General features: G+C 45.9%; 1 protein-coding gene across 6 annotated transcripts; it reads right to left on the reverse strand.

Annotated features, from left to right (window-relative positions):
* Nucleotides 1–19,327: 19,327 nt before the first annotated feature.
* On the reverse strand, nt 19,328–85,682 carry OGT (O-linked N-acetylglucosamine (GlcNAc) transferase). Of its 6 annotated transcripts, none has more exons than XM_069747260.1 (22): nt 85,351–85,682; nt 66,360–66,510; nt 58,886–59,129; nt 58,458–58,526; nt 55,869–55,985; nt 39,240–39,319; nt 38,615–38,810; nt 38,369–38,509; nt 38,179–38,279; nt 37,946–38,099; nt 37,738–37,839; nt 37,260–37,439; nt 36,983–37,141; nt 36,769–36,858; nt 36,539–36,664; nt 36,019–36,189; nt 26,873–26,989; nt 21,590–21,757; nt 21,285–21,437; nt 20,904–21,156; nt 20,593–20,716; nt 19,328–20,346 (listed from the first exon to the last, which is right to left on the reverse strand). In XM_069747260.1, exons 1-22 carry the CDS (start codon nt 85,388–85,390, stop codon nt 20,172–20,174), a joined length of 3,111 nt encoding a protein of 1,036 aa, XP_069603361.1. In that variant the 5' UTR covers nt 85,391–85,682; the 3' UTR covers nt 19,328–20,171. The 6 variants fall into 6 exon arrangements, with proteins under 6 accessions (XP_069603361.1, XP_069603360.1, XP_069603357.1 ...); XM_069747259.1 differs by having other exon boundaries at nt 37,257–37,439; nt 85,351–85,504; XM_069747256.1 differs by having other exon boundaries at nt 37,257–37,439; nt 66,360–66,540; nt 85,351–85,470.
* Nucleotides 85,683–131,653: the final 45,971 nt, after the last annotated feature.

The following is a 131,653-nucleotide window of genomic DNA, read 5'->3' on the forward strand; positions in this document are numbered from 1 at the left end:
TATGTATGGAAAAGGAGTCTGGGAGGGTCAGACGAAAAGACACCGGATTGAGAATCTCAGAAATCCTATACGGACCAATAAAACGAGGTTTAAATTTAGGAGAGGAAACCTTCATAGGAATATGACGAGAAGATAACCAAACCAAATCCCCAACACGAAGTCGGGGTCCCACACGGCGTCTGCGATTAGCGAAAAGCTGAGCCTTCTCCTGGGACAAGGTCAAATTGTCCACTACCTGAGTCCAGATCTGCTGCAACCTGTCCACCACAGAATCCACACCAGGACAGTCCGAAGACTCAACCTGTCCTGAAGAGAAACGAGGAAGGAACCCAGAATTGCAGAAAAATGGAGAGACCAAGGTAGCCGAGCTGGCCCGATTATTAAGGGCGAACTCAGCCAACGGCAAAAATGACACCCAATCATCCTGGTCAGCGGAAACAAAACATCTCAGATATGTTTCCAAGGTCTGATTGGTTCGTTCGGTCTGGCCATTAGTCTGAGGATGGAAGGCCGAGGAGAAAGATAGGTCAATGCCCATCCTACCACAAAAGGCTCGCCAGAACCTCGAGACAAACTGGGAACCTCTATCAGAAACAATATTCTCAGGAATGCCATGTAAACGAACCACATGCTGGAAGAACAAAGGCACCAAATCAGAGGAGGAAGGCAATTTAACCAAGGGCACCAGATGGACCATTTTAGAAAAGCGATCACAGACCACCCAAATGACCGACATTTTTTGAGAAACGGGAAGGTCAGAAATGAAATCCATCGAAATATGTGTCCAAGGCCTCTTCGGGACCGGCAAGGGCAAAAGCAACCCACTGGCACGTGAACAGCAGGGCTTAGCCCTAGCACAAATTCCACAGGACTGCACAAAAGCACGCACATCCCGTGACAGAGATGGCCACCAGAAGGATCTAGCAACCAACTCCCTGGTACCAAAGATTCCTGGATGACCGGCCAGCACCGAACAATGAAGTTCAGAGATAACTTTACTAGTCCACCTATCAGGGACGAACAGTTTCTCGGCCGGACAACGATCAGGTTTATTAGCCTGAAATTTCTGCAACACTCTCCGCAAATCAGGGGAGATGGCAGACACAATGACTCCTTCCTTGAGGATACTCGCCGGCTCAGATAACCCCGGAGAGTCGGGCACAAAACTCCTAGACAGAGCATCCGCCTTCACATTTTTAGAGCCCGGAAGGTATGAAATCACAAAATCAAAACGAGCAAAAAATAACGACCAACGGGCCTGTCTAGGATTCAAGCGCTTGGCAGACTCAAGATAAGTAAGGTTCTTATGATCAGTCAAAACCACCACGCGATGCTTAGCACCCTCAAGCCAATGACGCCACTCCTCGAATGCCCACTTCATGGCCAGCAACTCTCGGTTGCCCACATCATAATTACGCTCAGCAGCAGAAAATTTCCTGGAAAAGAAAGCACATGGTTTGAACACTGAGCAACCAGAACCTCTCTGTGACAAAACCGCCCCTGCACCAATCTCAGAAGCATCAACCTCGACCTGGAACGGAAGAGAAACATCAGGTTGACACAACACAGGGGCACAGCAAAAACGACGCTTCAACTCCTGAAAAGCTTCCACGGCAGCAGAAGACCAATTAACCAAATCAGCACCCTTCTTGGTCAAATCGGTCAATGGTCTGGCAATGCTAGAAAAATTACAGATGAAGCGACGATAAAAATTAGCAAAGCCCAGGAATTTCTGCAGACTCTTTAGAGATGTCGGCTGAGTCCAATCCTGGATGGCCTGAACCTTAACCGGATCCATCTCGACAGTAGAAGGGGAAAAGATGAACCCCAAAAATGAAACTTTCTGCACACCGAAGAGACACTTTGATCCCTTCACGAACAAGGAATTAGCACGCAGTACCTGGAAAACCATTCTGACTTGCTTCACATGAGACTCCCAATCATCTGAGAAGATCAAAATGTCATCCAAGTAAACAATCAAGAATTTATCCAGATACTCACGGAAAATGTCATGCATAAAAGACTGAAAAACAGATGGAGCATTGGCAAGTCCGAACGGCATCACCAGATACTCAAAATGACCCTCGGGCGTATTAAATGCCGTTTTCCATTCATCTCCCTGCCTGATTCTCACCAGATTATACGCACCACGAAGATCAATCTTAGTAAACCAACTAGCCCCCTTAATCCGAGCAAACAAGTCAGAAATCAATGGCAAGGGATACTGAAACTTAACAGTGATCTTATTAAGAAGGCGGTAATCAATACACGGTCTTAGCGAACCATCCTTCTTGGCTACAAAAAAGAACCCTGCTCCCAATGGTGACGACGATGGGCGAATATGTCCCTTCTCCAGGGACTCCTTCACATAACTGCGCATAGCGGTGTGTTCAGGTACGGACAAATTAAATAAACGACCCTTAGGGAATTTACTACCAGGAATCAAATCGATAGCACAATCACAATTCCTATGCGGAGGTAGGGCATCAGACTTGGACTCTTCAAATACATCCTGAAAGTCCGACAAGAACTCTGGGATGTCAGAAGGAATGGATGACGAAATAGACAAAAATGGAACATCACCATGTACTCCCTGACAACCCCAGCTGGTTACCGACATAGAGTTCCAATCCAATACTGGATTATGGGTTTGTAGCCATGGCAACCCCAACACGACCACATCATGCAAATTATGCAGTACCAGAAAGCGAATAACTTCCTGATGTGCAGGAGCCATGCACATGGTCAGCTGGACCCAGTACTGAGGCTTATTCTTGGCCAAAGGTGTAGCATCAATTCCTCTCAACGGAATAGGACACCGCAAAGGCTCCAAGAAAAATCCACAACGTTTAGCATAATCCAAATCCATCAGATTCAGGGCAGCGCCTGAATCCACAAACGCCATGACAGAATACGATGACAAAGAGCACATTAAGGTAATGGACAAAAGGAATTTGGACTGTACAGTACCAATAACGGCAGAGCTATCGAACCGCCTAGTGCGTTTAGGACAATTAGAAATAGCATGAGTAGAATCACCACAATAGAAACACAGTCTGTTCAGACGTCTGTGTTCTTGCCGTTCTACTTTAGTCATAGTCCTGTCGCACTGCATAGGCTCAGGTTTACTCTCAGGCAGTACCGCCAGATGGTGCACAGATTTACGCTCGCGCAAGCGACGACCGATCTGAATGGCCAAGGACATAGACTCATTCAAACCAGCAGGCATAGGAAATCCCACCATTACATCCTTAAGAGCTTCAGAGAGACCCTTTCTGAACAAAGCCGCTAGTGCAGATTCATTCCACAGAGTGAGTACTGACCATTTCCTAAATTTCTGACAATATACTTCTACATCATCCTGACCCTGGCATAAAGCCAGCAGCTTTTTCTCAGCCTGATCCACTGAATTAGGCTCATCGTAAAGCAATCCGAGCGCCAGGAAAAATGCATCAACATTACTCAATGCAGAATCTCCTGGTGCAAGAGAAAACGCCCAGTCCTGTGGGTCGCCGCGCAAAAAAGAAATAATAATCAAAACCTGTTGAATAGGATTACCAGAAGAATGAGGTTTCAAGGCCAAAAATAGCTTACAATTATTTCTGAAGCTCAGGAACTTAGTTCTGTCACCAAAAAACAAATCAGGAATCGGAATTCTTGGTTCTAGCATCGATTTCTGATCAATAGTATCTTGAATCTTTTGTACATTTACAACGAGATTATCCATTGAGGAGCACAGAGCCTGAATATCCATGTCCACAGCTGTGTCCTGAAGCACTCTAATGTCTAGGGGAAAAAAAAGACTGAAGACAGAGCTAAGAAAAAAAAATGCTGTCAGGATTTCTTTTTTCCCCTCTATTGGGAATCATTGGTGGGGCTCCTTGTACTGTTATGGCTGGCAATCAGGCAACACAGCGTGCAGTAATCAGCGCACATACAGAGATCTGGCAATAACCAAAAACAATAGGACGAGCTCTGAGACGTGGAATCTCTGTAGACTGCAGTACCTGATCTATCCTCACAACTATAAGCAGCAGTGGATTGCGCCTAACAACTACCTATGCAACTCGGCACTGCCTGAGGAGCTGACTAGCCTGAAGATAGAAATACAAGCCTGACTTACCTCAGAGAAAAACCCCAAAGGAATAGGCAGCCCCCCACATATAATGACTGTTAGCAAGATGAAAAGATAAACGTAGGAATGAAATAGATTCAGCAAAGTGAGGCCCGATATTCTAGACAGAGCGAGGATAGCAAAGAGAACTATGCAGTCTACAAAAAACCCTAAAACGAAAACCACGCAAAGGGGCAAAAAGACCCACCGTGCCGAACTAACAGCACGGCGGTGCACCCCTTTGCTTCTCAGAGCTTCCAGCAAAAGTTAATAGCAAGCTGGACAGAAAAAACAGAAAACAAACTAGAAGCACTTATCTAGCAGAGCAGCAGGCCCAAGGAAAGATGCAGTAGCTCAGATCCAACACTGGAACATTGACAAGGAGCAAGGAAGACAGACTCAGGTGGAGCTAAATAGCAAGGCAGCCAACGAGCTCACCAAAACACCTGAGGGAGGAAGCCCAGAGACTGCAATACCACTTGTGACCACAGAAGTGAACTCAGCCACAGAATTCACAACAAAGTGCTATACCAGTATGGGGTGACAGGAGCAGTGCTATACCAGTATGGGGTGACAGGGGCAGTGCTATACCAGTATGGGGTGACAGGAGCAGTGCCATACCAGTATGGGGTGACAGGGACAGTGCTATACCAGTATGGGGTTACAGGGGCAGTGCTATACCAGTATGAGGTGACAGGAGCAGTGCTATACCAGTATGGGGTGACAGGAGCAGTGCTATACCAGTATGGGGTTACAGGGGCAGTGCTATACCAGTATGGGGTTACTGGGGCAGTGCTATACCAGTATGAGGTGACATGAACAGTGCTATACCAGTATGGAGTGACAGGGGTAGTGCTATACCAGTATGGGGTGACAGGAGCAGTGCTATACCAGTATGGGGTTACAGGGGCAGTGCTATACCAGTATGAGGTGACAGGGGTAGTGCTATACCAGTATGGGGTAATAGGAGCAGTGCTATACCAGTATGGAGTGACAGGGGTAGTGCTATACCAGTATGGGGTGACAGGGGCAGTGCTCCACCAGTATGGGGTGACAGGGGCAGTGCTCCACCAGTATGGGGTGACAGGGGCAGTGCTATACCAGTATGGGGTGACAGGAGCAGTGCTATACCAGTATGGGGTGACAGGAGCAGTACTATACAAGTATGCGGTAACAGGAGCAGTGCTATACCAGTATGGGGTGACAGGGGCAGTGCTATACCAGTATGGGGTAACAGGAGCAGTACTATACAAGTATGGGGTAACAGGAGCAGTGCTATGCAAGTATGGGGTAACAGCAGTGCTATACAAGTATGGGGTAACAGGGGCAGTGCTATACCAGTATGGGGTGACAGGGGCAGTGCTACACCAGTATGGGGTGACAGGGGCAGTGCTATACCAGTATGGGGTGACAGGAGCAGTGCTATACCAGTATGGGGTGACAGGAGCAGAGCTATACCAGTATGGGGTGACAGGGGCAGTGCTATACCAGTATGGGGTGACAGGAGCAGTGCCATACCAGTATGGGGTGACAGGGGCAGTGCTATACCAGTATGGGGTTACAGGGGCAGTGCTATACCAGTATGAGGTGACAGGAGCAGTGCTTTACCAGTATGGGGTGACAGGAGCAGTGCTATACCAGTATGGGGTTACAGGGGCAGTGCTATACCAGTATGGGGTTACAGGGGCAGTGCTATACCAGTATGAGGTGACATGAGCAGTGCTATACCAGTATGGCGTGACAGGGGTAGTGCTATACCAGTATGGGGTGACAGGAGCAGTGCTATACCAGTATGGGGTTACAGGAGCAGTGCTATACCAGTATGGGGTTACAGGGGCAGTGCTATACCAGTATGAGGTGACAGGGGTAGTGCTATACCAGTATGGGGTAATAGGAGCAGTGCTATACCAGTATGGAGTGACAGGGGTAGTGCTATACCAGTATGGGGTAATAGGAGCAGTGCTATACCAGTATGGGGTGACAGGGGCAGTGCTACACCAGTATGGGGTGACAGGGGCAGTGCTATACCAGTATGGGGTGACAGGAGCAGTGCTATACCAGTATGGGGTGACAGGAGCAGTACTATACAAGTATGCGGTAACAGGAGCAGTGCTATACCAGTATGGGGTGACAGGGGCAGTGCTATACCAGTATGGGGTGACAGGGGCAGTGCTATACCAGTATGGGGTAACAGGAGCAGTACTATACAAGTATGGGGTAACAGGAGCAGTGCTATGCAAGTATGGGGTAACAGCAGTGCTATACAAGTATGGGGTAACAGGGGCAGTGCTATACCAGTATGGGGTGACAGGGGCAGTGCTACACCAGTATGGGGTGACAGGGGCAGTGCTATACCAGTATGGGGTGACAGGAGCAGTGCTATACCAGTATGGGGTGACAGGAGCAGTGCCATACCAGTATGGGGTGACAGGGGCAGTGCTATACCAGTATGGGGTTACAGGGGCAGTGCTATACCAGTATGAGGTGACAGGAGCAGTGCTATACCAGTATGGGGTGACAGGAGCAGTGCTATACCAGTATGGGGTTACAGGGGCAGTGCTATACCAGTATGGGGTTACAGGGGCAGTGCTATACCAGTATGAGGTGACATGAGCAGTGCTATACCAGTATGGAGTGACAGGGGTAGTGCTATACCAGTATGGGGTGACAGGAGCAGTGCTATACCAGTATGGGGTTACAGGGGCAGTGCTATACCAGTATGAGGTGACAGGGGTAGTGCTATACCAGTATGGGGTAATAGGAGCAGTGCTATACCAGTATGGAGTGACAGGGGTAGTGCTATACCAGTATGGGGTAATAGGGGCAGTGCTATACCAGTATGAGGTGACATGAGCAGTGCTATACCAGTATGGAGTGACAGGGGTAGTGCTATACCAGTATGGGGTGACAGGAGCAGTGCTATACCAGTATGGGGTGACAGGGGCAGTGCTACACCAGTATGGGGTGACAGGGGCAGTGCTATACCAGTATGGGGTGACAGGAGCAGTGCTATACCAGTATGGGGTGACAGGAGCAGTGCCATACCAGTATGGGGTGACAGGGGCAGTGCTATACCAGTATGGGGTTACAGGGGCAGTGCTATACCAGTATGAGGTGACAGGAGCAGTGCTATACCAGTATGGGGTGACAGGAGCAGTGCTATACCAGTATGGGGTTACAGGGGCAGTGCTATACCAGTATGAGGTGACATGAGCAGTGCTATACCAGTATGGAGTGACAGGGGTAGTGCTATACCAGTATGGGGTAATAGGAGCAGTGCTATACCAGTATGGAGTGACAGGGGTAGTGCTATACCAGTATGGGGTAATAGGAGCAGTGCTATACCAGTATGGGGTGACAGGGGCAGTGCTCCACCAGTATGGGGTGACAGGGGCAGTGCTATTCCAGTATGGGGGTGACAGGGGCAGTGCTATTTCTATGGATGGGATTTCAGTTGCACCATTACAATTTTTGGCATATAAAAATGGTTTAACCCTTTCACCTTTTGCTACCATTACAGGAAAATAATGGAAAGTGTGAAGATGGAGATTCTTGTAATGGTGATAATATATCCGTTTTCTGCCTTCTCCAGGTGTCAGTGATCTTTCATCCTCTTAGTAAGATAAGAGTAACTCTAAGGCTGCCGTCACACTATCAGTATTTGGTCAGTATTTTACATCAGTATTTGTAAGCCAAAACCAGGAGTGGGTGATAAATGCAGAAGTGGTGCACATGTTTCTATTATACTTTTCCTCTAATTGTTCCACTCCTGATTTTGGCTTACAAATACTGATGTAAAATCCTGACCAAATACTGCCAGTGTGACGGCAGCCTTAGAGTTGGTGAATTAGAGGTGGGATTACAGGTAGCAGTGGAGAAATGTGGTCGCTTTGTGGCCCAGTCATAATGAGCCTGTCTCCATTAAGCTCTACTTTTGTATCAAGCCTCCTGATGAAGGTAATCTATGGGGAAACGTGTCGAGGCAAAAGATATTAAGGAATCTATCTGTTACTTTCTTATTTGGGGGCTCTATTATGACTATAGATGCATATGTCAGGCATACTAACACTCCACAGAGAAACACAGTCAATGGGTCCCATAAAAAAATGACTTTATTAACCCCTTTCTGCCATTAGACATACTATTCCGTCCATGTGGGGTGGGCCCTACTTCCCAAGGACGGAATAGTACGTCATAGGCGATTGGCCGCGCTCACGGGGGGAGCGCGGCCGATCGCGGCCGGGTGTCAGCTGCTTATCGCAGCTGACATCCGGCACTATGTGCCAGGAGCGGTCACGGACCGCCCCCGGCACATTAACCCCCGACACACCGTGATCAAACGTGATCGCGATGTGCCGGCGGTGCAGGGAAGCATCGCGCAGGGAAGGGGCTCCCTGCGGGCTTCCCTGAGACCCCCGCAGCAACGCGATGTGATCGCGTTGCTTCGGGGGTCTCCTACCTTCCTCCCTGCAGCAAGTCCCGGATCCAAGATGGCCGCGGATCCGGGTCCTGCAGGGAGGGAGGTGGCTTACCAAGTGCCTGCTCAGAGCAGGCACTTGGTAACGCTGCAGCGCTCTTTCACAGATCGGTGATCTGTCAGAGTGCTGTGCAAACTGGCAGATCACCGATCTGTATTGTCCCCCCCTGGGACAAAGTAAAAAAGTAAAAAAAATTTTTTAAAAAAAATCCTAAATAATGAAAAAAAAATATATTATTCCCATAAATACATTTATCTAAATAAAAAAAAAACAATAAAAGTACACATATTTAGTATCGCCGCGTCCGTAACGACCCGACCTATAAAACTGTCCCACTAGTTAACCCCTTCAGTAAACACCGTAAGAAAAAAAAAAAAAGAGACAAAAAACAACGCTTTATTATCATACCGCTGAACAAAAAGTGGAATAACACGCGATCAAAAAGACGGATATAAATAACCATGGTACCGCTGAAAGCGTCATCTTGTCCCGCAAAAAACGAGCCGCCATACAGCAACATCAGCAAAAAAATAAAAAAGTTATTGTCCTCAGAATAAAGCGATGCAAAAATAATTATTTTTTCTATAAAATAGTTTTTATCGTATAAAAGCGCCAAAACATAAAAAAAATGATATAAATGAGGTTTCGCTGTAATCGTACTGACCCGAAGAATAAAACTGCTTTATCAATTTTACCAAACGCGGAACGGTATAAACGCCTCCCCCAAAAGAAATTCAGAAATAGCTGGTTTTTGGTAATTCTGCCTCACAAAAATCGGAATAAAAAGCGATCAAAAAATGTCACATGCCCGAAAATGTTACCAATAAAAACGTCAACTCATCCCGCAAAAAAACAAGACCTCTCATGACTCTGTGGACCAAAATATGGAAAAATTATAGCTCTCAAAATGTGGTAACGCAAAAAATATTTTTTGCAATAAAAAGTGTCTTTCAGTGTGTGACGGCTGCCAATCATAAAAATCCGCTAAAAAAGTAAATCAAACCCCCCTTCATCACCCCCTTAGTTAGGGAAAAATTAAAAAAATGTATTTATTTCCATTTTCCCGTTAGGGCTAGGGTTGGGGCTAGGGTTATGGTTAGGGCTAGGGTTGGGGCTAGGGTTATGGTTAGGGCTAGGGTTAAGGCTACAGTTAGGGTTAAGGCTAAAGTTAGGGTTTGGATTACATTTGCGGTTGGGAATAGGGTTGGGATTAGCGTTAGGGGTGTGTCTGGGTTAGAGGTGTGGTTAGGGTTACCGTTGGAATTAGGGTTAGGGGTGTGTTTGGATTAGGGTTTCAGTTATAATTGGGGGGTTTCCTGTTGTGAATTCCGCTCTTGGGCTCCCTCCGGTGGTTTTAAGTGGTATGGCTGCTCCTTGGATTTAGCAGTCTGCAGCTGCTTCCACTGATTGTCTTTCTGCTCAGCTATTTGTGCCTGGCTCTTCCCTTCAGCCAGTGCCACTTGTCAATGGTTCCTGGTTGGATTCACATCTCTTTTGGATTTCCCTGTTAACTTTGCTGAACTGGTCAGGATAAGTCCTTGCTTGCTCTTTTCTGTCCACAGGTTGTGGACTTATTCGTTCTGTGCTTTCTATGTTTTGTCCAGCTTGTCAGTATGAATTAATTCAGTGAAGCTGGAAGCTCTGGGAAGCAGATTTACCCTCCACACCTATTAGTCAGGTGTGGAGATTTTTGTAAACTCTGTGTGGATTTTTGTAGTGTTTTATAGTGACCGCACAGTATTCCATCCTGTCCTATCTATCTAGCTAGACTGGCCTCCTGTGCTACATCCTGGTTTCATTCTGTGTATGTCTTTTCCCTCTCCACTCACAGACATTACTTGTGGGGGCCTATCTATCCTTTGGGGATTTTCTCTGAGACAAGATAGTTTTCCTGTTTCTATCTTTAGGGGTAGTTAGTTCTCAGGCTGTGACGAGGTGCCTAGGGAGTGTCAGGAGCATCCCACGGTTACTTCTAGTGTTGTGTTGAGCTTAGGGACTGCGGTCAGTACAGGTACCACTTCCTTCAGAGCTCGTCTCATGTTGCTCCTAAACCACCAGTTCATAACAGTTTCCACTGTTTAGACACATCAGGGGCTCTCCAAACGCGACATGGCGTCCGATCTCAATTCCAGCCAATTCTGCGTTGAAAAAGTAAAACAGTGCTCCTTCCCTTCCGAGCTCTCCCGTGTGCCCAAACAGGAGTTTACCCCAACATATGGGGTATCGGCGTACTCAGGACAAATTGGACAACAACTTTTGGGGTCCAATTTCTCCTGTTACCCTTGGGAAAATACAAAACTGGGGGCTAAAAAATAATTTTTGTGGGAAAAAAAAAGATTTTTTATTTTCACAGCTCTGCGTTATAAACTGTAATGAAACACTTGGGGGCTCAAAGTTCTCACAACACATCTAGATAAGTTCGTGGGGGGGTCTAGTTTCCAATATGGGGTCACTTGTGGGGGTTTCTACTGTTTAGGCACATTAGGGGCTCTGCAAACGCAATGTGACGCCTGCAGACCATTCCATCTAAGTTTGTATTCCAAATGGCACTCCTTCCCTTCCGAGCCCTCCCATGCGCCCAAACGGTGGTTCCCCCCCACATATGGGGTAACAGCGCACTCAGGACAAATTGCACAACAAATTTTGGGGTCCAATTTCAACTGTTACCCTCGGGAAAATACAAAACTGGGGGCTAAAAAATTTTTGTGGGAAAAAAATTTTGTTTTATTTTTACGGCTCTGCATTATAAACTTCTGTGAAGCTCTTGGTGGGTCAAAGTGCTCACCACACATCTAGATAAGTTCCTTAGGGGGCCTACTTTCCAAAATGGTGTCACTTGTGGGGGGTTTCAATGTTTAGGCACATCAGTGGCTCTCCAAACGCAACATGGCGTCCCATCTCAATTCCTGTGAATTTTGCATTGAAAAGTCAAACGGCGCTCCTTCCCTTCCGAGCTCTCCCATGCGCCCAAAGAGTGGTTTACCCCCACATATGGGGTATCAGCGTACTCAGGACAAATTGTACAACAACTTTGTGGCTCCAATTTCTTCTCTTACCATTGGGAAAATAAAAAATTGGGGGCGAAAAGATAATTTTTGTGAAAAAAGATTTTTTATTTTTACAGTTCTGCATTATAAACTTCTGTGAAGCACTTGGTGGGTCAAAGTGCTCACCACACCTCTAGATAAGTTCCTTAGGGGGTCTACTTTCCAAAATGGTGTCACTTGTGGGGGGTTTCAATGTTTAGACACATCAGTGGCTCTCCAAACGCAACATGGCGTCCCATCTCAATTCCAGTCAATTTTGCATTGAAAAGTCTAATGGCGCTCCTTCGCTTCCAAGCTCTGTCATGCGCCCAAACAGTGGTTTACCTCCACTTATGGAGTATCGGCATACTCAGGACAAATTGTACAACAAGGTTTGGGGTCCATTTTCTCCTGTAACCCTTGGTAAAATAAAACAAATTGGAGCTGAAGTAATTTTTTTGTGAAAAAAAGTTAAATGTTCATTTTTATTTAGACATTCCAAAAATTCCTGTGACACACCTGAAGGGTTAATAAACTTCTTGAATGTGGTTTTGAGAACCTTGAGGGGTGCAGTTTTTAGAATGGTGTCACACTTGGGTATTTTCTATCATATAGACCCCTCAAAATGACTTCAAATGAGATGTGGTCCCTAAAGTAAAATGGTGTTGTAAAAATGAGAAATTGCTGGTCAACTTTTAACCCTTATAACTTCCTAACAAAAAAAAATTTTGGTTCCAAAATTGTGCTGATGTAAAGTAGACATGTGGGAAATGTTACTTATTAAGTATTTTGTGTGACATGTATCTGTGATTTAATTGCATAAAAATTCAAAGTTGGAAAATTGCGAAATTTTCAAAATTTTTGCCATATTTCCGTTTTTTTCACAAATAAACGCAGGTAATATCAAAGAAATTTTACCACTATCATGAAGTACAATATGTCACGAGAAAAGAATGTCAGAATCACCGGGATCCGTTGAAGCGTTCCAGAGTTATAACTTCATAAAGGGACAGTGGTCAGAATTGTAAAAATTGGCCCGGTCCATAACGTGCAAACCATCCTTGGGGGTAAAGGGATTAAATATATATTTAAAAACTACACAGAGGGATAAGGTACATAGGAAAAAGTGGGGCTAGTGAAACACTATACGGCAGTACCAGTAGTACTCATAGGGCTACAAGGTACCACCCACCGCATAAACACACCGCATATTACTGGCATAAGCCACTAAAAGTGGATGAAATCACAAGGAAAAACCCATACCCGGTAACATTGCATAAGGCCGATAGACAATATATTATATATAATGCAAGTGCAAGAAAAGAATACAGTCACTGGAAATCAGCCATTTACCGTGGTGGTACATGATAATGGAATACATTACTTGGTGTGCACCAACGGTGGGGGACCCTGAGCCCACCCCGACTCGCGTTTTGGAGCGCAACAAGGCTCCTTCCTCACGGGGTGTGACAGACAGGTGCCAGCAGCATCTTTTTATGTGGCCATTCCGGAACTCACCATTAGCACATGGCGCACCGCCCGCATGTACCGCCAGCCAAAGCGCCACTGCCATCCGGAACTGGAAACACGCGGGCCCCACGTGATCAGGCATCACATGACAGCAGACGCCGGCAATGACAGACCGCAGGTGGGCGCCTGCGCAGAAATGAGTCACAGACGCCATTAGTGTTTAGGGCAAAAAGAGAGGGCACACAAATAGCTTAAAAAAGCTTGAAATGCGGGGGCAAATGTAAACTGCAATGACATCTACCCAGCACATAAAGCATTACCGCATAGCCAGTGTTTCATCAGGTGTATTGAAAAATATACCATATATCTACACAGGCACATATGCCAAATGTATAGATACCCAAACACATAAGGACACAATAATTGGCAGCGGAATACCTCATTGCTGGATACATATAAACCACACATGCATAATACAGACAATAAATCAACCAAAGAAAATAAAAATAAACAAAAAACATGCAAAAAAAATCAAAAATACATGCAAAAAATACAAGGGCAGATCATATGGCCAACAATGCCTATATACAGCACATTGAAAATGGTCCATACAGGATACACAAAAATATATGTGGAAACATCACAAAGTACATACATAACAACAACAAATACAAAAGTAAAAAACTGAAAAAATACAGGATGATACAAAATACAAACCACAAAGCACATAAAATCAACAAATGTCCATGCACAAGCCGATCATATAACCCACCCAAACCCTCCATAATGGTCTACAAACCTATAATAGAAAGACCAATATTGACCCCAATACTGAAGCGTTAGATTACCCCTCATGATGACGACTGAAACAATACCCATAACAATACATATAAAATAGGGCCAAGCAGGGAACGGCATTCAACGGAGCTGATGGGCGTATCTCTACGGCATTTCAGATATCCTCGATAGTCCAATAACAGCAAAACATGACGTGCACCTACCTAAAGCAAAGTAAAAACAATGTACATGCCAACAGTGGGTTCCACTACGGTGCCAAGTGCGTATGATCACAGAAATGGAGCAAAAGAGATATTTTCATTTAGTCCGTGAGGGTGGATTGTCCGTAATGTCCAAATCAACTTAGACTCCAACTGCGCTAGACGTTTCGAGAGATTCCCTCCCCATACAATCTGTAGCAGGTCAATTCCACGTACTCTTAATAATGTATCGTCGCAGTGATGGAATTCCCAGAAGTGGCGCGGCAGGGTCTTAAGGGTGGATGCGTCCGTGCAGGAGGCTGCCGCGCTAATACCCAATACGTGTTCCCGAATACGGACTTTGAGTTGCCGTGTGGTCAACCCTACCTAGATTAGACCACACGGGCATGTAGCATAATACATCACGTATCGGGAAACACAAGAGATATGTTGTCTGATGGTAAATTGTTTCGTGCCATCCGAGTTGGAAAAGGAGGCACATCTTTCAACATTGGGACACGCGACGCACCTACCCAGGGCCGTATTTGGAGTTTATGCTGCCCTAGGCACTTTTCGTGCTGCCTCCCCCATTGGTATGACTAATGCAGATATTGTCGGCAGTAATTTAGGCTACTTTCACATCAGCGATTTTTGCCATTCGCGGCAGATTCGGCAGTTTTTCCACATCTGCCGCGTAACGGATCACTTACGGTAATACTACGTTTGGCCTCATTCATTCCCTATGGGACTTGCGGACATGTGCGGCACTTGCGGTTTTGCAGCGATCCGGCAAATGCAATACTTGAAGCAACGGAAAAAAACTGCTGCTAGCAGTGTTTTTTTTTCTCACCGCAAGTGCCGCACATGTTCGCAAGTAGCCATCACTACCTGTCCCTGCACCTTGCTAGCTCATCCCTAACCATCCTTCCCTGACCTAAAACTACACTATAAATCTTTAGAAAAACAATTTATTACCTGACATATTCCTACAATAATGAAGGCTCCAGGCTATGACGTAGACTGGGACGGGTAGTCTCCGGGTCTCCATTCTCTCCTTACAGTATTGAAATATTCAGTCACTATGTGGTGGCAATATGTGGTCTGGTCATGGTGTGGCGGTATTTATAGGTGTATAATGATTTGTATAGGGGAACGCCGAGTGAATAGTGATTTGTATGAGGGAGAGTAGGGTAGATACTGATTTGTATGGGGGAAAGCTGGGTGGATGCTGTTTTGTATGGGGGAAAGCTGGGTGGATGCTGTTTTGTATGAGGGAGAGTAGGGTAGATACTGATTTGTATGGGGGAAAGCTGGGTGGATACTGTTTTGTATGGAGGAAAGCTGGTGGATACTGTTTTGTATGGGGGAAAGCTGGGTGGATGCTGTTTTGTATGGGGGAAAGCTGGTGGATACTGTTTTGTATGGGGGAAAGCTGGGTGGATGCTGTTTTGTATGGAGGAAAGCTGGGTGGATGCTGTTTTGTATGGGGGAAAGCTGGGTGGATGCTGTTTTGTATGGGGAAAGCTGGGCGGATACTGTTTTGTATGGGGGAAATCTGGGCGGATACTGTTTTGTATGGGGGAAAGCTGGGCGGATACTGTTTTGTATGGGGGAAAGCTGGATGGATAATGACTTGTAAGGGGGAAAGCTGGGTGGATACTGATTTGTATGGGGGAAACTGCCTTACATTGTATTTGTTCTGCTCTCAACATTCCATACAAACAGTAACAAATAAAACATGTATAGGTAGCTGAATTGACCAGCTCTTTAGTCTGAAGTGAGCAGCTTGTGATTTCCTCATGTGCATTTACACTGAGAAATCAGCGCTTTTCCATATAAAAGGCCATAAGACTCTGCAGCCAGAAGCCCGCAGTGAGCGCTCCTTCCATTCACTCCGCAGGTTGACCCTAGGTCACGACCCTGTCACAGATCTCCAGCAGCTCCCAGGAGACCGGTAGATACTAGGTCCTGTTGGTGAGCACCCCCACCCGGGCCCCCTTCCTCCTCCATCGCAGCCAGCAGTACCTGCTAACCGGAGCCTTTAGTTCCAATGTGGAGGGAGATGAGGATGGGAGCGGGCTGTTGAACACTCTGCCCTCAGCCATGGCCAAACGGAGCCCCCTCTTCACTCTGGTAGTGGAAGGGAAGAACTTACCGGCCAAGGACATGTAAGTAGCTGCGGTGCCCTCAGAGGCGTGGAGCAGCTGTCGGCTGGGGAACATGGGCAGGGAAGGAGCGGGCTGTTTCTGAGGTCAGGCTGCAAAGTTCAGTAATGATTGTTGGTGGGTGGGCAGGCTGAAAAGGACTTAAAAAAAACCCTTGCTTAGGTGCCGCCCCCTGCATCCTGGCGCCCCTAGGCACGTGCCCTCAAGTGCCTAGTGGCAAATACGGCCCTGCACCTACCGCACGGAACACATCCACCCCCCTGGCTGAAACACATCCAGAAAGGTAGGCATGACCTGACCAATGTAATGGCTACGTGTCAATTGATCACGGAGGTTTCTCGCACGTCTAAACGTGATAGAGGGATTATCTGGGAGGAATTTAACAATAATTGGATCGGCTTTCAAAATAGGCCAGGCATTCTTAATGGCTGTACGTAACCTCCCATGTTGGGGGTTATAGGTGATAAATCTTGCCACGTTGTTAGTATTTGATTTTTTTAAGGGTTTTACCATATAGCAAGTTGTTACTGTCGGAGTATTTGACACGATGGTATGCCTTCTTCACACTCTGACCACTATATCCCCTGGATAGGAAACGTTGTTTCAACTCCTCCGCCCGAACCTCAAAATCAGCATCATTTGAGCAAATCCGGCGAAGGTGGAGGAATTGACCCACTGGAATAGCCTGAACCATATAGCGCGGATGGCACGAAGAGGCGTGAAGCAAGGTGTTGCCGTTTGTTTTTGGTAGATATCTGTCTGAACAAGGCCTGATCCATCCGCCTAGATAGTAACATCGAGAAAATCAATTTTCTCGGAATCCCACACCGGGGTTAATACTTAATTAACCTCAAGACATAAGAGGTTGAGAGAAGCAACCCATAACATGTATTGTTTAACCTTACATATAGCTTTTTCAGATGAAAGACACTAAAGATGGCTGCCATTTCCTGTATCAGTAGACTATGTGCTGATATCCAAGATGACGCCCACCCTGATGACCTCATGGACCAACCCACAGTGACGCTCACCTTGATGACCTCATGGACCAACCCACTCTGATGACCTCATGGATCCACCCATGGACTTGCTCATTGCCCAACCCACTAACCAATGGAATACATCCGATCACTCCCATTTTAAAGCTAACCGAGCCCCCTTACAGGGGATATATAAATCTGTGTCCTGACTGAATAAAGCCCCTTGGAGCTGAGCCATAGATTGATCTACGAGAATTTACATCTGACTCTGTGTGTCATATGTTATTTCTTTAGTGTACACCTGATCAATATCCATTAGGCCAGGAGTAGGCAACTGAAGTGAACATTTTATTAATTGTTCAACCCAACAGCATACCCTGTTCCTTAGTTTATCATCTTCTTCTGTTGTCCCTCTCTCCAAGTGTCCTCTGCTCTTAAACCTTCCATGTCCCTCCCCCCCTAAAACTGGGTGGGCTAGCATTCTCCACCCCTCCGCAAGATTTATTCCAATATCTAATAAATAGGATAACTGCTCTCAGGGTGGTTGGATCAGTACACGGGCGGTACCAGCGCACAAGGTTGGTTCTGCCGGTCGCCCAGGGACCAAACCCGGACCCATTCGGTCGCTGTGGGAGGCTGATCTCCATATCTCAGGTTTCAGAACTCCCACGGACTCGGGAATTGCACTGATGCGCAATTTCTTTAGGGCGAGGGGGATATTTTTTATGAGCCTGTACCTCGGAAGATGCGTCCATAATTCACGATTCCATGTTGGAGACGGTTCGACTGGAAGGCCACAATAGATGTATATCCTGTGGCCACTTGACATGTGTGCTTTAATTAAGCCCCCAGGCACCTTCTTGTCCCCTGCTGGTGTGGCTTCCCCATTGGCTTTGAAGAACCTTCTGCCTGCTACACTGAGCTTAAAGGCCCCTTCACATTAAGCGACGCTGCAGCGATACCGACAACGATCCGGATCGCTGCAGCGTCGCTGTTTGGTCGCTGGAGAGCTGTCACATAGACCGCTCTCCAGCGACCAACGATGCCGGTAACCAGGGTAAACATCAGGTAACTAAGCGCAGGGCCGCGCTTAGTAACCCGATGTTTACCCTGGTTACCATCCTAAAAGTAAAAAAACAAACAGTACATACTTACCTACCGCTGTCTGTCCCGGCGCTCTGCTTCTCTGCACTCCTCCTGTACTGTCTGTGTGAGCACAGCGGCCGGAAAGCAGAGCGGTGACGTCACCGCTCTGCTTTCCGGCTGACCGACGCTCACAGCCAGTGCAGGAGGAGAGCAGAGCACAGCGCCGGGGACAGACAGCGGTAGGTAAGTATGTACTGTTTGTTTTTTTACTTTTAGGATGGTAACCAGGGTAAACATCGGGTTACCCGATGTTTACCCTGGTTACCAGTGAAGACATCGCTGGATCGGTGTCACACACGCCGATCCAGCGATGTCCTGGACTTTCTTCAGCGACCAACGATCTCCTAGCAGGGGCCTGATCGTTGGTCGCTGTCACACATAAACGATTTCATTAACGATATCATTGCTACGTCACAAAATGCAACGATATCGTTAACAATATCGTTATGTGTGAAGGTGGGGGCCAGGAGCGTTCCTCTCTGCAGACCTGTGACCAGGAGACAAAATGGAGTCACGCCAATCTCTGTTAGTATGCCCGTCCAAGATGGCGGTGGCTCCCTCACATACCCCAAGAAGGAAACGGCTCGAAGACCAGGAGCCTCATTCTGCTCAACTAGTTCAGGCTCAGGGACCTCTCTTCGAGAGATGTCAGCCACAGACCACTTGACAGGAGGAAGATGATGGACCCCCCAATTTTCCAGAGTCTGAACTTAAAGGTAATCTTCAGGCCTAAACACCTCTCTCGTGTGTCCATCCACATAGTGGTTTTCCTGTCCCTAAAAGGGTGAGCGTGGGAGGGGCCTTATAACCTGTCATGTTTCCTGTCCCTACGAAGGAGGACAACCCCCAACAATGTGCTGTCAGGGATGACCATATTTTTCTCCTTGGCTAGACATTAAAATATGAAAATCTCCACTTATTATTTGCTGAACAGAAAAAAATCCAATTAGTACACATGAATAAAGAGTCACTTTTACAGCTGAAAAGCCAACTGAGTTTATTAAATCAAATAGGCAATATGCAGAGGCACATTAACTTATCTAATCTGTTGCGGCACATGCTTATTTTCCACACAACCAATGAGTTACATCCATACAACGTCAATGAAAAATGGGTGAAACATTTTCCAAAATCAAGATTCTGTATGAGACACATTTTAAGGAGTCCACTGCGTGCAAGTACAAGTAAATACACCAAATATATCGCATTTAGTCAGTTAAATACATGCGACACCATCAGAATCTGCAATATGTGTGCTTTACACTCTTTCACAGGACGGCAGCGCAGTTCATTTTGGCTGTGCACTTTCCATTCGTAGACTTCATGAAATGGGATAATACGGCTTACTGTGAGGACAGGCTGAGTAAATGTCAAATCAAGCACATTTCTGAAGGGAGACATATCATTTATACCAAAGCACACACAAACAGGCTTGCTTGTAAACAAATGCCAGACGTTAAAAGGCTACAAGTGGTTTATAAAACCTATAAAAAGGACTAGAACACCATTAATGATGCTTTGTGATTTGTTTTGAACTCTTTCAACCTGCACAGTTAGCTACAAGATTTAAGCTGAGAGTAATGTTTCGAGCTAGCAGACACACAAACTCATGTTTAAAAGCCCATACTTGAAATATGCATATCGCAAGACAAAACTAAAAAATTTCTCAAGAACAATTGTGTGTCCGTGAAGTTGTCACTGAATGGCTGATTTGCAAGATTCCCTGTAAGTTTAGCAAGAGAAACAAAAGGAAGAAAACAACAAATGAATGACATGTGTCTTCCCAGTACGGTGACCTCACTGTGGAAACATCAGTTACGCAGAGTCTGTGACTTCCACCGGCTTGATGAGATGATCGGGTTTACTTCCAGCTGAAAAATGCTCCCACATTTCCAAGTATAATCTCTCCAAATCCATAGTGTACTGTTTGGTATTGAAGAGGGGACTAGTTATCCTTTGTTTCCACACTTTTGCACGGATCTTTTTCAGGCTGTACAGAAAAACAAGACCACAATGTTAGATATGTATTGTGTATTAAATCTTCTATAATGGCTTGAAATCGTAATGATGTCGCCAAACATATGCAGCGAGAATGCTTGTGTGACTTATGTTTAAAAAGTTGTATCTGTGTATCTCTATACACCGATAAGGAAGTCAATATATCTTGTACTACTGATAAAGAAAGTGAGTTTACGTGAAAGACCACTTTCATTTTGCACTCATCCATAGTACTTACAATTCTAGGTCAACGCCCAATTTCACAGCAGTATCTTCATATTCTTGTTTGCTTTTAGCAATTAATTCTGGACATCCAAGACAGGTCAGCTGTGACGCAGCAACACGAGATGCAAGCGTGTCACCTACAACAGACACAAATATAAATCCAACTTTCCATTAACGTAAGTTGTTGTAAGTCAAAGTAAACCTTCGCTGACCAATGCCTGGTAAGGAACAACAGCATCTTCATTTCAACCAACAGACCAATAAATATTATCTTGTGAAAGATCCAAGACAAGAAACATCACAGATTTAGTGAGCTAGTCTTACCTGGCATGGTGACCATTGGAGTCCCTGCCCAAAGGACATCCATTCCAGTGGTGTGCCCATTGCACAACGGTGTATCTAAACACACATCTGCCAACTGTCCTCTTCGGACATGTTCTTCTTTAGGTGCCACTGGGGAGAAAATTATTCTGGACTGTGGCAGCCCCATGTTTTGGGCATACTGCTGGATGTTCGGCTCTCCTACCGCAGGGAACCTTAACAGCCACAGAACACTGTTTGGAACTCTCTTCAGAATCTGCAATGGAAGAATAGCAATACTTTTTTTCATAACAAGAAGAAGCCACATTTCATTTGTAAAAGAAACAAAAGGGAAAAAGTACTTATAAATATTCTCCTCACACTATCACTATTCTTGCTACTTACATTTGCCCACATCTGCAGAGTGGTAGGATCTATCTTGTAAAGCTGGTTGAAGTTGCAGTACACAACGGCATCTTCTGGCAGGCCGTACTGCGAGCGAGTGGTAACAATGATAGTGCGAGGAACCTCTTCACCGGTAGCAGCTTTATTGTTAATCTGGGAGAAAGTGAAATCGTTTTCATAGTGTAAAACTCAAAGAAAAGTTTTGTTCATAATTGTTCTACTAGTGAACAAGAAAAAGAGGAAACGCCTTTCCAATAAGGCACAGAGCACTTAGGACGGAGAAGCAGAAGCTTACGTGCACTCACCTGCGTTGTAGCCAGGCCATTGCTAATGTTAAATCCATTAATGGTTATCTGGATTTGTCCTCTGTTGATCATTTCGATGACCGCTTCTGCAATGGTGTTCATGGGGATGACTGGCATGGTTAATGCAGAGTTACTATCCACATTGTCGCCACTCTCTGGGCCTTTCATCTGCAAAAGGTAAATAAATAAAAATCAGCAATTGTGCACAGGAAAGCAAGTTGAAAAAAAAAAGCTAAATGTCCCCATACATATTAGAATAATGTCAATATCAACAGGTTTGGGAGACAATCTAATGTGTATTAAGGCCCCAGACAACTGATCTTCAGAAAAGATGTCAACCGGGCATGTCCGATTTCAGAATGACCATCACTTTGTTCTCCTGTAGATGAGCCACATGATCAGTAAAAGTGCAAAGCACACCAGTAACGCGTTGATGCTCTAATTTATGGACTACAGGTGCATGTGAAGTCATTTTAACAGTGCACTAATAAATCTGAAGATATGTTACTGTGTTGAGCTGGATCTCCCGACTATTTACCAGATCAGCCATAGCCAGACAGGTCATGCAACAGATTTCTCATAGAAGACACAGGAGTGCTCCGCCAAACGAGCTTTCATGTGTTTAGGAGGGATGGCCAGCTTAAAAGGGGATCAACCTTCCTAAGCCATCTGTACTGGCATACAGGTCATAGGAAATTGAACAAACAGATACCTTGATGTAAATTAACTATTAATGGGTCTGTCCTAGCTCTCCCCGAGAGTCTGCCTCTATAGCTTATTATAAATGAAAGGGGAAGTCACCAGTGTGAGTCATGTAGATCAGCCTGTCAGTCATTACATGTCTCACACTGGTGATGCTCCCTTTCATTCTATAATAAGCTCAGATCTCTGTCCGGCCCATAGATCTTAACAGCTTTTACATATTAAGAAGAAATTGGATTTCTCTTGAATAAGATTTTGGATCGCAGATATCAAGGTGTCATTTTATTCAGCTTCCTATGACCTACATGCAAATATAGGCAGCTTAGGAGGGATGATCCCACTGACACATTCTATTTCACGGTAAATAATCCAAAAACATACAGTTTTAAATATCATCTTAATGCACTCCTTGAAGATTAGTGAAAAAATAAAAAAAAGACCACAACAGTTGACCAAAAACAAACATTAGCTCTCCTTTCGGCAAGTACAAAAAAAGAGGGATTTTTGGTACTCACTGTAAAATCTCTTTCTTAGAGCCTTCATTGGTGGACACAGGTAACCATGGGTGTATGCTGCTGTCGCTAGGAGGCTGACACTATGCAAAAAAAGGAAAATAGCTCCTCCCCAGCAGTATACACCCTCCGACAGGCACAAAGTACCTCAGTTAGTGTTAAAGCAGTAGGAGAAACAACCATAAAACTCATCATATGTATGTACCAATCCAACAACGAAGGCACATAGACCAAATAATGGTACCAACAGTTAAAGAGGGTGCTGTGTCCCCCAATGAAGGCTCCAAGAAAGATTTTACGGTATCAAAAATCCCTCTTTCTTTATCGCTTCATTGGGGGACACAGGTAACCATGGGACGTCCCAAGGCAGGCCCTAGGGTGGGAAACAGGAAGATTCGAGGAATAAACAGACTCAGGTCGGCTGGTGCAAAACTGCCGACTGCAGCACCTTCCTTCTGAGGCCTGCATCAAATGAGGCATGGGTATGAACCCTGTAAAAAAACTTGCAAAGGAGTGCAAAGATGACTAGGTTGTGGCCTTACAATTTGGAAAGCCAAATCCTGGTAACGAACAGCCCAGGAGGCCCCCACCGCAGAGCGGAGTGAGCCTTCACCACCTGAAGAGGCTGTTTGTCCTGAACGCAGAATGCCTCCACGGCAATAGTGAACTTAAAAGCTAGGAGCCCATTATGATAACCCTCAGAGATGACGAACAGGGCATGAGATTGTCGAAAGGGAGCAGTCCTTGAAAGGTAGACTCGGATAGCTGTGACGGGATCCAGAATGTATAGGGACTTCTCCAGGAGATGGACCGGCAAGACACAGAAGGAAGGACAATGTCTTAATTAATGAGAAATGAAAAGACCACCATGGGTAGAAAGGAAGGAACAGGCCTGAGAACTACCTTGTGCTGATATAGAATCAGGAGCGGCAGGACAATACCATTAACTCGGAAACTCTCCTGATGGACGTAATTTAACTAAGACAACTGTCCAAGACAGGAGAAAAAAACGTGATGTTTTGAATGGGCTCAACAGGAGCGTGCTGCAGTGTGCCAAAGACAAGGTTAAAATCCCATGGCTCTATCGGAAGACGATAAGGAGGTACCAGGTGGGCGACTCCTTGAAGAAAGGTCTTTTACCTGGGAACGAGAAGCCAGATTGCGTTGGAAAAGAATTGATCGAAACGATAGAGCCAAGTTAAGACCCGCTTGTAGAAAACCAAGACCGGAAAGAAGAGAAAAAAGGACATAGGGACAAAACCCTTGTCCACACTCCACCGGAAGAATGACTTTCAGTGTTTGTATTAGATACACAAGGATGCTGGTTTCCTGGCCCTAAACATGGTCTGAATGACCAGATGGGAAAAACACTGCCTCTCTCAGGACTATAGTCTCAAAAGGCCATGCTGCTAAATTCAGAGACTATAAACTCTTGTGGAAGAGGGAACCTAAAGAGAGGATCTGGACGGCCAGGAAGCTTCCAAGGGGCGTCCATGAACATGTTCACCGGGCCATTCTTGGCCAATCCGGAGCTACCAGGATTATAGAGATCTCTTCTTCCTTTATCCTTTTCATGACACTCAGACAAGGAGACGGAAAAAGACAAGGCAGTTGGAATTGTGACCACGATATTACTAGAGCATCTCAAGAGGTGGCTGGCGGATCCCGAGACCTGGCTACGAACCAAGGAACCTCGTGGTTTATCCGAGACGCCATGAGGACGACGTCCGGAGAGCCCCATTTCAGCATATCTGGATGAAGATGGCGGGGCTGAGCAACCACCCGCCCGAAGCAAAACCCTGATGGCTCAGAAAATCGTCTGGCCGACTTTCTACCCTCAGAATGTGCATGGCTGATATGGCGGAAATGAGACGTTCTGCCCATCGCAGAATCCTTGTTACATCTATCATAACTTGCTTGCTGCGAGTTCTGCCTTGACAGTTTATGTAGGCCTCGGCCGTGGCATTGTCCGACTGTATGCAGACCGGCTGGCTCGGAAAGAGAATGCCAGTGGCAAAGATCAAAGAAAAAATTGCCCTGATCTCCAGGAGATTGACAGGGAGAGAGGCCTCTTTGGCGTTCCAGTGGTCCTGCGCTGTGTGTCTAAGAAAAAGCGGCTCCCCAAACGAGGAGACTGCAGTCAGTGGTGATCGCTCCAGGACCTGGACCAGGGACTGTGAGGCTAAGTGCACACTTTGCGGATTTTGCTGCGGAACTGCAGCGGATTTGACCGCTGCAGATCCGCAGCAGTTTCCCATGAGTTTACAGTACAATGTAAACCTATGGGAAACAAAACGCTGTGCACATGCTGCGGAAAAAACCGTGCGGAAACTAAGCGGATTACATTCTGCAGCATGTCACTTCTTTTCTGCGGATTTTCACCTGCTCCAATAGGAAAATGCAGATGAAAATCCGCATAGGAAACCGCAGTAAAAACCGCAATAAATCCGCAGTAAAAACCGCAACGGGTTTTCACTGCGGATTTTGGAATTCCGCTGCAGAAAATTCCGCAGTGGAATCCGCAAAGTGTGCACATAGCCTAAGACTTCAGTCAGATCTGAGACCTTACTACTATTATCAATTTTGTACCCCTGGGCTTCCATCTCAGCCATCCTATATTAAGTTTTCTATTACACTAAGGGGCTACTGCCATGCCATCTAATTATACAACATCTTCCTTCATCATGGCACTATTATACAACAGACAGTTTATATAAACAGAACACAGACAGCCACCCACATTTTAGGACTGACTTGCTCAGATATCTCTCCCTATAACATTTCTATTATCCATTGCAGTTTCTGGTACTCTAAGTATAAGGGTCCCTACCACATTCTTCACCTTCCGTTCTGACACCTACAACCAAGGTAATACAAGCTTGTCATTTTTGTACGCTATTCATTTATATTATGCCGCATCTTAGTACGTTACTGTTACTACTACTGGCTGCCCCTTCTCTGTTTTAATGCCTCTCTCTTAGTTGGAGACTATAATTGTCTATGCAATCATGATATTCTTGCTATCTTATATTGTTTTGTATATAATGTATATAATATGTATGGTATTCAGTGCCTTATATTTTGTCTCTATTTTTCACCAGTAACCCCATGACTAAGACCCGGGAGGGTCGAAACGTTGGGTTGTTATGACAAATTTTATCTCTACACTGCTTGTGGTCTGTTTATCTGTTTGAAACAATCTTTTTTGGAATAAAGTGTGTACAGCACATCTGCAAATTGACAAACAAGAGTGTGCGGTGAATTCCTACTACGGTTAAACAGTGAGGCAGGCGGGTAGCTGCCGGGCACAGAGAAAGGGACATACATGTAAAAGGTGAGTCCCTAATCCCTCTTCACTGACGAGGATCATATCAGGAGCCCTCAGGGTGGGTGAGGGTCACTGGAAATCGTGATCCTCCTTCCCGCACTGTCTCCAGATGGTGCAGAAGACTGCATCAACCCCTTACAAGGGGGAGGTCACCGCTGGTGACCAGCGTCTTCCTCTCAGCCGTCTCCGAGGTAAGGGGTGAGGAGGGGAAAAGGCAAGGACTGACCGCCAGTAATTACCCTGAAACACCAGTAAAGGTGACAGGCGATAAAGTCCTGCCTGCGGGTCCGAGAGTGGGCGATGTGGGTGACACCACACTGCTCTCTCGGTCGCATAAGTGTGGGAAAACAAGGTGAGACATTACACCCTGTTACCCTGAAGCTGAAGAACCTGAAAGACAAAGGAAAAAGATTAATAAAACACAACATGTGACCTCAAAAGGAAAAGACGGATCTGGGATCAGATCCAGGTCTGCCTCCTACAGACACTAGCTTAAACTGAGGTAGTTTGTGCCTGTCGGAGGGTGTATACTGCTGGGGAGGAGCTAGTTTCTTTTTTTGCATAGTGTCAGCCTCCTAGCGATAGCAGAATACACCCGTGGTTACCTGTGTCCTCCCAATGAAGAGATAAAGAAAAATCCTTTTTGCGTTTCAATAAGCCATAATAAATGGGCCAGTAAAACTTGAGAGACAGTGTGGGATGGGGGGTAGAGGATGAAGCACAGACTAAATGTGATCTTACCTTTACAATTTTGACATCAGGGAGAGTTTCTAAAAATGCTTTTAACTCTATCCCATTGAGAACTATTCTGTTGTCGTAGATATGGCCGTTGGATTTGAAGTCTATCACTGCCTTTTTCTGTAACACATTAAGAAGTGATCAGTAAAGTTGAAGAATGATTTCCTGCTTCCCCCAATGAAGCTATAGAGAATTTTTTTTTTTTTTCTGGAGCCAGCTTTGCAAAAATATTGTTCCAGCTCATAATCTTAAAGAAGCACTCCTACTCCTCCCATGAATATTTTTATACCCTGAATATATTGCAGTCATCATATTATATAGCACTGTATACATACACTTGCTCATTTTGTCTTGCTACCTAGTTAATTCTTGTCTTTTCTCTGCTTTATGTACAAACAGGAAGTCTCTAGATCTTACAAGAGTCATCCCCCTGTTCAACTGACATGGCTGCTCCCTCCTCCCCCTGCCAGGACATTTTGCCTTGACGACTCATGACTTGTGTAGACCAAGTTGACCTCCTGATTCTCCATAGAGCATAGCAGGATGCAGGTACTCCGTTTTTAAGCACATGTCGTCATAGACCTAATAGAAAACAAACAAATTAACTGGGTAGAAGGGAAAAATGAGCAATTTTAAGTGTGCAGTGCCATATAATATGATCACTGCAATATATTAAGAGGATAAAAACTTTTATGGGGGTGCTTCTTTAATCAACATTGCATTATGTGTGACGCATGATGCGCGATTGCATTGGGTGATGCAGCAAAATAAATAAATAAATAAATAAAAAAAGGGCAAACAATTCTGGGTTGCATTTACAGAAGCACAGAGTCTAGATCTTCCCTCGTTTGAGGTGCACTCTGTCCGCATCTATACCCCCTCCAACCTCCAGCTGGCTGTCATCTACCGCCCCCCAGAACTAGCCATCTCCACCTTTCTCGACCACTTCACCACCTGGCTACTTCATTTCCTCTCTGTTGACATCCCCACTATCATCATGGGTGATTTCAATGTCCCCATTGACACTTTCACCTCAGCTACCTCTAAACTTTTATCACTGACTGCCTCCTTTGGCCTCACTCAATGGTCCTCTGAGGCCACTCACAAAGATGGCCACACGCTGGACCTCATCTTCACCCGCCTCTGCTCCCTTACTAACCTCACTAACACACCCCTCCCCCTGTCTGACCACAACCTACTGACATTCTCGTCCCTCTCCTCTCCTAGTGTGCAACCCCCACTCCACAAACTCACTCACCCTCGCCGAAATCTCAAACATCTCAACTTACAATCACTCTCCGAGTCCCTTCTCCCTCTCACAGACATAGCTTCCCTTCATGACACAGATGCTGCTGCCACTTTTTATAACACCACAATAACAACAACACTCGATTCGGCCGCCCCACTCATGCATAGTAAAACTCGTACAATTAACAGGCAGCCCTGGCTGACCAGCCTGACCAAAGAATTGAGACGGGCTTCCAGGATTGCTGAGCGGAGATGGAAGCGATCCCACTCTGCCGACCACCTCACTGCATACAAGCAGTCCCTCGCCAGCTTCAAGTCTGCGCTCACTGCCGCAAAACAAACTTACTTCTCATCCCTCATATCCTCCCTGTCCCACAACCCTAAACAGCTTTTCAACACTTTCAATTCTCTACTCCGTCCCCCCGCACCTCCTCCTTCCCCCCTCATTTCTGCTGATGACTTCGCCTCTTTCTTTAAACAGAAGATCGATACGATCAGAGAAAGCTTTGGCCCACAGCGCCCACTGCCCCTCTTAGCTGCTCAACCCTGCTCCTCCAAAACCAGCTTCTCCACCATGACAGAAGATCAGCTCTCCACCCTCCTGTCAAGATCACACCTCACCACCTGCACGCTTGACCCGCTCCCATCCCACCTCATCCCTAACCTTTCCACGGTCTTCATCCCAACCCTAACGCACCTCTTCAACCTCTCACTCACAACAGGTGTCTTTCCCTCATCCTTCAAGCATGCCAAGATCACACCCATCCTCAAAAAGCCCTCCCTCGACCCATCCTCTGTGTCTAGCTATCGCCCGATATCTCTTCTCCCTTATGCCTCCAAATTGCTGGAGCAACACGTCCATCTTGAACTGTCCTCCCACTTCTCCTCCTGCTCCCTCTTTGATCGGTTACAATCAGGCTTCCGTTCCCATCACTCAACTGAAACTGCCCTAACTAAAGTCACCAATGACCTACTAACTGCCAGGAGCAAGCGACACTACTCTGTCCTCCTTCTCCTGGACTTGTCTTCTGCCTTTGACACTGTAGACCACTCCCTTTTGCTACAAATCCTCTCATCCCTTGGCATCACAGACTTGGCCCTTTCCTGGATCTCGTCATATCTGACAGACCGAACATTCAGTGTCTCCCTCCCCCACACCACCTCCTCACTTCGCCCCTTGTCAGTCGGTGTTCCTCAAGGCTCTGTTCTAGGACCCCTACTCTTCTCCATCTACACTTTCGGCCTGGGACAGCTCATAGAATCCCACGGTATGCAGTACCATCTCTACGCTGACGACACGCAGATCTACCTCTCCGGACCTGACCTCTCCTCCTTGCTTACCAAAATCCCGCACTGTCTGTCTGCCATTTCAGCCTTCTTTTCTGCTCGCTTTCTACAACTGAACATGGACAAAACAGAATTCATCATCTTTCCCCCATCTCACTCTACCCCTCCACCAGACCTATCCATCAATGTCAATGGCTGCTCACTATCCCCAGTCCCACACGCCCGGTGCCTCGGGGTGATCCTCGACTCTGCCCTCTCTTTCAAGCCACATATCCAAGCCCTTGCCTCCTCCTGTCGTCTCAAACTCAAAAATATTTCCCGGATCCGTGCTTTCCTTGACCGCAACACTGCAAAAACGCTAGTGCATGCCCTTATCATCTCCCGCCTCGACTACTGCAACCTCCTACTCTCTGGACTCCCCTCTAGCACTCTGGCACCACTCCAATCCATCCTACACTCTGCTGCCCGACTAATCCACCTGTCCCCCCGCTATTCCCCAGCCTCTCCCCTGTGTCAAGCCCTTCACTGGCTTCCTATCGCCCAGAGACTCCAGTTCAAAACCCTCACACTGACATACAAAGCCATCCACAACCTGTCTCCTCCATACATCTGTGACATGGTCTCCCGGTACCTACCTACACGCGACCTCCGGTCCTCCCAAGACCTCCTTCTCTACTCCCCTCTCATCTCTTCTTCCCATAACCGCATCCAAGACTTCTCCCGTGCTTCCCCCATACTCTGGAACTCTCTACCCCAACACATCAGACTTGCGCCTACCATAGAAACCTTCAAAAAGAACCTGAAGACTCATCTCTTCCGACAAGCCTACAGCCTGCAGTGATCCTCAACCTACTGAACAGCCGCACAGCCAGCTCTTCCCTCTCCTAGTGTATCCTCACCCACCCCCTGCAGACTGTGAGCCCTCGCGGGCAGGGTTCTCCCTCCTTATGTACTCGTGTGCCTTGTTATCTGCTCATGTTTAATGTATTTGTCTATATTTGCCCCGTATTCACATATAAAGCGCCATGGAATAAATGGCGCTATAAAAATGTATAATAATAATAATAATAATAATAATAATAGATCCCATGAAGTTATTATCCCCCTCTACTCCTCCTCGGTCATTCCTCATCTGGAATACTGTGTCCAGTTTTGGGCACCATATTTTTAACCCCTTCATGACTCAGCCGATTTTGACCTTAAAGACCTTGCCGTTTTTTGCAATTCTGACCAGTGTCCCTTTATGAGGTAATAACTCACGAACGCTTCAACGGATCCTAGCGGTTCTGAGATTGTTTTTTCGTGACATATTTGGCTTCATGTTAGTGGTAAATTTAGGTCAATAAATTCTGCGTTTATTTGTGATAAAAACGGAAATTTGGCGAAAATTTCGCAATTTTCACATTTTGAATTTTTATTCTGTTAAACCAGAGAGTTATGTGACACAAAATAGTTAATAAATAACATTTCCCACATGTATACTTTACATCAGCACAATTTTGGAAACAAATTTTTTTTTTTGCTAGGAAGTTATAAGGGTTAAAATTTGACCAGCGATTTGTCATTTTTACAACGAAATTTACAAAACCATTTTTTTTTTAGGGACCACCTCACATTTAAAGTCAGTTTGAGGGGTCTATATGGCTGAAAATACCCAAAAGTGACACCATTCTAAAAACTGCACCCCTCAAGGTACTCAAAACCACATTCAAGAAGTTTATTAACCCTTCAGGTGCTTCACAGCAGCAGAAGCAACATGGAAGGAAAAAATGAACATTTAACTTTTTAGTCACAAAAATTATCTTTTTTTTTTTTTTTTTTTTAATTTAAATAGATTTTTATTAACAATATAAAAAAAAGGAGAACAACAGAATGCCATTTACATTGCATTATATCAGATACACATTTTCTTACTTTAATAAACCCCAACATTACCCCAACTACCCCCCTCCCCCATAAGACAGCTCAGTCTCAATCTCCACCCCACCGAGGCATTATCTGCCTCTTGTAATTTATCCTCTTCCAGGTCTTAGGAAACCCGACGCCTATACTCCTCAATCCAAATCAAGCCAAGGAGACCATATTTTATTAAAGAGTTCTATTTTCCCCCTTTTACTGTACACCCCCTTTTCCAATTTTAGACCATGTTGAACATATTGGAGAAATTCCCTTCTCACAGGTGGTTCCGCGTTTATCCAGTTTCGTGCTATTACTTTCCTGGCCATGTAGAGTAGCCTAGCAATTGCAATCTTCCAAGTATTGTCAACTCCAATTTCTTCCACATATCCCAGCACACATACTATCGGGTCTCTAACAACTCTGCACTTACAAAAATTATCTTTAAGGGTACGTTCACACTAGCGTTGCGCCGCCCTGCGTCGGCGACGCATCGTTTTGCGACGCGTGCGTCGTTTTTGACCAAAATCGGACGCACAGAAAATGCAACTTGTAGCGTTTTCGTGCGTCCGACGCCAGCGTCGGAAACGACGCACGTGGCGAAAAACGCAACCAAAAAGACGCACGCGTCCCCTATGTTAAACATAGGGGCGCGTCGCCGCTGCGTCGCCGACGCAACAGCGGCGCAACGCTAATGTGAACTTAGACTTAGCAACAATTTTTTTATTTTCCCAAAACTGAACCACGAAAGTTGTCCAATTTGTCCTGAGTACACTGATACCTCATATGTTGGGGTAAACCACTGTTTGGGCGCACGGCAGGGCTTGGAAGGGAAGGAGCGCCATTTGACTTTTTGAATGAAAAATTGGCTCCACTCTTTAGCGGACACCATGTCACGTTTGGAGAGCCCCCGTGTGCCTAAAAATTGGAGCTCCCCCACAAGTGACCCCATTTTGGAAAGTAGACGCCCCAAGGAACTTATCTAGATGCATAGTGAGCACTTTGAACCCCCAGGTGCTTCACAAATTGATCCGTAAAAATGAAAAAGTACTTTTTTTTCACAAAAAAATTCTTTTAGCCTCAATTTTTTCATTTTCACATGGGCAACAGGATAAAATGGATCCTAAAATTTGTTGGGCAATTTCTCCTGAGTACACCAATACCTCACATGTGGGGGTAAACCACTGTTTGGGCACATGGTAAGGCTCGGAAGGGAAGGAGCGCCATTTGACTTTTTGAATGAAAAATTATTTCCATCGTTAGCGGACACCATGTCGCGTTTGGAGAGCCCCTGTGTGCCTAAACATTGGAGCTCCCCCACAAGTGACCCCATTTTGGAAACTAGACCCCCCAAGGAACTTATCTAGATGCATATTGAGCACTTTAAACCCCCAGGTGCTTCACAGAAGTTTATAACGCAGAGCCATGAAAAAAAAAAAAATATTTTCTCAAAAATGATCTTTTAGCCTGCAATTGTTTATTTTCCCAAGGGTAACAGGAGAAATTTCACCCCAAAAGTTGTTGTCCAGTTTCTCCTGAGTACGCTGATACCCCATATGTGGGGGTAAACCACTGTTTGGGCACACACCGGGGCTCGGAAGTGAAGTAGTGACGTTTTGAAATGCAGACTTTGATGGAATGCTCTGCGGGCGTCACGTTGCGTTTGCAGAGCCCCTGATGTGGCTAAACAGTAGAAACCCCCCACAAGTGACCCCATTTTGGAAACTAGACCCCGAAAGGAACTTATCTAGATGTGTGGTGAGCACTTTGAACCCCCAAGTGCTTCACAGAAGTTTACAACGCAGAGCCGTGAAAATAATAAATACGTTTTCTTTCCTCAAAAATAATTATTTAGCCCAGAATTTTTTATTTTCCCAAGGGTTACAGGAGAAATTGGACCCCAAAAGTTGTTGTCCAGTTTCTCCTGAGTACGCCGATACCCCATGTGTGGGGGTAAACCACTGTTTGGGCACACGTCGGGGCTCAGAAGGGAAGTAGTGACTTTTGAAATGCAGACTTTGATGGAATGGTCTGCGGGCGTCATGTTGCGTTTGCAGAGCCCCTGGTGTGCCTAAACAATAGAAACCCCCCACAAGTGACCCCATTTTAGAAACTAGACCCCCCAAGGAACTTATCTAGATATGTGGTGAGCACTTTGAACCCCCAAGTGCTTCACAGACGTTTACAACGCAGAGCCGTGAAAATAAAAAATCATTTTTCTTTCCTCAAAAATGATGTTTTAGCAAGCATTTTTTTTTTTTCACAAGGGTAACAGGAGAAATTGGACCCCAGTAATTGTTGCGCAGTTTATTTTGAGTATGCTGGTACCCCATATGTGGGGGTAAACCACTGTTTGGGCACACGTCGGGGCTCGGAATTGAGGGAGCACCATTTGACTTTTTGAATATAAGATTGGCTGGAATCAATGGTGGCGCCATGTTGCGTTTGGAGACCCCTGATGTGCCTAAACAGTGGAAACCCCTCAATTATAACTCCAACACTAACCCCAACACACCCCTAACTCTAATCCCAACTGTAGCCATAACCCTAATCACAACCCTAACCCCAACCCTAACCCTAAGGCTATGTGCCCACGTTGCGGATTCGTGTGAGATTTTTCAGCATCATTCTTTAAAAATCCGCGGGTAAAAGGCACTGCGTTTTACCTGCGGATTTTCCGCGGATTTCCAGTGTTTTTTGTGCGGATTTCATCTGCGGATTCCGCACGGTATTTTCCGCACCATGGGCACAGCGGATTTGGTTTTCCATAGGTTTACTTGGTACTGTAAACCTGATGGAACACTGCTGCGAATCCGCAGCGGCCAATCCACTGCGGATCCGCAGCCAAATCCGCACCGTGTGCACATGGCCTAATTCTAAAGGTATGTGCACACGCTGCGGAAAACTGCTGCGGATCCGCAGCAGTTTCCCATGAGTTTACAGTTCAATGTAAACCTATGGGAAACAAAAATCGCTGTACACATGCTGCAGAAAAACTGCACGGAAACGCAGCGGTTTACATTCCGCAGCATGTCTCTTCTTTCTGCGGATTCCGCAGCGGTTTTACAACTGCTCCAATAGAAAACCGCAGTTGTAAAACCGCAGTGAAATGCGCAGAAAAAACATGGTAAATCCGCCATAAATCCGCAGCGGTTTAGCACTGCGGATTTATCAAATCCGCAGCGGAAAAATCCGCAGAGGACCAGAATACGTGTGCACATACCAAAACCCTAGCCCTAACCCTAGCTCTAACCCTACCCCTAGCTCTAACCCTAACCCTATTCTAACATTAGTGGGAAAAAAAAAAAAAATTCTATATTTTTTTTATTGTCCCTACCTATGGGGGTGACAAAGGGGGGGGGTCATTTATCATTTTTTTATTTTGATCACTGGGATAGATTATATCTCAGTGATCAAAATGCACTTTGAATGAATCTGCCGGCCAGCAGATTCGGCGGGCGCACTGCGCATGCGCCCGCCATTTTGGAAGATGGCGGCGCCCAGGGAGAAGACGGACGGACCCCGGCAGGATCGGTAAGTATGATGGGGTGGGGGGGGGGGTTTGGATCGGAACGCGGGAGGGGTGGAACGGAGCACGGGGGTGTGTGGAACGGAGCACGGGGGGTGGGCGGGTGGATCGGAGTGCGGGGGGGGGGGGGTGATTGGAGCACGGGGGTGAGCGGACAAGAGCACGGGGGTGAGCGGACAAGAGCACGGGGGGAGCAGAGCACAGGACAGAGGGGAGCGGGGCAGTGTACCGGGCAGATCGGAGGGCTGGGGGGGGGGCGATCAGTGGGGTGGGGTGGGGGCACATTAGTATTTCCAGCCATGGCCGATGATATTGCAGCATCGGCCATGGCTGGATTGTAATATTTCACCAGTTATAATAGGACAAGCCACCCCCCCTGGGCTAAACTACCACTCCCCCTGTCCCTGCAGATCGGGTGAAATGGGAGTTAACCCTTTCACCCGATCTGCAGGGACGCGATCTTTCCATGACGCCACATAGGCGTCATGGGTCGGATTGGCACCGACTTTCATGACGCCTACGTGGCGTCATGGGTCGGGAAGGGGTTAAAAAGACATAAAGTAAGTTCAGAGAAGAGCGACCAAAATGGTGACCGGTCTGCAATGTCCTATGAGGAACGGTTAGAGAATTTGGGAATGTTTAGCTTGCAAAAGAGAGGAGTGAGAGGAGACTTAATGGCTGTCTACATATATCTCAAGGGCTGTCATACTGTAGAGGGATCATCATTATTCTCATTTGCACATGGAAACACGAGAAGAAATGGGATGAAACTGAAAGGGAGAAGATACAGATTAGATATTAGTAAAAACTTTTTGACAGTGAGGGTGATCAATGAGTGGAAGAGGCTGCTGCAGAGGTGGTGAGTTCTCCTTCAATGGAAGGCTGGACAGACATGTATCTGAGATTGTTTAGTAAATCCTGCATTGAGCATGGGGCTGGACACGATGACCCCGGAGATCCCTTCCAAATCTAACATTCTATGATTTTACTAAAGTGATCCGGTATATCAGTAACATGGCTAGGCTACTGTCGTAGGTTGATAAATGTAAAAAAAAACTAGATAGAAGTACTGTTTACAAAAACTATTCCAAGAATTAGCACAAATTATCTGTTTCAGATCCTGAAGAATAATAACAAAAAACAATATTAGAGTGATAGTTTAATAGTGTGTGCAGCATAAATACTGTACCTTTAAATGGGGGAACATATTGGCATGGTCTCCAATAAAGAAAGTGTTGGGCATATATGCCATTTTCTCAGAGTACTGTTCAGCAACATCAGCTGGAGAGGTCTCCTTGTCGGTAATAATGTAATCCATGAATGGTGCCCCACTCGTTCCAGGATATCCCAGCCACATAGCCTTAAATTATCAAAGCAACTAAAATAACTATTCAACCAACAGAAAGTAGCAATATTGTACAAAATACAGCAAGATAAGATAAGATATTCTGGCTAGTGAAAATAAAAGATTTTCTTAATCCTCAAGAAAAGGCGTCTTCGCACATGAACTAAAACAATATGGTACAAGTACATTTAAACAAACCCTGACCGACGTCAAGATTCAGTAACATCAAGGACGATGCCCTATATGACTGAGGCAGAATGCCTCTGATAAAATGATCATGTGCAATAAATTACATAATTATAAAACTGTATATTCTATTTTAGACATACATTATATAGGACTGTGTACTTATCTGCTTACACACCTGAATTGGGGCTGCTTTTAGTGCAAATAGCTCATTTCGTGCTCCTTTGGTGTAGCCGTTCATATTAATTAGAATATGGACTCCATCCTGATTTATACGATCTGCTGCTTTCCCATTACAAGGAATCTAAAAAAAATACAAGTTTATATTTTAAGAATAATCCAAATCTTATGGAGAGAAAAAAAATGATACATATCACACTCATGAACAAGTGTAGCAAGATTTCCCACCTGGGACAAGTCAACAAAGTGGTTTGCTTCTGCCATAACTTTCACACGGAAATTGGTACCATCATCAGGACTAAGAGCGTAACAGAAGACCTGCAAAAAACACAAGGAAGTTACTATAAAGTCGCCCTGCTTTACTAAAGAAAGTCACCTAGCTAGCGCAACACAATGTGAGAGATACAGAACACTAAATGCATGAACAGAAATGTATACTTACCTCAAACTTATCAGAATTATGCATGCCAGGAATTGACTGCATCAAGTGGGAGGTGGGGTGATTACCAAAATCAGAGCTGACATAACCCACCCTTAGTCTGCCATCACTGGCCTTCAAATCCTTGGGATGTTCATAGAGTGGCTTGTGAAGAACATTAATCTGCAAGGCATTGTATAAATCAGGAACAGGTTTAACTTATATCCATAGTTAAATATACTACATTATTTTCTTGCTATACTTGTGTAATAGCCCCCAGAAAAATAAATGCCACTGCTACCTTGTCTAAACACAGGTTTCCATGCCTTTCGGCAATAGCTTTCCTAAAAGCGTGAGACAATGGATACAGCATACTATGGTGCGGATGTACAGATGGAAGTCTGTTCTTGTCCAGCTGATCTGCAACGATACTAACAAGTTTCTTCATCCGCTCGTCATAGTCCGTCCAATCGCAGACAATCTGCAAAAATGAAAAATCACATCATAAAAAGGCTAAAAAGATGTAATAAGGCTGTTCTAGAAAAGAAAAAAAAATAAGAGGTGGCCACACATGCACAGACCATTTTAATTGATATTAGAAGGAACTCAATGTACTTTCAAGTCCTTACACTTTTACGAGCAGGATTACTGCCCGGCTACGATTCATACTGCCTGTGGTTTGGCAGTATGAATAGACGGACATTCCTACAAACACTAATTTTAAAGAAAAAAAATATTGTAACCTTTTACATCTTAAGTGGAAGAAACATTTCACTTACCTGAAGACAGTGTGCCAAGTTGCAATATGCATCTGGGAAATCCGGTTTTAGCTTCAAAGCAGTCCTGTATGAAGCGATTGCTTCTGGTATGTTACCAGAATCCTAAGGGGCAAGAATAAGACATTTAGAAGTAATAAACCAGAGTCCCTCTCTCTGAATGCCTTCAATAATGTAGATATTTTCAAGCATTGATTTAACATTTACTTACCTTATGAATGGATGCAAGATTGCTGTGAGCATCAGCAAATGCTGGATTGATCTGGATAGCTCTGGTATAGCACTGCAGCGCACCTTGGACATCCTGCATCTCCTTCAATGTGTTACCCATGTTCGAATAGGCATCAGCAAATGTTGGACTGATTCTGAAAAAAAGAAAAGAAAGCTTGAGCACAGAAAAAAAAAAAAAGTCTCTACCAAATGCATCATACAAGTCCAAATTACCGAATGGCTTCCTTGTAATGCATGAGAGCTTCTTGAAGCTTTCCTTGCTGTTGCAGAACACTGGCCAGATTAGAATGAGCTGCTGCAAATTCTGGAAACACCTAAAATGCAAAAATGTTATGTGCTATAGGTCCGTTTCTTAAAAAGCAAAAAATATTAAAGCATTTTGAACAACTTGATCAGCATCTACCTCTAGAGCTTTCCGATACAGACGCACAGCTTCCTCAATATTTCCTTGTTCTCGCTTAATGTTGGCCAGGTTATTCAGAGAATCAGCATGAGTCGGACAGAGGCGAAGAGCAGTGTTGTAGCATTCTTCAGCATCCACAACCTTATTTTAAAAATATATATATACATTTATAAAGAGTATTGGACATATTAAGATGTCGGATTCATGAATGATAAAGACCAAGTAACGCGAGGAGTTTCTACTTACGCTGCCTTTTTCCTTGAGGGCATTGGCGAGATTACAATAAGCATCAGGAAAGTGAGGTTGAAGTTCTATAGCCCTTCGGTACGTGTCGATGGCAAGATCAATAAGCCCTTGTTCATAGTAAACACAAGCCAAATTTCCATGAACCACTGCATGATTTGGGCTGAGGCTAAGAGCTCGTAAATATGCAGCCACAGCTCTGAATGACAAAGAAAAACAGAATATTCACTTACAAACTGGAAGGTCTAATGGTGAAGACTAAGGAGAACAATGCAAGTGCAAAGGAGAAGGGTAACAATTACCATGAAAGATTTACAGCATCTGTGCGATTGTTGCTTTGCCTATGATGTCAGGTCAGAATAGCTCTTGCTCTATACAGAGGTGTTAGATGTATAAACAAACCAATGAATAGAAACATTGGTAGCTGCATTTTACTATGGTTTTTTTTTTGTAAAATACTAAACAGACTTTCAAAATTTTTAGACCTGATATACATGAGGAAGGAGTCAAGAAGCACTGAGGTGTTATAGAGAGGAAAAACCAGTAGCGGGATTCCACAAGTCTTAAACTAAATGTACAGGGCAAACATCAAAATGTAAATTACAAGTTTCTGGAAGAATCGTTTTACCTGTCAAATATACGAGCTTCTTTAAGGACATTTCCCAAATTAATGTAGGCATCAAGAAAATTAGGATCAAGAGTTACTGCCTGAAAAACAATAAGAAAAATCATATAACCAAGTACAAATGTTACTTGCCCAATCAGCTCACAGAACACATTTGAAATGCATTAAAAGCTAAAAATGCCCCATTATGGAGGCTAATGGATAACCCTACCAGCACACCTTCCAGTCAAGTCGTCGATAGCTACTGTGGCGAGCGTAAGACCATAGCACCGGAAACTCACCAGTCTAGGTGACCAAATCAGGCGCATGAGACCATAGCACAGGAAACTCACCAGTCTAGGTGACCAAATGAGGCACGTGAGACCATAGCACCGGAAACTCACCAGTCTAGGTGACCAAAACAGGATTTTTGGTTGCTTACCGTAAAATCTGTTTCTTGAAGCCTCCATTGGGGGACACAGGAACCATGGGTGTATGCTGCTGCCACTAGGAGGCTGACACTATGCAAATAAAAAAGTTAGCTCCTCCTCTGCAGTGTACACCCCACCGACTGGCATTATACTCTTCAGTTAGTGAGAAAGCAGTAGGAGATAATGAAACAAGGTTGAAAAACCATAAACACAAACTTGAGAACTGTAACGTGAGAACAGTCATAGAACAGATAACAACAGAAAACATTGGGAGGGAGCTGTGTCCCCCAATGGAGGCTTCAAGAAACAGATTTTACGGTAAGCAACCAAAAATCCTGTTTTCTTTATCGCCTCTCATTGGGGGACACAGGAACCATGGGACGTCCCAAAGCAGTCCCAAGGGCGGGAAAAACAGACTTCCATCAGGTCAGAGGACTCACCACTGCCGCCTGCAGGATCCTTCTGCCTAGGCTGGCGTCCGCCGATGCATAGGTATGGACCTTGTAAAATTTGGCGAACGTGTGGATGGAAGACCAAGTTGCCGCTTTGAAAAGCTGTAGGGCGGAAGCCCTGTGGTGCACCGCCCAGGAGGCGCCGACTGCCCGGGTAGAGTGAGCCTTAATCCCAGGAGGGGGCACTCTGTTCTTGACCCGGTAAGCCTCCAAAATTGCCATTCTGATCCATCGAGCAATAGTCGCTTTAGAAGCCGGCTGGCCTCTGCGCGTGCCATCAGGAATGACGAAAAAGGAATCCGTCTTCCGGAAAGAGGACGTTCTGTCCAGATAAATCCTCACTGCCCTGACGAGGTCTAGCTTGTTCAACGATCGCTCCAGAGGATGAGTCGGAGCTGGACAAAAGGAAGGTAGAACGATGTCCTCGTTGAGGTGGAAGGTGGAAACCACCTTAGGAAGAAAAGAAGGTGGGGGTCGGAAGACCACCTTGTCCTGGTGAATGACCAAAAACGGAGGGCGGCAAGACAGTGCCGCCAGCTCGGAAACGCGGCGAATGGACGTGATGGCCACAAGAAAAGCCACCTTCCAAGATAAAACTGATAGAGGAATCTCCCCAAGAGGTTCAAAGGGAGAAACCTTTAAAACGTCCAGTACCAGGTTTAGGTCCCATGCCTCCACAGGGGCCCTGTATGGCGGGACGGCATGGGCTACCCCCTGAAAGAAGGTCTTAACCTGTGGCCGAGAGGCCAAGGTCTTCTGAAAGAGGATGGAAAGCGCCGAGACCTGACCCTTCAGGGAACTAAGAGCCAGGCCCGAATCCAGCCCTGCCTGAAGGAAGGCCAAAAGAGAAGGCAGGGGAAAAACCATAGGCGGAACGCGGTTGGACTCGCACCAACGGAAGTAGGCCTTCCAGGTGCGGTAGTAGATCCTGGAAGAAGGCTTCCGAGCCTGAATCATGGTGTGAATCACCCGGTCCGAAAGGCCGGACGCTCTTAGAACCGCGGTCTCAACAGCCACGCCGTTAAACTGAGCGACCGAGAATTCGGGTGGCAGATTGGACCCTGGGACAGCAGATCGGGCCTGTCTGGAAGGCGCCAGGGAGCGTCCGCGAGAAGGTTGACGAGCTCCGTGAACCAAGCTCTCAGGGCGATCAGAATGACCGGCACCCCTTCCGCTTTGATCTTCTTCAAAAGTTTGGGAAGTAAAGGAAGGGGTGGGAACAGGTAGGGCAGCTCGAACTGTGACCAGGGAATGGCCAGAGCATCGACGCCCACTGCGAGAGGATCGCGGGACCTGGAGACGAACTGCGGAACCTTCCTGTTGATTCGAGACGCCGTGAGATCCACATCCGGAGTTCCCCATCGAAGACAAATCTGATGGAAGACCTCCGGATGCAAGGACCATTCCCCTGCCGCGAGACCCTCGCGGCTGAGGAAGTCGGCGGCCCAGTTTTCCACGCCGGGGATATGCACCGCGGATATCACCGGAACCGTTGCCTCTGCCCAAAGGAGGATCTTGGATACCTCGGCAAGGGCCAAGGAGCTCCGAGTCCCCCCTGATGGTTGACATATGCCACAGCCGTGGCGTTGTCCGTCTGGACCCGGACTGGAAGGCCCCTGAGGATCCTTTCCCAATGGCGGAGGGACAGAAAGATGGCCCGAATTTCGAGGACGTTGATTGGCAGAGAAGACTCCTGCGGCGACCAACGGCCCTGAACCGTCAGGTGGCGAAAAACCGCACCCCAGCCGATCAGGCTGGCGTCCGTTGTCACCACCTGCCAGTGAACCGGAAGGAAGGACCTGCCCTGGGAGATGAGAGGTGACGTCAGCCACCAGTTGAGAGACCGCTTGACCCGAAAGGAGAGTCTGATCGGCCGATCCAGGGAGAAGACCGACCTGTCCCACTGAGACAGAATGGCTTGCTGAAGGGGTCGAGAATGGAATTGTGCGAAGGGAATCGCTTCCAAGGTAGCTACCATTCTCCCCAGAACCTTCATGGCCGATCGGAGGGAGGGAGGCCGAGGACCCTGGAGCAAGCGTATGTCCCGACAAAGGGTGGATCTCTTGTCCTTGGGAAGGAAGACTCTGGACTGATGAGTGTCGAAAAGCATGCCCAGAAAGATGATGCGCTGAGAAGGAATAAGGCAGGACTTCTTCCGGTTGACCAGCCACCCGAAACGGGATAACGTGTCGAGAACTATGGACAGGCTTTCGTGGGCCTGAGCAAAGGACGGAGCCTTGATGAGGATGTCGTCAAGGTATGGAAACAGGACCAAGCCTCTGACTCTCAAGATGGCCATCAGCGCCGCCATGATTTTCGTGAACACCCTTGGCGCGGTTGCGAGGCCGAACGGCAGGGCGACGAACTGAAAATGATCTTGTTGCACTGCGAAGCGCAGGAAACGGTGATGTCCGGGAAATATCGGAACATGTAGGTAGGCGTCCTGGATATCTATAGAGCATAGAAATTCCTGAGCCTCCATGGAAGCAATTACTCAACGAAGGGATTCCATCCTGAAGTGTCTCAGGTGAACCCTCCTGTTCAGCAATTTGAGGTCCAGAATGGGACGAACCTTGCCGTCTTTTTTCGGTACCACAAAGAGGTTCGAGTAGAAGCCCGTGTACCGTTCCTTTTCTGGGACGGGAACGATTACCCCGGATTTGAGCAGAGAAGCGATGGCTGCGAAGAAGCCCGGAACCAGAGCGGGATCTTTTGGAGGACGGGATTGGAAGAAACGATCCCTGGGTCGGGAGGCGAACTCTATCTTGTATCCCGAGGATACAACTTCCCTGACCCATGCATCCTCCACTGCGGAAATCCAGACGTTCCTGAAACGGAGAAGACGGCCCCCCAACCTGGGAGTTGGGCTGGAGTCTTGCCAAGAGTCATGCGGAGGTGGATCTTCCAGTCCTGGGCCTGGACGATCTACCCTGGGAAAAGCGAGGACGCCAGGACGGAGTGGGCCTGAAGGACACCGCCTTCCTCTCTTGACGTGCCTGTGGCCTCTGTTGCTGCTGGGAAAAGGAGTTCGACGCAGCGAAGCGACGAAAAGGCCGAAAAGAGCGAAACTGTCGTCTAGGAGGAGGGCGACGAGGTTTAGCCTGGGGGAGAAGAGAACTTGTACCCCCGGTGGCGTCCTTAATGATTTGGTCCAGCTGGGAACCAAAGAGACGAGAGCCCTGGAAGGGAAGACTAGTGAGGGACTTTTTGGAGGACAAGTCCGCCTGCCAGGCCTTGAGCCAAACGGTCCGGCGGATGGCAACGGCATTGCTGGAAGCCTGAGCCGCACAAGACGCGACATCCAGGGAGGCGGAAACCAGGTATTCACCAGCGTGGGAAATCTGGTTGGCAAGTTCCGCCAATTGCGCGGGAGGTGCCCCGTCAAGGATACCTCGCCGTAGATCCTTGGCCCATCTTGAGATGGATTTTGAAGCCCAGGTGGAAGCAAAGGCTGGGCATAGCGCTGCTGAAGCCGCTTCAAAGGCAGATTTCGCAAAGGATTCTATAACTCTGTCGTTAGAATCCTTCAGAGACGCACCGCCGGACAGTGGAAGCACCGTGTTGGTGGACAGCCTGGAAACAGGGGGATCCACCGAGGGAGAGACCGTCCAATTGGCGGTAAGTTCTGGTGAAAACGGATATAACACCCCCAGGCGTTTTCCCCTCTGAAAACGTCTGGTTGGATTCTCTCTCTCTCTGGTCAAGATTTCCTCGAATTCCGGATGAGGAGCGAAAAATTTAGAAGGTGGTTTGGCCCGTCTAAACGAAACCGCCTGATCTGCGAGTTCCGTAGAGGGATCCTTGATGCCACAGGTTTGGTTTATTGCCCCAATGAGGTTCTGGACTGTCTCACTCATGGTGGCGATTTGGTTAGGATCCAGCTCCGAAATATCCTGCGAGGGCGCATCAGATAATGCCTCGCCTGACTCAGGGGAGGAGGATCGGTGGGACACCAACCGCGGGGGAGGGCCGAGCGGCGAGATGGAGCGCGAAGAGGACTCAGACCGACGTTCCTGTCTGGACCTTTTGTGGCTTATCAAGGAGGGCTCGGGCGGCGGTTCCTGCGACCCGCTGGCCACTGCAGGGGTCTGCAGGGGTAACCGATCCAGCGCAGACACTAGGGTTTGAGATACCCGTGTTAAATCGGCTACCGATTGTGACAGAGAGGCGGCCCAGCCTGGGATGGGGGGATCACTCTCGGGCGGCACAGCCGGGGGATCCTGGGCGGTGGGAACAATCGGGTTGCTGCAGGACTGACAGCGGGGAGGACTGACCTGAGGGAAGTTTGCTGTTACAGGACGAACATGCAAAGTACGTGACTAAGGCAGAAGATGAAGAAGAAGTAGGGGGGCGAGAGCGGCCCCCTTTAGAGGTAGACATTTTGAGGGACCCTGAAGATGCCAGTGGGTTAGGGGACAGTGGGCAGAGGGGGGTGTCAGTCTGCAGTGCAGCTACTCACGGACCCGGTCCTGGGAGATGTCCCACTTGTCGATGGAGTGCCCTGAGGAGCTGTATTCAGCGCAGATAGAGCTGCCCACAGAGGATGCGTGCAAAGGTGCGGGTGCGCTTGCGAGGGCTGGTGCTGCTGCCGGTACAAAGCGGTGCTCACACCAGACAAGTGTCCCAGGAGGAAGGGGGCGGAGCCAGACGCAGGGGCGCCGGTAGGCAGGGCACAGTAAGTCGGGCGGGAAAAAGCCCGCCCGCAGAGTCGGAAGTGAGGGGCCCGAAAACCGGAAGTAGGCCCCGACAGAAGCCGGGGCCTAAATTAGGGGCCGGCGGCCGAGGAAAGGAGCCAAGGCGCCGGAATAGAGCGCCCTAAGAGACAGCTAGCGGCGCGGACGCCCACCAGGCTGCGCCGCTGAGGGGCGCCCAGAGAAAGACCTCCTGCGGCGCCGGGGCAGAGCGCCGCAGGGAGAAGCAGCGCGACAGCCTGCAGGGCTGCCGCGCTGTGGATGGTGCCCCATGAAGAGCCGCAGCACCGAGTGGTGCGCCGCAGGGGGGAACGTATGGCAGCCCAACGTGCAGGCATACAGAAGAACGGCGCAGCAGCCTGTAAGGGCCCAGCGCCGGAAAGAAGGCAGAGGGCCCCCGTATCTGAATTGGGGGAAGAGGTGCTGTGGCCTACGGATGTCGCAGCGCGATACAACAATCCCGGCCGCGTCACTGTATGGACGCATCATGGTGTTGACAGGTATGAAAGGAGGCTGGGAGCCCCTAACAAGACCCCCCCCCCCCCCCCCTATAAAAGATGTGGGATGGGAATGGGGAAAATACTCACCTAAAACATCCCACGCCGATACTAACCTGACAGGAAGGGTATGAGACGTCCAGGGAGCTGGTGGACGTCCTCGTCTCCGCAACCGACAGGCTCTGGTGGGCGAGTGGGTGGGGGACGGAGCCAGGACCGGACTTCTGAGCACGCTTGTGTGCTAGGATCTTGGTCCTGGAGAGGGATCTATGAGGATACGGGGTGGCAGTACACGCCGTACTCATAGTCCGCTTGTGGGACTACAGGTGTGACTGCTCACCCTGTATCCCTCCGTAAAAACCTGAAAAGAAACGACGCACATTGAGGTAGATAAGGGTCTAATGAAAGACCCGTGTCCACCTCCTACTGACACTAAGCTAAACTGAAGAGTATAATGCCAGTCGGTGGGGTGTACACTGCAGAGGAGGAGCTAACTTTTTTATTTGCATAGTGTCAGCCTCCCAGTGGCAACAGCATACACCCATGGTTCCTGTGTCCCCGAATGAGAGGCGATAAAGAAATCAAGCTTGTGAGACCATAGCACCGGAAACTCACCAGTCTAGGTGACCAAATCAAGCTCGTGAGACCATAGCACTGGAAACGCACCAGTCTAGGCGACCAAATCAAGCACGCGGGACCATAGCACCGGAAACGCACTAGTCTAGATGACCAAATCAAGTACATGAGACCATAGCACCGGAAACTCACCAGTCTAGGTGACCAAATCAAGCATGCGGGACCATAGCACCAGAAACTCACCAGTCTAGGTGACCAAATCAAGCTCGTGAGACCATAGCACTGGAAACGCACCAGTCTAGGTGACCAAATCAAGCACGCGGGACCATAGCACCGGAAACGCACCAGTCTAGGTGACCAAATCAAGTACATGAGACCATAGCACCGGAAACTCACCAGTCTAGATGACCAAATCAAGCTCGTGAGACCATAGCACAGGAAACTCACCAGTCTATTATTATTATTATTATACATTTTTATAGCGCCATTTATTCCATGGCGCTTTACATGTGAATACGGGGCAAATATAGACAAATACATTAAACATGAGCAGATAACAAGGCACACGAGTACATAAGGAGGGAGGACCCTGCCCGCGAGGGCTCACAGTCTGCAGGGGGTGGGTGAGGATACACTAGGAGAGGGAAGACCAAGGTCTAGGTGACCAAATCAAGCTCGTGAGACCAGAGCATCGGAAACTCACCAGTCTAGGTGACCAAATCAAGTACGTGAGACCATAGCACCGGAAACTCACCATTCTAGGTGACCAAATCAAGCTCGTGAGAGCATAGCACCGTGACCAAATCAAGCACGCGGGACCATAGCACCGGAAACTCACTAGTCTAGGTGACCAAATCAGGTACGCGAGACCATAGCACCAGAAACCCACCAGTCTAGGTGACCAAATTAGGCATGTGGTAACACGTTGAGACAATAAATGTACTATTAGATCAACTTTTAATATACCTTGATCATAGAGGATCTTTTGATTGTCCAGCATTTCCTAGACTCCATTATTAAATCTGGTTTTGCTGTTTGTATAGGTCTGTCCTCTGGATTTTATTATGCAATTGGCCCATACAAGGATCAGATGCAATTAGATGATGTCGGTATGGAGATTGCACAGGTGTTGTTGGTTGTAGAGTACAATTACTGGTGTATTATGGTTGCAGAGTGCTTACCTACCCTGTATTAATGCCGTTTGTCACATTTTCTTAAAGGCTGTGTGCACACGATGCAGATTTAGTGCAGATCTGCAGCGTTTTTTTCTGCGCAGAAACGCTGTAGATCTGCACTGTGATTTACAGTACAATGTAAATCAATGTGAAAAAAAAAAGCTGTGCACATGGTGCAGAAAAATCTGCGCAGAAACTTCTTTTGTGCAGATCTGCAGCGTTTCGCACCCCTCCATTAATAGAAATCCGCAGAGGTAAAAACTGCAGAAAATCCGCATCAATTCCGCACAAAAAAACGCACTAAAACCGCAGCAAATCCGCAGCTGCGGATTCTGCCAGGAGATGCGGATTTTGTGCAGAAAATTCTGCACCACTTATCTTATGTGTGCACATAGCCAAGAGTAACTGTCATTTAAATTTTTATTTTATAAATCAATAGTACACATGAAAATAATAAACTTTGTTCAACTTTTTCTCCTTCTGCACTGATCTTTCACTCAATTTATGGGTAAATACTGGACAATTTGTATTCAGTGAAGACAAATGTCCCTATTACTGATGAAGGAGATCACAGTAAAGGTACCGTCACACTAGACGATATCGCTAGCGATCCGTGACGTTGCAGCGTCCTGGCTAGCGATATCGTCCAGTGTGACAGGCAGCAGCGATCAGGCCCCTGCGGTGATATCGCTGGTCGGGGAAGAAAGTCCAGAACTTTGTTTCGTCGCTGGATCTCCCGCTGACATCGCTGTCGTCACCGCTCTGCTTTCTGGCTGCCCGGCGCTCACAGCCAGAGCAGAGAAGCTGAGCGCCGGGGACAGACAGACGTAGGTAAGTATGTAGTGGTTGTTTTTTTTACTTTAACGATGGTAACCAGGGTAAACATCGGGTTACTAAGATCGGCCCTGTGCTTAGTAACCCGATGTTTACCCTGGTTACCAGCATCGTTGGTCGCTGGAGAGCGGTCTGTGTGACAGCTCTCCAGCGACCAAACAGCGACGCTGCAGCGTCGCTTAGTGTGACGGTACCTTAAGTTTTACAAGATTCTGTCTAGATAGGAGGGGGGAGGTGAGCTGCCCCTCGCTCCTCTCTTCTACATAGAATCACATTGGTAGCAGCTCTCATCTCCTATCTTGCAATGTAAAAATGTGTCTTCACTAAATACAGATTTTACGCAGGAATTAAGAATTTTGGAAATAATCCAGGAGGAGACAGAAAAAGATCTCTCTAATAGGATATATCAGAGTTCCTTATTTTCATGTATATGATTGATTTATGCAATAAATAAGACACCACTTATTTTTTAATATGTAATCTCTGAATCTATGGTGTGTATTCTGATGGAACATTACATTATATTATCAATACTAATGACAGTATGGTGCTGATAAGGGACAGTCGAGGAGTGGGGTGCACCATATATGTTTTACATCCTAGAGTGCCGACCTAGGGAGTTGGAGCAGCATCACACAGAATTACAGGTAGAGGGTGGGAAACAGCACTATTCATGTTATCCTAATAGTTTATGAAGGCATGGCCATTACAATAATTTTTTATCTCCCCAGAGTACACCTTTAAAGGGGCATTCTCCCAAGTTGTCTGCTGAACAGTTCAGAGCAATACAGTTTCTTTACTTCCAGGTTTCTAGCAGGGCGGGTTCTCCTTGAGAGACAGCTCTGAGGAATAGTAGGAACTGTAGAGAACTAAAAGTCCCAGCACAAGTTCTACTTTGACACCTTCAGCTCAGTGGTTTGTTCTGCAGTGTGCACTGTTATGCCTGTATTTACATACAGAGATAACAGGGCTTTTCACAGACAGCTCTGGATACCCAGAGCACAGAACCATGATTACAAGGTCTACTGTCAAAGCTGCTGATTTCAAACTTTCTCTCCAGAAAATGAAAGGGAGAGGAATGACAGAGGTGAGCAGATAACTACTTTATACAAATCAGTAGGCTGGAAAGAGGTGGCTGGTATGTTAAGAGTTAGCACTCCTCCTGGAAAGTAACCACTACCAACTCTCACCAAGGAACTGGAGGCAGAGATCTATGGAAACCAGCTCTACACTATAAAAAGATAAAAGCTGTCATTGCAGAAAAAATCAAGTCAATTGCAAACTTATTTTCATTCCACTTGTGGCTACAGCCCGTTTTGTGTGCCCTCCCTTATATACGTTTTCCCCTCACCAAAACTAATTTTAATTTTCACAAGGTTTGCCATTTTGAATTTTTAGATCTTTTTGTCGGATGTTTCTATGGCTACTGAAGTACAATTATAAATACAGTGGGGCAAAAAAGTATTTAGTCAGTCAGCAATAGTGCATGTTCCACCACTTAAAAAGATGAGAGGCGTCTAATTTACATCATAGGTAGACCTCAACTATGGGAGACAAACTGAGAAAAAAAAAATCCAGAAAATCACATTGTCTGTTTTTTTAACATTTTATTTGCATATTATGGTGGAAAATAAGTATTTGGTCAGAAACAAAATTTCATCTCAATACTTTGTAATATATCCTTTGTTGGCAATGACCGAGGTCAAACGTTTTCTGTAAGCCTTCACAAGGTTGCCACACACTGTTGTTGGTATGTTGGCCCATTCCTCCATGCAGATCTCCTCTAGAGCAGTGATGTTTTTGGCTTTTCGCTTGGCAACACGGACTTTCAACTCCCTCCAAAGGTTTTCTATAGGGTTGAGATCTGGAGACTGGCTAGACCACTCCAGGACCTTGAAATGCTTCTTACGAAGCTACTCCATCGTTGCCCTGGCGGTGTGCTTTGGATCATTGTCATGTTGAAAGACCCAGCCACGTTTCATCTTCAATGCCCTTGCTGATGGAAGGAGGTTTGCACTCAAAATCTCACGATACATGGCCCCATTCATTCTTTCATGTACCTGGATCAGTCGTCCTGGCCCCTTTGCAGAGAAACAGCCCCAAAGCATGATGTTTCCACCACCATGCTCTACAGTAGGTATGGTGTTTGATGGATGCAACTCAGTATTCTTTTTCCTCCAAACACGACAAGTTGTGTTTCTACCAAAAAGTTCCAGTTTGGTTTCATCAGACCATAGGACATTCTCCCTAAACTCCTCTGGATCATCCAAATGCTCTCTAGCAAACTTCAGACGGGCCCGGACATGTACTGGCTTAAGCAGTGGGACACGTCTGGCACTGCAGGATCTGAGTCCATGGTGGCGTAGTGTGTTACTTATGGTAGGCCTTGTTACATTGGTCCCAGCTCTCTGCAGTTCATTCACTAGGTCCCCCCGCGTGGTTCTGGGATTTTTGCTCACCGTTCTTGTGATCATTCTGACCCCACGGGGTGAGATTTTGCGTGGAGCCCCAGATCGAGGGAGATTATCAGTGGTCTTGTATGTCTTCCATTTTCTAATTATTGCTCCCACTGTTGATTTCTTCACTCCAAGCTGGTTGGCTATTGCAGATTCAGTCTTCCCAGCCTGGTGCAGGGCTACAATTTTGTTTCTGGTGTCCTTTGACAGCTCTTTGGTCTTTACCATAGTGGAGTTTGGAGTCAGACTGTTTGAGGGTGTGAACAGGTGTCTTTTTATACTGATAACAAGTTTAAAACAGGTGCCATTACTACAGGTAATGAGTGGAGGAACGAGGAGACTCTTAAAGAAGAAGTTACAGGTCTGTGAGAGCCAGAAATCTTGATTGTTTGTTTCTGACCAAATACTTATTTTCCACCATACTATGCAAATAAAATGTTAAAAAAACAGACAATGATTTTCTGGATTTTTTTTTCTCAGTTTGTCTCCCATAGTTGAGGTCTACCTATGATGTAAATTACAGACGCCTCATCTTTTTAAGTGGTGGAACTTGCGCTATTGCTGACTGACTAAATACTTTTTTGCCCCACTGTATTTCACAAGTTTTTACACTGTTATTGACAAACAAAATAGGGATTTTTGTGTGTACTCACCGTAAAATCCTTTTCTCCGAGCCACTCATTGGGGGACACAGGACCATGGGTTATGCTGCTGTCACTAGGAGGCTGACACTAAGCTGAGACAAAAAAAGGTTAGCTCCTCCCCTGCAGTATACACCCTCATACTGGCTTCCAGAGACCCAGTTCAGTGCAAAAGCAGTAGGATAATAACAATATATCAGTTAACAGAGTATAACATGTCAACAAAACAGTCAAAAACCAAAAAAGGCAACGAGCCGTAAGGCTACCAGGGTGGGTGCTGTGTCCCCCAATGAGTGGCTCGGAGAAAAGGATTTTACGGTGAGTACACACAAAAATCCCTATTTCTCCTTCGCCTCATTGGGGGACACAGGACCATGGGACGTCCCAAAGCAGTCCCTGGGAGGGAAACAATACAACCAAATAACTCCGTGTACCATCTGACTACAAGTGCGCAACGGCCGCTTGCAGGATACGCCTGCCAAGGGCCGCGTCCGCAAAGGAGTGAATGTGAACATTGTAATGCTTTGTGAAAGTATGCAGGCTGGACCACGTTGCGGCCTTGCAAACCTGCTCCGCTGTTGCCTGGTGCCGGATGGCCAAGGAAGCACCCATCGACCGAGTGGAGTGAGCTCTAATCCCCGCCGGGATAGGACTGCCCCTAACCCGATAGGATTCCTGGATAGCAGATCGGATCCATCTGGCTATCGTGGCTTTAGACGCAGCCAAACCCTTTCTGTGACCCTCCGAGAGCACGAAAAGGGCATCCGATTTTCTGAAATGAGCCGTTCTGGAGATGTACCTCCTGAGGGCCCGTACCACGTCCAGGGTATGGAGAGCCTTCTCAACCCTATGTTTGGGCTGCGGACAAAAGGAGGGAAGAATGATGTCCTCGTTAAGGTGAAAAGATGAGACCACCTTTGGAAGAAACGCCGGGGAAGGACGTAGGACTACTTTGTCCTGATGAAAGGCAAGGAAAGGAGCCCGGCAGGATAAAGCGGCCAACTCTGACACCCTTCTGATGGACGTCACCGCCACTAGGAAGGCAACCTTCCATGAGAGGACAGAGAGCGGGACGTCTTGAAGGGGTTCGAACGGAGGTTCCTGAAGAACCCCCAGGACCAAGTTGAGATCCCAGGTCTCTAACGGCATCCTGTAGGGGGGAACCACATGGGAGACTCCCTGAATGAAGGTCTTGACCTGAAGGTTGGCGGCGATCCTGCGCTGGAACAGCACGGATAACGCTGAGATCTGGCCTTTGAGGGAACTCAGTGCCAAGCCGGAGTCCAAACCGGACTGAAGGAAATTCAAGATGCAAGGGATAGAGAAAACGAGCGGAGGGAGACCTCGGAGCCTGCACCATGAGAAGAAAGCTTTCCAGACGCGGTGGTAAATGGAGGCGGAAGACGCCTTGCGAGCACTTAACATGGTGGGAATGACCTGCTGAGAGAAACCGGCTCGAGTTAGAATCCAGGTTTCAACAGCCACGCCGTTAAACGTAGGGCCCCTGAGCTCTGGTGGCAGATCGGACCCTGGCGAAGCAGGTCTGGGCGGTCTGGTAACCGCCAGGGAACATCGGCTACGAGCTGAACGAGTTCCGGGTACCAAGCGCGGCGTGGCCAGTCTGGGGCGACCAGAATGACCGGAACTCCCTCAGACTTGATCTTTCGGATCACCTTCGGCAGTAGGGGAAGGGGAGGAAACACGTATGGGAGTTGAAACTGATGCCACGGAGAAATCAGCGCGTCTACTCCTATGGCCTGGGGATCCCGAGAACGCGCAATGAAGTTGTGGACCTTGGCGTTCAATCTGGACGCCATCAGATCCACGTCCGGGGTCCCCCAGCGAAGACAGATCTGACGAAAAACCTCTGGGTGGAGTTCCCACTTCCCCGAGGCAAGGCCCTGGCGGCTCAGAAAGTCCGCCGCCCAGTTCTCGACTTCCGGAATGTGCACCGCAGAAATGGTGGAATGGTTGGTTTCGGCCCAACGAAGGATGAGAGAGACTTCCTGCATCGCCGCCCTGCTGCGGGTACCCCCCTGGTGGTTGATGTAAGCCACCGCCGTGACGTTGTCCGATTGGACTCGTATAGGGTGACCCGCGAGCAGGGCGTGAAAGCGACTCAGGGCAAGTCTGATAGCACGGAACGCCGGAATCGGTAGCGGTGGAGGGCTCCTGGGCACATGGCGCATCGCAGGCAGAGCAGAGGGGTGAAATTTGAGGCCGAGGAAGTGGGGCCTGGCAGGTGGTACACGCAGAAAAAAAAGTTCGTATGCACCTTAGAGGATTTTTTAGACCTTGACTGGGACATCATGTACCTAATGCAAAAAAATAGACCACAGGGTCTATAAGCTAGGGAAGCAGAGGGTGGCACCGCAGAGGAGAGGCTGACGAAGTCTCCTTACCCAGGTCCTGTGTCCCGCTGTGTCTGCTGAGAAGACGAAGATAAGCGATACCAGGTCCGCTGGATAAGATAGCTGCAGGAGGGCGCTGTGTCTCCTAGAAGCTGCGGCAGAGCTGGAGCTGCGGCGTGCAGTGCGGGACCAAGATGGCCGCCGAGATCAGGAGAGAGATCTCGGAGGCGGCGAGAAGCGCCAGGACCAGGGGGCGGCGCCACCAAATGACGCGAAAGGATGGGCGGAGCCTATCGGCAGCGTCCAGCGGCTAGGCCGAAGCCGGGAGCTAAATTTGCGGCCTCGGCCCGGCGCGAGGCCGCAGCGCCGAAAAAAAGGGGCCCAGATGTGCCGCTGCTTAGGAGGAGCCCTCCGGACCGCGAAAAAACCGGCGACTTCCCCCCCCCACCCCATCCCCCACGAGACACTTACCCCGATGAGGTGAGAAGTGCCTTGGAATGGCAGGGACGGTGCAGGGGTTGGGAAGCCTCCATCCACCAGCCCCAGACAGGGGGGTGGAGAGGAACCGTCCGCCACCTGAATCAGCCGCATAGACAGTGGTGATGCAGTGTGGTCTGCACGGACGCCACGGGGATAGTGCCTCTGTACAGCCGAGGGAGAACCTGGTGGACAGGGCAGATGTCCGGCAATAAAAAGGCCTGGCTGCAGAAGAGGATACTGGAGGTAAACCAACACCAGTGCTCGTCTGTACAAAGCGGGGAGATCGGCGCCCTGGAAAGGTACCGTCGCCCAAAAAAGGTCAGCTTAGGCAGTGGCTCCCACGTCGCAGGAGAGGATACGGTGAGGTGAAACTCCCGTGCTCGCCTGTTGTTGGTTTGGGGGAGATCGGTCCATGAAAGAATCCATCGCCCCCTTCGTCCGGGTAGAATAAAAAAATCAGTGTGCCTCCTACAGACACCAAGCATGAACTGGGTCTCTGGAAGCCAGTATGAGGGTGTATACTGCAGGGGAGGAGCTAACCTTTTTTTGTCTCAGCTTAGTGTCAGCCTCCTAGTGACAGCAGCATAACCCATGGTCCTGTGTCCCCCAATGAGGCGAAGGAGAAATTAGGTTTATGCAAAGACTCAATATATACAGTGTTGACTCTTATTTCTAGACTTCTGCCCTGGCAGCTTGATATCTGCTTCTATGCCAAATCCTGACTGATAGCAACATATTCTTGCCTAATCAGTGCTTGGAGTTCATCACAATCGGTGCTTTGTTTGTTCACCTGCTTTTAGAGAATTGACCACAAGTTTGCAATGTGATTTGACATATGGGGAGTCAGGGCTATGGAGTTGGTAAGCCAAACCTCTGACTCAAGACTCCTCAAATTCCCTGACTCCGACCCCACAGCACTGGTTACTACTGAGCATGTGCATAAAGTCCAGCACTGATTCTTCTCACCTCCGACCCCACGGCACTTGTCACTACTGAGCATGTACATAAAGTGCAGCACAGATTCCTTAGATCAGGAACAATAAATATAGGACATATAACTTTCCCAAATTTTTATGAAAATATTTACAGCACATCTTGCATTGTACTGCTGTACCCAATTTATTAAATATTTTAGGAGTCTGTCCATTTTATTTGGACTCCACCAAAATGGACACAGACTCCTCTCCACAGCCCTGCAGGAAGATTCCTGGCCATTATCCCTGGTACAAGGGATAATGAAAATCGGAGGAACAAATCACTTTTTTCCTAGATGCTATGAATCATGGGAAAGCAAAGTTGCTAAAGCAGAGGAACATGGTATCTTTCTGTAGGAAGTCAATGGAAGTCTGTTTATTTGCATAATAAACTTGCCATGAAAAGGATTTTTGCTCAGTTTTTGTATCAAGTTGTTAAATAATTTTACATAAAATTACATTTTCTTTTAAAATAAGATACCAATTTAAGTGATCTTTACAATTTAAGAGCCTTTAGTATGAACTGGAAACGTCAAGGAGTTGCATATAGACTAGTGATGAGCGAACGTGCTGGGATAAGGTGTTATCCGAGCATAATCGAGTTTTAACCGAGTGTCTTTGGCGGCTGCATGTCTCGCGGCTGTTCGACAGCTGCAACACAAATGGGGATTGTCTGTTTTTAGGCAATTCCTGCATGTGTTGTGGAAGTTGAATAGCCGCGAGACATGCAGGTACAGAGACTCCCACATATTATCCGAGCAAGCCAAAGTCACTAGGTTAGCATCCAAGCACATTCGCTCATCACCAATACAGACTTATTTGCCCCAAGATGCAATGAATTCAGTGTTTTTGCAACTGCAATACTTGTGGGGACAATTTTTACCACGGAATATAATACTGAGTGGGAGAGAGATAAATGGAAATATATTTGTATTTCTACCACTAATTGCAACCCTTTGTACCATGCACTAACTTAACAATACTTTTTGCTAATTATTTTTATGCCAATATTTTAACTATTTTTCAAAGGCAAGATACAACACAAGTAGCAACTTCAGTTTGACAATTCTGTCAGCTTATAAAGGGAGCACATACCTTCTCAAAATGATGGATGGCAAGCCAGATCTCTCCTTGTGCATTAAATACACACCCAAGATTACTCCATGCAACTGCAAAGTTTGGCTGTGTCTCAATTGCTTTTAGGTAACAAGCCTTGAAGGTTAAAGCCGAGGAAAGGAAGAGAAGGATGGGAATTTTGAGGAAAAAAAACAAGAAAAAAAAATGTTAGAATACATTCTCCAAACCGCAAAAAGTGAACCTGCAGTATAGGCTCGCCAGCGCTTCAACGAGTGCGCAAGTCGATGAATCCTACGCCAGCGCAAACCCACACCTGAATGCAAGCAATCATTTCTGAGTTAGGCCATTATAAATGCAATCCAGCTACACTAACTGTACGCATTTCCTTGTATGGTTTACTTACATAATCTCCTACTGTATTATTAGAGGACACATTAAGGCTTAATTCATCAATAATCATGAGTGAAGTACACTGGCACAGAAACCAGAAATGACAAAATTGCAAGCAGGTCTAGGTCCCTGTAATGCAAGCGCAAAAAAATCGCACGCGCTCCCATGCTAAAAAGCGCTATTGCCGCAAATCGACGATGCGCTCGCGAAAGTACACATCCAACTTGATTTATCGACCCATGGTATAGAAAGAATATGAAAAGGAAGCCAAATGAAATCCCACTCCTTCCCTCCCACAATGGAAGCATACGCCCTGTTTAACAGACTACGGGTTAACCATCAAATTGACTGAGCACTTGGATTCCTCACGCAAGGCGCAATTCGCAGCGCAGCCTCTGCGTTACTGCAGGCTCACAGCGCATGATGAGGAGCAGAACGATTCAGTCCAAACAAAGAAGAAATAAAAAAAGGAAAAAAAATAATGAACTTCTGGAAGTGTTAGAAGCTTACAACTAAACTAGCTCCAATTTTGTTTATATAGTATATTTTCCTTTAAAGAATTGTGGCTGTTGGAATATAATTTTGTACTTTACTGCTTGTAAATAAAACATTTTAAGCCGTTTTTGAAGCCACAAGACAGAAGGATTCAGGCATGGAGCAAATGGTTTTGTTGTGGCAGTTACAAACCCGTTACCATATTTCTCATGTGACTTTTCGGTGCGTTCCTTGCTGGAAGAGGAGGAGGTGCATGTCTGCCTAGATCCAGGCCTCGAGCTCCCTTCAGCGAGGCACCTTACGCATGGAATAGCAGTTTTCACCCACCTGAAACCTTCTAAATACAATATCAGTGGTAAAAACCAAAAACAAGAGAGAAAATAAAACAATATCATTAGTAAAAGATCTCAACAAAGCAAGTGAAATGCTTTTGGATATGCTCTATGATTTAGACAAGGACAAAGCTGGCTTTCATGTTTATCATGCAGGAAGTTCAGGGGTGGTGGCAAAGTGCATGGCTGGAAGAAAGGCTCTCAAAGGCAGATGAGGAAATTTGGGTTTTACTACAAGGAAACTGCTGGCTTGATACTGGAAATGCACTGATTACAAAGAAAGTCATATTCGATTTAAATAGTTCCTTAATTCTTTGCCAAAGAAAAGGTCTCACACACTAGGTTCCTCCAGAACTCTGAAATAAAGAAATCAGCATCCTATGCAGGCGCAGTTCGCTCCTATGCCAGTGACGCTAAAGCAGCTGTGAAGTGCAATGTGTTAGCTGGCCATTTGATGGGCCGAGAACCACAAAACGTCACAAAAATTCAAGTTGACATAACACTAACTCTAAGCGTAGACTACAGGTTACCCCGGATCATAGATCCCATCATCAATATACTACACGCACTATGGTACGGTCTCGTGACAAGTGGACAGCTACACTGCATTACCGCTCCACGCGATTGCATGCGCGTGGGGTTTGGAGTAACAGAGGATTTGCACACTTGGCCTCACGTTTCTCCCAACTCCTTTCCCTAGCGGCGCAAGACGCACAAGGTGGCTTGTAACAAGACTCCAGCAATCCACAATTACAGTTCACAACCAAGTGCAAAGCTGTAAGAAGTAATCAATAACATTTCAGTTATGATGGTTTTCTTTGAACGTTAACTGCTAGAAGCCACCTTCATACACCATTTTTTTTTCTTTCCATCAGTCCATTTTCTTAACATAAAACCAGCCTCAATCCTTCTTAAATAACCATCATAAATAAGATGGTTTCAGTGTTAACAGTCAGATTTATTACATTTTTTTCTAACAGCCTTTCTTCCATAAAGAAGAAACATGTACTGCGGGAACAGAGGAGTTAAATAAAAAGAAGTGGGCTCTTTGGTTGGGGGTTTGCAGTGCCTCTAAGTTCATCAGATGAGATGACCTAGCGGACTAAGACCAATTGTAATGGCTGACAATTTAAGTCATGGTAAAAATTAGGATGAACCTTTGTGGATTGGTAAACCAATATGGAGGTTTCCAAAAAGACGGCCAGCTCCTCAGTATATGGAGGTGCTGCATATTACACAGTACTCCTTGGGTCATGCTTCTTAATTTATAGCCTCATTGCAATAACACACCGCAGTAAACACTGTATAAAGCTAAACTGTGGCCGAACTGAGGATTCAGAGCACTGATGCTGCAATAGAAAAGTTTAGTACTAGTAAACCAGAAACATACCTTTGCTTCTTCTAAGCGACCTAGGGCTTTAAGCAGATTACCCAGGTCACTGCGCACACAGTACAAATCCTGCCAAGAAACAAAATACTTAAAATGAGTGAAAACGACAAAAAAGGGACAATATGATAACCAGCAACAAATAAGCTAAAATGTGAAACTCTTCTGGTAGTCGAAATAAAGATAGTAGTGTTCGGAGGTTTGCCTCATCCAACAGCTCTTTTCTATATGTATCACAGCACGTGGAGGAAATACAAAGCCCTTTCCTAGGATTCAGAGTTAACCTTGCTTTGAATTATCTGGCTATAACATTTCCTAGCAAAATAAGCCGTTTGCTTGGGGTCTTACAAGCCAAATCCATGACGATTACAGGACTTCATAATGTAAAATGGACGGTAGTGTAATTTAGTACTTGATAGCATATAACTTACAGGATTGTACTGAAGAGCCGAAACGTAGGCCTGCACTGCACCCTCCATGTCTCCAGCTGCCACAAGAGCAGCAGCCAGATTGATATATCCATCAATGAAGTCCGGTTTCAGCCGTAGTGCATGCCGGTAATGCTCAATGGCCTCCTGCAGCTGTCCTCGTTCTTTATAAACATTTCCCAGGTTGGAATAGGCTTCAGCAAGTAAGGGATTCTGTTTAATTGCCAAAGTGCTAAAATGTGCTGACCTGTATAAAAATAAATAAGCAAACGTGTAATCTATACATATCCCTGTATACATGTGTATTCAAGCCCAGCTACAAGACCACTATAAGCAAGAACAAAACCTCAGATACAGATACCATTGCCATACAAAACAGTCCTGTCTGGATTACCCAGGACTAAATGGGACAATGCCCCGAGATACTTCCAAGATGCGCGTGCTGGCATCTATGGATGGAGTAAGGGGTAAGAATACAATATGGGACTAGTTCCCTTATATAGGTACTGATATTACTTTGGGGTCACTTGACCATGGGGCATTTCTGCTTTACCTAGTAATATGTTGTTTACCCTACGGGTGCTTGGAGATATAGGAAGTACTGGTAGTCTATACTTACTCCGTTTGGTATCCATGTGATATAATGTTTTTTACCTGCTCCCTGTCTCTATACCCATGATGCAGCATTGATTTTAGGGCACCTTTTTCCCAATATTCAAATTGACTCTGTTTATTATTATTTTGTTTATGTGTCTGGAGTTATGTTGTATTATTTATAAGTTTTTGTAAGTGTATTAATAAATATATTATTTTTTATTAAACAAGTTATGAGTTAAATACTTCATGTTTTTTGGTTTCTATAAGACCACTATAAGGAATTATTTACAGATCTATTTTCTACTACATTGATACTGTTTTAGCATTGTACTACTGAACGCAATTTATTACACACTGCTCAAAAAAATAAAGGCAACACAGACACAACGTAAACAAGTCAATCCCACTTCTGTGAAATCAACCTGTCCAGTTATGAATCAACACAGACTGTGAATCAATATCTCCTGCTGTTGTGCAAATGGAACAGACAACAGGTAGAAATGATAGGCAATTAGCAAGACAACCCCTATAAAAAGTGAATCTGCAGGGGGTGACCACAGACCATTTCTCTGTTCTCATCCTTTTTGGCTGTTTTGGTCACTTTCGCATTTTGTCATTGCCCTCACCTCTAGATACTGTACAGTAGCATGAGGCGGTGTCTACAACCCACAGAAGTTGCTCAGGTAGTGCAGCTCATCCAGGATGGCACATTAATGCGAGCTGTGGTAAGAAGGGTAGCTGTGTTTCAGCAGTGTCCAGAGCATGGAGCAGATACCAGGAGACAGGCCAGTACATCAGGAGACGTGGAGGGGGCCGTAGGAGGGCAACACCCCAGAAGCAGGACCGCTACTTCCTGCCTTGTGCAAGGAGGAACGGAGGAGCACTGCCAGAGCCCTGCAACAGGACCTGCAGCAGGCCACTAACATCCATGTGTCTGCTCAAACTGTCAGAAACAGACTCCATGAGGGTGGTATGAGGGCCTGAAGTCCACAAGTGAGGGTTGTGCTTAGAGCCCAACACCGTGCAGGGTGAATGGAGTTTTCCATAGAACACCAAGATTGGCAGATTCAATATAGGTGCCCTGTGCTCTTGAGGGATGAGCGCAGGTTCACACTGAGCACATGTGACAGTCTGGAGACTCCATGGAGAGAGGTCTGCAGCATGCAACATCATCCAGCATGTCTGGCTTGGCAGTGGATCAGTAATGGGGTGGGTGGGGGGCATTTCTTTGGAGGGTCATACAGTCCTCCATGTGCTCGCCAGAGATACCCCGACTGCCATTACGTACTGGGATGAGATCCTCAGACCCATTGTGAGACAATAAGCAGGTGCAGTGGGCCATGGGTTCCTTATGATGGATGACAATGCTTTGCCTCGTGTGGCTGAAGTGTGTCAGCAGTTCCTTCATGATGAAGGCATTGATGCTATGGGCTGGCCTGCCCGATTCTCAGACCTAAATCCAATCGGGTACATCGTGTCTAGTTCCATCCACCAATGCACGTCACAGTGTCCAGGAGTTGACTGATGCTTTAATCCAGGTCTGAGAGGCGATCCCTCAGGCGTAAATCCACCACCTCAACAGGAGCATGCCCAAGCGTTGTAGAAGGTCATAGAGGCCCAAGGAGACCACACCACTAAGCATTCCCTTGTCTTCAGGAATTTCCACTAACGTATCAGCCTGCAATTTGACTTTCCAAGTTGATTTTGAGTATCATTACAAATCCAGATATCCATGAGATTAATTTTGATTTACATTGATCATTTTTTGTTTTATTGTTCTCAACGCATTCCACTATGTAATGAATAATGATTTACAACTGGAATATTTCATTCAGTGATACCTAGGTTGTGAGATTTTAGTGTTCTCCTTTATTTTTTTTGAGCAGTATATATTTTAGGAGTCAGAGTCCGTCCATTTTATACCGACTGAACAGCCCTGGTACTATATTAGATTATAGATACTATAGATTAGAAAATTTAGGAATAGTCTGTGTTATTTCCTTATCTTAGATTCTTGTATTAAGTCTTTACTGTATGTTTTTTTTTTTGCTGCTCTTTGTGATCATGTTTTTATATACAGTTAGGGCCAGAAATATTTGGACAGTGACACAATTTTCGCGAGTTGGGCTCTGCATGCCACCACATTGGATTTGAAATGAAACCTCTACAACAGAATTCAAGTGCAGATTGTAACGTTTAATTTGAAGGGTTGAACAAAAATATCTGATAGAAAATGTAGGAATTGTACACATTTCTTTACAAACACTCCACATTTTAGGAGGTCAAAAGTAATTGGACAAATAAACATAACCCAAACAAAATATTTTTATTTTCAATATTTTGTTGCAAATCCTTTGGAGGCAATCACTGCCTTAAGTCTGGAACCCATGGACATCACCAAACGCTGGGTTTCCTCCTTCTTAATGCTTTGCCAGGCCTTTACAGCCGCAGCCTTCAGGTCTTGCTTGTTTGTGGGTCTTTCCGTCTTAAGTCTGGATTTGAGCAAGTGAAATGCATGCTCAATTGGGTTTAGATCTGGAGATTGACTTGGCCATTGCAGAATGTTCCACTTTTTGGCACTCATGAACTCCTGGGTAGCTTTGGCTGTATGCTTGGGGTCATTGTCCATCTGTACTATGAAGCGCCGTCCAATCAACTTTGCAGCATTTGGCTGAATCAGGGCTGAAAGTATATCCCGGTACACTTCAGAATTCATCCGGCTACTCTTGTCTGCTCTTATGTCATCAATAAACACAAGTGACCCAGTGCCATTGAAAGCCATGCATGCCCATGCCATCACGTTGCCTCCACCATGTTTTACAGAGGATGTGGTGTGCCTTGGATCATGTGCCGTTCCCTTTCTTCTCCAAACTTTTTTCTTCCCATCATTCTGGTACAGGTTGATCTTTGTCTCATCTGTCCATAGAATACTTTTCCAGAACTGAGCTGGCTTCTTGAGGTGTTTTTCTGCAAATTTAACTCTGGCCTGTCTATTTTTGGTATTGATGAATGGTTTGCATCTAGATGTGAACCCTTTGTATTTACTGTCATGGAGTCTTCTCTTTACTGTTGACTTAAGAGACAGATACACCTACTTCACTGAGAGTGTTCTGGACTTCAGTTGATGTTGTGAACGGGTTCTTCTTCACCAAATTAAGTATGCGGCGATCATCCACCACTGTTGTCATCCGTGGACGCCCAGGCCTTTTTGAGTTCCCAAGCTCACCAGTCAATTCCTTTTTTCTCAGAATGTACCCAACTGTTGATTTTGCTACTCCAAGCATGTCTGCTATCTCTCTGATGGATTTTTTCTTTTTTTTCAGCCTCAGGATGTTCTGCTTCACCTCAATTGAGAGTTCCTTTGACCGCATGTTGTCTGCTCACAGCAACAGCTTCCAAATGCAAAACCACACACCTGGAATCCACCCCTGACCTTTTAACTACTTCATTGATTACAGGTTAACGAGGGAGACGCCTTCAGAGTTAATTGCAGCCCTTAGAGTCCATTGTCCAATTACTTTTGGTCCCTTGAAAAAGAGGACGCTATGCATTACAGAGCTATGATTCCTAAACCCTTTCTCCGATTTGGATGTGGAAACTATCATATTGCAGCTGGGAGTGTGCACTTTCAGCCCATATTATATATATATAATTGTATTTCTGAACATGTTTTTGTAAACAGCTAAAATAACAAAACTTGTGTCACTGTCCAAATATTTCTGGCCCTAACTGTAGATATAAAGATACACAATTTTATGGATATACATTCATGTGGTCTTGTTTAGTGATGAGCGAGTATACTCGTTGCTCGGGTGGTCTGAGTATTTGTTAGTGTTCGGAGATTTAGTTTTCGTCGCCTCAGCTGCATGATTTACAGCTACTAGACAGGCTGATCACATGTGGGGATTCCCTAGCAATCAGGCAACCCCCACATGTACTCAGCCTGGCTAGTAGCTGTAAATCATTCAGCTGAGGCGATGAAAACTAAATCTCCGAACACGAACTATATTTTACAGTCACAACAACCTTGAACTTGTGCCCGAACTAACAACGTGAGTACTATTATCCATTGAGATTTTTATCTGATATAATGGAAACGCAAGTGCATAAAGTAAATTTGCTTTTTACAATCTTTCTAGCACGCCATTGGGAGACGCAGCAAGTAGTGACAGCGCAGGCGCTTGAGATACTTTTATCGATCTGACAGATTTGCACATAAACAGGGGTTGGACAAAATAATGGAAACACTTAACGTTTTGGCATCATAATCTTCGAACATGTGATAAACATGCAAACCGTGACATATGGTAATGCTTTGCAGTTGATTATTTGTGTTATGTGATATGTGTATGTAAATTAACTGTTTGTTTTGCGTAATTGTAAGAACATTGATGAGAACCTGATACTAATGGCAGACCTCTCGGATTTTCAAAGAGGCCAAATTGTTGGTGCTGGTATGGCAGGTGCTAGTGTAACAGAAAGTGCCCAAATGCTTGGCGTATCAAGAGGTACTGTCCCCAAAGTAATGACTGCGTTTGAAAGACAAGGAAAAACGTCCGCAGCAAAGCACAGATCCGGATGAAAGTCAAAGTTGACCGAGAGAGACAGTCGGACTCTAAAGCGAATTGTGAGAGAGGATCGCAAGACCACGGCTCCGAAAATCACTGCTGAGCTCAATGAACACCTACAGAACCCAGTTTCCACGAAAACTGTTCGTCGGGAGCTGCCCAAATCTGGATTCCACGGAAGAGCTGCAATTAGAAAACCGCTGTTCTCAATTACAAATGTTTCCGAGCTTTTAGAGTGGTGTAGAAACCTCCAGAATTGGTCCCTCAAGCAGTGGAAACGTGATATTCTCAGACGAATCATCGTTTACCCTATTTCCGACCTCCGGCCGAGTGTACGTTTGGAGACAGCTGAAAGAAGCATTCCATCCAGACTGCCTTCTCCCAACCGTAAAACATGGCGGAGGTTCTGTGATGATCTGGGGTGCTATTTCGTGGAGATCCGCCGGGCCAATGATATCCGTTCATGGAAGAATTAACAGCTGAGATTATTTAGGCATTTTGGGCGACCAAGTGCATCCAATGGTTTAAGCACTGTTCGAGGAGGGGAACGCCATCTTACAGGATGATAATGCACCAATTCATACAGCTAGAATCGTTAAAGTATGGCACAAGGAACATTCTAATGAAGTTGAGCATCTCATCTGGCCCCCACAATCGCCAGACCTCAACATTATTGAGCATTTATAGTCGATTTTAGAGATTCAATTTAGACATCGATTTCCGCCGCCATCGTCGCTCAAAGAACTGGAGGGTGTTTTAACTGCAGAAAGGGCTAAAATTCCTTTGGAAACAATTCACACCTTGTATGAATCCATACCTCGGAGAACTGAGGATGTAATTGCTGCAAAAGGTGGATCTACACCATATTAAACTAACTTTCGTTGATGTTTCCAGGTGTTTCCATTATTTTGTCCAACCCTTGTATCTCTATGCGTTATTCATCTGGCACGCGCAAGACTATTTGTGACGTGGTATGCGCAAGCGCATTAAGCAACTTGTGCTATTTATTACGCGTTGCCCACTGACACATGGAATGCGTAAGCGCATTAAACAAACAACTTGGGCCACCTACTGAGCACGCACAAGACTATCTGTGATGTGCTCCGACACATGGTGTGTGCAGGCGCACCAAATAACCTGACCTCTGTCGAGCTACAGTTCTGGGGCATTTCTGACACGCTATTAAGACATGTGGTACCTGCTTCAGCCGCCGCTAAGAGGCTGGTAAGAACAAATATCTAATTAAGATACCCATAAATAAGCGATCTACTACAGACCAGATAAATTCACCTTGAGAAAGACACCTCGAGTGTCAGAACGCGTGGGTCCTTTTTCCCACCTGGCTGCACTGCTGCTTCTAGGGTCATGGGGCGACTTCAGTGGACTGGTTAGGGTGAAGTATTAACTTGCCTTGCTTTAGATATCCACCTGTTTGCCCTTGTTTGGACACATGCATTCTTTGTCTAGGGCTTTTCTCTGGTAATTTAGTGCTATTGTGAAGGGTCCCGAGATTGATGCCACTATTTAAGCTCTATGTACCAACTACATTTTGGAGTACAACACACTAGCAGCTCGAAGTATGATGCTATAATTTAAGAATACATGTGTAGCCAGGGGGTGGGTGGGTGTGTGATGTTTTTAAATTGTGTGTGGTGATTTTGGTTTGGAAATAAACTTTTGTATTTTGTTGAAATATTGTGTTGAACCTTTTTTTTTTTTTAATGCATTTGCCTTTCTCTCTAGTTTTCATGATACATTATGTTTCACATGCATTCAAGTGATCCCACTTTATTTTATCATCCCTATATTAATTGATGGTGCCCACTTTAAATCAGTTTGTCTACTAATGTACTCAGCCTGGCAAGCAGCCGTAAATCATTCAGCTGAGGTGATAAAAACTAAATCGCCGAACACTAACAAACACTCGGAGACCACCCGAGCAACGAGTATATTCGCTCATCACTAGTCTTGTTCTTTTTTGGTAGTTATCAGTGATGAGCGAGTGGGCTCAGATAAAGTGCTCGGGTGTTATCTGACTATCTCGGGAGTGCTTGAGTGATATGTTCAAGTCCCCGCAACACATATGGAGACTGCCTAACAAACAGGCAATCCTCGCATGTGTGGCAGCTTTCTAACAAAAGCGAATCGTGAGGCCGCAGGGACACAAACACATTACTTGAGCACGCCTGAGATAGATAACACCCCGGATAGCACTGTACCCGAGCCCACTCGCTCATCACTTAGCAGTTATACTACACGCAGTAGGCTTTCATGCACCCCACATACATACAGAACAGGAGGAAGATACTGACCTGTCTAGTCTGCGACACTGAAAATGAATAGAAGATAGAAGTAGTAAAACTCCAGTGTTGTCAGGCTCTTGTCTCCAAAGCTGCATGCAATGTCTTTCAGCGGCTTCAAAGTCCCCTGCCTGGTATTCCCGATGAGCCAACTCCGCTAACCCTTGGAAGGAAAGCATACGTTTCGTTGATTCTAGAGAATCATCAAACATCCGGGGGGAAAGGAAAAATTAGAAAAATGGAGGAAAGAAAATATAAAAGCAATGACGTAAACTAAAAAGTGATGCATAGCAAAGAAAATGAAGAATGGTTTCAACTAAGTCATTAGTGCCATAAAAAGAGCCTAAAGCAATACACTGAACTAATGTCAGGGCATGACACTTTCTGGGCAATATCTAGAAGATGTTTCTAAAGGCAACATGTGCCTGATCATATAATGTGTGTCCCCTTATGAGTAGACGTGTTTTCAGGCTGTGTGCACATTTACAACAATTTTACTGTTGCAGTGTCCCTCAAAAATATCAACATCGCAATAAAAATATCTTACTGCATTGTGTACACAACTCCTATGCCGACATGTGCACCTACATAGTTACAGATAACAGGGTCTGCCCCTGCAGTGATATAGCTCCTTTCCATCTACTGCAAGAGGCCAATACAACTAGAGATTACCTTCTCCTGGCTCATTTTTTTTGTTTTCTACTGAAGTCTAGAAAAGTTCTAGTTACAAAAAAATAAAAATAAAAAATACAACTCCAACACTGTACAGTAACTTTTCCATCCCAATCTAACTCTCATCCATACAAATGTTTAACATTGCAAAGTGTGTGCTGAACCAAGCACTCTGCAGTTTACCTCTTATTAAAAATCGTCCTCGTTCTTAAGATTAGAGGACTTTTAATCGTTTTACTACTCTTCGCCAAGGTAACCGACCACTTTGGTAGTATCAATAATGGCCACCCTCATGGGCAAGGAGCGCAGGGTGTACAAGCTCTTTCATACAGCTTGCAAGTGCTGTTTGGAATTGAAGCTGCCTTGATCACTGGATCTGGCAAACTTCAGAGATCTTAATGCTGCAGAGGCAACGTTACCTCTGCTTGCAGCATCGGAGAGCGCACAGTTCAGACCCGCAGTGAAACCCCACCACTGGACTGTCAGTCTTTCAGGACCGTACTACCTGCTAGCAAGCGCTTCTGAAGAATGGTGCTGATAATTGCATAAAGGGTTATTACAAGGGAAGACACTACAGAGTTGGCTACTCAAAATCAGTAATGCTAATGCAGTAGTCTTGACCAACATAACTGCAGTGGTCAACTTGAAAGAAAAAAAAAAAAACACTTAGGGAAATAAAAGGCACTAATTAATGAAAATGGCAAAAAAAAAAAAAAAAAGTGGATGCCAGAATGGTAGTGCTGAAGGGGAGAAAGACAAAACGTGCACTATTTCTACACAGACAATATAAAATGGAATCGCAATACATTCCAAACACATCTGTATAAAGCTGTAAGAATAGGACGAGCTAAGATAGAATATGTTCACCTTGCAACTTTTTTTTTTTTTTTTTCATTTAGTTCAGTGTGGATTCTGTGGCTATATCTACATCCCATACATGTGAATGGTTTCTGAAACTGCTCACATGCACCAATGTTACTCTGCGTATTAAAGGGAACCTGTAACCCCAAAAATCAAAGATGAGCTGCGGCCACCGGCATCAGGGGCTTATCTACAGCATTCTCTAATGCTGTAGATAAGCCCCCGATGTAACCTGAAAGATGAGAAATACTCAAGCTACTTACCAGTATCGGTGTTTTTCAGGACCCATGACAGCACAGACGAGAAAGGGGATCCACCCTTCAGGGACAGGAAACCTACAGACATAAAAGGGCGGTACCTCTCTCCCGCCTCAGTTGGATTACAGAGCATGAGGGAACCACTCCGGTTAGTTAGCACATAAATAATTTATAAATTTCACCCATGCGACTAAACTAAAGAAAAATTTCTATATAAACAAGTGGTGTTGAGCCATATTAGCATAAAGGGAGGGAATATAAGGGTGCTGTCATGGCTCCTGAAAAACACCGCTACCGGTAAGTAGCTTGAGTATTTATTCAGTCGCCATGATAGCACAGACGAGAGATTTACAGAGAAAGATAATCTTAGGGAGGGACTACTGTTTCCAGTACCCTTCTTCCAAACGTGAGATCTGAGGAGCCACCCAGGTCTAGTCTATAATGTTTAAAGAAAGTAGAAGGAGATGACCATGTGGCCGCCTTACATATGTCCTCAATCAACACCTCTGACCTTTCCGCCCAGGATGTCGCCATGGCTCGAGTTGAATGAGCTCTTATACCTTCTGGAACCTCTAGGCCACCTGCTGAATAAGCCAAAGATATCCCTTCCCTAATCCATCTACCTAAGGTGTTTTTAGACACCCTAAATCTTTTCGGACTCCCTGAAAAGACACGAATAAAGAACTATCCTTTTTCCAAGGGTCTGTTAATGTAATATATCTAAGCAGACATCTTTTAACATCTAATGAATGAAGCTTAAGTTCTTTCTGATTTGTGGGATTAGGACAAAAGGTGGGGAGATTTATCTCCTGCAGCCTGTGGAATTTTAACGCTACCTTTGGAAGATGCAGGGGATCAGTCTTTAATACTACTCCATCGTCTCTAAACTGAATATATGGAGGTTGTCTAGAGAGGGCCTGTAGGTCACCAACTCTCCTTGCTGATGTGAGGGCGACTAAAAGAGTTGTTTTAAAGGACAGGACTTTTATAGGAGCAGAGTCAATCGTCTCAAATGGGGCTTCAGTTAAAGCCGTAAGTACTAAGTTTAAATCCCACGGGGCTAGTTTTTTCCTAACCATGGGTCTCGACCTAGCCGCTGCCTTGATTAATCTAGCAATCCAATGATTGCTAGCTAAATTACGACTGTATAGCGCCCCCAAGGCCAACACATGGACCCTAAGGGTGCTTGTAGCAAGAACCATTTCTAGACCTTTCTGCAGGAACTCCAGAATCTTGGTAATACAGATTTTTTTGACCAATCTCTGATCCTGAATTAGTCAAGAATCCTTTCCATATTTTAACATAAATATTTGACGTAGAAGCATTCCTACTTTTCAGTAAGGTATTAACCAGTTCTTGCGAAAAACCTCTCTTTTTTAGTAATGCCCCTTCAAATTCCACGCCGCCAGATGCAAATTGGACACTCGTGGATGGAGGATTGGACCTTGGGAGAGAAGGTCTGGAAGTTCTGGGAGAATCCAAGGCTGAGAAATGGACATCTTCCTCAGCCAAGGAAACCACGGCCTCCTGGGCCAGAATGGCGCTATCAAGATTACCCGAGCTTTGTCCTCCCGTATCTTCCTCAGAACTAACGGGATCAAGTTCAATGGAGGAAACGCATAGGCTAGATTGAAATGCCATGGGATTAAGAGTGCGTCCACTGCATACGGGTTTTCTCTGGGGTTTAGGGAGCAAAACCGGTGAGTCTTTTTGTTTTCTTTGCTAGCGAAGAGGTATATCTTGACACCCCCATAGATGTCTGATCTGATTGAAGATGGTCTGATTGAGAACCCAATACCCTCGTCTGAGCTTTCTGCAACTTAGATAATCGGCCAGGACGTTGTGTTTTCCTTTTATATGAAGAGATGTGAGTGACAGTAGATGAGTCTCTGCTATCTGAAAGATATGACCCGCCACTTCCAATAAAGACCCGGACCGAGTTCCCCTCGATGATTAATGTAAGCTACCGTTACCTGATTGTCTGAAAATAGCCTGACGTGTCGGCCCTGTAAGGACATAAGGAAATGACTTAGAGCTTGTTCTACTGCTAATATCTCTTTAAGGTTGGAAGATAAGACTTGTTCGGAATGTGACCAAACCCCCTGGACCCACATATCACCCATATTTGCCCCCCAGCCCCTAGGGCTGGCATCTGTTGTCACTACTCGAGATATATGATTTATCCAGGGAACACCTGTATGCAGGTTTGGTATGTGTAACCACCAACGTAGGGATTGTATAGAAGTCTCAGACCTCATTGACTACCTTAAGTGTTTGACGTCGAATTTTTTCCACCTTTGCGTCTGGCAGACAGCATTCTTGCAACCCCGAGTCTAGGATGAGCCCCAGGAATTCCTGCACTCTTAAAGGCTGTAAACGTGATTTTTTGAAATTAATAATCCATCCTAAATTCTGCAAGGTTGAAATTACTTTCGCTAGTTGGGTCGAGCAGTGTGAATCTGAGTGTCCTATGATCAACAGGTCATCCAGATATGGTACCACTTGAATATCCTGTTCATGAAGATGTGCCATGACCTCCATCATTATTTTTGTAAAAACACGGGAGGCCACTGCAACTCCAAAGGGGAGTGCCCTATATTGGAAGTGTTCTATTATCCCCCCCCCCCAGTGAAACAGCTACCCTTAAGAACTGTTGATGGTCTGTATGTATGGGAACATGATAATAGGCGTCTTTAAGATCTAGGACGACCATGAAACACTTGTCAAATAATAGCTTTATTGCTGTTTTTACAGACTCCATTTTGAATGATTGAACCAGTAAGAATTTATTCAAGCCCTTAAGGTTGATAATAGTACGGAAAGAAGTGTCTGGCTTCTTAATCAAAAAGAGGGGGGAATAAAACCCCTTACCTCTTTGTGCTTCCGGAACTTTTATCAATACACCTTTCCGTATGAGCTCCTGAACCTCAGACTCTAATGCCAGCTGTTCTGTAGGTGAAGAACGGATAGGCGTTAAAAGCCGGATTACGTACCGGTAATGCTCTTTTAATGAGTCCACGACAGCACCCCACATGAGAGAGAGGGATCCGCCCATAGGAACAGGAAACCTACAGAATAAAAGGAGGCGGTCCCCTCTCCTCCTCAGTTTAGTTACAGAGTATAAAAAGGGGAACCGCAAAAGTGTTAGTATTCATTCTTATTCAGTCACATAAATATCTTAACTCTATACAACCATTATTTGTGACCTTAAAGGAAAGAGCTGTGCATAATTTAGGGAGGGTAATACATGGGTGCTGTCGTGGACTCATTAAAAGAGCATTACCGGTACGTAATCCGGCTTTTTACCCTTCGCCACGACAGCACCCCACATGAGAGATTTTCAGAGAGTCATTATTTGGGTGGGATTACTGTATTAAGAACAGCTCTACCAAAGGTCAGATCAGAAGACGTGGACAGATCAAGTCTATAATGGTTGTAGAAGGTAGAAGGTGTAGACCAAGTTGCAGCCTTACATATTAAATGGATCGGTACATCTGCTTGTTCCGCCCAGGAGGAAGCCATGGCTCGTGTTGAGTGCGCTTTTATACCCACTGGAGGAATCTCGCCTTTTGACGTATAGGCCAAGCAGATAGCCTCTCTGATCCACCGAGATATGGTAGCTCTCGTGACCCCATGTCCTTTCTTGTGGCCCTGAAAGGAGATAAACAGAGCCCTACTCTCCCTCCATGTCTGACACCTTTCTATATAAGTCAGGATGGCTCTTCTGACATCTAAGGTGTGGAACTTATGATGTTCTGGAGTTACAGGTGAGTCAAAAAAGGAAGGGAGAAATATTTCTTGTGACCTGTGGTAGGTGGACGCTACCTTAGGGAGGTATGAGGGGTCTGGTTTCAGGACTATCCGATCATGAAATATCAGTAAGAAAGGTGGGTCTACTGATAGGGCCTGGATGTCACTAACCCGTCTAGCTGAGGTTAGGGCTACTAGTAAGGCTACTTTATATGTTAGGATTTTTAAAGGTATTGAATCTAATGGTTCAAATGGAGAGCTTGTTAAGGCCTCTAATACTAGATTTAAATCCCACGGAGGTAGACGGGGAATATGGACCGGTTTACTACGTTCACAAGATTTTATGAATCTGGAGATCCACCTATTAGCTGCTATATTGCATCCATATAGGGCTCCTAATGCCGAGACCTGAACTCTTAAGGTATTTACAGATAGTCCTAACTCTCGGCCTTTTTGCAAGAACTCTAGGATAGGTGTGAGTGGAACTTGCTTAGTGAACGGTACCGTGTAGAAGTCTAAAAATTTATTCCATACCCTACTATATATTAGGGTGGTAGATCTTTTCCTGCTCAATAAGAGGGTGTTTACTAGTTCTGTTGAGAACCCTCTGGAACTTAATAGTTGCCTCTCAAATTCCACGCCGTCAAGTGAAGACCTTTCACTTGCGGGTGGAAAAAGGGGCCTTGGTACAGCAGCTCCTTGTCTGATGGGAGGATCCAAGGATCGCATAGGCACATGGTCTGGAGACAAGAGAACCATGGTCTTTTCGGCCAGAATGGTGCAATGAGGATTACTCTTGCCTGTTCCCTCCTGATCTTTCTGATCACTAGAGGAATCAGAGACATTGGAGGAAAGGCATATGCCAGTCTGAACCGCCAAGGATGGTGGAGAGAGTCCAACATATCTGGGTGATCCCTGGTGTTCAGGGAAGCGAACCTTTGTACTTGCCGGTTGTCTCTTGTGGCAAATAGGTCGATTTGTGGTATCCCCCATGCTTCTGTTATCCTTCTGAATATGGATTTGTTTAAGGTCCATTCTCCTTGACGCAACTCGTTTCTGCTGAGGTAGTCTGCCCTGATGTTCTCTACACCTTTGATGTGCAGGGCTGTTAAGGATGTTAGATGAGCCTCTGCCAGCTGAAAGATGTTTGCAGCTATGGTCATCAGACTTCCTGACTTTGTACCACCCTGACGGTTCAAGTATGCCACTGCGGTGGAATTGTCTGAGTAAATTCTTACATTTGTTCCATGAATCTGCGGAAGAAAATGATATAAGGCACATTCTATTGCTTTTAACTCCTTCCAGTTGGAGGAACATATTAATTCTGTCTGATCCCAAGTATTTTGGGCCAGATTGTCTTCCATATGTGCTCCCCACCCAATAGGGCTGGCGTCGGTGGTAATTATTTTAGACGGGTCTATTATCCATGGCACACCTCGTGATAGGTGGTCCATGTCTAGCCACCAGGATAGCGATTCTAAGACATTACTGGAAAGAGTTATTCTACTTTCTAGATAACCGTCTTTCCCCTGAGCCGACAATACTTCGTACTGCAATTGACGGGTATGGAATTGTGCCCAAGGTACAGCAGGGATACATGATGATAATGACCCCAGTAAGGACATGGCCTTCCTTAGTGTCATGTAGGGTTTGCGTATTGCGTCTGATACCTTTGATTGTATAGTCAACCTCTTTGACTGAGGAAGAAAGCATTTCTGACTTACGGAGTCTAGCTGGATTCCTAGAAATGTCTGAACGGTTTCTGGATTCAGCCGAGATTTTTCGAAGTTGACGATCCAACCTAACTCCTGTAGGGACGAGATCGTATTAGATAAACGAGTTTTACATTGAAGTGCAGAGCTTCCTACCACTAGAAAGTCATCTAGGTAGGGTATTATCAAGGTATCTCGTTGGCGTAGATGAGCCATCACTTCTAGTATCACCTTAGTGAAGACGCGGGGAGCCATAGAAAGCCCAAATGGCATTGCAACATATTGAAAGTGACGAACCTTTCCCTCCAGGGTGACTGCTACCCTTAGGTACTGCTGATGTTCGGCATGTATGGGAAGATGGTAATAGGCGTCCTTTAAGTCTATTCCGGCCATGACACACCTAGGGAATAAGAGTTTTATGGTAGAACTAATGGATTCCATTTTGAAGGTATGATTACGCAGGAAAGAATTTAATTTTTTAAGATTTATGATGGTTCTAAATGAACCATCTGGTTTATTAATCAGGAATAAAGGGGAGTAGAACCCTTTCCCTTTTTGATCCTGGGGAACTTCAATCAGGACTTTCTTAGATAGAAGAGATAGGATCTCTATTTCTAGAGCCCTCTGTTGGTCCTGACCTTTTGGAGATGTTATTATGAAGGAATCCCAAGGGATTCGATCAAATTCTAATTTAAGGCCGTATTGCACAATGTCCAGAATCCACTGGCTGGATGTTATCTGTTCCCATTGGGGAAGAAAAAATTTTAATCTGCCGCCTACTTCCTGGTTAGCGGTATTTACGTCTCGGATTATGGGACCCGCTAAAAAAGGCACCTTTTTGCTTTGGGTCCTTCGACTCCCATCGCTCTCTTTGTTCAAGCGGCTTGTTCCTAGTAAAGGGGCGTCTCCTGAAGGCTCTCCTGTAGGATGGAAGATACTGGTTAGGGAAGCCTTTCTTCCTTTCACCTGCTTTATTCAGGAGTTCATCCAGCGTCTTCCCAAAAAGGAACTCACCCTGACAGGGAATCGCACAAAGTTTTGCTTTAGCTTGTGCGTCCCCCTTCCAATTCTTTAGCCAGAGTGCACGCCGGGCTGTGTTGACTAGGCCGGCTGACCTGGCTGCAAGACGTAGCGAGTCCACTGAGGCATCAGCTAGGAATGCTACTGCTTCTTTAATTTGAGGCAATTTCAGCAGGATAGATTCCCTCGAAGTTTTGCCTCTAATCTGTTCCTCCAATTGCTCCGTCCATACTAGTAGAGATCTTGCAGTACAGGTACTAGATATGGCGGGCCTGAACGCCCCCGTATTGACTTCCCATGACCTCTTTAGTAAAGCTTCTGCTTTACGGTCCAGCGGGTCTGTCAGGACCCCTGAATCCTCCACTGGTAGGACCGACTGTTTGGTTGTGGAGGCTACCGCAGCATCAACTTTTGGCACCTTTGACCAGGTGTTTAGGTCTTCATCGCTGAAGGGATAGCGCCTTTTAGAGGATGATGGTAAAAACCCTCTATTCTGCTTGTCCCACTCCTTTTTGACAATATCTTTGATGGTTTGTATGACGGGGAAGGACCTACGTTTCTTCTGTCCTAACCCCGCAAACATTATGTCCTGTGCTGATTTCTTTTCTTTCCCATCTGGGCACCCCATCGTGCTCCTGACAGATTTTATTAAATTGTCCACATTACTGTTGGGAAGACAAAGTCCCCCTTCAGTCTCGGATGAGCTCGGCTGAGATCCCTCTTCGTCTGAAGAAATACATACACCCTCTGACTCCGAACTAACCGGAGACCGGGACCTGCTAGGCTGACGGGTACTGGCGCTACTTGTCTGCGCCAAACCCTGCATCTCTTCTCGGATAATAGCTCTGACATCTGAGGGAGTCATGATATTTTCCTGCCGTAGAGTTTGCATGATACACTCTGCACACAGTTTTTTGGCATAATCATCCGGGAGGGGCTGCGTACATAAAGCACACTCTTTATGCTTAGATTTGTGTGTCCTTTTCTTAGTCTAGAGGAAGGATACAGGAGGAACATATATCAGCATATAGGAAGAGACTCTTTCAAAAACTCACCCAGTGAAGCTGACAGGTACCGGTTCTGGAGGCGGAATTCGTTTGGTGGTAGAACTCTTCTCTGGAGGTCGGCCACCACTCTTTGTGCTGCTCCTCGTGCTTCTCTCCCTGCTGGGAGAGCGCTGTTGCACTGCGGGCAGGTGCGCTTCGTCGGCCGGTGAAGCCATTTCACACACACCGGCCCGACGCTAGCGCTGCATTTTTAAACTTGCCGCCCGTTCTCCTGCCTCCCCGGACCAACCCGGAAGTGCTCCCGCGACTTCCGGGTTAGACGCGCCGCTCTCACTCACCATGCGGCCGCCAGAGGCTATTAAGCCGGCCGCTGCAGCGCGCGCGTCCTCACAGTGCCGGCCGGACCTACGGTGACCGGACCCGGACCGTGGATGTTTGGCCAGACGAGGGGGGAGGCTGCAAGCAGGGGCTCCCCCGCCGCTGCTTCTGGTACCGCAGCCCCTGCCGTTCCCACAGAAACCGGCGCAGGCGGGTGCATGGCCCAGGGATCCTCTTCATCTGTAGGTAAGCCGGGTCCCTGTAGGAACAGGAAACCTAAACTGAGGAGGAGAGGGGACCGCCTCCTTTTATTCTGTAGGTTTCCTGTTCCTATGGGCGGATCCCTCTCATGTGGGGTGCTGTCGTGGCGAAGGGTAAAAAGAAACTTATTCTGAGGAATTTCGTGAAAATCAAATTTTAATCCCGTCCTAATAATGCTTAGGACCCATGGACTATTGGAAATCTTTACCCAAGCCGGATAGAAGGCTAAGAGCCTGCCTTCCACCCGGTACGGCAGTCATTGTGGTTTTTTGTTGTCCCGGAAGGAGTTGAACATAAAGCCTCTACCTCTTTTCTTATTGGTGTCATATCTGGGTCTTTCTCTATTAGATCTTGTACGGTCAAACATCTTCTGTTAGTATCCCGTCTATAGAAGGGCCTTCCCAGGTAAGGGAATCGCTTTTTACTACCCCCTGCTTTTTCCAGAAGCTCATCCAGAACTGGCCCGAATAAATGTGCCCCTTCACACGGAATGTTGCACAGTTTTGACCTGGCCTGCATATCGCCCGGCCAACATTTCAGCCAAATGGCCCTACGAGCCGAGTTAGAAAGGGCCGCAGATCTGGCCGCTAGCTTCACAGAGTCTGCCGATGCATCAGCAAGGTAGGCCGCTGCTCCCTGAATCATAGGAAGAGAGGATAAGATCTCATTCCTCGGAGTTTTGTTCTTAAGTTGATCCTCTAAGCTGTCTAGCCATACCATCATAGAGCGTGCTGTATAGGTGGCTGCAACTGACGGCCTGAGAGCCCCTGCTGATGTTTCCCAAGCTCCCTTAAGAAACACATCGGCTCTCCTGTCTAGCAGGTCCTTTAAAGTTCCCAAATCCTCAAATGGTAGCGAGGATTTCTTGGAAGCCTTAGCCACCGCAGCATCGAGTTTTGAGGCTTTATCCCATGCTGAAGATGCCGCCTCCTCAAATGGATTTTTTCTTTTGAATGATGGTGGAAAAGAACCTTTCCTCTCAGGTTTCTTCCATTCTCGTGTAATAAGGGAGCTCACTTTGTCCACCACCGGAAAACATCTACGAGCTTTCCGGTCCAGCCCTTTAAACATGACATCCTGCATAGATTTTTCTGATTGGGTTTCTTCAATCCCCATGCTATTATTTATTGCTTTGACCAGCCGGTCTATCTGGTCAAGAGAGACCGCCCCCTATTTAGGCCTCCGCCTCCCGACTGCTGCATTACCTCCCTCCCGTATCTCAACAGCGTCATCTTTGCCTGCTATGCCGTTCCCTTCCACGGTGAGATCTCCCCCACTGGTCATCTGCAACGTCTTGCAGAGACCTTCTCTCCTGCTCACCACCGCGGCCCGTATCTCGCATGTCTTGCGCGTCATCAAGCCGCGCCCCCGCCGCATCATGAGGGACCACCCCTTACGGTGCGTCACTTCCCCGCCCGAACCGCCGGTTTGTGTAATACGCCGGCCTGTGCCGCCATACATGCCACGCCAGCCTGCACGCCGGCCTGAGACTTTCCAGTATGCGCGAGATGTGCAATACGCCGGAACATCGCCAAGAAGCTAATGCGCACAGTCACGTAGAGCAGGGCCTCCCAGGGCCATCCATATCTGTACCGGAAATGGGACGTCCAAGTCAGCACTCCCCCTGAAGGCTGCTTTCTCCTGCTGCTGCCTATCCCCACAGCCCTCTGTGGTGTGGCATACAGCACACCGGACCCGACCGAGGAAGGGGCATTCCCACTTCCTGAAACGGCCTGCCGAGCCTGGGTACGTCTTCTGTCTTCATCTACTTCTTAAGGTAAGTCTGCAAGGTCCCCTGTCAGGGACAGGAAACCAACTGAGGCGGGAGAGAGGTACCGCCCTTTTATGTCTGTAGGTTTCCTGTCCCTGAAGGGCGGATCCCCTCTCTCGTCTGTGCTGTCATGGCGACTGAATAAAAAGAGGTTAGATTATGCTCACGCAGGGGCGGTCCCACTGCGGTCCGGCCCGATGGGCGTCGCGGTCCGGGGCCTCCCATCTTTTTACGATGACGTCCTCTTCTTGTCGTCACGCTGCGGCTCCAGCGCAGGCGTAAAGTCTGTCCTGTTGAGGGCAGAGCAAAGTACTGCAGTGCGCAGGCACTGGGCCTCTCTGACCTTTCCCGACGCCTGTGCACTGCAGTACTTTGCTCTGCCCTCAACAGGGCAAAGTACGCCTGTGCCGGAGTCCCAGCAGGAAGACAAGAAGAGGACGTCATCGTAAGAAGATGGGAGGGACCGGACCACAGCGGGACCGCCCCTGGGTGAGTATAATATAACCTGTTTTTCTTACCTTTCAGGTTACATCAGGGGCTTATCTACAGCATTACAGAATACTGTAGATAAGCCCCTGATGCCGGTGGCCGCAGCTCATCTTCGATTTTTGGGGTGACAGGTTCCCTTTAAAGGAAATCTGTAAGAATGTAAGAATTATCAACCCTTCCAAACTATTTATATGGTCATGCTGCTCTCTGAAAGACTATTTCAACCACACCTTTACTTATACAATCTGATAATCCTTGACAAAAAAAAAGATAAGGTCGGAATCTGACCATGTGGCCTAGTTACGTGTTTCTTGAAACAGGGAGTCTTTAAAAAAAAAAAAAAAAAAAAAAAAAAAAAAAAGAGGGAGAAGTGCAAGATTTCTATTTTTAATAGTCTGATATGTATAAAGAAAAAAAAATAACACATAACAAAAACCTGATTTAAACTATATTTCATTTTCTGATGGCTTCCCTTTAATGCTTCACACATTATGTATTTGGTGTGGAATTTGTCGCAAGGGGTGAAATTCACACAAAGAACAGAGATGTTGCACATTCTAACATCCGCGTCTGATGTTTCTGTGCAGTCATTATGCTGTGGATTTTCTACAGACATCAGTACCAAATATGGAGGGAAAAAAAACAAAAACACAATTTCCAGCAAATTCCTTATTTAAAATGCAGGGATTATCGCTTGTAAAAGACATAGAAGCAGATTCTCACAAGGATCCTTAGCAGAGCAAACTATTGGATGCCATCTGCTGTTCGACATTAAAATATGAAAACACTTCTTGTTCACATTTCTGTCACATCCTGTGCAGCCATAGGCACGCAGAGATGGACCCAAACTAGCACCAAGGAACGTGCTATTATATTCCTTTTTCTACAAGCCTCCCCCATCTTATGCCGCTTGTTACTCTCCAATAACCATGTTGATCAAACAAACTGTTAAAAGCAGTGAATACGTCGATTGGATAACAAAGGCCCCTGAGCAACATGAGTGTAAGAAACCATATTTCCTATATACATTAAGACCACTATGTGACTTTAATTAATGATTATATGCCCAGTAGATATTAAAATTATGCACATGCTTCTATGTTCATGTGTGGCCGCTGAGGTAGATGATGATTTGGAAATACTACTACAATATCCACAGCAGGGAAGAGTAAAGGTACTGTCACACTAGACGATATCGCTAGCGATCCGTGACGTTGCAGCGTCCTCGCTAGCGATATCGTCCAGTGTGACAGGCAGCAGCGATCAGGCCCCTGCTGGGAGATCGCTGGTCGGGGAAGAAAGTCCAGAACTTTATTTCGTCGCTGGACTCCCCGTAGACATCGCTGAATCGGCGTGTGTGACACCGATTCAGCGATGTCTTTGCTGGTAACCAGGGTAAACATCGGGTAACTAAGCGCAGGGCCGCGCTTAGTAACCCGATGTTTACCCTGGTTACCATCCTAAAAGTAAAAAAACATACATACTTACCTACAGCCGTCTGTCCTCCAGCGCTGTGCTCTGCTCTCCTCCTGCTCTGGCTGTGAGCGTCGGTCAGCCGGAAAGCAGAGCGGTGACGTCACCGCTCTGCTTTCTGGCTGCCCGGAGCTCACAGCCAGACCAGAGAAGCAGAGCGCCGAGGACAGACAGCGGTAGGTAAGTATGTAGCGTTTGTTTTTTTACTTTTTAGGATGGTAACCAGGGTAAACATCGGGTTACTAAGCGCGGCCCTGCGCTTAGTTACCCGATGTTTACCCTGGTTACCGGGGACCTCGGGATCGTTGGTCGCTGGAGAGCTGTCTGTGTGACAGCTCTCCAGCGACGCTGCAGCGATCCGGATCGTTGTCGGTATCGCTGCAGCGTCGCTATGTGTGACAGTACCTTAAGTGTGATATTAAATGTGGCCTAATTAAATGGATGGTTGACATGGAGGTCTTCTGAGCAGGGCTGTGGAGTCGTAACCCATTTTGGTGGAGTCGGAGTCATGGAAATTGAGGAGTCGGAGGTTTGGCTTACCTACTCCACAGCCCTGCTTCTGAGACACTGAGCCCGATTCCAGCGATTTGTCACTTACTGGGCTGCTTGCTGTAGCTCTCATAAATGCACTGTATTACCAGGAGATTGTCACTAAAGGATTAATAAACCTGCTACTGCGGCCTCAACAGGTACCTAGACCATGGAGCCAACATGGCTATAGGGCCCAGAAACTCTGCACGCTGCTGGTCTCTGGGCCTATTCCCTCTCACAAAAACCTAGATGATCATAACCCCACAGCCATATAGACCAGAAACCTGGGCCACTCACAGCTGTTGTGTAACTACAACTCCCAGAAGGTTATGACAGCATCTGATTAACGGCACGATGGGAGTATGAAGTGTCACAACATCTGAGGCCACTGGATTGTCAGCAGACCCCTCATTATCTACAGAGTATTAGTACCAGTAGCCACCAAATCACAGGGCACAAGCCTCATTATTAAATCATGATCTGCTCGACTAATCCACCTGTCCCCCCGCTATTCCCCAGCCTCTCCCCTGTGTCAAGCCTTTCACTGGCTTCCTATCGCCCAGAGACTCCAGTTCAAAACCCTCACACTGACATACAAAGCCATCCACAACCTGTCTCCTCCATACATCTGTGACATGGTCTCCCGGTACTTACCTACACGCAACCTCCGATCCTCCCAAGACCTCCTTCTCTACTCCCCTCTCATCTCTTCTTCCCATAACCGCATCCAAGACTTCTCCCGTGCTTCCCCCATACTCTGGAACTCTCTACCCCAACACATCAGACTCTCGCCTACCATAGAAACCTTCAAAAAGAACCTGAAGACTCATCTCTTCCGACAAGCCTACAGCCTGCAGTGATCCTCAACCTACTGAACAGCCGCACAGCCAGCTCTTCCCTCTCCTAGTGTATCCTCACCCACCCCTTGCAGACTGTGAGCCCTCGCGGGCAGGGTCCTCCCCCCTTATGTACTCGTGTGCCTTGTTATCTGCTCATGTTTAATGTATTTGTCTATATTTGCCCCGTATTCACATGTAAAGCGCCATGGAATAAATAGCGCTATAAAAATGTATAATAATAATAATAATCTGACCACTGTCGAGTCCTGCGCATATTCCCAAACACGGAGGAACCAACAGATTTTCTAAAGAACTTTTCCTGTTACTGCCAACATACAACATTTAAGGACATTGGTATTTTTCTACAAAGTGCTAAGAAAGTCATTAAGGTACCGTCACACTTAGCGACGCTGCAGCGATACCGACAACGATCCGGATCGCTGCAGCGTCGCTGTTTGGTCGCTGGAGAGCTGTCACACAGACCGCTCTCCAGCGACCAATGATCCCGAGGTCCCCGGTAACCAGGGTAAACATCGGGTAACTAAGCGCAGGGCCGCGCTTAGTAACCCGATGTTTACCCTGGTTACCATCGTTAAAGTAAAAAAAACAACCACTACATACTTACCTACCGCTGTCTGTCCCCGGTGCTGTGCTTCTCTGCACTCCTCCTGCACTGGCTGTGAGCGCCGGGCAGCCGGAAAGCACAGCGGTGACGTCACCGCTCTGCTTTCCGGCCGCTGTGCTCACAGCCAGAGCAGAGAAGCCCAGCGCCGGGGACAGACAGCGGTAGGTAAGTATGTAGTGGTTGTTTTTTTTACGTTAACGATGGTAACCAGGGTAAACATCGGGTTACTAAGCGCGGCCCTGCACTTAGTTACCCGATGTTTACCCTGGTTACCAGCGAAGACGTCGCTGAATCGGCGTCACACACGCCGATTCAGCGATGTCAGCGGGAGGTCCAGCGACGAAATAAAGTCCTGGCCTTTCTTCCTCGACCAGCGACATCACAGCAGGATCCTGATCGCTGCCGCCTGTCACACTGGACGATATCGCTAGCCAGGACGCTGCAACGTCACGGATCGCTAGCGATATCGTTCAGTGTACATATACAGTGGTATCTCCCCCTGTATATAATTACGGTGGTATCGCCCCCTGGTCAGTATATACAGCGGTATCTCCCCCTGGTCAGTATATACACAGTTCCTCCCCCTGTATATACAGTGGTATTGACCCCCTGGTCAGTATATACACAGTTCCTCCCCCTGTATATACAGTGGTATTGCCCCCTGGTCAGTATATACAGCAGTATCTCCCCTTGGTCAGTATATACAGCGGTATCTCCCCCTGGTCAGTATATACACAGTTCCTCCCCCTGTATATACAGTGGTATCACCCCCTGGTCAGTATATACAGCGGTATCACCCCCTGGTCAGTATATACAGTGGTATCGCCCCCCTGGTCATTATATACAGCGGTATCACCCCCTGGTCAGTATATACAGTGGTATTGCCCCCTGGTCAGTATATACAGCTGTATCTCCCCCTGGTCAGTATATACAGCGGTATCTCCCCCTGGTCAGTATATACACAGTTCCTCCCCCTGTATATACAGTGGTATTGCCCCCTGGTCAGTATATACAGCGGTATCACCCCCTGGTCAGTATATACAGCGGTATCACCCCCTGGTCAGTATATACAGTGGTATTGCCCCCTGGTCAGTATATACAGCGGTATCTCTCCCTGTATATAATTACGGTGGTATCGCCCCCTGGTCAGTATATACAGCGGTATCACCCCCTGGTCAGTATATACAGCGGTATCTCCCCCTGGTCAGTATATACAGTGGTATTGCCCCCTGGTCAGTATATACAGCGGTATCTCCCCCTGGTCAGTATATACAGTGTATCGCTCCCTGGTCAGTATATACACTGGTATCGCCCCCTGGTCAGTATACACAGCGGTATCTATCTCCCCCTGGTCAGTATATACACTGGTATCGCCCCCTGGTCAGTATATACAGTGGTATCTATCTCCCCCTGGTCAGTATATACAGTGGTATTGCCCCCTGGTCAGTATATACAGTGTTATCTATCTCCCCCTGGTCAGTATATACAGTGGTATTGCCCCCTGGTCAGTATATACAGTGTATCGCCCCCTGGTCAGTATATACACAGTTCCTCCCCCTGGTCAGTATATACACTGGTATCGCCCCCTGGTCAGTATACACAGCGGTATCTATCTCCCCCTGGTCAGTATATACACTGGTATCGCCCCCTGGTCAGTATATACAGTGGTATTGCCCCCTGGTCAGTATACACAGCGGTATCTCCCCCTGGTCAGTATATACACAGTTCCTCCCCCTGTATATACAGTGGTATCGCCCCCTGGTCAGTATACACAGCGGTATCTCCCCCTGGTCAGTATATACAGTGGTATCGCCCCCTGGTCAGTATATACAGTGGTATTGCCCCCTGGTCAGTATATACAGCGGTATCTCCCCCTGGTCAGTATATACAGCGGTATCTCCCCCTGGTCAGTATATACAGCGGTATCTCCCCCTGGTCAGTATATACACAGTGGTATCACCCCCTGGTCAGTATATACAGTGGTATCACCCCCTGGTCAGTATATACAGTGGTATCACCCCCTGGTCAGTATATACAGTGGTATCACCCCCTGGTCAGTATATACAGTGGTATCTCCCCCTGGTCAGTATATACACAGTTCCTCCCCCTGGTCAGTATATACACAGTTCCTCCCCCTGTATATACAGTGGTATCACCCCCTGGTCAGTATATACACAGTTCCTCCCCCTGTATATACACTGGTATTGCCCCCTGGTCAGTATACACAGCGGTATCTCCCCCTGGTCAGTATATACAGTGTATCGTCCCCTGGTCAGTATACACAGCGGTATCTATCTCCCCCTGCTCAGTATATACAGTGGTATTGCCCCCTGGTCAGTATACACAGCGGTATCTCCCCCTGGTCAGTATATACACAGTTCCTCCCCCTGTATATACAGTGTATTGCCCCCTGGTCAGTATACACAGCGGTATCTATCTCCCCCTGGTCAGTATATACACTGGTATCGCCCCCTGGTCAGTATATACAGTGGTATCTATCTCCCCCTGGTCAGTATATACAGTGGTATTGCCCCCTGGTCAGTATACACAGCGGTATCTCCCCCTGGTCAGTATATACACAGTTCCTCCCCCTGTATATACAGTGTATTGCCCCCTGGTCAGTATACACAGCGGTATCTATCTCCCCCTGGTCAGTATATACACTGGTATCGCCCCCTGGTCAGTATATACAGTGGTATCTATCTCCCCCTGGTCAGTATATACAGTGGTATTGCCCCCTGGTCAGTATACACAGCGATATCTCCCCCTGGTCAGTATATACACAGTTCCTCCCCCTGTATATACAGTGTATTGCCCCCTGGTCAGTATACACAGCGGTATCTATCTCCCCCTGGTCAGTATATACACTGGTATCGCCCCCTGGTCAGTATATACAGTGGTATCTATCTCCCCCTGGTCAGTATATACAGTGGTATTGCCCCCTGGTCAGTATACACAGCGATATCTCCCCCTGGTCAGTATATACACAGTTCCTCCCCCTGTATATACAGTGTATCGCCCCCTGGTCAGTATATACAGTGGTATCTATCTCCCCCTGGTCAGTATATACAGTGGTATTGCCCCCTGGTCAGTATACACAGCGGTATCTCCCCCTGGTCAGTATATACACAGTTCCTCCCCCTGTATATACAGTGTATCGCCCCCTGGTCAGTATACACAGCGGTATCGCCCTCTCCTGTACACTGATACAGTAGCTCGGCCCTGTGTCGCTGCCGGGTACATGACCCCACACACACACAATGGCGGCGCCCGCCGTGTACACATCATCCTGCTAGTGAAGGAAGCCACCCGCCGCTTTGTTCCGAGGACGCCGCGCCCATGGAGGGTTCTCGCCTCGTCGCCCGGACTCGGCTGACGCCACATTACACTGAGCCGCCATCCAGTGCCGCATCCTACCTGTGCTACTATCAGCCGCACTGCCCACTGACGCAGCCATATCGACGGTGCGAGTCCGTGCACTACGCTGCCCCGGCCTCCTCAGAACGGTGAAATGGCGCCTAGCTCCAACGCCGGATCTATTTTCAAGAAAAATAGGGCGCCAGCTTCTTGCGCGACCGAGTTAGTGAATCCAATAGCAAGGAGTTGCTAAGAACAATTAAAAAACTGAATTTCCTAAAAAAAAAAAGTTACAAATAAATAATGATTCTATAAGTGGAAGTTTTAAAAATGTAAATTGCTACGTCTTCAAAGGAAAACGCAAAGTATCCTTCCGCTCAGTGCAATGCGACAAACAGAACCTGCCGAGCATGCGCAGGGAGGCGCCTCAGTGCAGACAAGAGCTCGGGCGGCCATGTTTGTTGTGGGAAGCTGCAATTACGTAGAATTGGAAACTTTAGAAAGAAAATGGCGACTGATTAGTAGTGGTAGAAGATGGACTGAAGCTCTCCCCTGGTGTTAGAAGTGCTGCATGCTGGCAGTGAAGTAAGCCTAGTATTGGTGGTATATATTGCCACAATTACCCTAAAACAACATATGCTAATTGCCTCTTCAGCGAGGAAGAGGACTTGAACTCTATAGCGCCTCCTGTAGGAAGCAGCAATCCCACAGGTCACTTGTAGGGTAGGTTTGCTGCGTCCAACAGGTGGCGCTATAGAGTTCAAGTCCTCTTCCACACTGAAGAGGCAATTAGCATATTATATTTCCCAGAGAAGCATTGCATGGCTTATAAGCCTCCTTACCTTGGCATGCCAAGGCTGCTCTCTGCAAGGAGAAACATTACCCCTTAGGCCAGGGTCACACTTGCGAGTGCAATGTGAGAAACTTGCATCAATACCTGGCACTGCCAGCGGCACTCGGGACCGGAGTGTGCGGCCGCATGTATTTCTATCCAGCTGAACGCTCTGTTCCCGAGTGCCGGCTCACATCGCAGTTGCAAGTGTGACCTAGGCCTTAGACCTAAAAACAAAAGAAATTTGTACTCCTGACCAATAAGATGAGGCAGTACCCAGGCTTCTCCATTTACAGACCTGTCACGGCATCGTGGTTTCCATCGTAGCCATTTTTTTGACTTTCCCTGCCAGCTGTGCCTTTCCTGCCCTTTTTGGATATGTGCACACCACGTCTTTTCTGAGCAGAAGACGCCTCAGGAATCGCTCCTTTTTTTGGAGTTTTATAAACCTGATGTGCATTTTCTTCGTGTTTTTTGGTCATTTCCTGAGCACTCTTTCAACATTTTTGACCATTGACATTCCTATTTTTACTGTTGTTTTCTTCTGTGCTTTTGTGACATCTTTGTTACTGGCGTTTTCTGGACTTTTTTTTTTACTCAAAGTCCAACAATGAAGAAACCACAAGCTTTTTAGGAAAAAAAAAGAAAAGCGCATAAAAAGATACTTGGGCACATTCCTGCCGTCTTGTGAGCTTTTCCATTGACTTCTATTGTAAAATATAGAGCAGGGATACACAACCTATGGCTCAGGGGCCACATGCTGCCATTTGGTGCGACTCCCAACCGTAAAGATACAAAATGATTGGATAACTGCAGGTGGGCAGCCACACACGCAGCTTTGGCAGCAGCTGAGGACTGGCACGTACTAATGGTGCCAGGTGTAGACTGGATGCCTTGTACATCACGTGAATGGAGTTTTGTCCCTCATTTTCCTGGATGAATGGGACTGAAGTCTATGGGAGCTGTGAGCACAAACCCCATAAGTGCTAATAGACACAAAAGCGCACAGAGAGGTCAAAAAATACTCTGTTGTAAAAAAGTCACAGTAAATAAGCAAGTGCTAGTCAAAAAATGAAAAAATACAGGGTATTTAGTTAATACGTTTTTTTGAAAAAAAAAGTATGTTAAGCTGCTCCTTCAATCGCCAAGGTATACCCATAATAGAGCAGTCCTGTTTAATGTATATAATCCCTATCTGATGTATTTAAAAACCTGATCATCTGTATAGTACCTGTATGAACAGGGCTCAGAGAGAAAATATCCATGTAGAACATGCGAGAAGGAACAGCTACAATGCAAATGACCCACAGAGGAGTGGTGAACCCCCCAGTCTTGTAGAAACAAGAGAACAATTATAAAACCAAAAACACATAGGCCACCTGTATAGCGAACAAGTCTGTAGAAACCTGTTCACACCACCAAAGAACTTGAAGACACAAAAGCGCACAGAGAGGTCAAAAAATACTCTGTTGTAAAAAACTTGTTCGCTATACAGGTGGCCCATGTGTTTTTGGTTTTATAATTGTTCTCTTGTTTCTACAAGACTGGGGGGTTCACCACTCCTCTGCGGGTCATTTGCATTGTAGCTGTTCCTTCTCGCATGTTCTACGTGGATATTTTCTCTCTGAGCCCTGTTCATACAGGTACTATACAGATGATCAGGTTTTTAAATACATCAGATAGGGATTATATACATTAGACAGGACTGCTCTATTATGGGTATACCTTGGCGATTGGTGGAGCAGCTTAACATACTTTTTTTGCAAAAAAAACGTATTAACTAAATAACCTGTATTTTTTCATTTTTTGACTAGCACTTGCTTATTTACTGTGACTTTTTTTACAACAGTATTTTTTTTTAACTCTCTGTGCGCTTTTCTGTCTTCAAGTTCTTTGGTGGTGTGAACAGGTTTCTACAGACTTGTTCGCTATGCAGGTGGCCCATGTGTTTTTGGTTTTATAATTGTTCTCTTGTTTCTACAAGACTGGGGGATTCACCACATCTCTGTGGGTCATTTGCATTGTAGCTGTTCCTTCTCGCATGTTCTACGTGGAGGCATCTCCCCCATAGAAGTCTATGGGAGTTACAGACACAAGAGGCGAGTCCTTCTCTGGGATTTGTGTGACGTCACAGTATATGGTAAGAATAACCCTTTAGGCTGGAGTCAGATTTTGTGACAGCTTTTGATGCCGTGTTTTGAGATAAGCAACAAGTGTATTAAAAATAATAGATAGAAAATATATACTAATATTTTATAATAATGGAAAGGAAGGCTTTATTCTGCCCCTTCCTGATGAATCCATGCTTTGCTTTGGTAAAGAAAAACTGCAATAAAAATTGCATGTGTGATACTGGCCCTTAAGGGTGTCTTTCATTCTTTTGATTTATATATGGACCCAGTGTGGTATTAAATATTTAAAAAAAAAAACACGCTCATCTACACATCCCCCGCCGCTCCTACATCTCTTCTCCTTCTGTTGCTGACCAAACACTGCAGCCAACCAGGGGCCGCAGCGGTGATGTGTACCTGATTTTTTTTTTTTCAATCCTTCTTTATTAAGTCTTTAACCCCTTCATGACCTTGGGATTTTTCGTTTTTCCGTGTTCGTTTTTCACTCCCCTCCTTCCCAGAGCCATAACTTTTTTATTTTTCCGTCAATTTGGCAATGTGAGGGCTTATTTTTTGCAGGACGAGTTGTACTTTTGAACGACATAATTGGTTTTAGCATGTCGTGTACTAGAAAACGGGAAAAAAATTCCTAGTGCGGTGAAATGGCAAAAAAAGTGCAATCCCACACTTGTTTTTTGTTTGGCTTTTTTGCTAGGTTCGCTAAATGCTAAAACTGACCTGCCATTATGATTCTCCAGGTCAGTACGAGTTCATAGACACCTAACATGACTAGGTTATTCTTTATCTAAGTGGTGAAAAAAAATTCCAAACTTTGCTAAAAAAAAAAAAAAATTGCGCCATTTTCCGATACTCGTAGCGTCTCCATTTTTCGTGATCTGGGGTCGGTTGAGGGCTTATTTTTTGCGTGCCGAGATGACGTTTTTAATGATAGCATTTTGGTGCAGATACGTTCTTTTGATCGCCCGTTAATGCATTTTAATGCAATGTCGCGGCGACCTAAAAAACGTAATTCTGGCGTTTCGAATTTTTTTCTCGCTACGCCGTTTAGCGATCAGGTTAATGCTTTTTTTTAATTGATAGATCGGGCGATTCTGAGCGCGGCGATACTAAATATGTATGGATTTGATTTTTTTTTTTATTGATTTATTTTGATTGGGGCGAAAGGGGGGTGATTTAAACTTTTATATTTTTTTTATTTTTTTCACATTTTTTTTAACTTTTTTTTTTTACTTTTGCCACGCTTCAATAGCCTCCATGGGAGGCTAGAAGCAGGCACAACTCGATCGCCTCTGCTACATAGCAGCGATCTGCTGATTGCTGCTATGTAGCAGAAATGGAGGTGTGCTTTGAGCGCCGACCACAGGGTGGCGCTCACAGCCACCGGTGATCAGTAACCATAGAGGTCTCTAGGACCTCTATGGTTACCATCCTGACGCATCGCCGACCCCCGATCATGTGACGGGGGTCGGCGATGACGTCATTTCCGGCCGCCCGGCCGGAAGCGGTAGTTAAATGCCGCTGTCTGCGTTTGACAGCGGCATTTAACTAGTTAATAGCTGCGGGCAGATCGCGATTCTGCCCGTGCCTATTACGGGCACATGTCAGCTGTTCAAAACAGCTGACATGTCCCGGCTTTGATGCGGGCTCACCGCGGAGCCCTGCATCAAAGCAGGGGATCTGACCTCGGACGTACTATCCCGTCCGAGGTCAGAAAGGGGTTAAACAATAGAGATATAAAAAATAATCAGATATGTTATCTAATATATAAAGCTGAATGTGTGTGTGTGTGTGTGTGTATGTCCGGGATTGGCATCTGCACCGTCGCAGCTACAGCCACAAAATTTTGCACAGTCACACGTCTGGACCCGGAGAGCATCATAGGCTATGTTGTGAGGCAAAATTTTAACCCCGCGCGTTCCAATTCACCAAACAATTTTGCCCCTATCTACATAATGGGGAAAAAAGTGAAAGGAAAAGTGTTGGAGGCGTCGCAGCTACAGCCACAAAATTTTGCACAGTCACACGTCTGGACCCCGAGAGCGTCATAGGCTATGTTGTGAGGTGAAATTTTAACCCCGTGCTTTCCAATTCACCAAACAATTTTGCCCCTATCTACATAATGGGGAAAAAGTGAAAGGAAAGTGTTGGAGGCGTCGCAGCTACAGCCACAAAATTTTGCACAGTCACACGTCTGGACCCCGAGAGCGTCATAGGCTATGTTGTGAGGTGAAATTTTAACCCCGCGCTTTCCAATTCACCAAACAATTTTGCTCCTATCTACATCATGCGAAAAAATGAAAGGAAAAGCGTAGGAGGCAAATTGACAGCTGCCAGATGTGAACAAGGGGGACTTAAAGAATGAGAGCGATGGCGCCAAAGAGTATATACCGTACAGTTGCTAAGGTGGGGCCCCGACATGGGATACTCACCACACACGGGGATATGAACACACACACAAAATGCGCCACACACTACCACATGCTTGAACACATATTACCCTTAGCACACATTTCACCACAAATACACCAACCTCGCCACATAAAAGTCGAAACACAAAAGTCGCCACTCAAAACTCGCCACGCGCAGAACTCGCCACATGCAAAAAATTGGCTCTTGCAAAACTCGCCACAAGTGCAAAACTCACCTCATGGAAAACTCGCCACACGCAAAACTTGCACACGCGGAAAAATTGTCACATGCACAAAAGTTGCAACACATGCAAAAGTTGCCTCACACAAAACTTGCACATACTCAAAAGGCACCACACATAAAACTCGCCATGCGCAAAACTTGCTGCACACAACTTGCTACACTAACCTGTCACATGCAACTCGACACACAAAAAGTTGCTACACGCATGTTGCCACACAAAACTCATCTCACAAAAGTCGCTACATGCATGTCGCCACACGCAACTCAACACACACAACTTGACAAACGAAACTCGCCCTAAAACACACATAAGTCTGGTATTATCCTTCAAAAATAAAAATCTAATTAATAAGCAGACAAACTACAACAAATGTACCATATAGGAAATACGGCAGCTGTCAGTCACATGACCTGTCTATTATGTGTATGTGTGAGCTAATATATACTGCCAGGGGAAGGGGCTTCCTGTTGGCTGGGGATTTATCAGGCTGCCAATTTAGCTTACAAATACTGAGGTAAAAATACTGAGCAAATAACGTGTGAACGAGGTCTAATACAGGAGGAGATGACACACAGGTATATACTATATACAGGGGAGATGACACACAGATATATACTATATACAGGAGAGATGACACACAGGTATATACTATATAGAGGAGGAGATGACATACAGGTACATATATATACAGGAGGAGATGACACACAGGTATATACTATATACAGGAGGAGATGACACACAGGTATATACTATATACAGGAGCAGATGACCTACAGGTATATACTATATACAGGAGGAGATGACATACAGGTATATGCTATATATAGAAGATGACATGCAGGTATATACTATATATAGGAGGAGATGACACACAGATATATACTATATACAGGGGAGATGACACACAGGTATATACTATATACAGGAAGAGATGACATACAGGTATATACTATATATAGAAGGAGATGACATTCAGGTATATATTATATATAGGGGAGATGACACACAGCAGGTATATACTATATACAGGGGAGATGACATACAGGTATATACTATATACAGGAGATGACATACAGATGTATACTATATATAAGGGAGATGAAAAACATGTATATACAGGGGCGTGGCTTTGTAGTGGAGCAGGAAAGACGTGCCTGGCTGGAGCTCTGATTACCCTGAACCATAACCCGCAGCTATATTACCCAGAGAGTTCTGGTACCGGTATCGCTGGGCTCCCCTGGGCACCTGGAGGCATCCGGCTTCTGAGGAGGTCGGTATCACGGCCGCAGCTGGATTTAATTCAGAGATACCTTGGTGGAGAGCAGTGTCTGCATGAGGCGGCAGCCATTTTCTAACAGTGCACCTGGAAGGAGAGGGACTCGGAGTGCTGGTACTTGGCTCTGGACGGACTAGCTGGAAATCCTGGAGGTATGAGAGGGGGAATGTGCAGTGTGTGCCCTGAGTGCCCTGAGAGACGGGGACCCTTGCTCCCTCATTAACTACATAAACACTGGCCGGCTCCCAGCGTCTGCATTAGTCTGCATTATTGTCTGTGCTCCTCCCCTCTGCTCCCTCAGCCTGCACTGAGGATAAACCTGCTAGAGATCCAACTTATCTTTCACCCTGCTGAGTTTCTGTTGTCTCCTATCGCTGGGGCTACTGTTATCTCTCATTACGCTGCAGAGAGGAAGGGAGTGCATTGAACAGAGATACTGTATACTGTATGCTGGACTCTTTTGGTTCTCAGCCTTGCTTCCCTGACCCTCCTCTCCCCTGGGGTCATAATTGCAACAATTTACTGACTTTACAGTGCACTGTTTTGCTGAGCCTGCAGGCTCCATAGCTACATTGAGCTATACAAGTATACTCTGGCACGCTAGGCTAATTCTGTCTGCATTCCACTAAAGTGTCATATACAGTGGGATAAAGAGGGTGCCCTAGAAGAAAGACGTTTGGTGACACCTAGTGCTCAATCTAAGAACTGGTGATACATTCTATAATACACAAAAAAGACTCAGCTGGTCACCAACCGTCTTCACTGATACAATAGCGACACCTAGTGTCCATGTTGAGCTCTAATTCCGTGCACATTATGAGGATTACTTTAAAAATCATCCTCTCGGCTATATACCATCATACCAACCCTCCCATCGCAGTCTCCACCCCAAATAAGCCCAGCTTATAATACACCTTAAGACTTTTGTAATGCCTTAAAGTGCCCCCCCTATATCCGCTAGGGGTCGCTCTGCAATATGCCCTCCTACTGACCCTCTTTCCTTGAACGGGATAAGCACCACGGAGGCCCTTTCCTACTCAACTCGCCCTCATGCCTAAAGCACGCAGAGCCAGCTCAAAACAACCCAGCAACAGATTTGCCACTTTAACAGATCTGGACGGCGATATGTCTTCTGGCCCCTTCTCCCAGTCAGAATCCTCTAACTCGTCTATACCTGAGGGTGCGGACTCTGAAATGATTCCAGCTTTAACAACCAAGACCCCTAATACCTCAACCTTAGATCAATCTGCCTTACTATCACAGTTTCAATCAATTTTACACTCAGAGTTACTCAAAATGTCAGAAAAATTGACCAAGGATTTAACCAAGGAGATCAGAGAACTCGGTTCCCGTACCTCTGACCTGGAGGACAAAATGGACGCTACCCACACAACCCTTGCTACTCACGAGAAAGACATCGAGATGCTACACGACGAAATTCACACCCTCAACAACAGACTGGAGGATTTCGAAAATCGAGCCCGCAGGTGCAACATCAGAATCAGGGGCATACCCGAAACAATCACCGATCTCCAGTCCACGGCGACGGCTCTCTTTCAAGAACTAATACCAGGAATCCCTATAGAGCGCCTAGAAATGGACCGAATTCATAGAGCCCTGAGCAAACGCAAACCGGAAGGTCCACCAAGGGATATCATCCTTAAATTACATCATTACAAAACCAAGGAACAGCTCTTACAGGCAGCAAGAAATTCGTCACCGCTGGTATTCCAAGGCCACTCATATGAACTGTTCTCCGACTTGGCCCCTACTACCATCGCCAAAAGACGTGCTATGAAACCATACCTGGAGGTCCTACGCTCCAACAACATCAAGTACCGCTGGGGCTTCCCATTTAAACTGATCTTCTCTCATCTCGATATGGTCCATACAGTTCTCTCCCCTGAAGGAGCGAGCCGTTGCTTGTCTAAACTACAACTCATGGACCTCCCATCATCCCCCCCACCTTCTTCCTCGAGGCCCCAACCTGCGACCCTCCGTCCCAGACCACGTGATCCTCCGGCTCCCCCATGACGTGCTGGATATCCACTAACTTTAGTTCGTGCCTATACTACTCCATAGGCTTCTCTTCAGGACAACCTCATAGCGTAGTCCCGGATACAACACGCTAGCCTAAACTTTATAATGTTCAATGGAACAAATAGTTCATATGTGTTCTTTTTCAGTTTATTGTTACAGGCGTTCTTGGAGCGTACAGCTCCACTACCTACCCTACAGAAGCCGTTACAGCTTTCGCTTCAACCGAACTTCCAGACTGACAACGCCATTTGACTTGCTCTTCACTTCAGACAAGTGACTATGTTTATTACACGAGTTTTCATAGTGTTTTTTTTTTGTTTTTTTTTCTCTTTTCTCCTCTTTATAGCGTGTTAAGTTGTAGAATTCTGTCAGGCCTTTTAAATGGGCAGCCAGGTTTCAAATATTTCACTAGACCATATTAAGGCGTTAATTAACTATGTTTAATATAATGGTTATTTTCAGGTCTCGCACTACGCCCTCTATCCCTAATTCCCCCGGCACTATGAAAAGCCCACTCCTAGCCTGTGAAATTGAATTTCCAGTTTAACTTAACCCACTATCTCGTTCTCACTCCCGTTCTTCACGACATTTAAATATGTTTCATTGTGCCCCCTAGCGGACCCTCATGACCCCACAGTGTCCTTGTACACTGATGCTTCGCACTATGTGCTTAGCCAACAACAGTCCCACCCCCCCCTTCCCAACGAGTTCTTCCTACCCTTTCCTAATCATAGTTATTGTTCAACCTGCCCTCCCTTCCATCCCTACTACTCGCCCGAGTACACTCTACCAATTTGGTCCACCTAACAATAATTTCTCTAACTCCGCCAACGACCCAAAACTTACTGCCAACATAAGCAAATTCAACAACCATCTATCATGCCATTAACGATCCTATCACACAATGTGAGGGGCCTAAATTCCCCTCACAAACGCACTAAGGCCTTTCGTTATTATAGATCCCAACAGGCAGATGTGGTTTGCCTCCAAGAGACGCACTTCTCAACCAGCTCCTACCCCAAATTTATGTCCACTTCGTATCCACTTTTCTACATGGCGAACGCCCCAAGTAAAACCAAAGGAGTCGCGGTCTGTTTTAAAAAATCTGTCCCCTTCGTTTTTAAGTCGTCAGTGGCTGATAAGGAAGGACGCTATATCATGGTGACAGGTTTGATATCAGATGAACTGGTCACTTTAGTCTCCTATTATGCTCCCAACTCCCACCAAGCTGCCTTCTTTTCCCAGTTATTGGAATTAGTCTCCGAACATGCCCAAGGCACCACAATACTATGTGGAGACTCCAATTGCATACTGAAAGCTAGCCTCGATAAATCCTCAAGTCCCCATTCCTCTAATCCCCCGCAGCCTTACCCTTCTGCGGATTCAACCGCTCTTAATAAGATTCTCGCCCAACACCACTGGGTGGACTTATGGAGGGAGATCCACCCCTCCAATAGAGACTACACGTACTTCTCCGCACGCCACTTAGTGCACACTAGAATCGACCACATATTCGCTAACCCATCCTTCCTCCCAAACATCTCTAATATATCCATTCTTTCTACACCCTGGTCGGATCACTCCCCAAATCTCCTCACATGCTCGACGCTCCACCCACGGCCCCGTTCATTCAACTGGGCTCTGAATGACTCACTGCTCTCTTATCCCGATATTTCTCAAAGGCTGAAAAATCACATTGATGATTATTTCTCCTTGAATCAACATTCAGCTACATCGCCAATCTCCCTTTGGGAAGCACATAAAGCAGTGCTTAGAGGTCTCTGCATTCAAGAGGCCTCCCGCAAGAAAAAAGACAGGAACGCGAGGATAGCTGAACTGGAGGGCAGGGTGTCAGCCTTAGAGTCTCAGATGAAAAGCACTCCGTCACCAACTACGTATCGCGACCTTCTCCATGCTCGCACTGAATTAGATCTTAGTCTCACTGAGATCGCAGACCGGGCCATACGATGGTCACAGCAACGCTTCTACGCTCTCAATAATAAAAATAACTCTAATTTAGCTCGACGCTTAAAATGCCTACCCTTACCCAGGCCCCCTATTCGAATACGCACACCTGCTGGTATCACATCTAATCCACAACAAATTTCCCACTTTTTCCAACAAAAACTTAGGCAGCTGTACAAGGCCCCAATTACCTCGAATTCAGAAACGATAGAGACATTTTTAGACTCTATTCCCCTTCCAGCTCTTAGCTCCGATTTGATTGAACTCCTCAACCAAGCCGTAACGCCAAGTGAAATCGAACTAGCCATTCAACACTTGAAAACCAATAAAAAACCAGGCCCCGATGGTTTTACGGCCCTCTACTATAAGAAATATGCTCCAATTCTGATCCCCCACCTCACTAATTACTTTAACTCTTTGAGAGAAGGCAATAAGCCAGGTGCAGCCTCTCTAATTGCTGCAATATCTATGATACCTAAACCCAACACAGACCACCTACTCTGGTCTAATTATAGACCAATATCCCTTATCAACATAGATCTCAAAATTTTAGCCAAAATATTATCCCAAAGACTGAACTCTGGCCTGGGTACCCTAATCCACAAAGATCAAGTGGGTTTTGTCCCTCGGAGACAAGCTTCAGACAATATACGGAGGGTCTCCCATCTGTTGCACCTCTGCAAACACCGTGACATACCAAGTATGCTACTGTCATTAGACTTCAAGAAAGCCTTTGACTCTATCTCATGGCCATATTTGTTTGCGGTGCTGCGGAGATGGAAGTTTCCCGACCACTTTCTCTCTTGGATTTACGCTCTCTATAGCTCCCCTTCGGCCTACGTACGTTATAATGGCTTTTCCTCCACGTATTTCCCTATTAGTAGGGGAACCAGGCAGGGATGTCCCCTTTCACCCCTGTTGTTTCTTTTGGCGCTTGAACCTTTAGCTATTCATATGCGCCTTAATTCTGAAGTTCAGGGAGTGGAAGTGGCGTCAGTTTCTCATAAACTTCTTTTATTTGCTGACGACATGCTTTTGCTTTTGTCGTCCCCTAAGACTTCCTTGCCGGCCCTCTTACATACCCTAGAAAGCTTCGAAACTATATCCGGCCTCCACTTAAACACCAGCAAATCCTACGCTATGAACATATCCCTTTCGCGACCTACTGTTTCACTACTTCAGCACAACTTTCCGTTCCAATGGGCCACTGACCATTTGGACTATTTGGGGATTAAACTAACAGCTAACCTAGACTCCCTTTATGCGGCTAATTATCCTCCTATGCTCCGGAAACTTCGCCTTCTGCTCCAATCATGGGAGAAACTACATCTCTCTTGGTTGGGCCGAGTACGTGCGCTAAAAATGACAATCCTCCCTAAATTGCTCTATCTATTTCGCGTTCTGCCTATACCTATCCCCTCACACTTCCTTAAAATGGCCCAAAGGTCTATAGACACCTTCGTATGGAGAGGAGGCATCCCGAGAGTTAACAAGGCTACTTTATACCGCCATCGCCTAAAAGGGGGTTTGGGAGTCCCCAACCTCTTGAAATATTACCGCGCAGCTCAATTAGGCCAACTGACTTTATACCATGCTTATAACGAACCCCCATTATGGCTATCCCTGGAAGCATTCGAAATGCAACCCAGTACTCTAGACACAGTACTATGGATCCTCCCAACTCAACGCAAACATATCTCGAACCCCATTATAAAGCATTCTCTTACAATCTGGGACACTTTAAAATATTCCTCACAACTGATCTCACCCTTTTTACCCCTCGCTCCCATTTGGGGTAATACCCTATTCCCCCCAGGCGTGGGATCTATCAAAAGTTTTTATAGATGGGTCGAAGCCGGCATAACCAGGGTTCACCAGCTGTTCAATATTGATGGGATAATCCCATTCGCGGCTCTACAGGAAAAGTACCACTTCCCCTCCGGAGAAATCTTTCGATACTTACAATTAAAAAACTTTGCCAACTCCTTATTAAAAAATTCTACCCCTCCTTACTCCATGACCCCTTTTGAACAAAAGTGTCGTCAAAACCCACATGCCTCGGGGATTATTTCTCTCCTCTACTCATACATTAATGCCCCTTCCCATAGGCATTGTTTGAAATATACCGTTCGTTGGGAGTCGGACATCGGATCTACCCTGACAGACTCGGAATGGTCCCAAATTTGGTCCTCATCTACTGGAGGAATGTTAAACACACTTATGTTAGAAACCAACTACAAAGTGTTAACCCGATGGTATCTGACCCCCGCTAGAGTAGCTAAAGCTGTGGCTAACCACTCCCCAAATTGCTTCAGAGGTTGCAATTCAACAGGAGACATGTTCCATATATGGTGGCTTTGCCCGATTGTCAGAAGGTTCTGGATTAGGATATACCATTTGGTTTTTTCCATAGCGAACATTAACCTTAAAAAAAACCCATGGGAGGCACTACTTAACAAGCGCATCCCCAACATCCCTAATCATACCCGATCCCTTATCTCATTTATATTTTTAGCAGCGAAACAAATCATTGCTTTGGCATGGAAAAAACCAAACTTAGACTTTTCCGCAGTCAAAACACGCCTCACCTGGTACATGATCAATGAGAAATTGTCGGCTATACTAATGGACAAAGTTGGAAAATTCGAGAAAATATGGCTCCCCTGGGCGGAATACACCAACCATACCCCTTTTGCCACACCGGTACTATACCCAACTAACTACATTCAGTCGGATTCAGAATAACCTACCAAACCCTTTAGACGTTATACACCTCTTTACTCGGGCTGCCCTCCCCCACTCCCCCTTTCCCTTACTTTGGTTAGGTTGTATGATTGCATGTCAGTTAACCACATGCACTATTGTTCAGATTGTATGTAAAGACTTATCCTGATTTTTTTTTGATTATCTTGATTATCACGTAAATGTAAACCGAAAACTTTCAATAAAAATTTATTGTTTAAAAAAAACATGTATATACTGAGGTGATGAGGTGAAAATGAGAGGTGTGAGGTGAAAATGAAAAGGTGTGAGTGCAAAATGAGAGGAGTGAGGAAAAATAGTGGAGTGATCAGAAAATGACAGATGTGAGGTTGAAATGACAAGTGTTAGGGGGGAATGAGAGGTGTGAAGGGGAAAATGAAAGATGTGATTGGGAAAATGAGAGGCGTGATGGGAAAATAAGAGAAGTGAGGTGCTATAACTAACCACAGATATTTACTATGCCCAGGCAACGCCGGGCTCTTCAGCTAGTGTTATATATTAACAGATATTATTCAGGACCAAACTGTTTACTTTTACACCAACTCTTCATGGCCTACCAAAGTCCTAACCAACCCCCACACTGGTGCATTTGAAAAAAATAAATAAAAATAAGATATATTATCTATCTATCTATCTATCTATCTATCTATCTATCTATCTATCTATATATGTATTTATATTTATCATACTGATATATATGACAAGGAAGCATACTTACAGCCCCCAGATAAGTAACCTCTAGGGTTGAGCGAAACGGATCGGTCATTTTTATAAGTCGCCGACTTTTGGCAAAGTCGGGTTTCATGAAACCCGACCCGATCCTTGTGTGGGGTCGGCCACGTGGTTGGCGACCTTCGCGCCAAAGTCGCGTTTCGATGACACGTTCAGCGCCATTTCTAAGCCAGTGAAGGTGGACGCAGAGTGTGGGCAGCGTGATGACATAGTTCCTGGTCCCCACCATCTTAGAGAAGGGCATGGCAGTGATTGGCTTGATTTCTGCGACGTCACAGGGGCTATAACGCCGACCGCCATCTTACTGCTGCTGATCTGACCATAGGGAGAGGTTGCTGCCGCTTCGTCAGAAGCAGAGATAGCGTTAGACAGGGTACATTAACCCCCAAACCGCTTGTGCTGTAACGATTTCCACTGTCCAACACCACCTTTTGTTTGCAGGGACAGTGGAGGCTACATTTTTTTTTTCCTCAGCGCTGTAGCTCATTGGGCTGCCCTAGAAGGCTCCCTGATAGCTGCATTGCTGTTTGTACGCCGCTGTGCAAACCAACTGCTTTTTTCAAAGCACAAATCCTGTTGCTCCTTACTTTCTGCACAGCCATCTTGTTTGTTTGTCCACACTTTTGACTTTTTTGTGCAGCAGTCCACTCCTTGTTATTGCTGCCTGCCATACTTTGCTGAGATTACTGCAGGGAGATAGTAATTTTTTTTTCGTTATATCTCTTCAAGCCACTTTCTGCCACAGAAACTATACTCTAATACAGTGGCCCAGATTTATTCACTAGTCTCCCTGAAGAAAAAAAAGAAAAGGGTGCAGATTAAAATTGGCAAATCTGCATCAGTGGCAGTCCTGTGTGTGGCATCTGTGTCTCAATTTCTGGCACAGAAAACATACAGTCTAACAGTGGGCCTGATTTCTTGCCAATTCTCCCATAAATAAAAAAAAATAGTGGGAGATTAAGATGGGCAATTCTGCCTCAGTGCCAGTGCTGTGTGTGGCATCTGTCTCTCATTTTGTGCCACAGAAAACCTAGTGTGTAACAGTGGGCCAGATTTTTTGACAATTCTCCCAGAAAAAAAAATAGTGGGAGATTAAGATTGGCCATTCTGCCTCTGTGCCAGTCCTGTGTGTGGCATCTGTCTCTCATTTTGTGCCACAGAAAACCTAGTGTGTAACACAGCCTGATTTCTTGACAATTCTCCCACAATAAAGTAAAACAAGTGGGAGATTAAGATTGGCATTTCTGCCTCAGTGCCAGTCCTGTGTGTGGCATCTGTCTCTCATTTTGTGCCACAGAAAACCTAGTGTGTAACACTGGGCCAGATTTTTTTACAATTCTCCCAGAAAAAAAAAATAGTGGGAGATTAACCCCTTTCTGCCATTAGACGTACTATTGCGTCCATGTGGGGTGGGCTTTACTTCCCAAGGACGCAATAGTACGTCATATGCGATCGGCAGCGCTCACGGGTGGAGCGCCGCCGATAGCGGCCGGGTGTCAGCTGTTTATCGCAGCTGACATCCGGCACTATGTGCCAGGAGCGGTCACGGACCGCCCCCGGCACATTAACCCCCGGCACACCGCGATCAAAGATGATCGCGATGTGCCGGCGGTACAGGGAAGCACCGCGCAGGGAGGGGGCTCCCTGCAGGCGTCCCTGAGGGTCTCACCTCCCTCCCTGCTCCCTCCAGCCCCGGATCCAAGATGGCCGCGGATCCGGGTCCTGCAGGGAGGGAGGTGGCTTCACAGAGCCTGCTCAGAGCAGGCACTGTGAAGGCTGCAGCGCTGCATGTCAGATCAGTGATCTGACAGAGTGCTGTGCAAACTGTCAGATCACTGATCTGTGATGTCCCCCCCTGGGACAAAGTAAAAAAGTAAAAAAAAAAAATTTCAAATGTGTAAAAAAAAATTAAAAAAAATATTCCAAAATAATGAAAAAAAAAAAAAAAAATATTATTCCCATAAATACATTTCTTTATCTAAATAATAAAAAAAAACACAATAAAAGTACACATATTTAGTATCGCCGCGTCCGTAACGGCCCGACCTATAAAACTGGCCCACTAGTTAACCCCTTCAGTAAACACCGTAAGAAAAAAAAAAAAAAACGAGGCAAAAAACAACGCTTTATTATCATACCGCCGAACAAAAAGTGGAATAACACGCGATCAAAAAGACAGATATAACTAACCATGGTACCGCTGAAAACGTCATCTTGTCCCGCAAAAAACGAGCCGCCATACAGCATCATCAGCAAAAAAATAAAAAAGTTATAGTCCTGAGAATAAAGCGATGCAAAAATAATTATTTTTTCTATAAAATAGTTTTTATCGTATAAAAGCGCCAAAACATAAAAAAATGATATAAATGAGGTGTCGCTGTAATCGTACTGACCCGAAGAATAAAACTGCTTCATCAATTTTACCAAACGCGGAACGGTATAAACGCCTCCCCCAAAAGAAATTCATGAATAGCTGGTTTTTGGTCATTCTGCCTCACAAAAATCGGAATAAAAAGCGATAAAAAAAGTCACGTGCCCGAAAATGTTACCAATAAAAACATCAACTCGTCCCGCAAAAAACAAGACCTCACATGACTCTGTGGACCAAAATATAGAAAAATTATAGCTCTCAAAATGTGGTAACGCAAAAAATATTTTTTGCAATAAAAAGCGTCTTTCAGTGTGTGACGGCTGCCAATCATAAAAATCCGCTAAAAAACCCGCTATAAAAGTAAATCAAACCCCCCTTCATCACCCCCTTAGTTAGGGAAAAATTAAAAAAATGTATTTATTTCCATTTTCCCATTAGGGCTAGGGTTAGAGTTAGGGCTAGGGTTAGGGCTAGGGTTAGGGCTAGGGTTAGGGTTAGGGCTAGGGTTAGGGCTAGGGTTAGGGTTAGGGTTAGGGCTAGGGTTAGGGTTAGGGCTAGGGTTAGGGCTAGGGTTAGGGTTAGGGCTAGGGTTAGGATTAGGGTTAGGGCTAGGGCTACAGTTTGGGTTGGGGCTAAAGTTACAGTTAGGGTTTAGATTACATTTACGGTTGGGAATAGGGTTGGGATTAGGGTTAGGGGTGTGTCAGGGTTAGAGGTGTGGTTAGGGTTACTGTTGGGATTAGGGTTAGGGATGTGTTTGGATTAGGGTTTCAGTTATAATTGGGGGGGTTTCCACTGTTTAGGCACATCAGGCGCTCTCCAAACGCGACATGGCGTCCGATCTCAATTCCAGCCAATTCTGCGTTGAAAAAGTAAAACAGTGCTTCTTCCCTTCCGAGCTCTCCCGTGTGCCCAAACAGGGGTTTACCCCAACATATGGGGTATCAGCGTACTCAGGACAAATAGGACAACAACTTTTGGGGTCCAATTTCTCCTGCTACCCTTGGGAAAATACAAAACTCGGGGCTGAAACATATTTTTTGTGGGAAAAAAAAAGATTTTTTATTTTCACGGCTCTGCGTTATAAACTGTAGTGAAACACTTGGGGGTTCAAAGTTCTCACAACACATCTAGATTAGTTCCCTGGGGGTCTAGTTTCCAATATGTGGTCACTTGTGGGGGGTTTCTACTGTTTAGGTACATTAGGGGTTCTGCAAACGCAATGTGACGTCTGCAGACCATTCCATCTAAGTCTGCATTCCAAATGGCGCTCCTTCCCTTCCGAGCCCTCCCATGCGCCCAAACAGTGGTTCCCCCCCACATATGGGGTATCAGCGCACTCAGGACAAATTGGACAACAAATTGTGGGGTCGAATTTCTCCTGTTACCCTCGGGAAAATACAAAACTGGGGGCTAAAAAATAATTTTGGGGGGAAAGATTTTTTTTTTTAATTTTCACGGCTCTGCGTTACAAACTGTAGTGAAACACTTGGGGGTTCAAAGCTATCACAACACATCTAGATGAGTTCCTTAGGGGGTCTAGTTTCCAAAATGGTGTCACTTGTGGGAGGTTTCTACTGTTTAGGTACATTAGGGGCTCTGCAAATGCAATGTGACACCTGCAGACCATTCCATCTAAGTCCTCATTCCAAATGGAGCTCCTTCCCTTCCGAGCCCTCCCATGCGCCCAAACAGTGGTTCCCCCCCACATATGGGGTATCAGCGCACTCAGGACAAATTGGACAACAAATTGTGGGGTCGAATTTCTCCTGTTACCCTCGGGAAAATACAAAACTGGGGGCTAAAAAATAATTTTTGTGGGAAAAAATTTTTGTTTTATTTTTATGGCTCTCCATTATAAACTTCTGTGAAGCCCTTGGTGGGTCAAAGCGCTCAGCACACATCTAGATAAGTTCCTAAGGGGGTCTACTTTCCAAAATGGTGTCACTTGTGGGGGGTTTCTACTGTTTAGGTACATTAGGGGCTCTGCAAACGCAATGTGACACCTGCAGACCATTCCATCTAAGTCTGCATTCAAATGGCACTCCTTCCCTTCTGAGCCCTCCCATGTGCCCAAACAGTGGTTCCCCCCACATATGGTATATCATCGCACTCAGGACAAATTGGGCAACAAATTTTGGGGTCCAATTTCTCCTGTTACCCTCAGGAAAATACAAAACTGGGGGCTAAAAAAATAATTTTTGTGGGAAAAAAATTTTGTTTTATTTTTACGGCTCTGCATTATAAACTTCTGTGAAGCACTTGGTGGGTCAAAGTGCTCACCACACCTCTAGATAAGTTCCTTAGGGGGTCTACTTTCCAAAATGGTGTCACTTGTGGGGGGTTTCAATGTTTAGGCACATCAGTGGCTCTTCAAACGCAACATGACGTCCCATCTCAATTCCTGTCAATTTTGCTTTGAAAAGTCAAACGGCGCTCCTTCCCTTCCGAGCTCTCCCATCCGCCCAAACAGTGGTTTACCCCCACATATGGGCTATCAGCGTACTCAGGACAAATTGTACAACAACTTTTGGGGTCCAATTTCTTCTCTTACCCTTGGGAAAATAAAAAATTGGGGGCAAAAAGATAATTTTTGTGAAAAAATATGATTTTTTATTTTTACGGTTCTACATTATAAACTTCTGTGAAGCACTTGTTGGGTCAAAGTGCTCACCACACCTCTAGATAAGTTCCTTAGGGGGTCTACTTTCCAAAATGGTGTCACTTGTGGGGGGTTTCAATGTTTAGCCACATCAGGGGCTCTCCAAACGAAACATGGCGTCCCATCTCAATTCCAGTCAATTTTGCATTGAAAAGTCAAATGGCACTCCTTCGCTTCCGAGCTCTGCCATGCGCCCAAACAGTGGTTTACCCCCACATGTGGGGTATTGGCATACTCAGGACAAATTGTACAACAATGTTTGGGGTCCATTTTCTCCTGTTACCTTTGGTAAAATAAAACAAATTGGAGCTGAATTAAATTTTTTGTGAAAAAAAGTTAAATGTTCATTTTTATTTAAACATTCAAAAAATTCCTGTGAAGCACCAGAAGGGTTAATAAACTTCTTGAATATGGTTTTGAGCACCTTGAGGGGTGTAGTTTTTAGAATGGTGTCACACTTGGGTATTTTCTATCATATAGACCCCTCAAAATGACTTCAAATGAGATGTGGTCCCTAAAATAAAATGGTGTTGTAGAAATGAGAAATTGCTGGTCAACTTTTAACCCTTATAACTCCCTAACAAAAAAAAATTTTGGTTCCAAAATTGTGCTGATGTAAAGTAGACATGTGGGAAATGTTACTTATTAAGTATTTTGTGTGACATATCTCTGTGATTTAATTGCATAAAAATTCAAAGTTGGAAAATTGCGAATTTTTCATAATTTTCGCCAAATTTCCGTTTTTTTCACAAATAAATGCAGGTACTATCAAATAATTTTTACCATTGTCATGAAGTACAATATGTCACGAGAAAACAATGTCAGAATCACCAGGATCCATTGAAGCGTTCCAGAGTTATAACCTCATAAAGGGACAGTGGTCAGAATTGTAAAAATTGACCCGGTCATTAACGTGCAAACCACCCTTGGGGGTAAAGGGGTTAAGATTGGCAATTCTGCCTCAGTGCCAGTTCTGTGTGTGGCATCTGTCTCTCATTTTGTGCCACAGAAAACCTAGTGTGTAACACTGGCGTCATTATATGGCGTCATTAATAGGCTTTGAGCCATATACTTTGCATTCCTGTGTGAACACACCACATACAGACTATTTGTTTGCACAGGTGCACGAAGCGGCCAATTCCTCATTGTAGGGTGGCTGCATTATCGGTATTATTGCACCTGTGTATTTGCCATCTTAACTTTGGTCCGCTGCACCCTGGTTAGTGCAATTGTTGGAGGCCTTGAACAGGTAAGCATCTTTGCCTGTATACTGGTGTTTTTTTTGTTTAGAATAGTGGAGGTCTTTCCTCTTATGGTGTTTTTTTAGATTAGGACTGCCAATGTGTAAGGACCCTTGACGTGGGTTGGCAGCTTAAATATTGTGGCCATAATATCGACCAATACCTTGCATACATTGTTATGTTTTTGGTGCACTGTATATTTTTTCCAGGGTGCGGCTGGGCCCTAGATGGCTCTGTACACTGTGGCCTCTGTTCGCACAGGATGCATTATGGTAAGCCCGCTATATGGCGTCATTAATAGGCTTTGAGCCATATACTTTGCATTCCTGTGTGAACACGCCACATACAGACTATTTGTTTGCACAGGTGCACGAAGCGGCCAATTCCTCATTGTAGGGTGGCTGCATTATCGGTATTATTGCACCTGTGTATTTGCCATCTTAACTTGGGTCCGCTGCACCCTGGTTAGTGCAATTGTTGGAGGCCTTGAACAGGTAAGCATCTTTGCCTGTATACTGGTGTTTTTTTTGTTTAGAATAGTGGAGGTCTTTCCTCTTATGGTGTGTGTAACACTGGGCCAGATTTTTTGACAATCCTCCCAGGAAAAAAATAAAATAGTGGGAGATTAAGATTGGCCATTCTGCCTGTGCCAGTCCTGTGTGTGGCATCTATCTCTCATTTTGTGCCACAGAAAACCTAGTGTGTAACACTGGGCCAGATTTTTTGACAATTCTCCCAGAAAAAAAAATAGTGGGAGATTAAGATTTGCCATTCTGCCTCTGTGCCAGTCCTGTGTGTGCCATCTGTCTCTCACTTTGTGCCACATAAAACCTAGTGTGTAACACTGGGCCAGATTTTTTGACAATTCTCCCAGGAAAAAAAAAATAGTGGGAGATTAAGATTGGCAATTCTGCCTCAGTGCCAGTCCTATTAAACCTGCGTTGAGCCAACTTTGTGGTGTAAGGCCTACTAGCAGTGTCTGGCTGCGCCACTCAATACAGCTGTCCTCTTTAAAAAAAAATGACCTGCAATTATCAGGTTTTCAGCCTATTGGAATTTTAAAACTGCAGTGGGGCTACTAGTTTGGTTGGGGCCTACTAACAGTGTCTGCCGCTCCAAGGTGTTCTCCTGGTTGCCTTTCCTGAGCTTCTATCTTCAGGCTCTTGTTAAATAGTTGTTAAATGGAACAACTGCATTTGGCCTACTAGTTGGGTTGGGGCCTACTAACGGTGTCTGCCGCTCCTTGCTGTTCTCCTGGTTTCCTGTCCTGAACTTCCATTTTCAGGCTCTCATTAAGTAGTTGTTAATATTACACTGCAGTTGGCCTACTAGTTGGGTTGGGGCCTACTAACGGTGTCTGCCGCTCCTTGCTGTTCTCCTGGTTTCCTGTCCTGAACTTCCATTTTCAGGCTCTCGTTAAGTAGTTGTTAATATTACACTGCATTTGGCCTACTAGTTGGGTTGGGGCCTACTAACGGTGTCTGCCGCTCCTTGCTGTTTTCCTGGTTTCCAGTCCTGAACTTCCATTTTCAGGCTCTCGTTAAGTAGTTGTTAATATTACACTACATTTGGCCTACTAGTTGGGATGGGGCCTACTAACGGTGTCTGCCGCTCCTTGCTGTTCTCCTGGTTTCCTGTCCTGAACTTCAATTTTCAGGCTCTCGTTAAGTAGTTGTTAATATTACACTGCATTTGGCCTACTAGTTGGGTTGGGGCCTACTAACGGTGTCTGCCGCTCCTTGCTGTTCTCCTGGTTTCCTGTCCTGAACTTCCATTTTCAGGCTCTCGTTAAGTAGTTGTTAATATTACACTGCATTTGGCCTACTAGTTGGGTTGGGGCCTACTAACGGTGTCTGCCGCTCCTTGCTGTTCTCCTGGTTTCCTGTCCTGAACTTCCATTTTCAGGCTCTCGTTAAGTAGTTGTTAATGTTACACTGCATTTGGCCTACTAGTTGGGTTGGGGCCTACTAACGGTGTCTTCCGCTCCTTGCTGTTCTCCTCCACTGAACAAAGCTGTGCCGCCTGTTTACTACTGTTGCCAATTTTGAACTGCATTTAGACTACTTACTGATTTGGGCCTACTCTCTGTGTCAGCCTCTCATTACAGTTGTCCTCCACTGAACAAAGCAATGCCACCTGGTTAGTCCTGTTACCAATTTTGAAATGCATTTAGCCCACTTTATTATTTGGGCCTAGATCTGTGTTTCCTCCTCATCCTGCCCATTGCCCAGCCAGTGCTAGATGACACTGCTGGTACATTGACCCAGACTGCTACATTCCCCTTGCACGCTACACAGCCAGATTCTGACCCTGCTGAAAGTGAGGTTCCCCTTCCCGCATACTATACCACCTTACACGGGGACAAAAAGGAAGGTGCAGATGAAAGTGCAGAATCCTTCATCAGGTAGGGGGGGGGGGCCCACTCGTTCGCATTGCCACTGGCACAGGGCCCCTCATAGTACGCAAAAGTGTCGCTGCAAGTGGGAGGCGCCCCTGCCGTGCAAACACACCGCCGTACTGAGGGGCCCTGTGCCAGTGGCAATGCGAACGAGTGGGCCCCCCCATGCTTGCTCTGGATCACAGCACTTGCAAAGTTGAAATACTTACCTCTCCCTGCTCCACTGCCGCGACGTGGTCCACGTTTCCTGGGCCCACTAAATACTTGACCCAGCCATACCTATTGTGAATTCTGTTGTCGGGCTCCCTCCTGTGGTCATGAATGGTACTTCGGCTGGTTCTGTCCATGGACTTCCTCTGGTGGGTGTTTCTGAGTTTCACAGGTGACGAGGTTAATTCGTTAGCTGCTGCTCTATTTAACTCCACTTAGATCTTTGCTCCATGCCACCTGTCAATGTTCCAGTATTGGTCTGTTCACTCCTGGATCGTTCTTGTGACCTGTCTTCCCATCAGAAGCTAAGTTCCAGCTTGTATTTCTTTGGTTTGCTATTTTTCTGTCCAGCTTGCTATTTAATTTGTTGTCTTGCTTGCTGGAAGCTCTGGGACGCAGAGGGAGCGCCTCCGCACCGTGAGTCGGTGCGAAGGGTCTTTTTGCGCCCTCTGCGTGGTCTTTTTGTAGGTTTTTGTGCTGACCGCAAAGTAACCTTTCCTATCCTCGGTCTGTTCAGTAAGTGGTCTGAATGAGTCTATGTCCTTGGCCATTCAGATCGATCGACGCTTGCGTGAGCGTAAAGCTGTGCACCATTTGGCGGTACTATCTGAGCATAGACCTGAGCCTATTCAATGTGATAGATTTCAAAAAACCTGATCTGCACATCCAAACATAGACACAGTGTGAACAGGTGCTGAACCCAGAGTCGCCAACTCGTATATATTTAAGTAAATAGGGCAGCACACTGCAGCGCCAAAACATGCAAACTTGAAAACACAAAATTTGAACTGCATTACTGCACTGAAAATATGAAAAATGAGAGCTTTTAGCGCATAAAAATGGCCAATTTTATGTGTACCTCGTAGCCACGATAAGGCATCTCTCTTATACGAGGCCCTACGCTTGACCTACCTCTCTGAGAATAAACGTCTCCATCTGAATGGGTACATGTGAAACCTCTCCTTGGACTCAAATTCTCTCTCACTGTGGAGGGGTATTGGACCTATTATAATTAAAACACCTGAAGCTTGGAGGCGGGGAGTGCACGATCAGAAGGCTAGAGAATACATTTCAAAAAACCTGATCTGCACATCCAAACATAGACACAGTGTGAACAGGTGCTGAACCCAGAGTCGCCAACTCGTATATATTTAAGTAAATAGGGCAGCACACTGCAGCGCCAAAACATGCAAACTTGAAAACACAAAATTTGAACTGCATTACTGCACTGAAAATATGAAAAATGAGAGCTTTTAGCGCATAAAAATGGCCAATTTTATGTGTACCTCGTAGCCACGATAAGGCATCTCTCTTATACGAGGCCCTACGCTTGACCTACCTCTCTGAGAATAAACGTCTCCATCTGAATGGGTACATGTGAAACCTCTCCTTGGACTCAAATTCTCTCTCACTGTGGAGGGGTATTGGACCTATTATAATTAAAACACCTGAAGCTAGGAGGCGGGGAGTGCACGATCAGAAGGCTAGAGAATACATTTCAAAAAACCTGATCTGCACATCCAAACATAGACACAGTGTGAACAGGTGCTGAACCCAGAGTCGCCAACTCGTATATATTTAAGTAAATAGGGCAGCACACTGCAGCGCCAAAACATGCAAACTTGAAAACACAAAATTTGAACTGCATTACTGCACTGAAAATATGAAAAATGAGAGCTTTTAGCGCATAAAAATGGCCAATTTTATGTGTACCTCGTAGCCACGATAAGGCATCTCTCTTATACGAGGCCCTACGCTTGACCTACCTCTCTGAGAATAAACGTCTCCATCTGAATGGGTACATGTGAAACCTCTCCTTGGACTCAAATTCTCTCTCACTGTGGAGGGGTATTGGACCTATTATAATTAAAACATCTGAAGCTAGGAGGCGGGGAGTGCACGATCAGAAGGCTAGAGAATACATTTCAAAAAACCTGATCTGCACATCCAAACATAGACACAGTGTGAACAGGTGCTGAACCCAGAGTCGCCAACTCGTATATATTTAAGTAAATAGGGCAGCACACTGCAGCGCCAAAACATGCAAACTTGAAAACACAAAATTTGAACTGCATTACTGCACTGAAAATATGAAAAATGAGAGCTTTTAGCGCATAAAAATGGCCAATTTTATGTGTACCTCGTAGCCACGATAAGGCATCTCTCTTATACGAGGCCCTACGCTTGACCTACCTCTCTGAGAATAAACGTCTCCATCTGAATGGGTACATGTGAAACCTCTCCTTGGACTCAAATTCTCTCTCACTGTGGAGGGGTATTGGACCTATTATAATTAAAACACCTGAAGCTAGGAGGCGGGGAGTGCACGATCAGAAGGCTAGAGAATACATTTCAAAAAACCTGATCTGCACATCCAAACATAGACACAGTGTGAACAGGTGCTGAACCCAGAGTCGCCAACTCGTATATATTTAAGTAAATAGGGCAGCACACTGCAGCGCCAAAACATGCAAACTTGAAAACACAAAATTTGAACTGCATTACTGCACTGAAAATATGAAAAATGAGAGCTTTTAGCGCATAAAAATGGCCAATTTTATGTGTACCTCGTAGCCACGATAAGGCATCTCTCTTATACGAGGCCCTACGCTTGACCTACCTCTCTGAGAATAAACGTCTCCATCTGAATGGGTACATGTGAAACCTCTCCTTGGACTCAAATTCTCTCTCACTGTGGAGGGGTATTGGACCTATTATAATTAAAACACCTGAAGCTAGGAGGCGGGGAGTGCACGATCAGAAGGCTAGAGAATACATTTCAAAAAACCTGATCTGCACATCCAAACATAGACACAGTGTGAACAGGTGCTGAACCCAGAGTCGCCAACTCGTATATATTTAAGTAAATAGGGCAGCACACTGCAGCGCCAAAACATGCAAACTTGAAAACACAAAATTTGAACTGCATTACTGCACTGAAAATATGAAAAATGAGAGCTTTTAGCGCATAAAAATGGCCAATTTTATGTGTACCTCGTAGCCACGATAAGGCATCTCTCTTATAAAAGGCCCTACGCTTGACCTACCTCTCTGAGAATAAACGTCTCCATCTGAATGGGTACATGTGAAACCTCTCCTTGGACTCAAATTCTCTCTCACTGTGGAGGGGTATTGGACCTATTATAATTAAAACACCTGAAGCTAGGAGGCGGGGAGTGCACGATCAGAAGGCTAGAGAATACATTTCAAAAAACCTGATCTGCACATCCAAACATAGACACAGTGTGAACAGGTGCTGAACCCAGAGTCGCCAACTCGTATATATTTAAGTAAATAGGGCAGCACACTGCAGCGCCAAAACATGCAAACTTGAAAACACAAAATTTGAACTGCATTACTGCACTGAAAATATGAAAAATGAGAGCTTTTAGCGCATAAAAATGGCCAATTTTATGTGTACCTCGTAGCCACGATAAGGCATCTCTCTTATACGAGGCCCTACGCTTGACCTACCTCTCTGAGAATAAACGTCTCCATCTGAATGGGTACATGTGAAACCTCTCCTTGGACTCAAATTCTCTCTCACTGTGGAGGGGTATTGGACCTATTATAATTAAAACACCTGAAGCTAGGAGGCGGGGAGTGCACGATCAGAAGGCCATTTTTATGCGCTAAAAGCTCTCATTTTTCATATTTTCAGTGCAGTAATGCAGTTCAAATTTTGTGTTTTCAAGTTTGCATGTTTTGGCGCTGCAGTGTGCTGCCCTATTTACCTAAATATATACGAGTTGGCGACTCTGGGTTCAGCACCTGTTCACACTGTGTCTATGTTTGGATGTGCAGATCAGGTTTTTTGAAATGTATTCTCTAGCCTTCTGATCGTGCACTCCCCGCCTCCTAGCTTCAGGTGTTTTAATTATAATAGGTCCAATACCCCTCCACAGTGAGAGAGAATTTGAGTCCAAGGAGAGGTTTCACATGTACCCATTCAGATGGAGACGTTTATTCTCAGAGAGGTAGGTCAAGCGTAGGGCCTCGTATAAGAGAGATGCCTTATCGTGGCTACGAGGTACACATAAAATTGGCCATTTTTATGCGCTAAAAGCTCTCATTTTTCATATTTTCAGTGCAGTAATGCAGTTCAAATTTTGTGTTTTCAAGTTTGCATGTTTTGGCGCTGCAGTGTGCTGCCCTATTTACTTAAATATATACGAGTTGGCGACTCTGGGTTCAGCACCTGTTCACACTGTGTCTATGTTTGGATGTGCAGATCAGGTTTTTTGAAATGTATTCTCTAGCCTTCTGATCGTGCACTCCCCGCCTCCTAGCTTCAGGTGTTTTAATTATAATAGGTCCAATACCCCTCCACAGTGAGAGAGAATTTGAGTCCAAGGAGAGGTTTCACATGTACCCATTCAGATGGAGACGTTTATTCTCAGAGAGGTAGGTCAAGCGTAGGGCCTCGTATAAGAGAGATGCCTTATCGTGGCTACGAGGTACACATAAAATTGGCCATTTTTATGCGCTAAAAGCTCTCATTTTTCATATTTTCAGTGCAGTAATGCAGTTCAAATTTTGTGTTTTCAAGTTTGCATGTTTTGGCGCTGCAGTGTGCTGCCCTATTTACTTAAATATATACGAGTTGGCGACTCTGGGTTCAGCACCTGTTCACACTGTGTCTATGTTTGGATGTGCAGATCAGGTTTTTTGAAATGTATTCTCTAGCCTTCTGATCGTGCACTCCCCGCCTCCTAGCTTCAGGTGTTTTAATTATAATAGGTCCAATACCCCTCCACAGTGAGAGAGAATTTGAGTCCAAGGAGAGGTTTCACATGTACCCATTCAGATGGAGACGTTTATTCTCAGAGAGGTAGGTCAAGCGTAGGGCCTCGTATAAGAGAGATGCCTTATCGTGGCTACGAGGTACACATAAAATTGGCCATTTTTATGCGCTAAAAGCTCTCATTTTTCATATTTTCAGTGCAGTAATGCAGTTCAAATTTTGTGTTTTCAAGTTTGCATGTTTTGGCGCTGCAGTGTGCTGCCCTATTTACTTAAATATATACGAGTTGGCGACTCTGGGTTCAGCACCTGTTCACACTGTGTCTATGTTTGGATGTGCAGATCAGGTTTTTTGAAATGTATTCTCTAGCCTTCTGATCGTGCACTCCCCGCCTCCTAGCTTCAGGTGTTTTAATTATAATAGGTCCAATACCCCTCCACAGTGAGAGAGAATTTGAGTCCAAGGAGAGGTTTCACATGTACCCATTCAGATGGAGACGTTTATTCTCAGAGAGGTAGGTCAAGCGTAGGGCCTCGTATAAGAGAGATGCCTTATCGTGGCTACGAGGTACACATAAAATTGGCCATTTTTATGCGCTAAAAGCTCTCATTTTTCATATTTTCAGTGCAGTAATGCAGTTCAAATTTTGTGTTTTCAAGTTTGCATGTTTTGGCGCTGCAGTGTGCTGCCCTATTTACTTAAATATATACGAGTTGGCGACTCTGGGTTCAGCACCTGTTCACACTGTGTCTATGTTTGGATGTGCAGATCAGGTTTTTTGAAATGTATTCTCTAGCCTTCTGATCGTGCACTCCCCGCCTCCTAGCTTCAGGTGTTTTAATTATAATAGGTCCAATACCCCTCCACAGTGAGAGAGAATTTGAGTCCAAGGAGAGGTTTCACATGTACCCATTCAGATGGAGACGTTTATTCTCAGAGAGGTAGGTCAAGCGTAGGGCCTCGTATAAGAGAGATGCCTTATCGTGGCTACGAGGTACACATAAAATCGGCCATTTTTATGCGCTAAAAGCTCTCATTTTTCATATTTTCAGTGCAGTAATGCAGTTCAAATTTTGTGTTTTCAAGTTTGCATGTTTTGGCGCTGCAGTGTGCTGCCCTATTTACTTAAATATATTCAATGTGATAGGACTTTGACCAGAGCTGAACGGCAAGAACACAGACGTCGGAATGGGCTATGTTTTTACTGTGGTGATTCCACTCATGCTATCTCTGATTGTCCTAAGCGCACTAAGCGGTTCGCTAGGTCTGCCACCATTGGTACGGTACAGTCTAAATTTCTATTGTCTGTTACTCTGATTTGCTCTTTGTCATCCTATTCTGTTATGGCATTTGTGGATTCAGGCGCTGCCCTGAATTTGATGGACTTGGAGTATGCTAGGCGCTGTGGTTTTTTCTTGGAGCCCTTGCAGTATCCTATTCCATTGAGAGGAATTGATGCTACGCCTTTGGCCAAGAATAAGCCTCAGTATTGGACCCAATTGACCATGTGCATGGCTCCTGCACATCAGGAGGATATCCGCTTTCTGGTGTTGCATAATCTGCATGATGTGGTCGTTTTGGGGTTGCCATGGCTACAGGTTCATAATCCATATTGGACTGGAAATCTATGTCTGTGTCCAGCTGGGGTTGCCAGGGGGTACATGGTGATGTTCCATTTTTGTCTATTTCGTCTTCCACTCCTTCTGAAGTTCCAGAGTTTTTGTCGGATTATCGGGATGTATTTGATGAGCCCAAAGCCAGTGCCCTACCTCCTCATAGGGATTGCGATTGTGCAATTAATTTGATTCCTGGTAGTAAGTTTCCTAAGGGCCGATTGTTCAATTTATGTGTGCCAGAACACGCTGCTATGTGGAGTTATATAAAGGAATCCTTGGAGAAAGGCCATATTCGCCCGTCGTCATCACCGTTAGGAGCAGGGTTCTTTTTTGTGGCCAAGAAGGATGGTTCTTTGAGACCTTGTATTGATTACCGCCTTCTTAATAAAATTACAGTCAAATTTCAGTATCCTTTGCCGTTGCTGTCTGATTTGTTTGCTCGTATTAAAGGGGCTAGTTGGTTCACCAAGATAGATCTTCGAGGGGCGTATAATCTTGTGCGTATTAAACAAGGCGATGAATGGAAAACAGCATTTAATACGCCCGAGGGCCATTTAGAGTACCTGGTTATGCCATTCGGGCTTTCCAATGCTCCATCAGTATTTCAGTCCTTTATGCATGACATCTTCCGAGAGTACCTGGATAAATTCCTGATTGTGTATTTGGATGATATTTTGGTCTTTTCGGATGATTGGGAGTCTCATGTGAAGCAGGTCAGAATGGTGTTCCAGGTCCTTCGTGTGAATTCCTTGTTTGTGAAGGGGTCAAAGTGTCTCTTTGGAGTTCAGAAGGTTTCATTTTTGGGGTTCATTTTTTCCCCTTCTACTATCGAGATGGACCCTGTCAAAGTCCAGGCCATTTACGATTGGACTCTGCCGACATCTGTGAAGAGCCTGCAAAAGTTCCTGGGCTTTGCTAATTTTTATCGGCGCTTCATCGCTAATTTTTCTACTGTTGCTAAACCGTTGACTGATTTGACCAAGAAGGGTGCTGATGTGGTCAATTGGTCTTCTGCGGCTGTAGAGGCTTTTCAGGAGTTGAAGCGTCGTTTTTCTTCTGCCCCTGTGTTGTGCCAGCCAGATGTTTCGCTTCCGTTTCAGGTTGAGGTTGATGCTTCTGAGATTGGAGCAGGGGCTGTTTTGTCGCAAAGAAGTTCTGAGGGCTCGGTGATGAAGCCATGTGCTTTCTTTTCTAGAAAGTTTTTGCCTGCTGAGCGTAACTATGATGTTGGTAATCGTGAATTGTTGGCCATGAAGTGGGCATTCGAGGAGTGGCGTCATTGGCTGGAAGGAGCCAAGCATCGCGTGGTGGTCTTGACAGATCACAAGAATTTGACTTATCTTGAGTCTGCCAAATGGTTGAATCCGAGACAGGCTCGATGGTCATTATTTTTCTCCCGTTTTGATATTGTGGTTTCGTACCTTCCGGGCTCTAAGAATGTGAAGGCTGATGCCCTGTCAAGGAGTTTTGTGCCTGACTCTCCGGGTGTTCCTGAGCCGGCGGGTATTCTCAAAGAGGGGGTAATTTTGTCTGCCATCTCCCCTGATTTGTGGCGGGTGCTGCAAAAATTTCAGGCTGATAGACCTGACCGTTGCCCAGCGGAGAAACTGTTTGTCCCTGATAGATGGACTAGTAGAGTTATCTCTGAGATTCATTGTTCAGTGTTGGCTGGGCATCCTGGAATCTTTGGTACCAGAGATTTGGTGGCTAGATCCTTCTGGTGGCCGTCTTTGTCGCGGGATGTGCGTTCTTTTGTGCAGTCCTGTGGGACTTGTGCTCGGGCTAAGCCCTGCTGTTCTCGTGCCAGTGGGTTGCTTTTGCCCTTGCCGGTCCCGAAGAGGCCCTGGACGCATATTTCTATGGATTTTATTTCGGATCTCCCCGTCTCTCAAAAGATGTCGGTCATTTGGGTGGTTTGTGATCGCTTTTCTAAGATGGTCCATTTGGTACCTTTGTCTAAATTGCCTTCCTCCTCTGATTTGGTGCCATTATTTTTCCAGCATGTGGTTCGTTTACATGGTATCCCGATCCTTTTGTGCTAGGATGGGCATTGATTTGTCTTTTTCCTCGGCTTTCCATCCTCAGACAAATGGCCAAACCGAACGAACTAATCAAACTTTGGAAACATATCTGAGATGCTTTGTTTCTGCTGATCAGGATGATTGGGTGTCCTTTTTGCTGTTGGCTGAGGTCGCCCTTAATAATCGGGCCAGCTCGGCTACTTTGGTTTTGCCGTTTTTCTGCAATTCTGGTTTCCATCCTCGTTTCTCTTCAGGGCAGGTTGAGTCTTCTGACTGTCCTGGTGTAGATACTGTGGTGGATAGGTTGCAGCAGATTTGGACTCATGTGGTGGACAATTTGACATTGTCCCAGGAGAAGGCTCAACGTTTCGCTAACCGCCGGCGCTGTGTGGGTCCCCGACTTCGTGTTGGGGATTTGGTTTGGTTGTCGTCTCGTTATGTTCCTATGAAGGTTTCCTCTCCTAAGTTTAAGCCTCGTTTCATTGGTCCGTATAAGATTTCTGAGGTTATCAATCCTGTGTCATTTCGTTTGGCCCTTCCTGCTTCTTTTGCCATCCATAATGTGTTCCATAGGTCGTTATTGCGGAGATACGTGGCGCCTGTGGTTCCATCCGTTGATCCTCCTGCCCCGGTGTTAGTTGAGGGGGAGTTGGAGTATGTGGTGGAGAAGATTTTGGATTCTCGTGTTTTGAGACGGAAACTCCAGTACCTGGTCAAGTGGAAGGGTTATGGTTAGGAAGATAATTCCTGGGTTTTTGCCTCTGATGTTCATGCTGCCGATCTGGTTCGTGCCTTTCATTTGGCTCATCCTGGTCGGCCTGGGGGCTCTGGTGAGGGTTCGGTGACCCCTCCTCAAGGGGGGGGGTACTGTTGTGAATTCTGTTGTCGGGCTCCCTCCTGTGGTCATGAATGGTACTTCGGCTGGTTCTGTCCATGGACTTCCTCTGGTGGGTGTTTCTGAGTTTCACAGGTGACGAGGTTAATTCGTTAGCTGCTCTATTTAACTCCACTTAGATCTTTGCTCCATGCCACCTCTCAATGTTCCAGTATTGGTCTGTTCACTCCTGGATCGTTCTTGTGACCTGTCTTCCCATCAGAAGCTAAGTTCCAGCTTGTATTTCTTTGGTTTGCTATTTTTCTGTCCAGCTTGCTATTTAATTTGTTGTCTTGCTTGTTGGAAGCTCTGGGATGCAGAGGAAGCGCCTCCGCACCGTGAGTCGGTGCGGACGGTCTTTTTGCGCCCTCTGCGTGGTCTTTTTGTAGGTTTTTGTGCTGACCGCAAAGTAACCTTTCCTATCCTCGGTCTGTTCAGTAAGTCGGGCCTCACTTTGCTAAATCTATTTCATCTCTGTGTTTGTATTTTCATCTTTACTCACAGTCATTATATGTGGGGGGCTGCCTTTTCCTTTGGGGAATTTCTCTGAGGCAAGGTAGGCTTTATTTTTCTATCTTCAGGGCTAGCTAGTTTCTTAGGCTGTGCCGAGTTGCATAGGGAGCGTTAGGCGCAATCCACGGCTATTTCTAGTGTGTTTGATAGGTTTAGGGATTGCGGTCAGCAGAGTTCCCACGTCCCAGAGCTCGTCCTTATTATCAGTAACTATCAGGTCATTCCGTGTGCTCTTAACCACCAGGTCCATTATTGTCCTGACCACCAGGTCATAACACATACCCCCCACAAATTTTGCTAAATTACCCCCAATGTCCAATGCCTAACTATTATTATAAGGTAAATTAAGATTGACAAGCTTCAGTACCAAGAATGGATGTTTTGGCCATTAAAATGGGCACTGTGTTTTCTTGGCCTCCACTCACTGCCGACTATGCTTCCCCATTGACTTGCATTGGGTTTCGTGTTTTGGTCGATCCCCAACTTTTTACGATAATCGGCCGATTTCACTCGACTCGACTTTTGAGATAGTCGGGTTTCGCGAAACCCGACTCGACCCTAAAAAACTAAAAGTCGCTCAACCCTAGTAACCTCATATTCATGTAATTTCAGTTGTTCGTTACCACATTAGTATGGATGTTATGATGTGCACTAGAACTATTCAAACTTCCACAACTTTGTACCTTGTAAAAACAATTGAATTACGGATATCCTGGTTAATCATTATTCAGCTCAGAAGCAACAATTGTAAGTAATAACCTGTAATACAGCCGGACAAGTGATCTGGATGAGATTCTAAAATGGAGAAAATACTAAAATCTACCAATAAACATAGTATACACCAATATAAACAATTGCTCAAAGTGCAAAATTTATATTAATATAAATAATCAAAATGATTTATATGAAAAAGTGTATCATCTAATCCAATGATGGGCAACCTTTTGAGCTTGGTGTGTCAAAATTCGCCAGAAAACCAAGCATAACTCGGGTGGTGTGTCACTTCGAGAAAAAAACAACATAATTTAGCAAAATTTATAGTTTTAAATAACAAAAATGTATAATTGTAATATAACTGAATTTAATAAACCAAAAACTATTTAACTTACCTGCTTAGTGACTTTTTTGTTCATCTATCAGTCGGTTTATTTTGTTGGTCTTGATATTATTTAACTTGTGTTAAAAACTTCCTTTACTTCACCTTGGTTTTTTATTTTTTTGGGTTCTCCATCAGGGGGGCAGTGACAGAAGATAGAATTATAGATAGCCTGTTAGCCCTGCAGGCAATTAGAGGTTAACTAGCCTAACTAACCACAAGATGGCAAATGTAACTGTCTTTTAGGAAAGGGCAGGGTTAATAAGCAGAAATAGGGGTTAATAAGGATGCACAACAATAATAATGGTGAAATGGCGTCTGCACTATGCTGCAAGATGGCGTTCCTTATGTAAATTAAGATGGCTGCCGCTATTTCTAATAGTGGGAAACGGCACCCATAGCACATGCCCTCGCCTTTCCCAGCCTCCTCATCACTTATCTCAGTAATGATGGTCAATTAGAAATCCATGACACCCCAGAACAGAAGATTGGATGATGGTTGCTGTGGTTATGTGGTTGCTGGGAATGGCGATCACAGGGCCCCCAAAGATGCGTCCCCTGCGGCAATCCGCTGCTCCCTGCTCCGCTGGCCGAAAGCAAAGTAAAAGATCCTCTAACGGCCTAACTGAAGTCCCAGAATTAGACGCTCTGTGCCGGAGTTCTGTTGTTTTGGCCTGCAGACCTCCGGCATAGAGTATTTATACTACAGCAAATGTTTTATTCTCGGCTAGAGATGGACGGACCCCTGGATGTTCGGTGGTATGACCTGGTGGTTAGGACAATAATGGACCTGGTGGTTAAGAGCACACGGAATGAACTGATAGTTACTAATAATATAGGACGAGCTCTGAGACGTGGGAACTCTGCTGACCGCAATCCCTAATCCTATCACACACACTAGAAATAGCCGTGGATTGCTCCTAACGCTCCCTATGCAACTCGACACAGCCTAAGAAACAAGCTAGCCCTGAAGATAGAAAAATAAAGCCTACCTTGCCTCAGAGAAATTCCCCAAAGGAAGAGGCAGCCCCCCACATATAATGACTGTGAGTAAAGATGAAAATTACAAACACAGAGATGAAATAGATTTAGCAAAGTGAGGCCCGACTTACTGAACAGACTGAGGATAGGAAAGGCAACTTTGCGGTCAGCACAAAAAACTACAAAAGACCACGCAGAGGGCGCAAAAAGACCCTCCGCACCAACTCACGGTGCAGAGGCGCTCCCTCTGCGTCCCAGAGCTTCCAGCAAGCAAGACAAAAATCAAAATAGCAAGCTGGACCGAAAAACAGCAAACAAAGAAAAACAAGCAGGAACTTAGCTTCTGCTGGGGAGACAGGTCACAAGAACGATCCAGGAGTGAACAGACCAATACTGGAACATTGACAGGTGGCATGGATCAATGATCTAAGTGGAGTTAAATAGAGCAGCCAGCTAACGAATTAACCTCGTCACCTGTGGAAGGAAACTCAGAAGCCGCAGCCCCACTCACAACCACCAGAGGAAGCCCATGGACAGAACCAGCCGAAGTTCCATTCACGACCACAGGAGGGAGCTTGACAACAGAATTCACAACAGTACCCCCCCCCCCTTGAGGAGGGGTCACTGAACCCTCACCAGAGCCCCCAGGCCGACCAGGATGAGCCAAATGAAAGGCACGAACCAGATCGGCAGCATGAACATCGGAGGCAAAGACCCAGGAATTATCTTCCTGACCATAACCCTTCCACTTGACCAGATACTGGAGTTTCCGTCTCGAAATACGAGAATCCAAAATCTTCTCCACCACATACTCCAACTCCCCCTCAACCAACACCGGGGCAGGAGGATCAACGGATGGAACCACAGGCGCCACGTATCTCCGCAACAACGACCTATGGAATACATTATGGATGGCAAAAGAAGCTGGAAGGGTCAAACGAAACGACACAGGATTGAGAACCTCAGAAATCTTATACGGACCAATGAAACGAGGCTTAAACTTAGGAGAGGAAACCTTCATAGGAACATAACGAGACGACAACCAAACCAAATCCCCAACACTAAGTCGGGGACCCACACAGCACCGGCGGTTAGCGAAACGTTGAGCCTTCTCCTGGGACAATGTCAAATTGTCCACCACATGAGTCCAAATCTGCTGCAACCTATCCACCACAGTATCTACACCAGGACAGTCCGAAGACTCAACCTGCCCTGAAGAGAAACGAGGATGGAAACCAGAATTGCAGAAAAACGGCGAAACCAAAGTAGCCGAGCTGGCCCGATTATTAAGGGCGAACTCAGCCAAAGGCAAAAAGGACACCCAATCATCCTGATCAGCAGAAACAAAGCATCTCAGATATGTTTCCAAAGTCTGATTAGTTCGTTCGGTTTGGCCATTTGTCTGAGGATGGAAAGCCGAGGAAAAAGACAAATCAATGCCCATCCTAGCACAAAAGGCTCGCCAAAACCTCGAAACAAACTGGGAACCTCTGTCCGAAACGATGTTCTCCGGAATGCCATGCAAACGAACCACATGCTGGAAAAACAATGGCACCAAATCAGAGGAGGAAGGCAATTTAGACAAGGGTACCAAATGGACCATCTTAGAGAAGCGATAACAAACCACCCTAATGACCGACATCTTTTGAGAGACAGGGAGATCCGAAATAAAATCCATAGAGATATGCGTCCAGGGCCTCTTCGGGACCGGCAAGGGCAAAAGCAACCCACTGGCACGAGAACAGCAGGGCTTAGCCCGAGCACAAGTCCCACAGGACTGCACAAAAGAACGCACATCCCGCGACAAAGACGGCCACCAAAAGGATCTAGCCACCAAATCTCTGGTACCAAAGATTCCAGGATGACCAGCCAACACCGAACAATGAACCTCAGAGATAACTCTACTAGTCCATTTATCAGGGACAAACAGTTTTTCCGCTGGGCAACGGTCAGGTCTATCAGCCTGAAATTTTTGCAGCACCCGCCGCAAATCAGGGGAGATGGCAGACAAAATTACCCCCTCTTTGAGAATACCCGCCGGCTCAGGAACACCCGGAGAGTCGGGCACAAAACTCCATGACAGGGCATCAGCCTTCACATTCTTAGAGCCTGGAAGGTACGAAACCACAAAATCAAAACGGGAGAAAAATAGCGACCAACGAGCCTGTCTAGGATTCAACCGTTTGGCAGACTCGAGATAAGTCAAATTCTTGTGATCCGTCAAGACCACCACGCGATGCTTGGCTCCTTCAAGCCAATGACGCCACTCCTCGAATCCCCACTTCATGGCCAACAACTCTCGATTGCCAACATCATAATTGCGCTCAGCAGGCGAAAACTTTCTAGAAAAGAAGGCACATGGTTTCATCACCGAGCCATCAGAACTTCTCTGCGACAAAACAGCCCCTGCTCCAATCTCAGAAGCATCAACCTCGACCTGAAATGGGAGCGAAACATCTGGCTGGCACAACACAGGGGCAGAAGAAAAACGACGCTTCAACTCCTGAAAAGCTTCCACAGCCGCAGAAGACCAATTGACCACATCAGCACCCTTCTTGGTCAAATCAGTCAACGGTTTAGCAACAGTAGAAAAATTACTGATGAAGCGACGATAAAAATTAGCAAAGCTCAGGAACTTTTGCAGACTCTTCACAGATGTCGGCTGAGTCCAATCATAAATGGCCTGGACTTTAACAGGGTCCATCTCGATAGTAGAAGGGGAAAAAATGAAACCCAAAAATGAAACCTTCTGAACTCCAAAGAGACACTTTGACCCCTTCACAAACAAGGAATTCGCACGAAGGACCTGGAACACCATTCTGGCCTGCTTCACGTGAGACTCCCAATCATCCGAGAAGACCAAAATATCATCCAAATATACAATCAGGAATTTATCCAGGTACTCTCGGAAGATGTCATGCATAAAGGACTGAAATACTGATGGAGCATTGGAAAGCCCGAATGGCATAACCAGGTACTCAAAATGGCCCTCGGGCGTATTAAATGCTGTTTTCCATTCATCGCCCTGTTTAATACGCACAAGATTATACGCACCACGAAGATCTATCTTGGTGAACCAACTAGCTCCCTTAATCCGAGCAAATAAATCAGACAGCAGCGGCAAAGGGTACTGAAATTTGACTGTGATCTTATTAAGAAGGCGGTAATCAATACAAGGTCTCAAAGAACCATCCTTCTTGGCCACAAAAAAGAACCCTGCTCCCAATGGTGATGACGACGGGCGAATATGACCCTTCTCCAAGGATTCCTTTACATAACTCCGCATAGCTGCGTGCTCTGGCACAGATAAATTGAACAGTCGGCCCTTAGGAAACTTACTACCAGGAATCAAATTGATAGCACAATCGCAATCCCTATGAGGAGGTAGGGCACTGGATTTGGGCTCATCAAATACATCCCGGTAATCGGACAAAAACTCTGGGACTTCAGAAGGGGTGGATGACGAAATAGACAAAAATGGAACATCACCATGTACCCCCCGACAACCCCAGCTGGACACAGACATAGATTTCCAATCCAATACTGGATTATGGACCTGTAGCCATGGCAACCCCAAAACCACCACATCATGCAGATTATGCAACACCAAAAAGCGAATATCCTCCTGATGTGCAGGAGCCATGCACATGGTCAATTGGGTCCAGTACTGAGGCTTATTCTTGGCCAAAGGCGTAGCATCAATTCCTCTCAATGTAATAGGATACTGCAAGGGCTCCAAGAAAAAACCACAGCGCCTAGCAAACTCCAAGTCCATCAAATTCAGGGCATCGCCTGAATCCACAAATGCCATAACAGAATAGGATGACAAAGAGCAAATCAGAGTAACGGACAAAAGAAATTTCGACTGTACCGTACCAATGGTGGCAGACCTAGCGAAACGCTTAGTGCGCTTAGGACAATCGGAGATAGCATGAGTGGAATCACCACAGTAAAAACACAGCCCATTCCGACGTCTGTGTTCTTGCCGTTCAGCTCTGGTCAAAGTCCTATCACATTGAATGGGCTCAGGTCTATGCTCAGATAATACCGCCAAATGGTGAACAGCTTTACGCTCACGCAAGCGTCGATCGATCTGAATGGCCAAAGACATAGACTCATTCAGACCAGCAGGCATGGGAAATCCCACCATGACATCCTTAAGGGTTTCAGAGAGACCCTTTCTGAAAATTGCTGCCAGGGCACATTCATTCCACTGAGTGAGTACAGACCACTTCCTAAACTTCTGACAATGTATCTCTACCTCATCCTGACCCTGACATAGAGCCAGCAAGATTTTCTCTGCCTGATCCACTGAATTAGGTTCATCATAAAGCAATCCGAGCGCCAGAAAAAACGCATCAACATCACGCAATGCCGGATCTCCTGGCGCAAGGGAAAATGCCCAGTCTTGAGGGTCGCCATGTAACAAAGAAATAATGATTTTCACTTGTTGAACAGGGTCACCTGAGGAGCGAGGTTTCAAAGCAAGAAACAATTTACAATTATTTTTGAAATTCAGAATCTTAGATCTATCCCCAAAAAACAAATCAGGAATAGGAATCCTAGGCTCTAACATCGGATTCTGAACCACAAAATCTTGAATGTTTTGTACCCTTGCAGTGAGATTATCCATACAAGAGGACAGACCTTGCATGTCCATATCTACACCTGTATCCTGAACCACCCAGAGGTAAAGGAGAAAAGAGAGACAAAACACACTGCAAAGAAAAAAAAATGGTCTCAGAACTTCTCTTATCCCTCTATTGAGACGCATTAGTACTTTGGGCCACCTGTACTGTTATGACCTGGTGGATAGGACAATAATGGACCTGGTGGTTAAGAGCACACGGAGTGACCTGATAGTTACTAATAATATAGGACGAGCTCTGAGATGTGGGAACTCTGCTGACCGCAATCCCTAATCCTATCACACACACTAGAAATAGCCGTGGATTGCTCCTAACGCTCCCTATGCAACTCGACACAGCCTAAGAAACTAGCTAGCCCTGAAGATAGAAAAATAAAGCCTACCTTGCCTCAGAGAAATTCCCCAAAGGAAAAGGCAGCCCCCCACATATAATGACTGTGAGTAAAGATGAAAATTACAAACACAGAGATGAAATAGATTTAGCAAAGTGAGGCCCGACTTACTGAACAGACGGAGGATAGGAAAGGCAACTTTGCGGTCAGCACAAAAAACTACAAAAGACCACGCAGAGGGCACAAAAAGACCCTCCGCACCGACTCACGGTGCGGAGGCGCTCCCTCTGCGTCCCAGAGCTTCCAGCAAGCAAGACAAAAATCAAAATAGCAAGCTGGACCGAAAAACAGCAAACAAAGAAAAACAAGCAGGAACTTAGCTTCTGCTGGGAAGACAGGTCACAAGAACGATCCAGGAGTGAACAAGACCAATACTGGAACATTGACAGGTGGCATGGAGCAATGATCTAAGTGGAGTTAAATAGAGCAGCCAGCTAATGAATTAACCTCGTCACCTGTGGAAGGAAACTCAGAAGCCGCAGCCCCACTCACAACCACCAGAGGAAGCCCATGGACAGAACCAGCCGAAGTACCATTCACGACCACAGGAGGGAGCTTGACAACAGAATTCACAACAGTTCGGGTCTAGCTGAACAGTTAAAAAAGTTCGGGTTCGGGTACCAGAATAGTACCTGGACCCCATTCACTTGAATGGGGGCCCAAACATCCAGTGTTTGTCACACTGTCATGTCAGGTCTTGGCACCGTCCAGGTTGAAAACTGTTTATCCCCCAGACATGGATTACAGCATGGGACAGAACGACAGACAAGTATGGTATATTGTTGTTTTTATATTTTATTTTTATTACAAGAGAACGAGGACTTCGTTGGAATAGGCGTTTGAGTATAACTGTGTTTGTTATTTTTAATTAAAGTAAAAGCGTGTTTTGTGTTATTTCTAATAAAGGACTTTATTCTGGCTGTCTTTATTTACCATACAACTATAGGATTAGTAATGGGTAGGTGTCTTATAGATGCCTCTCCATTACTAAGCCGTGGGCTTGATGTCACCTGACAATACAAAGGTGACATCAACCCCGCAAGTATGAACCCCACTTGGGAAGAGGCGGGCAAAGTGCCAGAATTGGTGCATCTAATAGCTGTGCCTTTTCTGGGCAGCTGCGGGCTGCTATTTTTAGGCTAGGGGGCCAATATTCATGGCTCCCTACCAACCTGAGAATACCAGCCCCCAGCTGTCTGCTTTAACAAAGCTGGTTGTCAAAAAAAGGGGGGACGCCACGCCATATTTTTAAATTATTAATTTATAAAAAAAACAGCGTGGGCACCCCTCTATTCTTGATAACCAGCCTTGCTGAACCTGACATCTGATGGTTTCAGCCCCCAGCTTTGAGTTTTGCCTGGCTGGTTTTCAAAAATACAGTGGAACCCACGCAGTTTTTTTTCTTAATTATTTATTTACAGCGCAGGAGCGGCTGATGAATACTCCCATCCGCCGCTCCAGCTCTCACTGTTATTAGGAGCAGTAGGTGTCAGATGATGGGATCAGTAGTTCCACCAGCTGACACCAGTGACTGGAGGTAAACTTTAAACCTCTGATCACAGCAGAGCGCTCACGCAGTGTTTTGACAGCGTGGGAACTGCAGCTCTCCGGTGGGGATGATTTCTCCGCCGATCAAATGTGGTGTTTACCACGCTGCCAAGCACTGTTTGGGTTCGTCTATCTCGATCCTCAGCTACTGCATCTGGCCGTGCAGGAGCTGAGGATGAAACTTCCTTCTCGGCATGCGGCCCATACTTCTCTGTATGCGGCCGCGTATCTTTCGAAAATGGCTACGCGTGTCAGTGCTGACACACGTGTCATAGGTTCGCCATCACGGATCTAAACACTAGATAAGATTCTGCATCTGTACAGTATATATAAAGACTAATGAAATAACACTGATCTACAAAGCCATCCACAACCTGTCCCCTCCCTATATCTCTGAACTAATCTCCCAATATCTTCCCTCACGTAATCTTCGATCCCCCCAAGACCTCCTTCTCTCCTCCACACTTATTTGTTCCTTACACAACCACCCCCAAGATTTCTCCCGAATATCCTCCATCCTCTGGAACTCCACGCCTCAACACGTCCGATTATCCACCACCCTCGGATCCTTCAGACGGAACCTGAAAACCCATCTCTTCAGGAAAGATTGCAGCCTGCAATAACCATTCCGCCGCCTCACTACCACCTGAGCTGCCGCATCACCAACCGCCGGAGCTGCTGCCTCACCACCGCCAGAGCTGCCGCTTCCCGACCTTCTGTCTCCTCCCCATTATCACGTAGAATGTAAGTCCGCAAGGACAGGGTCTTTTCTCCTCTGCACCAGTCTGTCATTGTAAATTTGTTTACTGTAAACGTTATCTATAACCCCTTTTCTCATGTACAGCACCATGGAATTAATGGCGCTATATAAATAATAATAATAATAATAATAATAATAAAGAAATGCATGATGAGCCAATTAAATGTTCATTACATATCGAGATAAAAATCGGACAAAAAACAAAAAAATTACATCAACCAGAAAAGTTAAAAAGGGGTATGTGAAGCAGCCAACATTGAAAGCTACACCACATGGTAAAAAGGCTAGCAAACTACAAAAAATGGTTGCTGAGGGATATTGAAAAATACATATAGTGACCATCTGCTCAGTGCATACATATGAAAATACAAGGCAAATGTAGAAGAATGCAAAAAAAAAAAAACAGCAATCTTTTCTCAATAAACTTAGTACCCATTCCATTAACACAAATGTAAGCAATGCATTGTAAATCAATTTTTTTCAAGATTGGTACAGTGCACTCAGAAAATGTTCAGATCCCATTACTTTTTCCACATTGTGTCATGCGAAAAGTGTTGTCTAACTTTGGGGATTTCACAGACTGAATACTGCTATTACAAAAATTAGCAGAAACCGGCACTCTAAAAAATGAATTTTTATTGAAATCAAGGAGAAGTGTATACAAGTTTTGACATTTCGGTCCAATCGACCTTCCTCAGATATACACTAGGGGCATAACAAATAATTTCATAAATGCATGGAAATTGGACTCCGGCTGCTTAGATTTCAAATAGCAGCCCCCGCATTCATGAACCCAAGGTTAGATACCTGGTGTAGTGGTGACCTATATCATGAGGCTATGCGATTTCATTGTATGAGGTCTGCTTTGCATTCTGTTCAGACTCCACAGTAGAAAATGCCAAAAAAAAAAATAGCAGAAGGAAATGGTCTTATTTGGTTGGTAGATATCAGAAAATGTATCGCTATATGCTGACCTGATCCAAGGTTGTAAAGCTGCTGCGGATCCACGGGTGATTCACCAAAAGGGCAAATCAAACATGGAAACTGCGGTCCATACCCGCGCTGCCAGCTTGTGAAGAAACGTCAGACACCAGAAGTGTTATTAAAAAAAAGGTTTCTTTTATTCTTCTACGCGTTTCAAAGCGCAATCCACTTCATCTTCAGGAAATAAAAAAACGTGTTTAGAAACCGTTCTTTTATAACATTTCTGGCGTCCGATGTTTCTTCACAAGCTGGCAGCGAAGATATGGACCACAAACGTTCCATGTTTTATTTACAGACTCAACGGTGTTTCCTAAGAATTTAGACTCTCCGTAAGAGCTCTATCTTAAGAACCGTCTAAATATGCTGAAAAGGATCTGTGTGAGAACTCTAGGACGAGACCCGTATGAGCAGCAATCAGTGACAGTCCTTGACCATTTTCTGGCAAGGGTTCCTAAAGCCTGAGTCATGGACCAATTCATGAAGGCTTGTTATTTTCAGGGGGTCCAAGAGGTCCTGAGTAGCCAGGGGCTAACGCACTACGAACAGAGGGAGCCAGACTGACTGCATGGTAGACTTTTTCACAATGCGAGTAAACAAAAAGGGTTGTGACTGCAACAGAGATCTGCACAACAGAGTTTTCCTGGGTCAGCACAGGATGCCTGATGTAGATTCTAGTGTAGCTTTACTGGATGAAAAGGGAGCTGGAGGGGGAAACCTATAACGAAAGAAGAGAAGACAGCCCAGGATGGCACCTGCCACAACCCAGGGATATCAGTAAGAAGAAGCAGAGTCTAACCGTGGCAGGATATCCTGTGTCCAGCCTTGGCTCAGGTTATCAAGAGAACCGATTAGCTGGTGATAAAATGTGCTGAAGGAGAAGGTTATCCTCCAACACATTGGATAGGCCTAGGAGTAGCGGTTGGTAAGCGTTTGGATGACTCTTCAGTGGCCTCCCACAGCCAGGGAGTCAGTGGAACTCTATTGCCGCAGTAAAGGGGGAAGAAGGGACTGGTGGCACAATGGTGTCTGCACTTAGGTGGGTGGGGGTACACTCTGTGTCCATCACTGGAAAAAAGTGTGGGGGACATCCCAATCAGAAACAAAGAAAAATATGAATGACACCTTGCTAAAACGGATTAGTATACAAAACCTACATGAGTTTGTATGCCTTATGGCCAATGTGAACATGCGTTTAGGTGCTGCATGTATACTAACTTAAACCAAGCTCAATTTTTGTGTTTTTCTTTGTATTTTTGCATTCTGTGCAAGACGGGATGTGGCCTCCCTTTCCTGAGCTGGAAATTACATTTAAAGGCTTCCCTAGACTGGTGTCCACAGGTCGGTCCTTTTGTCTGCCCTTATTCCCACACTGAGGTCAACTCTGACACATGATAAGGTTTTTAATATAAGACTGCGTAGGACCATCCCGAACAGTGCAACATTTTCAGACTCCAGGCCAGAAGGGGGAGCTCTAAACCCAGTTTAAGGGGAACTTCCCTATATATATCCTGGTCTGGAAGAGGAGTCAGTTAGTCTGGTGCAGACAAGCAGACAGTTGGCAGTTGGTAGCAGACAGTGAAAGAGCACAGAAGGACTTAGGAGCTAGAGCACTACTACTGGGCCGAGGAACTACAGGTCCCACGGCAGAACCCGAAAGCAGGAAATTAAGAGGGGCTTGTCCACATAATACCTGGGGTACAGTAGCAATGAGAGTCCGGAGTCACCGTGAACAGACACCCCAAAGAGCCAGCTCAAGTTGTCTAACGTGCAGGTACTGTCCCTGGACAGGGGAAGAAAGAGGACCTTGCTCGATAACTACAGGCAGCAAGGGACTACAGACCAGCGCATAGTGGAATACTCCCTAACTGACCTGTCAAGGGGATTTCTACCTGTCTTCAGGCTGCCTGTACTCCATCTTTACCTGTTGCCGGTACCCTGGACTGAGGCTGTTTAACACCAGTAAACCAGGTAAAGACTGCAACCTTGTGTCATCCATTTATTTGCCGGCATTCACCATCCCTGCCAAGCACACCGAGAGCCCTGAGGACCCCGCGTCACCCGTGGGAAGCGACACCATCTTTGCTGCAGCACATCGCTCCCAGAGGACCCCTTTAAGCAGCGTCGGTCACCCCTGGCCGAGAACCACACGTGGCGTCACAAACTTTCATTATTTCCACCCCTTTAAAGACCGCCCCTTTTACTTGGGCGCCCAGAGCCACGGACCGGGTCGCTGCCACTGTGACCACCCCTTTAATTGCGACCGGACCCGGTACCAAGTGCCCCACTGCCCTGACAGGCGACTCATACATTTTTGAGTAAAATATAAATTGTTCATCTACTATATAATTGTCTAAGGGTCGCTTCCGTCTTTCTGTCTGTCCTTCTGTCTGTCACGGATATTCATTGGTCGCGGCCTCTGTCTGTCATGGAAATCCAAGTCGTTGATTGGTCGCGACAAAACAAGCACGACTAATCAGCGACGGGTACAGTCCGGCGGAAAAACGGCCGCTCCTTACTCCCCGCAGTCAGTGCCCAGCGCCCGCTCCATACTCCCCGCAGTCAATGCCCGGCGCCCGCTCCATACTACCCGCAGTCAGCGCTCACACAGGGTTAATGACAGCGTTGACCGCGGTGTAACGCACTCCATTAACGCTGCTATTAACCCTGTGTGACCAACTTTTTACTATTCATGCTGCCTATGCCGCATCAATAGTAAAAAGATCTAATGTTAAAAATAATTAAAAAATAAAAAAATTGTTATATACTCACCATCCGTCGGATCAGGAACAGGCCTTTCCCACGACGCCCCGGTGACCGCTCCATGCATTGCGGTCTCACGAGATGATGACGTGCGGTCTCGCGAGACGCAATGCACTCTTCAGACCGGAGTGCGCAAGGAGCGTCGGTAACC

The sequence above is a fragment of the Ranitomeya imitator genome, chromosome 2, assembly GCF_032444005.1.
Source record: "Ranitomeya imitator isolate aRanImi1 chromosome 2, aRanImi1.pri, whole genome shotgun sequence".
NCBI classification, from domain to species: Eukaryota; Metazoa; Chordata; class Amphibia; order Anura; family Dendrobatidae; genus Ranitomeya; species Ranitomeya imitator.

Coding starts and splice junctions, on each gene's coding strand:
- OGT (XM_069747256.1), bottom strand. CDS start 85,390: ATGGCTGCGTCAGTGGGCAGTGCGGCTGATAGTAGCACAG. Junction 39,320..55,868: donor CCATCCATCATTTTGAGAAG/GTATGTGCTCCC, acceptor ATTGTTTTTCAG/GCAGTAACTCTTGATCCTAA. Junction 37,142..37,256: donor ACCTGTGTTTAGACAAGGTA/GCAGTGGCATTT, acceptor AATGCCTTGCAG/ATTAATGTTCTTCACAAGCC.